Source organism: Aquarana catesbeiana, linkage group LG01, assembly GCF_042186555.1.
Source record: "Aquarana catesbeiana isolate 2022-GZ linkage group LG01, ASM4218655v1, whole genome shotgun sequence".
Lineage (NCBI taxonomy): Eukaryota > Metazoa > Chordata > Amphibia > Anura > Ranidae > Aquarana > Aquarana catesbeiana.
In genome coordinates this window covers 991,007,167-991,126,282 of record NC_133324.1, presented here as the reverse complement: position 1 = coordinate 991,126,282, position 119,116 = coordinate 991,007,167, and the positions used below count along the sequence as shown (strand labels likewise).

Sequence of the window (119,116 nt, the reverse complement as noted above, 5' to 3'; positions counted from 1 at the left end):
CCTCTTGTGGTCTGGATGGAGGATGGGGGTGAGTGGGGCTCCCTCTTGTGGATTGGATGGAGGATGGGGGTGAGTGGGGCTCCTTCTTGTGGATTGGATGGAGGATGGAGGTGAGTGGGGCTCCCTCTTGTGGATTGGATGGAGGATGGGGGGGAGTGGGGCTCCCTCTTGTGGATTGGATAGAGGATGGGAGTGAGTGGGGCTCCCTCTTGTGGATTGGATGGAGGATGGGGGTGAGTGGGGCTCCCTCTTGTGGATTGGATGGAGGATGGGGGTGAGTGGGACTCCCTCTTGTCGATTGGATGGAGGATGGGGGTGAGTGGGGCTGCTTCTTGTGGTCTGGATGGAGGATGGGGTGAGTGGGGCTCTCTCTTGTGGTCTGGATGGAGGATTGGGGTGAGTGGGGCTCCCTCTTGTGGATTGGATGGAGGATGGGGGTGAGTGGGGCTTCCTCTTGTGGATTGGATGGAGGATGGGGGTGAGTGGGGCTCCCTCTTGTGATCTGGATGGAGGATGGGGTGAGTGGGGCTCCCTCTTGTGGTCTGGATGGAGGATGGGGGTGAGTGGGGCTCCCTCTTGTGGTCTGGATGGAGAATGTAGGTGAGTGGGGCTCCCTCTTGTGGATTGGATGGAGGATGGGGGTGAGTGGGGCTCCCTCTTGTGGATTGGATGAGGATGGGGGTGAGTGGGGCTCCCTCTTGTGGTCTGGATGGAGGATGGGGGTGAGTGGGGCTCCCTCTTGTGGATTGGATGGAGGATGGAGGTGAGTGGGGCTCCCTCTTGTGGATTGGATGGAGGATCGGGTTGTGTGGGGCTCCCTCTTGTGGATTGGATGGAGGATGGGGGTGAGTGGGGCTCCCTCTTGTGGATTGGATGGAGGATGGGGGGAAGTGGGGCTCCCTCTTGTGGTCTGGATGGAGGATGTGGGTGAGTGGGGCTCCCTCTTGTGGATTGGATGGAGGATGAGGGTGAGTGAGGCTCCCTCTTGTGGTCTGGATGGAGGATGGGGGTGAGTGGGGCTCCCTCTTGTAGATTGGATGGAGGATGGGGGGGGAGTGGGTCTCCCTCTTGTGGATTGGATGGAGGATGGGGTTGAGTGGGGCTCCCTCTTGTGGTCTGGATGGAGGATGGGGGTGAGTGGGGCTCCCTCTTGTAGATTGGATGGAGGATGGGGGGAAGTGGGGCTCCCTCTTGTGGATTGGATGGAGGATGGGGTTGAGTGGGGCTCCCTCTTGTGGATTGGATGGAGGATGGGGGTGAGTGGGGCTCCCTCTTGTGGTCTGGATGGAGGATGGGGGTGAGTGGGGCTCCCTCTTGTGGATTGGATGGAGGATGGGGGTGAGTGGGACTCCCTCTTGTCGATTGGATGGAGGATGGGGGTGAGGGGGGCTCCTTCTTGTGGTCTGGATGGAGGATGGGGTGAGTGGGGCCCCCTCTTGTGGTCTGGATGGAGGATGGGGGTGAGTGGGGCTCCCTCTTGTGGATTGGATGGAGGATGGGGGTGAGTGGGGCTTCCTCTTGTGGATTGGATGGAGGATGGGGGTGAGTGGGGCTCCCTCTTGTGGTCTGGATGGAGGATGGGGTGAGTGGGGCTCCCTCTTGTGGTCTGGATGGAGGATGGGGGTGAGTGGGGCTCCCTCTTGTGGTCTGGATGGAGAATGTGGGTGAGTGGGGCTCCCTCTTGTGGATTGGATGGAGGATGGGGGGGAGTGGGGCTCCCTCTTGTGGATTGGATAGAGGATGGGGGTGAGTGGGGCTCCCTCTTGTGGTCTGGATGGAGGATGAGGGTGAGTGGGGCTCCCTCTTGTGGATTGGATGGAGGATGGAGGTGAGTGGGGCTCCCTCTTGTGGATTGGATGGAGGATCGGGTTGTGTGGGGCTCCCTCTTGTGGATTGGATGGAGGATGGGGGTGAGTGGGGCTCCCTCTTGTGGATTGGATGGAGGATGGGGGTGAGTGAGGCTCCCTCTTGTGGTCTGGATGGAGGATGGGGGTGAGTGGGGCTCCCTCTTGTAGATTGGATGGAGGATGGGGGGGAGTGGGGCTCCCTCTTGTGGATTGGATGGAGGATGGGGTTGAGTGGGGCTCCCTCTTGTGGTCTGGATGGAGGATGGGGGTGAGTGGGGCTCCCTCTTGTAGATTGGATGGAGGATGGGGGGAAGTGGGGCTCCCTCTTGTGGATTGGATGGAGGATGGGGTTGAGTGGGGCTCCCTCTTGTGGGTTGGATGGAGGATGGGGGTGAGTGGGGCTCCGTCTTGTGGATTGGATGGAGGATGGGGGTGAGTGGGGCTCCCTCTTGTGGTCTGGATGGAGGATGGGGGTGAGTGGGTCTTCCTCTTGTGGTCTGGATGGAGGATGGGGGTGAGTGGGTCTCCCTCTTGTAGATTGGATGGAGGATGGGGGTGAGTGGGGCTCCCTCTTGTGGATTGGATGGAGGATGGGGGTGAGTGGGGCTCCCTCTTGTGGTCTGGATGGAGGATGGGGTGAGTGGGGCTCCCTCTTGTGGATTGGATGGAGGATGGGGGTGAATGGGGCTCTCTCTTGTGGTCTGGATGGAGGATGAGGGTGAGTGGGGCTCCCTCTTGTGGATTGGATGGAGGATGGGGGTGAGTGGGGCTCCCTCTTGTGGATTGGATGGAGGATGGGGTGAGTGGGGCTTCCTCTTGTGGATTGGATGGAGGATGGGGGTGAGTGGGGCTCGCTCTTGTGGTCTGGATGGAGGATGGGGTGAGTGGGGCTCCCTCTTGTGGTCTGGATGGAGGATGGGGGTGAGTGGGGCTCCCTCTTGTGGTCTGGATGGAGGATGTGGGTGAGTGGGGCTCCCTCTTGTGGATTGGATGAAGGATGGGGGTGAGTGGGGCTCCCTCTTGTGGTCTGGATGGAGGATGGGGGTGAGTGGGGCTCCCTCTTGTGGATTGGATGGAGGATGGAGGTGAGTGGGGCTCCCTCTTGTGGTCTGGATGGAGGATGGGGGTGAGTGGGGCTCCTTCTTGTGGTCTGGATGGAGGATTGGGTGAGTGGGGCTCCCTCTTGTGGATTGGATGGAGGATGGGGGTGAGTGGAGCTCCCTCTTGTGGTCTGGATGGAGGATGGGGGTGAGTGGGGCTTCCTCTTGTGGATTGGATGGAGGATGGGGGTGAGTGGGGCTTCCTCTTGTGGATTGGATGGAGGATGGGGGTGAGTGGGGCTCCCTCTTGTGGTCTGGATGGAGGATGGGGTGAGTGGGGCTCCCTCTTGTGGTCTGGATGGAGGATGGGGGTGAGTGGGGCTCCCTCTTGTGGTCTGGATGGAGGATGTGGGTGAGTGAGGCTCCCTCTTGTGGTCTGGATGGAGGATGGGGGTGAGTGAGGCTCCCTCTTGTGGATTGGATGAAGGATGGGGGTGAGTGGGGCTCCCTCTTGTGGTCTGGATGGAGGATGGGGGTGAGTGGGGCTCCCTCTTGTGGATTGGATGGAGGATGGGGGTGAGTGGGACTCCCTCTTGTGGATTGGATGGAGGATGGGGGTGAGTGGGGCTCCTTCTTGTGGATTGGATGGAGGATGGGGGTGAGTGGGGCTCCCTCTTGTGGTCTGGATGGAGGATGTGGGTGAGTGGGGCTCCCTCTTGTGGATTGGATGGGGGATGGGGGTGAGTGGGGCTTCCTCTTATGGATTGGATGGAGGATGTGGGTGAGTGAGGCTCCCTCTTGTGGTCTGGATGGAGGATGGGGGTGAGTGGGGCTCCCTCTTGTGGATTGGATGGAGGATGGGGGTGAGTGGGGCTCCCTCTTGTGGTCTGGATGGAGGATGTGGGTGAGTGGGGCTCCCTCTTGTGGTCTGGATGGAGGATGTGGGTGAGTGGGGCTCCCTCTTGTGGATTGGATGGGGGATGGGGGTGAGTGGGGCTTCCTCTTATGGATTGGATGCAGGATGTGGGTGAGTGAGGCTCCCTCTTGTGGTCTGGATGGAGGATGGGGGTGAGTGGGGCTTCCTCTTGTGGATTGGATGGAGGATGGGGGTGAGTGGGGCTCCCTCTTGTGGTCTGGATGGAGGATGTGGGTGAGTGGGGCTCCCTCTTGTGGTCTGGATGGAGGATGGGGTGAGTGGGGCTCCCTCTTGTGGTCTGGATGGAGGATGGGGGTGAGTGGGGCTCCCTCTTGTGGTCTGGATGGAGAATGTGGGTGAGTGGGGCTCCCTCTTGTGGATTGGATGGAGGATGGGGGGGAGTGGGGCTCCCTCTTGTGGATTGGATAGAGGATGGGGGTGAGTGGGGCTCCCTCTTGTGGTCTGGATGGAGGATGAGGGTGAGTGGGGCTCCCTCTTGTGGATTGGATGGAGGATGGAGGTGAGTGGGGCTCCCTCTTGTGGATTGGATGGAGGATCGGGTTGTGTGGGGCTCCCTCTTGTGGATTGGATGGAGGATGGGGGTGAGTGGGGCTCCCTCTTGTGGATTGGATGGAGGATGGGGGTGAGTGAGGCTCCCTCTTGTGGTCTGGATGGAGGATGGGGGTGAGTGGGGCTCCCTCTTGTAGATTGGATGGAGGATGGGGGGGAGTGGGGCTCCCTCTTGTGGATTGGATGGAGGATGGGGTTGAGTGGGGCTCCCTCTTGTGGTCTGGATGGAGGATGGGGGTGAGTGGGGCTCCCTCTTGTAGATTGGATGGAGGATGGGGGGAAGTGGGGCTCCCTCTTGTGGATTGGATGGAGGATGGGGTTGAGTGGGGCTCCCTCTTGTGGATTGGATGGAGGATGGGGGTGAGTGGGGCTCCGTCTTGTGGATTGGATGGAGGATGGGGGTGAGTGGGGCTCCCTCTTGTGGATTGGATGGAGGATGGGGGTGAGTGGGGCTCCCTCTTGTGGTCTGGATGGAGGATGGGGTGAGTGGGGCTCCCTCTTGTGGATTGGATGGAGAATGGGGGTGAGTGGGTCTCCCTCTTGTGGATTGGATGGAGGATGGGGGTGAGTGGGGCTCCCTCTTGTGGATTGGATGGAGGATGGGGGTGAGTGGGGCTCCCTCTTGTGGTCTGGATGGAGGATGGGGTGAGTGGGGCTCCCTCTTGTGGATTGGATGGAGGATGGGGGTGAGTGGGGCTCTCTCTTGTGGTCTGGATGGAGGATGAGGGTGAGTGGGGCTCCCTCTTGTGGATTGGATGGAGGATGGGGGTGAGTGGGGCTCCCTCTTGTGGATTGGATGGAGGATGGGGGTGAGTGGGGCTTCCTCTTGTGGATTGGATGGAGGATGGGGGTGAGTGGGGCTCGCTCTTGTGGTCTGGATGGAGGATGGGGTGAGTGGGGCTCCCTCTTGTGGTCTGGATGGAGGATGGGGGTGAGTGGGGCTCCCTCTTGTGGTCTGGATGGAGGATGTGGGTGAGTGGGGCTCCCTCTTGTGGATTGGATGAAGGATGGGGGTGAGTGGGGCTCCCTCTTGTGGTCTGGATGGAGGATGGGGGTGAGTAGGGCTCCCTCTTGTGGATTGGATGGAGGATGGGGGTGAGTGGGGCTCCCTCTTGTGGTCTGGATGGAGGATGGGGGTGAGTGGGGCTCCTTCTTGTGGTCTGGATGGAGGATGGGGGTGAGTGGGGCTCCCTCTTGTGGATTGGATAGAGGATGAGGGTGAGTGGGGCTCCCTCTTGTGGTCTGGATGGAGGATGGGGGTGAGTGGGGCTCCCTCTTGTGGTCTGGATGGAGGATGTGGGTGAGTGGGGCTCCCTCTTGTGGATTGGATGGGGGATGGGGGTGAGTGGGGCTTCCTCTTATGGATTGGATGGAGGATGGGAGTGAGTGGGGCTCCCTCTTGTGGTCTGGATGGAGGATGGGGTGAGTGGGGCTCCCTCTTGTGGTCTGGATGGAGGATGGGGGTGAGTGGGGCTCCCTCTTGTGGATTGGATGGAGGATGGGGGTGAGTGGAGCTCCCTCTTGTGGATTGGATGGAGGATGTGGGTGAGTGGGGCTCCCTCTTGTGGATTGGATGGAGGATGTGGGTGAGTGGGGCTCCCTCTTGTGGATTGGATGGAGGATGTGGGTGAGTAGGGCTCCCTCTTGTGGATTGGATGGAGGATGTGGGTGAGTAGGGCTCCCTCTTGTGGTCTGGATGGAGGATGTGGGTGAGTAGGGCTCCCTCTTGTGGTCTGGATGGAGGATGTGGGTGAGTAGGGCTCCCTCTTGTGGTCTGGATGGAGGATGGGGGTGAGTGGGGCTCCCTCTTGTGGATTGGATGGAGGATGGGGGTGAGTGGGGCTCCCTCTTGTGGTCTGGATGGAGGATGGGGTGAGTGGGGCTCCCTCTTGTGGTCTGGATGGAGGATGGGGGTGAGTGGGGCTCCCTCTTGTGGTCTGGATGGAGAATGTGGGTGAGTGGGGCTCCCTCTTGTGGATTGGATAGAGGATGGGGGGGAGTGGGGCTCCCTCTTGTGGTCTGGATGGAGGATTGGGGTGAGTGGGGCTCCCTCTTGTGGATTGGATGGAGGATGGAGGTGAGTGGGGCTCCCTCTTGTGGATTGGATGGAGGATCGGGTTGTGTGGGGCTCCCTCTTGTGGATTGGATGGAGGATGGGGGTGAGTGGGGCTCCCTCTTGTGGATTGGATGGAGGATGGGGGTGAGTGAGGCTCCCTCTTGTGGTCTGGATGGAGGATGGGGGTGAGTGGGGCTCCCTCTTGTAGATTGGATGGAGGATGGGGGGGAGTGGGGCTCCCTCTTGTGGATTGGATGGAGGATGGGGTTGAGTGGGGCTCCCTCTTGTGGTCTGGATGGAGGATGGGGGTGAGTGGGGCTCCCTCTTGTAGATTGGATGGAGGATGGGGGGAAGTGGGGCTCCCTCTTGTGGTCTGGATGGAGGATGGGGTGAGTGGGGCTCCCTCTTGTAGATTGGATGGAGGATGGGGGTGAGTGGGGCTCCCTCTTGTGGTCTGGATGGAGGATGTGGGTGAGTGAGGCTCCCTCTTGTGGTCTGGATGGAGGATGGGGGTGAGTGAGGCTCACTCTTGTGGATTGGATGAAGGATGGGGGTGAGTGGGGCTCCCTCTTGTGGTCTGGATGGAGGATGGGGGTGAGTGGGGCTCCCTCTTGTGGATTGGATGGAGGATGGGGGTGAGTGGGACTCCCTCTTGTGGATTGGATGGAGGATGGGGGTGAGTGGGGCTCCTTCTTGTGGATTGGATGGAGGATGGGGGTGAGTGGGGCTCCCTCTTGTGGTCTGGATGGAGGATGTGGGTGAGTGGGGCTCCCTCTTGTGGATTGGATGGAGGATGGGGGTGAGTGGGGCTTCCTCTTATGGATTGGATGGAGGATGTGGGTGAGTGAGTCTCCCTCTTGTGGTCTGGATGGAGGATGGGGGTGAGTGGGGCTCCCTCTTGTGGATTGGATGGAGGATGGGGGTGAGTGGGGCTCCCTCTTGTGGTCTGGATGGAGGATGTGGGTGAGTGGGGCTCCCTCTTGTGGATTGGATGGGGGATGGGGGTGAGTGGGGCTCCCTCTTGTGGTCTGGATGGAGGATGTGGGTGAGTGGGGCTCCCTCTTGTGGATTGGATGGAGGATGGGGGTGAGTGGGGCTCCCTCTTGTGGTCTGGATGGAGGATGTGGGTGAGTGGGGCTCCCTCTTGTGGATTGGATGGAGGATGGGGGTGAGTGGGGCTCCCTCTTGTGGATTGGATGGAGGATGGGGGTGAGTGGGGCTCCCTCTTGTGGTCTGGATGGAGGATGGGGGTGAGTGAGGCTCCCTCTTGTGGATTGGATAGAGGATGGGGGTGAGTGAGGCTCCCTCTTGTGGTCTGGATGGAGGATGTGGGTGAGTGGGGCTCCCTCTTGTGGATTGGATGGGGGATGGGGGTGAGTGGGGCTTCCTCTTATGGATTGGATGGAGGATGTGGGTGAGTGAGGCACCCTCTTGTGGTCTGGATGGAGGATGGGGGTGAGTGGGGCTTCCTCTTGTGGATTGGATGGAGGATGGGGGTGAGTGGGGCTCCCTCTTGTGGTCTGGATGGAGGATGTGGGTGAGTGGGGCTCCCTCTTGTGGTCTGGATGGAGGATGGGGTGAGTGGGGCTCCCTCTTGTGGTCTGGATGGAGGATGGGGGTGAGTGGGGCTCCCTCTTGTGGTCTGGATGGAGAATGTGGGTGAGTGGGGCTCCCTCTTGTGGATTGGATGGAGGATGGGGGGGAGTGGGGCTCCCTCTTGTGGATTGGATAGAGGATGGGGGTGAGTGGGGCTCCCTCTTGTGGTCTGGATGGAGGATGAGGGTGAGTGGGGCTCCCTCTTGTGGATTGGATGGAGGATGGAGGTGAGTGGGGCTCCCTCTTGTGGATTGGATGGAGGATCGGGTTGTGTGGGGCTCCCTCTTGTGGATTGGATGGAGGATGGGGGTGAGTGGGGCTCCCTCTTGTGGATTGGATGGAGGATGGGGGTGAGTGAGGCTCCCTCTTCTGGTCTGGATGGAGGATGGGGGTGAGTGGGGCTCCCTCTTGTAGATTGGATGGAGGATGGGGGGGAGTGGGGCTCCCTCTTGTGGATTGGATGGAGGATGGGGTTGAGTGGGGCTCCCTCTTGTGGTCTGGATGGAGGATGGGGGTGAGTGGGGCTCCCTCTTGTAGATTGGATGGAGGATGGGGGAAAGTGGGGCTCCCTCTTGTGGATTGGATGGAGGATGGGGTTGAGTGGGGCTCCCTCTTGTGGATTGGATGGAGGATGGGGGTGAGTGGGGCTCCGTCTTGTGGATTGGATGGAGGATGGGGGTGAGTGGGGCTCCCTCTTGTGGATTGGATGGAGGATGGGGGTGAGTGGGGCTCCCTCTTGTGGTCTGGATGGAGGATGGGGTGAGTGGGGCTCCCTCTTGTGGATTGGATGGAGAATGGGGGTGAGTGGGTCTCCCTCTTGTGGATTGGATGGAGGATGGGGGTGAGTGGGGCTCCCTCTTGTGGATTGGATGGAGGATGGGGGTGAGTGGGGCTCCCTCTTGTGGTCTGGATGGAGGATGGGGTGAGTGGGGCTCCCTCTTGTGGATTGGATGGAGGATGGGGGTGAGTGGGGCTCTCTCTTGTGGTCTGGATGGAGGATGGGGGTGAGTGGGGCTCCTTCTTGTGGATTGGATGGAGGATGGGGGTGAGTGGGGCTCCCTCTTGTGGATTGGATGGAGGATGGGGGTGAGTGGGGCTTCCTCTTGTGGATTGGATGGAGGATGGGGGTGAGTGGGGCTCGCTCTTGTGGTCTGGATGGAGGATGGGGTGAGTGGGGCTCCCTCTTGTGGTCTGGATGGAGGATGGGGGTGAGTGGGGCTCCCTCTTGTGGTCTGGATGGAGGATGTGGGTGAGTGGGGCTCCCTCTTGTGGATTGGATGAAGGATGGGGGTGAGTGGGGCTCCCTCTTGTGGTCTGGATGGAGGATGGGGGTGAGTGGGGCTCCCTCTTGTGGATTGGATGGAGGATGGGGGTGAGTGGGGCTCCCTCTTGTGGTCTGGATGGAGGATGGGGGTGAGTGGGGCTCCTTCTTGTGGTCTGGATGGAGGATGGGGGTGAGTGGGGCTCCCTCTTGTGGATTGGATAGAGGATGAGGGTGAGTGGGGCTCCCTCTTGTGGTCTGGATGGAGGATGGGGGTGAGTGGGGCTCCCTCTTGTGGTCTGGATGGAGGATGTGGGTGAGTGGGGCTCCCTCTTGTGGATTGGATGGGGGATGGGGGTGAGTGGGGCTTCCTCTTATGGATTGGATGGAGGATGGGAGTGAGTGGGGCTCCCTCTTGTGGTCTGGATGGAGGATGGGGTGAGTGGGGCTCCCTCTTGTGGTCTGGATGGAGGATGGGGGTGAGTGGGGCTCCCTCTTGTGGATTGGATGGAGGATGGGGGTGAGTGGGGCTCCCTCTTGTGGATTGGATGGAGGATGTGGGTGAGTGGGGCTCCCTCTTGTGGATTGGATGGAGGATGTGGGTGAGTGGGGCTCCCTCTTGTGGATTGGATGGAGGATGTGGGTGAGTGGGGCTCCCTCTTGTGGATTGGATGGAGGATGTGGGTGAGTAGGGCTCCCTCTTGTGGTCTGGATGGAGGATGTGGGTGAGTAGGGCTCCCTCTTGTGGTCTGGATGGAGGATGTGGGTGAGTAGGGCTCCCTCTTGTGGTCTGGATGGAGGATGGGGGTGAGTGGGGCTCCCTCTTGTGGATTGGATGGAGGATGGGGGTGAGTGGGGCTTCCTCTTGTGGATTGGATGGAGGATGGGGGTGAGTGGGGCTCCCTCTTGTGGTCTGGATGGAGGATGGGGTGAGTGGGGCTCCCTCTTGTGGTCTGGATGGAGGATGGGGGTGAGTGGGGCTCCCTCTTGTGGTCTGGATGGAGAATGTGGGTGAGTGGGGCTCCCTCTTGTGGATTGGATGGAGGATGGGGGGGGAGTGGGGCTCCCTCTTGTGGATTGGATAGAGGATGGGGGTGAGTGGGGCTCCCTCTTGTGGTCTGGATGGAGGATTGGGGTGAGTGGGGCTCCCTCTTGTGGATTGGATGGAGGATGGAGGTGAGTGGGGCTCCCTCTTGTGGATTGGATGGAGGAATGGGTTGTGTGGGGCTCCCTCTTGTGGATTGGATGGAGGATGGGGGTGAGTGGGGCTCCCTCTTGTGGATTGGATGGAGGATGGGGGTGAGTGAGGCTCCCTCTTGTGGTCTGGATGGAGGATGGGGGTGAGTGGGGCTCCCTCTTGTAGATTGGATGGAGGATGGGGGGGAGTGGGGCTCCCTCTTGTGGATTGGATGGAGGATGGGGTTGAGTGGGGCTCCCTCTTGTGGTCTGGATGGAGGATGGGGGTGAGTGGGGCTCCCTCTTGTAGATTGGATGGAGGATGGGGGGAAGTGGGGCTCCCTCTTGTGGATTGGATGGAGGATGGGGTTGAGTGAGGCTCCCTCTTGTGGATTGGATGGAGGATGGGGGTGAGTGGGGCTCCCTCTTGTGGATTGGATGGAGGATGGGGGTGAGTGGGGCTCCCTCTTGTGGATTGGATGGAGGATGGGGGTGAGTGGGGCTCCCTCTTGTGGATTGGATGGAGGATGGAGGCTAGTGCGGCTCCCTCTTGTGGATTGAATGGAGGATGGGGGTGAGTGGGGCTCCCTCTTGTGGTCTGGATGGAGGATGGGGGTGAGTGGGTCTTCCTCTTGTGGTCTGGATGGAGGATGGGGGTGAGTGGGGCTCCCTCTTGTGGATTGGATGGAGAATGGGGGTGAGTGGGTCTCCCTCTTGTGGATTGGATGGAGGATGGGGGTGAGTGGGGCTCCCTCTTGTGGATTGGATGGAGGATGGGGGTGAGTGGGGCTCCCTCTTGTGGTCTGGATGGAGGATGGGGTGAGTGGGGCTCCCTCTTGTGGATTGGATGGAGGATGGGGGTGAGTGGGTCTTCCTCTTGTGGTCTGGATGGAGGATGGGGGTGAGTGGGGCTCCCTCTTGTGGATTGGATGGAGAATGGGGGTGAGTGGGTCTCCCTCTTGTGGATTGGATGGAGGATGGGGGTGAGTGGGGCTCCCTCTTGTGGATTGGATGGAGGATGGGGGTGAGTGGGGCTCTCTCTTGTGGTCTGGATGGAGGATGAGGGTGAGTGGGGCTCCCTCTTGTGGATTGGATGGAGGATGGGGGTGAGTGGGGCTCCCTCTTGTGGATTGGATGGAGGATGGGGGTGAGTGGGGCTTCCTCTTGTGGATTGGATGGAGGATGGGGGTGAGTGGGGCTCGCTCTTGTGGTCTGGATGGAGGATGGGGTGAGTGGGGCTCCCTTTTGTGGTCTGGATGGAGGATGTGGGTGAGTGGGGCTCCCTCTTGTGGATTGGATGAAGGATGGGGGTGAGTGGGGCTCCCTCTTGTGGTCTGGATGGAGGATGGGGGTGAGTGGGGCTCCCTCTTGTGGATTGGATGGAGGATGGGGGTGAGTGGGGCTCCCTCTTGTGGTCTGGATGGAGGATGGGGGTGAGTGGGGCTCCTTCTTGTGGTCTGGATGGAGGATTATGTGAGTGGGGCTCCCTCTTGTGGTCTGGATGGAGGATGGGGGTGAGTGGGGCTCCCTCTTGTGGTCTGGATGGAGGATGGGGGTGAGTGAGGCTCCCTCTTGTGGTCTGGATGGAGGATGGGGTGAGTGGGGCTCCCTCTTGTGGTCTGGATGGAGGATGGGGGTGAGTGGGGCTCCCTCTTGTGGATTGGATGGAGGATGGGGGTGAGTGGGGCTCCCTCTTGTGGATTGGATGGAGGATGGGGGTGAGTGGGGCTCCCTCTTGTGGATTGGATGGAGGATGGGGGTGAGTGGGGCTCCCTCTTGTGGATTGGATGGAGGATGGGGGTGAGTGGGGCTCCCTCTTGTGGTCTGGATGGAGGATGGGGGTGAGTGGGGCTCCCTCTTGTGGATTGGATGGAGGATGTGGGGTGAGTGGGGCTCCCTCTTGTGGATTGGATGGAGGATGGGGGTGAGTGGGGCTCCCTCTTGTGGATTGGATGGAGGATGGGGGTGAGTGGGGCTCCCTCTTGTGGATTGGATGGAGGATGGGGGTGAGTGGGGCTCCCTCTTGTGGTCTGGATGGAGGATGGGGGTGAGTGGGGCTCCCTCTTGTGGATTGGATGGAGGATGGGGGTGAGTGGGGCTCCCTCTTGTGGATTGGATGGAGGATGGGGGTGAGTGGGGCTCCCTCTTGTGGATTGGATGGAGGATGGGGGTGAGTGGGGCTCCCTCTTGTGGATTGGATGGAGGATGGGGGTGAGTGGGGCTCCCTCTTGTGGTCTGGATGAAGGATGGGGGTGAGTGGGGCTCCCTCTTGTGGATTGGATGGAGGATGTGGGGTGAGTGGGGCTCCCTCTTGTGGATTGGATGGAGGATGGGGGTGAGTGGGGCTCCCTCTTGTGGATTGGATGGAGGATGGGGGGTGAGTGGGGCTCCCTCTTGTGGATTGGATGGAGGATGGGGGTGAGTGGGGCTCCCTCTTGTGGATTGGATGGAGGATGGCAGTAATTGGTAGGATTCGGGTTGGATGAGAACACATGTTCTGATTTCCATATTCGGAGATCTGGAATATTTCCCGGGAGGGGGGAGGGGAAGGACGGTGATGATTTGGGATTTGGTCCCATAAATGGAGATGAGAGAAGTCTGAGGAATCCGGAGTCTTGGAAGATGAGCTCACAGTCTGGGGGGAGGGGGACTCCTTGAATATGAATGGAGTGTTTGCACCGTATATATAACTTGTGATTGTGTAGAGATTGTGATAGTACAGTATATATATATATATATATATATATATATGAAGAAGTCTTTCAGAGTTACCATGGACCTCTTGGTTCTTCTCTGATGAATGTTCTCCTTGCCCGGCCGGTCAGTTTAGGTGGACGGCCATGTCTTGGTAGGTTTGCAGTTGTGCCATACTCTTTCCATTTTCCGATGATGGATTGAACAGAGCTCCGTGAGATGATCAAAGCTTGGGAGATTTTTTATAACCTAACCCTGCTTCAGGTGGGTTTCCACCATCACCACATGCGGCTCACAGGGGGGTTCCGGGGCGTCTTGGTCCACCATTTCAGGTCTGATTTCCGCCTCAATTTTGGTCTGAATTCGGACGTGAAACAGACCAAAGGAAGTTTTTGTGCAAAATGCTCCGGAGATATGTGAAAGCTCCATAGAGAGCCAATCAAAACCTCCTACTATTACGAATTGGATGCGAAGAACCCTGCTTTATACTTCTCCACAACTTTATCCCTGACCTGTCTGGTGTGTTCCTTGGCCTTCATGATGCTGTTTGTTCACTAAGGTTCTCTAACAAACCTCTGAGGGCTTCACAGAACAGCTGTATTTATACTGAGATGAAATGACACACAGGTGGACTCTATTCACTAATTAGGTGACTTCTGAAGGCAATTGGTTCCACTAGATTTTAGTTAGGGGTATCAGAGTAAAGGGGGCTGAATACAAATGTCCCCCCCCCCCCCCCCCACACACACACACACTTTTCACATATTTATTTGTATCATTTCTCATTTTCCTTCCACTTCACAATTATGTGACACTTTGTGTTGGTCTATCACATAAAATCCCAATAAAATATATTTATGGTTTTGGTTGTAACAAAATGTGAGACATTTCAAGGGGTATGAATACTTTTTCCAGGCACCGTATCTGCCTGGATTTCTCAGCATTGATCCTGACCCCATTTACAGAAATACAGCCCCAGACTTGCACAGAACCTCCATCATGCTTCACAGTTGTCTCCAGCCCTTCCCCCAACAAACATCCTCCTGCTCCAGTCAAACATTTCACATTAAAGGCCCGTACACACGATCCGAAAAATTCCTTCGACAAACGATCTGCTGTTTTTGGGATTGTTAGTATGGTGATTTCGACAGCTGATTGGCGGGGGGTGCTGATCGACAGCACCCCCAGCCAATTTCTGCCCCCCACTTCCTGTGTTTTCCTGCATAGGACATGGAAAGCAGGCTAAGCTATGCAGGAAAACACAGGAAGTGGGGGGCAGAGAAATGTGTACCGAGGAGTCACCATGTGAAATATTCGGCTGTAGCGGGAGGTACATGAACCCCTCCGAATAACTTCAACTCAGAACGTCTAAAGCAACTTTTACTGAACAGCTTGCAGAATGCAGATCGATAAGAAGAACGTCCTCCTCCTCTCCCTCTAGTAGTGTGGCTGCCCAGGCATACCTCCTGACGGGAGAGTCCATTACATTGTCTGTGGCTTGGATGTCTCTGAAAGTCCCGCTGTCTTCAAAAGGCTGCAAGACTCAACAGGCCCAATACCACCAACAGAACCGGCCAATGCAGCTAGGAGAAGAGTGCTGGACCTCAGAACTCCCTCTTTTTATAACACAGGTGAGCTGACTAGGACCAAAAAGCCCGGGAACCGAGCTTACAACATTTAACCCTTTCCTCCCCAGCCTGGGCCAACTGTTCACTCACTAGAAATCCTACATTGCATCCCGAATACATGCAGGCTCTCCTCTCTCCACTCCTATAGTTGTGTCTCTCCTTTCCTGTAGTTGTGTTTCTCTTCTCTCTCCTCTCCTGTAGTTGTGTCTCTCCTCTCTCATCTCTCTTGTAGTTGTGTCTCTCTTCTCTCTCCTTTCCTGTAGTTGTGTCTCTCCTCTCTCACCTCTCCTGTAGTTGTGTCTCTCCTCTCTCTCCTTTCCTGTAGTTGTGTTTCTCCTCTCTCTCCTCTCCTGTAGTTGTGTCTCTCCTCTCTCACCTCTCCTGTAGTTGTGTCTCTCCTCTCTATCCTTTCCTGTAGTTGTGTCTCTCCTCTTTCACCTCTCCTGTAGTGTCTCTCCTCTCCTGTAGTTGTGTCTCTCCTTTCTCTCCTCTCCTCTCTTTGTGTCTCTCCTCTCTCTCCTCTCCTGTAGTTGTGTCTCTCCTCTCCTGTATTTGTGTCTCTCCTCTCTCTCCTCTCCTATAGTTGTATCTCTCCTCTCATGTAGTTGTGTCTCTCCTCTCTCTCCTCTCCTGTAGTTGTATCTCTCCTCTCTCTCCTCTCCTGTAGTTGTATCTCTCCTCTCTCTCCTCTCCTGTAGTTGTATCTCTCCTCTCCTGTAGTTGTATCTCTCCGCTTTCTCCTCTCCTGTAGTTGTATCTCTCCTCTCCTGTAGTTGTGTCTCTCCTCTCTCTCCTCTCCTGTAGTTGTATCTCTCCTCTCCTGTAGTTGTGTCTCTCATCTCTCTCCTCTCCTGTAGTTGTATCTCTCCTCTCTCTCCTCTCCTGTAGTTGTATCTCTCCTCTCTCTCCTCTCCTGTAGTTGTATCTCTCCTCTTTCTCCTCTCCTGTAGTTGTATCTCTCCTCTCCTGTAGTTGTATCTCTCCTCTCTCTCCTCTCCTGTAGTTGTATCTCTCCTCTCCTGTAGTTGTATCTCTCCTCTTTCTCCTCTCCTGTAGTTGTATCTCTCCTCTCCTGTAGTTGTGTCTCTCCTCTCTCTCCTCTCCTGTAGTTGTATCTCTCCTCTCCTGTAGTTGTGTCTCTCCTCTCTCTCCTCTCCTGTAGTTGTATCTCTCCTCTCTCTCCTCTCTTGTAGTTGTGTCTCTCTTCTCTCTCCTTTCCTGTAGTTGTGTCTCTCCTCTCTCACCTCTCCTGTAGTTGTGTCTCTCCTCTCTCTCCTTTCCTGTAGTTGTGTTTCTCCTCTCTCTCCTCTCCTGTAGTTGTGTCTCTCCTCTCTCACCTCTCCTGTAGTTGTGTCTCTCCTCTCTATCCTTTCCTGTAGTTGTGTCTCTCCTCTTTCACCTCTCCTGTAGTGTCTCTCCTCTCCTGTAGTTGTGTCTCTCCTTTCTCTCCTCTCCTCTCTTTGTGTCTCTCCTCTCTCTCCTCTCCTGTAGTTGTGTCTCTCCTCTCCTGTATTTGTGTCTCTCCTCTCTCTCCTCTCCTATAGTTGTATCTCTCCTCTCATGTAGTTGTGTCTCTCCTCTCTCTCCTCTCCTGTAGTTGTATCTCTCCTCTCTCTCCTCTCCTGTAGTTGTATCTCTCCTCTCTCTCCTCTCCTGTAGTTGTATCTCTCCTCTCCTGTAGTTGTATCTCTCCTCTTTCTCCTCTCCTGTAGTTGTATCTCTCCTCTCCTGTAGTTGTGTCTCTCCTCTCTCTCCTCTCCTGTAGTTGTATCTCTCCTCTCCTGTAGTTGTGTCTCTCCTCTCTCTCCTCTCCTGTAGTTGTATCTCTCCTCTCTCTCCTCTCCTGTAGTTGTATCTCTCCTCTCTCTCCTCTCCTGTAGTTGTATCTCTCCTCTTTCTCCTCTCCTGTAGTTGTATCTCTCCTCTCCTGTAGTTGTATCTCTCCTCTCTCTCCTCTCCTGTAGTTGTATCTCTCCTCTCCTGTAGTTGTATCTCTCCTCTTTCTCCTCTCCTGTAGTTGTATCTCTCCTCTCCTGTAGTTGTGTCTCTCCTCTCTCTCCTCTCCTGTAGTTGTATCTCTCCTCTCCTGTAGTTGTGTCTCTCCTCTCTCTCCTCTCCTGTAGTTGTATCTCTCCTCTCTCTCCTCTCCTGTAGTTGTATCTCTCCTCTCCTGTAGTTGTGTCTCTCCTCTCTCTCCTCTCCTGTAGTTGTATCTCTCCTCTCCTGTAGTTGTGTCTCTCCTCTCTCTCCTCTCCTGTAGTTGTATCTCTCCTCGCTCTCCTCTCCTGTAGTTGTATCTCTCCTCTCTCTCCTCTCCTGTAGTTGTATCTCTCCTCTTTCTCCTCTCCTGTAGTTGTATCTCTCCTCTCCTGTAGTTGTATCTCTCCTCTCTCTCCTCTCCTGTAGTTGTATCTCTCCTCTCCTGTAGTTGTATCTCTCCTCTTTCTCCTCTCCTGTAGTTGTATCTCTCCTCTCCTGTAGTTGTGTCTCTCCTCTCTCTCCTCTCCTGTAGTTGTATCTCTCCTCTCCTGTAGTTGTGTCTCTCCTCTCTCTCCTCTCCTGTAGTTGTATCTCTCCTCTCTCTCCTCTCCTGTAGTTGTATCTCTCCTCTCTCTCCTCTCCTGTAGTTGTATCTCTCCTCTTTCTCCTCTCCTGTAGTTGTATCTCTCCTCTCCTGTAGTTGTATCTCTCCTCTCTCTCCTCTCCTGTAGTTGTATCTCTCCTCTCCTGTAGTTGTATCTCTCCTCTCCTGTAGTTGTGTCTCTCCTCTCTCTCCTCTCCTGTAGTTGTATCTCTCCTCTCTCTCCTCTCCTGTAGTTGTATCTCTCCTCTCTCTCCTCTCCTGTAGTTGTATCTCTCCTCTTTCTCCTCTCCTGTAGTTGTATCTCTCTTCTTCTGTAGCAGTATCTCTCCTCTCTCTCTCTCTTCTCCACTAATGATGATTATGTGAGTCTCTTCTCTGATGAAGACTTCTGTGGATTTCTCTAGCAGTAGAAGAGGGATCGCATTCTTCAGGATAGGGACTCCCCCCGATATGTTTCGCCCCTCATTTCCCGCTCTGACACATTGTATATGTGGGGAATAATCCAGACGATGGATCGATCACGTGATATGATTGTACAATTTATTGAGGTCGGGTGGAAAGGTACAAAAATATCTGAATCAAAATGTCAGAAAATTGTTTGAATTTGTAAGGATTTGGTTGTTCCAATAAGTGGGTGTCACCAGAATGTCATCTGATTGTGTCCCTCCACTGATGACTTCTCCACATCCTCTACAATTCATAATGCTGAGACCTCGAAAATCCAAACTCATGTGTAAGTCCCTCTCTCACCGTGTGATCCGGAGACGCTCGCTGTGCGCACTCTCCACCATTCCACCATGTATGGTCACCACGTGCGGATAAAACCATATCACTATGTACTAAGAGGGAAGTGCAGATGTCATGCTGGTGAAGTGGAGAGACTCTCTGAAGATGATCGAGAATGTGCTAAATAATGACCATATACAGCCATACTTGTCCATAGAGGTGACCCCTGGCTGCCATACTTGTCCCTAGAGGTGACCCCTGGCTACCATACTTGTCCCTAGAGGTGACCCCTGGCTGCCATACTTGTCCCTGGAGGTGACCCCTGGCTACCATACTTGTCCCTAGAGGTGACCCCTGGCTGCCATACTTGTCCCTGGAGGTGACCCCTGGCTACCATACTTGTCCCTAGAGGTGACCCCTGGCTGCCATACTTGTCCCTGGAGGTGACCCCTGGCTGCCATACTTGTCCCTGGAGGTGACCCCTGGCTACCATACTTGTCCATAGAGGTGACCCCTGGCTGCCATACTTGTCCCTAGAAGAGACCCCTGGCTACCATTCTTGTCCCTAGAGGAGACCCCTGGCTGCCATACCTGTCCCTAGAGGTGACCCCTGGCTGCCATACTTATCCCTAGAGGAGACCCCTGGCTGCCATACCTGTCCCCAGAGGTGACCCCTGGCTGCCATACGTATCCCTAGAGGAGACCCCTTGGCTACCATACTTGTCCCTAGAAGAGACCCCTGGCTACCATACTTGTCCCTAAAGGTGACCCCTTGGCTGCCATACTTGTCCCTAGAGGAGACCCCTGGCTACCATACTTGTCCCTAGAAGAGACCCCTGGCTGCCATACCTGTCCCTAGAGGTGACCCCTGGCTGCCATACTTATCCCTAGAGGAGACCCTGGCTACCATACTTGTCCCTAAAGGTGACCCCTTGGCTGCCATACTTGTCCCTAGAGGAGACCCCTGGCTGCCATACTTGTCCACAGAGGTGACCCCTTTCTGCCATACTTGTCCCTAAAGGTGACCCCTTGGCTATCATACTTGTCCCTGGAGGTGACCCCTGGCTACCATACTTGTCCCTAGAAGAGTCCCCTGGCTACCATACTTGTCCCTAGAAGAGACCCCTGGCTGCCATACCTGTCCCTAGAGGTGACCCTTGGCTGCCATACTTATCCCTAGAGGTGACCCCTGGCTACCATACTTGTCCCTAAAGGTGACCCCTTGGCTGCCATACTTGTCCCTAGAGGAGACCCCTGGCTACCATACTTGTCCCTAGAAGAGACCCCTGGCTGCCATACCTGTCCCTAGAGGTGACCCCTGGCTGCCATACTTATCCCTAGAGGAGACCCTGGCTACCATACTTGTCCCTAGAGGAGACCCCTGGCTGCCATACTTGTTCACAGAGGTGACCCCTTTCTGCCATACTTGTCCCTGGAGGAGAAACATGGCTGCCATACTTGTTTGAATTTGTAAGGATTTGGTTGTTCCAATAAGTGGGTGTCACCAGAATGTCATCTTATTGTGTCCCTCCACTGATGACTTCTCCACATCCTCTACAATTCATAATGCTGAGACATCGAATATCCAAACTCATGTGTAAGTCCCTCTCTCACCGTGTGATCCAGAGACGCTCGCTGTGTGCACTCTCCACCATTCCACCATGTATGGTCACCACGTGCGGATAAAACCATATCACTATGTACTAAGAGGGAAGTGCAGATGTCATGCTGGTGAAGTGGAGAAACTCTCTGAAGATGATCGAGAATGTGCTAAATAATGACCATATACAGCCATACTTGTTCCTAGAGGTGACCCCTGGCTACCATACTTGTCCCTAGAAGAGACCCCTGGCTACCATACTTGTCCCTAGAGGAGACCCCTGGCTGCCATACCTGTCCCTAGAGGTGACCCCTGGCTGCCATACTTATCCCTAGAGGAGACCCCTGGCTACCATACTTGTCCCTAAAGGTGACCCCTTGGCTGCCATACTTGTCCCTAGAGGAGACCCCTTGGCTACCATACTTGTCCCTAGAAGAGACCCCTGGCTGCCATACCTGTCCCTAGAGGTGACCCCTGGCTGCCATACTTATCCCTAGAGGAGACCCCTGGCTACCATACTTGTCCCTAAAGGTGACCCCTTGGCTGCCATACTTGTCCCTAGAGGTGGCCCCTTGGCTGCCATACTTGTCCACAGAGGTGACCCCTTTCTGCCATACTTGTCCCTGGAGGAGACCCCTGACTACCATACTTGTTTGAATTTGTAAGGATTTGGTTGTTCCAATAAGTGGGTGTCACCAGAATGTCATCTGATTGTGTCCCTCCACTGATGACTTCTCCACATCCTCTACAATTCATAATGCTGAGACCTCGAATATCCAAACTCATGTGTAAGTCCCTCTCTCACCGTGTGATCCGGAGAAGCTCGCTGTGCGCACTCTCCACCATTCCACCATGTATGGTCACCACGTGCGGATAAAACCATATCACTATGTACTAAGAGGGAAGTGTAGATGTCATGCTGGTTGATTGGAGAGACTCTCTGAAGATGATCGAGAATGTGCTAAATAATGACCATATACAGCCATACTTGTCCCTAGAGGTGACCCCTGGCTGCCATACTTGTCCCTAAAGGTGACCCCTTGGCTACCATACTTGTCCCTGGAGGTGACCCCTGGCTACCATACTTGTCCCTAGAAGAGACCCCTGGCTGCCATAGTTGTCCCTAGAGGAGACCCCTGGCTACCATACTTGTCCCTAAAGGTGACCCCTTGGCTGCCATACTTGTGCCTAGAGGAGACCCCTGGCTGCCATACTTATCCCTAGAGGAGACCCCTGGCTACCATACTTGTCCCTAAAGGTGACCCCTTGGCTGCCATACTGGTCCCTAGAGGAGACCCCTGGCTGCCATACTTCTCCACAGAGGTGGCCCCTTGGCTGCCATACTTGTCCACAGAGGTGACCCCTTTCTGCCATACTTGTCCCTGGAGGAGACCCATGGCTGTCATACTTGTTTGAATTTGTAAGGATTTGGTTGTTCCAATAAGTGGGTGTCACCAGAATGTCATCTTATTGTGTCCCTCCACTGATGACTTCTCCACATCCTCTACAATTCATAATACTGAGACCTCGAAAATTCAAACTCATGTGTAAGTCCCTCTCTCACCGTGTGATCCGGAGACGCTCGCTGTGCGCACTCTCCACCATTCCACCATGTATGGTCACCACGTGCAGATAAAACCATATCACTATGTACTAAGAGGGAAGTGCAGATGTCATGCTGGTGAAGTGGAGAGACTCTCTGAAGATGATCGAGAATGTGCTAAATAATGACCATATACAGCCATACTTGTCCCTAGAGGTGACCCCTGGCTGCCATACTTGTCCCTAAAGGTGACCCCTTGGCTACCATACTTGTCCCTGGAAGAGACCCCTGGCTGCCATACCTGTCCCTAGAGGTGACCCCTGGCTGCCATACTTATCCCTAGAGGAGACCCCTGGCTGCCATACCTGTCCCTAGAGGTGACCCCTTAACTGCCATACTTGTCCACAGAGGTGACCCCTTTCTGCCATACTTGTCCCTGGAGGAGACCCATGGCTGCCATACTTGTCCCTAAAGGTGACCCCTTGGCTGCCATACCTGTCCCTAGAGGAGACCCCTTAACTGCCATACTTGTCCACAGAGGTGACCCCTTTCTGCCATACTTGTCCCTGGAGGTGACCCCTGGCTACCATACTTGTCCCTAAAGGTGACCCCTTGGCTGCCATACCTGTCCCTAGAGGAGACCCCTTAACTGCCATACTTGTCCACAGAGGTGACCCCTTTCTGCCATACTTGTCCCTGGAGGAGACCCATGGCTGCCATGCTTGTTTGAATTTGTAAGGATTTGGTTGTTCCAATAAGTGGGTGTCACCAGAATGTCATCTTATTGTGTCCCTCCACTGATGACTTCTCCACATCCTCTACAATTCATAATACTGAGACCTCGAATATCCAAACTCATGTGTAAGTCCCTCTCTCACCGTGTGATCTGGAGACGCTCGCTGTGCGCACTCTCCACCATTCCACCATGTATGGTCGCCACGTGCGGATAAAACCATATCACTATGTACTAAGAGGGAAGTGCAGATGTCATGCTGGTTGATTGGAGAGACTCTCTGAAGATGATCGAGAATGTGCTAAATAATGACCATATACAGCCATACTTGTCCATAGAGGTGACCCCTGGCTGCCATACTTGTCCCTGGAGGTGACCCCTGGCTGCCATACTTATCCCTAGAGGAGACCCCTGGCTACCATACTTGTCCCTAAAGGTGACCCCTTGGCTGCCATACTTGTCCCTAGAGGAGACCCCTGGCTACCATACTTGTCCCTAGAAGAGACCCCTGGCTGCCATAGTTGTCCCTAGAGGAGACCCCTGGCTACCATACTTGTCCCTAAAGGTGACCCTTGGCTGCCATACTTGTCCCTGGAGGTGACCCCTGGCTACCATACTTGTCCCTAAAGGTGACCCCTTGGCTGCCATACTTGTCCCTGGAGGTGACCCCTGGCTACCATACTTGTCCCTAAAGGTGACCCCTTGGCTGCCATACTTGTCCCTGGAGGTGACACCTGGCTACCATACTTGTCCCTAAAGGTGACCCCTTGGCTACCATACTTGTCCCTGGAGGTGACCCCTGGCTACCATACTTGTCCCTAGAAGAGACCCCTGGCTACCATACTTGTCCCTAGAAGAGACCCCTGGCTGCCATACCTGTCCCTAGAGGAGACCCCTGGCTGCCATACTTATCCCTAGAGGAGACCCCTGGCTACCATAGTTGTCCCTAAAGGTGACCCCTTGGCTGCCATACTTGTCCCTAGAGGAGACCCCTGGCTACCATACTTGTCCCTAGAAGAGACCCCTGGCTGCCATACCTGTCCCTAGAGGTGACCCCTGGCTGCCATACTTATCCCTAGAGGAGACCCCTGGCTACCATAGTTGTCCCTAAAGGTGACCCCTTGGCTGCCATACTTGTCCCTAGAGGAGACCCCTGGCTACCATACTTGTCCCTAGAAGAGACCCCTGGCTGCCATACCTGTCCCTAGAGGTGACCCCTGGCTGCCATACTTATCCCTAGAGGAGACCCTGGCTACCATACTTGTCCACAGAGGTGACCCCTTTCTGCCATACTTGTTCCTGGAGGAGACCCATGGCTGCCATACTTGTTTGAATTTGTAAGGATTTGGTTGTTCCAATAAGTGGGTGTCACCATACTTGTCCCTGGAGGAGACCCATGGCTGCCATACTTGTTTGAATTTGTAAGGATTTGGTTGTTCCAATAAGTGGGTGTCACCAGAATGTCATCTTATTGTGTCCCTCCACTGATGACTTCTCCACATCCTCTACAATTCATAATACTGAGACCTCGAAAATCCAAACTCATGTGTAAGTCCCTCTCTCACCGTGTGATCCGGAGAAGCTCGCTGTGTGCACTCTCCACCATTACACCATGTATGGTCACCACGTGCGGATAAAACCATATCACTATGTACTAAGAGGGAAGTGCAGATGTCATGCTGGTGAAGTGGAGAGACTCTCTGAAGATGATCGAGAATGTGCTAAATAATGACCATATACAGCCATACTTGTCCCTAGAGGTGACCCCTGGCTGCCATACTTGTCCCTGGAGGTGACCCCTGGCTACCATACTTGTCCCTAGAGGAGACCCCTGGCTGCCATACCTGTCCCTAGAGGAGACCCCTGGCTACCATACTTGTCCCTAAAGGTGACCCCTTGGCTGCCATACTTGTCCCTGGAGGTGACCCCTGGCTGTCATACTTGTCCCTAGAGGAGACCCCTGGCCACCATACTTGTCCCTAGAAGAGACCCCTGGCTGCCATACCTGTCCCTAGAGGTGGCCCCTGGCTGCCATACTTCTCCATAGAGGTGACCCCTGGCTGCCACACTTGCCCATAGAGGTGACCCCTGGCTGCCATACTTGTCCCTAGAGGTGACCCCTGGCTGCCATACTTGTCCCTAGAGGTGACCCCTTGCTGCCACACTTGTCCATAGAGGTGACCCCTGGCTGCCACACTTGTCCATAGAGGTGGCCCCTGGCTGCCATACTTCTCCATAGAGGTGACCTCTGGCTACCATACTTGTCCATAGAGGTGACCCCTGGCTGCCATACTTGTCCCTAGAGGTGACCCCTGGCTGCCATACTTGTCCCTGGAGGTGACCCCTGGCTACCATACGTGTCCCTAGAGGAGACCCCTGGCTACCATACTTGTCCCTGGAGGTGACCCCTGGCTACCATACTTGTCCATAGAGGTGACCCCTGGCTTACATGCTTGTCCCTGGAGGTGGCCCCTGGCTGCCATACTTGTCCATAGAGGTGACCCCTGGCTGCCATGCTTGTCCATAGAGGTGACCCCTGGCTGCCATACTTGTCTCTGGAGGTGACCCCTGGCTGCCATACTTGTCCATAGAGGTGGCCCCTGGCTGCCATACTTTTCCCTGGAGGTGACCCCTGGCTGCCATACTTCTCCATAGAGGTGACCCCTGGCTGCCATACCTGTCCCTAGAGGTGACCCCTGGCTGCCATACTTATCCCTAGAGGAGACCCCTGGCTACCATACTTGTCCCTAAAGGTGACCCCTTGGCTGCCATACTTATCCCTAGAGGAGACCCCTGGCTACCATACTTGTCCCTAAAGGTGACCCCTTGGCTGCCATACTTATCCCTAGAGGAGACCCCTGGCTACCATACTTGTCCCTAAAGGTGACCCCTTGGCTGCCATACTTGTCCCTAGAGGTGGCCCCTTGGCTGCCATACTTGTCCACAGAGGTGACCCCTTTCTGCCATACTTGTCCCTGGAGGAGACCCCTGGCTACCATACTTGTTTAAATTTGTAAGGATTTGGTTGTTCCAATAAGTGGGTGTCACCAGAATGTCATCTTATTGTGTCCCTCCACTGATGACTTCTCCACATCCTCTACAATTCATAATGCTGAGACCTCGAAAATCCAAACTCATGTGTAAGTCCCTCTCTCACCGTGTGATCCGGAGGAGTTCGCTGTGCGCACTCTCCACCATTCCACCATGTATGGTCACCACGTGCGGATAAAACCATATCACTATGTACTAAGAGGGAAGTGCAGATGTCATGCTGGTGAAGTGGAGAGACTCTCTGAAGATGATCGAGAATGTGCTAAATAATGACCATATACAGCCATACTTGTCCCTAGAGGTGACCCCTGGCTGCCATACTTGTCCCTAAAGGTGACCCCTTGGCTACCATACTTGTCCCTGGAGGTGACCCCTGGCTACCATACTTGTCCCTAGAAGAGACCCCTGGCTACCATACTTGTCCCTAGAGGAGACCCCTGGCTACCATACTTGTCCCTAGAGGAGACCCCTGGCTGCCATACCTGTCCCTAGAGGAGACCCCTGGCTACCATACTTGTCCCTAAAGGTGACCCCTTGGCTGCCATACTTGTCCCTGGAGGTGACCCCTGGCTGTCATACTTGTCCCTAGAGGAGACCCCTGGCTACCATACTTGTCCCTGGAGGTGACCCCTGGCTGCCATACCTGTCCCTAGAGGAGACCCCTGGCTACCATACTTGTCCCTAAAGGTGACCCCTTGGCTGCCATACTTGTCCCTGGAGGTGACCCCTGGCTGTCATACTTGTCCCTAGAGGAGACCCCTGGCCACCATACTTGTCCCTAGAAGAGACCCCTGGCTGCCATACCTGTCCCTAGAGGTGGCCCCTGGCTGCCATACTTGTCCATAGAGGTGACCCCTGGCTACCATACTTGTCCCTAAAGGTGACCCCTTGGCTGCCATACTTGTCCCTAGAGGTGACCCCTGGCTGCCATACTTGTCCATAGAGGTGGCCCCTGGCTGCCATGCTTGTCCCTGGAGGTGGCCCCTGGCTGCCATACTTGTCCCTAGAGGTGACCCCTGGCTACCATACTTGTCCCTAGAGGTGACCCCTGGCTGCCATACTTCTCCATAGAGGTGACCCCTGGCTGCCACACTTGTCCATAGAGGTGACCCCTGGCTGCCATACTTGTCCCTAGAGGTGACCCCTGGCTGCCATACTTGTCCCTAGAGGTGACCCCTGGCTGCCACACTTGTCCATAGAGGTGACCCCTGGCTGCCATACTTCTCCATAGAGGTGACCTCTGGCTACCATACTTGTCCATAGAGGTGACCCCTGGCTGCCATACTTGTCCCTAGAGGTGACCCCTGGCTGCCATACTTGTCCCTGGAGGTGACCCCTGGCTACCATACGTGTCCCTAGAGGAGACCCCTGGCTACCATACTTGTCCCTGGAGGTGACCCCTGGCTACCATACTTATCCCTAGAGGAGACCCCTTGGCTGCCATACTTGTCCCTAGAGGAGACCCCTGGCTGCCATACTTGTCCCTGGAGGAGGCCCATGGCTGCCATACTTGTCCCTGGAGGTGACCCCTGGCTGCCATACTTGTCCACAGAGGTGACTCCTGGCTGCCATAGTTGTCCCTAGAGGTGGCCCCTGGCTGTCATACTTGTCCATACAGGTGGCCCCTGGCTTACATGCTTGTCCCTGGAGGTGGCCCCTGGCTGCCATACTTGTCCATAGAGGTGACCCCTGGCTGCCATGCTTGTCCATAGAGGTGACCCCTGGCTGCCATACTTGTCTCTGGAGGTGACCCCTGGCTGCCATACTTGTCCATAGAGGTGGCCCCTGGCTGCCATACTTTTCCCTGGAGGTGACCCCTGGCTGCCATACTTGTCCATAGAGGTGACCCCTGGCTGTCATACTTGTCCATAGAGGTGACCCCTGGCTGCCATACTTGTCCATAGAGGTGACCCCTGGCTGCCATACTTGTCCATAGAGGTGGCCCCTGGCTGCCATGCTTGTCCCTGGAGGTGGCCCCTGGCTGCCATACTTGTCCCTAGAGGTGACCCCTGGCTACCATACTTGTCCCTAGAGGTGACCCCTGGCTGCCATACTTCTCCATAGAGGTGACCCCTGGCTGCCATACTTGTCCATAGAGGTGGCCCCTGGCTGCCATACTTCTCCATAGAGGTGACCCATGGCTGCCATACTTGTCCCTAGAGGTGACCCCTGGCTACCATACTTATCCCTAGAGGAGACCCCTTGGCTGCCATACTTGTCCCTAGAGGAGACCCCTGGCTGCCATACTTGTCCATAGAGGTGGCCCCTTGGCTGCCATACTTGTCCACAGAGGTGACCCCTTTCTGCCATACTTGTCCCTGGAGGAGACCCCTGGCTGCCATACTTGTCCCTGGAGGAGGCCCATGGCTGCCATACTTGTCCCTGGAGGTGACCCCTGGCTGCCATACTTGTCCACAGAGGTGACTCCTGGCTGCCATAGTTGTCCCTAGAGGTGGCCCCTGGCTGCCATACTTTGCTATAGAGGTGACCCCTGGCTGCCATACTTGTCCCTGGAGGTGGCCCCTGGCTGTCATACTTGTCCATACAGGTGGCCCCTGGCGTCCATGCTTGTCCATAGAGGTGACCCCTGGCTGCCATACTTGTCTCTGGAGGTGACCCCTGGCTGCCATACTTGTCCATAGAGGTGGCCCCTGGCTGCCATACTTTTCCCTGGAGGTGACCCCTGGCTGCCATACTTGTCCATAGAGGTGACCCCTGGCTGCCATACTTGTCCATAGAGGTGGCCCCTGGCTGTCATGCTTGTCCCTTGAGATGGCCCCTGGCTGTCATACTTGTCCATAGAGGTGGCCCCTGGCTGCCTTTTTTTGGGTGTTGAATATTTTTCTCAATAATAAGTTGTGTGGTCCTGCCATCTGCTCTGATTGCTTGTCCTCCATATTTCTCCAATCTGTATAAATCTTACATAGTTATATAGTTACATAGTAGGTAAGGTTGAAAAAAGACACAAGTCCATCAAGTCCAACCTATGTGTGTGATTATGTGTCAGTATTACATTACATATCCCTGTATGTTGCGGTCATTCAGGTGATTATCTAATAGTTTCTTGAAGCTATCAATGCTCCCCGCTGAGACCACCGCCTGTGGAAGGGAATTCCACATCCTTGCCGCTCTTACAGTAAAGAACCCTCTACGTAGTTTAAGGTTAAACCTCTTTTCTTCTGATTGTAATGAGTGGCCACGAGTCTTATTAAACTCTCTTCTGCGAAAAAGTTTTATCCCTATTGTGGGGTCACCAGTACAGTATTTATATATTGTGGGGTCACCAGTCCGGTATTTGTATATTGTGGGGTCACCAGTCCGGTATTTATATATTGTGGGGTCACCAGTCCGGTATTTGTATATTGTGGGGTCACCAGTACAGTATTTGTAAATTGAAATCATATCCCCTCTCAAGCGTCTCTTCTCCAGAGAGAATAAGTTCAGAGCTCACAACCTTTCCTCATAACTAAGATCCTCCAGACCCTTTATTAGCTTTGTTGCCCTTCTTTGTACTCGCTCCATTTCCAGTACATCCTTCCTGAGGACTGGTGCCCAGAACTGGACAGCATACTCCAGGTGTGGCCGGACCAGAGTCTTGTAGAGCGGGAGAATTATCGTTTTATCTCTGGAGTTGATCCCCCTTTTAATGCCAATATTCTGTTTGCTTTATTAGCAGCAGCTTGGCATTGCATGTCATTGCTGAGCCTATCATCTACTAGGACCCCCAGGTCCTTTTCCATCCTAGATCCCCCCAGAGGTTCTCCCCCCAGTCTATAGATTGCATTCATATTTTTGCCACCCAAATGCATTATTTTACATTTTTCTACATTGAACCTCATTTGCCATGTAGTCGCCCCTCCCCCATTAATTTGTTCAGGTCTTTTTGCAAGGTTTCCACATCCTGCGGAGAAGTTATTGCCCTGCTTAGCTTAGTATTGTCTGCAAATACAGAGATTGAACTGTTTATCCCATCCTCCAGATCGTTTATGAACAAATTAAATAGGATTGGTCCCAGCACAGAACCCTGGGGAACCCCACTACCCACCCCTGACCATTCTGAGTACTCCCCATTTATCACCACCCTCTGAACACGCCCTTGTAGCCAGTTTTCAATCCATGTACTCACCCTATGGTCCATGCCAACGCACCTTATTTTGTACAGTAAACGTTTATGGGGAACTGTGTCAAATGCTTTTGCAAAATCCAGATACACCACGTCTACGGGCCTTCCTTTATCTAGATGGCAACTCACCTCCTCATAGAAGGTTAATAGATTGGTTTGGCAAGAACGATTCTTCATGAATCCATGCTGATTACTGCTAATGATATCATTCTTATTACTAAAATCTTGTATATAGTCCCTTATCATCCCCTCCAAGAGTTTACATACTATTGATGTTAGGCTAACTGGTCTGTAATTCCCAGGGATGTTTTTTGGGCCCTTTTTAAATATTGGTGCTACATTGGCTTTTCTCCAGTCAGCTGGTACCATTCCAGTCAATAGACTGTCTGTAAAAATTAGGAACAACAGTCTGGCAATCACTTGACTGAGTTCCCTAAGTACCCTCGGATGCAAGCCATCTGGTCCCGGTGATTTATTAATGTTAAGTTTCTCAAGTCTAATTTTAATTCCGTCCTCTGTTAACCATGGAGGTGCTTCCTGTGTTGTGTCATGAGGATAAACACTGCAGTTTTGGTTACTGAAGCCCCCCGATTCACTCGTGAAGACTGAGGAGAAGAATAAATTCAATACCTTCGCCATCTCCCCATCCTTTGTAACCAGATGTCCTTCCTCATTCTTTATGGGGCCAATATGGTCTGTCCTCCCTTTTTTACTGTTTACATACTTAAAGAATTTCTTAGGATTTTTTTTGCTCTCCTCCGCTGTGTCTTTCATGTTCTATCTTAGCCATCCTAATTGCACCCTTACATTTCTTATTGCATTCTTTATAAATTCTGAATGCTGAGGATGATCCCTCAACCTTGTATTTTTTGAAGGCCTTCTCCTTTGCTTTTATGTGCATTTTTACATTGGAGTTAAGCCATCCAGGATGTTTGTTCGCTCTTTTAAATTTATTACCCAATGGGATACATTGGCTAATGCCCTTATTTAATATGCTCTTAAAGCAAACCCATCTCTCCTCCGTATTCTTTGTTCCTAATATTTTATCCCAATTTATGCCTTTCAGCAAGGTTTGTAGTTTAGGGAAGTTGGCTCTTTTGAAATTCAGTGTCTTTGTGTTCCCTTCATGTTTCCTATTTGTGTGATTTATACTGAAACTAATTGACCTGTGATCGCTGTTACCTAAATTGCCCCGTATTTCCACATCCATGATCAGGTCTGTATTGTTTGTAATCAGTAGATCTAGTAATGTTTTATTTCTAGTTGGTGCGTCTACCATCTGACCCATAAAATTGTCCTGCAAGACACTAAGGAACTGGCGAGCCTTAAATGAATGCGCGGTTCCCTCCGCCCAATCTATGTCTGGATAATTAAAATCCCCCATTATGATAACACTTCCCATCCTTGCTGCTAATCCAATTTGTGATAGGAGATCCGTCTCCACTTCCTCCCTCAGGTTAGGGGGCCTATAGCATACTCCCAGTATTATTTTCCCCTTAGCTTCATCCCTTTGGAGCTCTACCCATAAGGATTCCACCTCCTCCCTAGCCCCCTCAGTGATGTCATCTCTCACATTCACTTGTACATTATTCTTGATATATAGGCATACCCCTCCCCCTTTTTTATCTATTCTACTGAAAATAAATGAGTAAACACAATTCTTACAAATGTCCCACATTTAGTCTAGTTTGTATCACAAGGTCTTTATCACATTCCCCCCAGACTGAGGACATATCAGGTGACACTTTGTAAACGACCAATGGAGGAGTCAGATTTGGATTTTTATTGCACATCACCCATATTACAATACATTTCTTGGTGAGACATTAACCATGGGGTAGATAACTAGTTCCATTCACTGACACCACAGGATGGTTTTGAATGTAGAAGTTTAATGGTAAGACTCTATGGAACGTACATTCAACACATCATAGATATCAGTTCATGGGTCCCGGGTCAGTGCTTTGGCCATATCAGTGTTGAGCCACCTTTGCTGCAATGGCAGGAGGCTGAATGGAGAGGCCTGGAGGTACTGGTGCATTGGCAGTGAGGTCTACACCTGATGCTTACCCTCGGGAAGTAGCTGGCACATTATTGATCGCTGGGAATGACATTGTGATATAGAAGAACTCCGACATCATGAAAAAAAAGGAAAGATTGGGGTGGGATGTTCTGAACAGGAGGAAAGAAGAGAATAATTCTCAAATATCTGGTCATGTAATTGGGCGCAGATTGGAGAGATTTTATCTAGATAAGATTGGGCCAGGTCACATATTGGCAGTTTAGGCATGCTGCATTTTGGGTGGGTTTTTATACACATTACCATGGAACTTTATGTAACCTGGATTCTGATGAAAGCTCCTCATAGATGCTGCAAGCAGGACAGATTTTTTCCACCTAAAACGCACCGGTGTGAATGGAACCCTGCGTGATTGCTCTGTTCTCATGAAAACAACTCTATCTACACGGAGGAAGTCGTTTACTAAGATTAGACCTACAATGACTTATCTTCTTCCCCAATCCAACTCCCCAGAAACATTGAATCTCTTCACCAGTACATTCCGCACCTTTAGGACACCGGAAGGGAATGAAAGGCAATGGAAAGATTAGTGATTGTGAACATCCAGAAGTGTACACATGGAAGAAGACGACAAGGTGGAGAGTCATCAGATCTTCTTCTGGTCTTCGGGTCTTTCAGTTCATTCTTGGGGTACATGAAGCAGGGCGGGGTGATGGCGTGAGTCGAGATGGGCAAAGCAGCAGTGGATACTAAGTGAGCTTCAAAACACGAAGGATCTGTGCCAAGGCTTCACCATTACATGTTGTTCAACTCCACCAAGGTCTGGTCCAGTGTCTGCTGAATAGTAATCTGCTCCTCTTTAGCCGCTGCAAGGGTCTCTGCAGACATAAAGTGTCAGGGTCAGATTCGAGAGGACTCCAGTTACTTCCACATATTACCAAATAGAAAAACTTTCATCAACCTCAGTGTCATGTTATCAGTGCGAACATAGATCATGTAATCAGGTGTCCTAATATCTTACCCTCATTGGGACTTCCCCTGTGGGGTTCACTTTTCTGCAATGTTCCTTATGGGGTTCCATATGATTTTTCCTATAGGATTCTCTTTCTATGATTTTTTCACTATAGGCTTCCCTCTCTGCAGTTAACATCATGGTCATTCTCTATCATTTCACCTATGAGGTTCCCTCTCTGCAATTTCTATCATGGGGCTCCTTCCGTTTGGGGGTTCCTTAAGAGGTTTCCACCCTCTCTGCCTTCCTCCTGTGGGGTTCCTTCACTGTGATTTCTCCAATGGGGTTCCCTCTCTGCCTTCCTCCTGTGGGGTTCCTTATCTGTGATTTTCCTCTATAGGTTTCCCTCTCTGCCTATCTCCCATGAGATTCTTTCTCTGTGACTCTCTGCAATTTCAGCTATGTGATTTTCCTCATGGAGTTCCCTTTCTGCCTTTCTCTTGTGGGGTTCCTTCATTGTGACTTTCTGTGATTTCACCTATGTTGTTCTCCCATTGTGATTTTCCCAATGTGGTTCTCTCTGCCTTTCTCCTGTGGGGTTCCTTCTCTGTGATTTCTCATATGGGGTTCCCTTTCTGCCTTTCTCTCGTGGGGTTCCTTCTCTGTGACTTTCTGTGATTTCCCCTATGTGGTTCTCAAACTGTGATTTTCCCCATGTGGTTCCCTCTCTGCCTTTGTCCTGTGGGGTTCCTTCACTGTGATTTCTCCAGTCGGGATCCCTCTCTGTTTTTCTCCTGGGAGATTCCTTATCTGTGATTTTCCTCCATGAGATTCTTTCTCTGTGACTCTCTGCGATTTCAGCTATGTGGTTCCCACACTGTGATTTTCCTCATGTGGTTCCCTTTCTGCCTTTCTCCTGTGGGGTTCCTTCTCTGTGATTTCTCATATGGGGTTCCCTTTCTGCCTTTCTCTCGCGAGGTTCCTTCTCTGTGACTTTCTGTGATTTCCCCTATGAGGTTTCCCCTCTGCCTTTCTCCTGTGGGGTTCCTTCTCTGTGATTTTCCTCTATGGGGTTCTCTCTCTGCCTTTCTCCTGTGGGGTTCCTTCTCTGTGATTTCTCCTATGGGGTTCCCTTTCTGCCCTTCTCTCGTGGGGTTCCTCCGTGACTTTCTGTGATTTCTCCTATAGGACTCTCTCTCTGTCTTTCTCCTGTGGGGTTCCTTCTCTGTGATTTTCCTCATGGGGTTCCCTCTCTGCCTTTCTCCCATGAGATTCTTTCTCTGTGACTCTCTGCGATTTCAGCTATGTGGTTCCCACACTGTGATTTTCCTCATGGGGCTCCCTTTCTGCCTTTCTCTCGTGGGGTTCCTTCTCTGTGATTTTCCCCATGGGGTTTCCTCTCTGCCTTTTTCCTGTGGGGTTCCTTCACTGTTATTTCTCCAGTGGGATTCCCTCTCTGCCTTTCTCCTGTGGGGTTCCTTCTCTGTGATTTTCCCCATGGGGTTTCCTCTCTGCCTTTTTCATGTGGGGTTCCTTCACTGTTATTTCTCCAGTGGGATTCCCTCTCTGCCTTTCTCCTGTGGGGTTCCTTCTCTGTGATTTTCCCCATAGGGGTTCCTCTCTGCCTTTTTCCTGTGGGGTTCCTTCACTGTTATTTCTCCAGTGGGATTCCCTCTCTGCCTTTCTCCTGTGGGGTTCCTTCTCTGTGATTTTCCCCATGGGGTTTCCTCTCTGCCTTTTTCATGTGGGGTTCCTTCACTGTGATTTCTCCAGTGGGGTTCCCTCTATGCCTTTCTTCTGCGGGGTTCCTCCTCTGTGATTTTCCTCTATGGAGTTTCTGCTTTTCCTTTCTCTTGCAGGGTTTCTTCTCTGTGATTTTCCCCATGTGGTTCCCCCTCTGCCTTTCTACCTGTGGGGTTCCTTCACTGTGATTTCTCCTATGGGGTTCCCCCTGGGCCTTTCTCTTGTGGGGTTCATTCTCTTTGACTCTCTGGGATTTTCCTCTATAGGACTCTCTCTCTGCCTTTCTCCTGTGGGGTTCCTTCTCTGTGATTTTCCTCATGGGGTTCCCTCTCTGCTCTTCTCTTTGTGGGGTTCTTTCTCTGTGATTTTCCCCATGGGGTTCCCTCTCTGCCTTTCTCCTATGGGGTTCCCTCTCTGCCTTTCTCCTGTGGGGTTCCCTCTCTGTCTTTCTCCTATGGGGTTCCCTCTCTGCCTTTCTCCTGTGGGGTTCCTCCTCTGTGATTTTCCTCTATGGGGTTTCCGCTCTGCCCTTCTCTTATGGGGTCCATTCCTTGTGACTCTTTGTGGTTTCCCCTATAGGGTTCTCTCTCTGCCTTTCTCCTGTGGTGTTCCTTCTCTGTGATTTCTCATATGGGGTTCCCTCTCTGCCTTTCTCTTGTGGGATTCCTTCTCTATGATTTCCCCTATGAGGTTCCCTCTCTGGCCTTCTCCTGTGGGGTTCCTTCACTGTGATTTCTCCTAATTTCTCCTATGGGGTTCACTCTCTGCCTTTCTCCCGTGAGGTTTCTTCTCTGTGACTCTCTGCGATTTCACCTATGTGGTTCTCACACTGTGATTTTCCCAATGTGGTTCTCTCTCTGCCTTTCTCCTGTGGGGTTCCTTGACTGTGATTCCTTCTATGGGGTTCCCTCTCTGCCTTTCTCCTGTGGGGTTTCTTCACTGTGATTTCTCCTATAGGGTTCCTTCTCTGTGATTTTCCTCTATGGGGTTCCCTCTCTGCCTTTCTCCTGTGAGGTTCCTTCTCTGTGATTTTCCCTATAGGATTCTCTCTCTGCCTTTCTCCTGTGGGGTTCCTTCTCTGTGATTTTCCTCATGGGGTTCCCTCTTTGCCTTTCTCCTGTGGGGTTCCTTCACTGTGATTTCTCCTATGGGGTTCCCCCTCCTTGCCTTTCTCCTGTGGGGTTCCATCACTGTGATTTCTCATATGGTGTTCCCTCTCTGCCTTTCTCCTGTGGTGTTCCTTCTCTGTGATTTTCCTCATGGGGTTCCCTCTTTGCCCTTCTCTTTGTGGGGTTCCTTCTCTGTGATTTTCCCCATGGGGTTCCTCTCTGCCTTTCTCCTGCGGGGTTTCTTCACTGTGATTTCTCCAATGGGCTTCCCTCTCTGCCTTTCTCCTGTGGGGTTCCTTCTCTGTGATTTCCCCTATAGGACTCTCTCTCTGCCTTTCTCCAATGGTGTTCCCTCTTTGCCTTTCTCCTGTGGGGTTCCTTCACCGTGATTTCTCCTATGGGGTTCTCTCTCTGCTTTTCTCCTGCGAGGTTCCTTCTCTGTGATTTTCCTCATGGGGTTCCCTCTCTGCCCTTCTCTTTGTGGGGTTCTTTCTCTGTGATTTTCCCCATGGGGTTTTTTCTCTGCCCTTCTCCTGTGGGGTTCCTTCACTGTGATTTCTTCAATGGGGTTCCCTCTTTGCCTTTCTCCTGTGGGGTTCCTTCTCTGTGATTTTCCCCATAGGGTTCCCTCTCTGCCTTTCTCCTGTGGGGTTCATTCTCTGTGATTTCTCCTGTGGGGTTCCCTTTCTGCCTTTCTCTCTTGGGGTTCCTTCTCTGTGACTTTCTGTGATTTCCCCTATGTGGTTCTCAAACTGTGATTTTCCCAATGTGGTTTTCTCTGCTTTCCTCTTGTGGGGTTCCTTCACTGTGATTTCTCCAGTGGGGTTCCTCTCTGCTTTTCTCTTGTGAGGTTTCTTCTCTGTGACTCTCTGTGATATCCCCAATAAGACTCTCTGCCTTTCTCTTGTGGAGTTCCTTCACTGTGATTTTCTCCACGAGGTCCCCTCTCTGCCGTTCTCCTGTGAGGTTCCTTCTCTGTGATTTCCCTTATAGGGTTTCCTCTCTGCCTTTCTACTGTGGGGTTCCTTCTCTTTTTAATTTTCCCATGGGGTTCCTTTTCTGCCTTTCTCTCATGGGGTCCCTTCTCTGTGACTCTATGTGATTTTCCCCATGGGGTCCCTTCTCTGTGACTCTATGTGATTTTCCCCATGGGGTCCCTTCTCTGTGACTCTATGTGATTTTCCCCATGGGGTTCCTTCTCTGTGACTCTATGTGATTTTCCCAATGGGGTTCCCTCTTTGTTTTTCTCCTGCAGGTTTCCTTCTCAATGATTTTCCTCATGTGGTTCCCTCGTCTTTCTCTCATGGGGTTCCTTCTCTGTGACTGTGGGTTCCCCTAGGAGGTTTACTCTCTGTCTTTCTTCTGCAGGGTTCCTTTACTCTGACTCTCTGTGATTTTCCCCATGAGGATCCCTCTCCACCTTTCTCCTGTGAGGTTCCTTCTCTGTGACTCTCTGCGATTTTACCTATGTGGTTCCCTCTCTGTAATATTCCTTATGAGTTTCCTTATTGGGTTCTCGCTTTGCATTTTCCCCAAGTGTTCCTTCTCTGTGATTTTCTCCATGGGGTTTCCTTATTGTGATTTCCCCTATGGTGTTCCCCACTATGGTCTCCCCTATGGGGTTCCCTCACTCCATGATTTCCCCTATGGAGACCCCTCTCTGCATTATCCTTTAATGGGTTCGCTCACTTTGATTTTTCCTATGGGGTTTCCTCTCTGTGATTCCCCTAAGAGGTTCCGTATCTGTGATTGCTTTTGGAGGGGCTTCCTTCTCTGTGGTTTCCTCTATGGGGTTCCCTCATTGTGTTTCCCTTATGAAGTCCCCCCCTTAATGAATTCCCCAATAGGTTTCCGTCTCTGCAGTATCCCCTATGTTGTTCCCTCCATGGTATAAACTCTACGAAATAGGGGATTGGTGCTGTTCACTTTTAAAATAATAGTAAAAAACTCTCACCACAAGGGAAGAACTGTGCTACAGGTCTGAGTTAAATAAATCAATACGTATAATCCCGTGAAAATGGTATATATATATATCCACGAATGAGACTGAGAGTACCATTAAACATACAAACTGCTTGAAGTGAAAAAATAAAAATAAAAATAAAAAATAAATAATAAAAATATCTCCAAAAAATAAAAAATATAAAAATATTCGATCAATTATACAAAGATAACACAAGATCCTAAAAATGTTAATAATAAAAGGTGTATATATATTAAAGAAGTGCCCTGAAAAACAATCAGTGATAAATAGTCCAAATGGTGTATTAGAAATCTAAATGGTGATCAGATAAAAAGTGAAACAAAAAAAAAATTTTTACATTTGAAATTGTGATCACATACCAAGTAGAGCAAAAGTAAAAAAATTATTAAAAAAATTAAAAATACTAAAACCCAGCATTGATAGTCCGTGCATACAAAATTTCAAAAAAAATGTGTCCGTGGATACAAAAATTACAGAAGTGTCAAAACTGTGATGCATATATCAAAAAATGTCCTGTGTATATAAAAAATCCTTGTGCAGAAATCTGATATGTCTCCAAATGGTTTCGGATGTATCCGTTGAGATTGGTGTGAACCGTCCTGTATGGAGCCCCCACTAGTGTCCCCAATCACCGGAACGCCCAACCTCTGCAGGGGTAATAGGCATGTAGACGTAAATCCACTGGTCCAAGCGGTCGATGTCCCCTTCACCGACTTCTCTCCACTTGTGTCACCAGTGTGATCTTAATGGCATCCATGCCAGAAGCCACAGACAGTGCAGTGGTAGCGGCGTGCCTGTCTGCGGCTTCTGGCGTGGAGCCAGCCGGCAGAGAGCTGCTAGTTTTTTGTTCTCATTTTTTAATGTAAGCTTTAACAACAAAATAAAGTAATCTTTGGATTTATGCTATGAGGCTCTTCTCTTCTCCCTGTATATGGAATTTCATCCCGGTGGATGCCATTAAGATCACACTGGTGACACAAGTGGAGAGAAGTCGGTGAAGGGGACATCGACCGCTTGGACCAGTGGATTTACGTCTACATGCCTATTACCCCTGCAGGGGTTGGGCGTTCCGGTGATTGGGGACACTAGTGGGGGCTCCATACAGGACGGTTCACACCAATCTCAACGGATACATCCGAAAGCATTTGGAGACATATCAGATTTCTGCACAAGGATTTTTTATATACACAGGACATTTTTTGATATATACATCACAGTTTTGACACTTCTGTAATTTTTGTATCCACGGACACATTTTTTTGAAATTTTGTATGCACGGACTATCAATGCTGGGTTTTAGTATTTTTAATTTTTTAAATAATTTTTTTACTCTTGCTCAACTTGGTATGTGATCACAATTTCAAATGTAAAAATGTTTTTTTTGTTTCACTTTTTATCTGATCACCATTTAGATTTCTAATACACCATTTGGACTATTTATCACTGATTGTTTTTCAGGGCACTTCTTTAATATATATACACCTGTTATTATTAACATTTTTCGGATCTTGTGTTATCTTTGTATAATTGATCGAATATTTTTATATTTTTTATTTTTTGGAGATATTTTTATTATTTATTTTTTATTTTTATTTTTTCACTTCAAGCAGTTTGTATGTTTGATGGTACTCTCATGCCGCGTACACACGGTCGGACTTTTCGTCTACAAAAGTCCGACAGCCTGTCCGACAGACTTCCGGCGGACTTTCAGCGGACTTGCAGCAGACTTTCTAACGAACGGACTTGCCTACACACGACCACACAAAAGTCCGACGGATTCGTACGTGATGACGTACACCAGACTAAAATAAGGAAGTTCATAGCCGGTAGCCAATAGCTGCCCTAGCATGGGTTTTTGTCCGTCGGACTAGCATACAGACGAGCGGACTTCGGGGTCCGTCGTACTTACGACGTAAAGATTTGAAGCATGCTTCAAATCTAAAGTCCGTCGGATTTTAGGCTAAAAAAGTCCGTTGAAAGTCCGGAGAAGCCCACACACGATCGGATTACCAGCCAGCTTTAGTCCGTCAGCGTCCGTTGGACTTTTGTAGACGAAAAGTCCGACCGTGTGTACGCGGCATCAGTCTCATTCGTGGATATATATATATATACCATTTTTACGGGATTATACATATTGATTTATTTACTCAGACCTGTAGCGCAGTTCTTCCCTTGTGGTTAGAGTTTTTTACTATTATTTTAAAAGTGAACAGCGCCAATCCCCTATTTCGTAGAGTTTATAGCATTTGGACTTCACCTAGGTGTTTTCCTTTTCTGGGGGGCTGCAGTTCGTATAGGTGTCTGTCCTGAGCGCGGAATACTAATATATATGTTGTTCCCTCCATGGGTTTTACTCTCACTGTGAATTCCTCTATGGGGTTTCCTCTCTGCTGTTTCACCTACTGGCTCCCTCTCTGCACAGTCCTTCATGGGGTTCCCTCTTTGATTTCCCTTAGAGATTTCCCACTCTGTGATAGGGTTCCTTTACTGTGATTACCCCTAAAGGGTTCCCTCTCTGCAATTTTTTGGGACTTTACCTAAAGGATTCTCTCTTTGTAATTTTCCCTATGGAGTTCCCTTCATCAGATTTCCAATGTAAGGATCCTGTTTGCCATTTCTCCTATGGGGTTCCTTCACTGTGATATCATTTCTAGGGTTTCCTGCCTGAGATTTCTATTACAGGGTTCCCTCACTGTGGTTCCTTATAAGGTTCCCTCCCCAAGATTTCTACTATGGGGTTCTCTCACTGAGATTTCCCCTATAGGGGTTCCTTCATTGTAATTTCATCCATAGGGATTCATTCCTCACAGAGATTTCTTCTAGTGGTTCCTTTATTGTGATTTCATCTATAGGGATTCCTCCCGGAGATTTCTTCCATGGGGCTCCTTCACTGTGATTTATTCTATAGGGATTCCTCCTCAAGATTTCTACTATGGGGTTCTCTTAGTGAGATTTCCTATATAGGGGTTCCTCCATTGTGATTTCATCTATAGAGATTCCTCCCAGAGATTTCTTCTATGGGATTCTCTCACTGTGGTTTCCCCTATGGAGTATCTTCCTCACAATTTCCCTTTGGGGTTCCCTCTTTATTCTGTTTGAGTATCCTCCCCTGCAGGTCCAACTGAAGCCTTCCATGGGATCGGGCAATATTATTAGTCCACTTGTAGGGCACTTATTACATGGATTATCTATGTATCAACTTTCTGTTGGTATCATTCTATGTTATAAAGGTCAAACCACATTCATGTTCAGATACTGCATCATTGCAATATTCCAAACTTCAGTTACCTTCTGAATATGTACTGGTCCCATTCTTCCCACCATGACTCGGAATATTACAAAAGGGTGATCCTTCTCACATTGGTCTGTGCTGATTGTGGTCATTGGGTGGGAGGACACAGGAGAGGACCAAACAGGCAGCCAGGATATGATAGCGCAAGCACCAGAGAGAGGGAAAAATACCCCCCCATGAAGGATAAATACTCTCCCATCCACCAACATCAGAGACCAGGCCGGCTGTTGGTGGATGATTTCACAGAGAGAGTGATGTCTCATCCAGACCTGTCCTGAGCCAACTGGTCATTATGTGAGGCCAGACCCTCTACTGTGACAACAAACACTCATCATTAATGGTTGTTGTTCCTCCACATTTCTGGCCGGGATAAGGCCGCACTCCAAGCAAAGTGCTGTATTTGTAGAGCAGGAAACTTGTGGAAAGAGACATGCAGTCTTTCTACTATTTTATAAACCCTCACCTCCATAAATACTAGAAAATACAAGATCTACTTGTGTAATCCTACTACTTTAGGGGAAAAATAAGCCAGAGGAGAATTTGGTCAATAAATGGGCACCACAAAGAAGTAAAATCTTGATGGAAACATGCTAAAAAGGGGTTTAGTGATGATCAAAAATTCCATCAGTCTTCAGGGTGGTGTCTACCAATTCCTCTTTATGTTCTTCAGCAATAGTAGTGATGGACCACCAGTGGACTCTGGTGGTGAGGTGTGGTTTCCCCATAGGGATTCATTCACTGTGGTTTCATCTATAGGATTTTCTACCGGAGATTTCTACTATGGGGTTCTCTCATTGTGCTTTCTCCTATAGCTGCTCCTCCATTGTGATTTCATCTATAGGGATTCCTCCCAGAGATTTCTACTATGGGGTTTTCTCACTGAGATTTCCCCAATAGGGGTTCCTTCATTGTAATTTCATCTATAGGGATTCCTCCCAGAGATTTCTGCTATGGGGTTCTCTCACTGTGTTTTCCCTATGGAGTCTCTTCCTTACAAATTCCCTTTGGGGTTCCCTCACATAATGACCAGTTGGCTCAGGACAAGTCTGGATGAGACATCTCTCAGATTTCCATCGTTCTCTCATTGAAATGCTAGAAATTACAAGATCCACAAATATTAAAACAAACCAGAGGAGAATTTGGTCAAGAAATGGACACCACAAAGAAGTAAAATCCTGATGGAAACATGCTAAAAAGTGTCCTTTACAGAGCTTTTAGGGTTTAGTGAGGATAAAAAATTCCATCAGTCTTCAGGGTGGTGTCCACCAATTCCTCCTTATGTTCTCCAGCAATAGTAGTAAGAACCAGGTACAGACACACATGGTAGTCTCCTAAAGCTCATGACCTTCACCGTGGGTCTTTCCCTCATCTTCCATCTCTCCTCAAACGCACCACTGGAACCTTTTTCCTTCGCTGACTTTAAACGTATCCAAGGAGAGGGCAAAATGTTACTAACTGCTGACAACAAGAAGACCCTCACTGAAGGATGCTGTCCATAACTGAAACAAAAGATTTTTCTTATGTTTCAGGGACTCTGGTGGTGATGTCTCCATTCTGAGTTCCTGGGTCTGCAGACCTACCACGGTCCCCCAAAACTCCATGGTGTGTGGAACAGGGCCGGGAACTTTGGTAACATAATATTCCACTGTATTTCTTAAGATATACAAGCCAGTAGCCCACCAGATTGCAGCCATAACCAACACATCATTTTTGGTTGGATTTAAACCTTCAATCCTGGCTGTGTAATTTATATTTATTACTTTTTATATTGGTATTATATAGTTTAGAATGTTTACATCAACCTATATCACCGCTATTAAATTACTCAGTATCTATCTATCTATCTATCTATCTATCTATCTATCTATCTATCTGTGAACAGTCCATGCTCAGCAACCAAACGAGTATTGCCTTGTTTGTGGTTGTTAGCGGTTGGAATATCTGATATCTATATTCAGACTGGGAGGAAGCAGTGTACGACAAAAGCACTCAAGGGGAGTGTGGGGGGACGTTTCGTTACTCTATCTATCTATCTATCTATCTATCTATCTATCTATCTATCTATCTATCTATCTATCTATCTATCTATCTAATCAGGAGGTGTTCCCTAATAGCCTTAGGAGTTTAGGTTTTTGTGTCAAAGGACAATCTGTTCTGCACGATCTACCAGACTCTGCCGAGAAGGCTCCGGAGTTTGGTGTCAGGGTGGGTACAAAGAGATCTGTCTATCTTATCAGCTGGCCAACTCAATGGTAAGCTTGTCATCATCAAGCTTTGGGAAAAGGGGAGGGGGCACTTTTTTAGAAGGGTCTATCTCCCATTGATCTATCCTTACCTAAGGGGAGGTTCCTCTCATGACCGCCTGTGCAAGCTGTGGGCCTGAAAAGTCAGGGGTCAGAGACCGGGATCTAACTCTCCAACCTCCTGATTGGTGGAAGATGTGCAGAGCCCCAGGACACCCATTCAGTGACTACTAGATGAGGAGCTCTAGGAGTCCTGAAAAGTTTGTCTGTTCCTTCCCATCTTGTCCTACCTTCCTACCAACATGTAATAAATAGTCCAGAACTACATTCAAGATCAATTACACATTCATTGACAAGTGATACCCCCAGAGACGAGGAATGTCAAAGGGGATCCTACTTGTAATCTCGAGGTCCCTTTACGATGAACCTCATCATCAGGAGTCACTGCTAAGTGAAAAAAAGAAGACAGAGAAACGGAGAAAGAAAACAGGAAGCAGAAGAAGAGCAAAGAAATGGTTTATTGATCAGCAAAGATGTATGTGGGTTGGGAGTAGAGTGGTTGGAGGTCGGGCCACCACACTCCATGTAGATCCAGCATACCCCATGCACATCACACATCAGAAGATTGTTCATACTATACACCACAGACAATAAGACGGGCCCAGGGCTATGTACAACACATGAAGAACCGCTGAGAAGGGGTGTCAGCCATGGTCTATACACATTATACAGACTTCTGCCTGGAGGACCAACATTCCATGGCAGGGAAGAGACTCAGACAAGCAAGAAATAAAAGATACAACATGAAGAGAAATAAAGAGGGTGAAGTCACTGAGCGAGGGGAAGGCAGGAGAGACTTTCTGTAAAGGTGGAGGCCTCAGGAGAGATGCGTGAAGAAGACAGAGGTGCCATAGTGGACAGCAGAGGAGGTCAAGGAGAGGATGGTGGTGCAATGGCTTGGTACGAGGATGTGATGGCAGAAGGGTGATGGAAGAAATCAGGGCTTAGAGGGAGGTGATGTCATTAAGGGCATTGTCCAACTCCTCACTGATGGCCTTGTACTTCATCTTCTGGGCATAGACCTCATCTGTGGGGCACACCGCCACAGGACAAACCACATGGGGGAGGGGAGGGGGGAGCCAATGATAAAACATATGTGTTATATGGTAGAAGGGAGGACACAGAGGGAGCCAGCCATGACAATGAAGGGACAAGGACAGAAAAAAGAGGCATGCAGATAAGTGAGGATGAAAAAAAACAACTGAAAAAAAGGAAAATTCATACAGCTCATAAAATAAAGGATGAATCAACTGATCAAAACCACTAGGAAAGGGGGCAACATCTAGCAAATGTTCAGTAAGGGGAGCCCCAAGGACGGGTCAAATAGCAGTTCTTTACATCTCTTCTAGACCACAGTGATGGCATTTCCCCCCAGTAGTTTGTGTCTCTGCCCCTCCCACAATGGTGAGATTTCCCCCCAGTAGTTTGTGTCTCTGCCCCTCCCACAATGGTGAGATTTCCCCCTCCCAGTAGTTTGTGTCTCTGCCCCTCCCACAATGGTGGGATTTCCCCCTAGTAGTTTGTGTCTCTGCCCCTCCCACAATGGTGAGATTTCCCCCCCAGTAGTTTGTGTCTCTGCCTCTCCCACAATGGTGGGATTTCCCCCCAGTAGTTTGTGTCTCTGCCCCTCCCACAATGGTGAGATTTCCTGCAGTAGATTGTGTCTCTGCCCCTCCCACAATGGTGAGATTTCCCTGCAGTAGTTTGTGTCTCTGCCCCTCCCACAATGGTGAGATTTCCCCCCCCCCCCCCAGTAGTTTGTGTCTCTGCCTCTCCCACAATGGTGGGATTTCCCCCCAGTAGTTTGTGTCTCTGCCCCTCCCACAATGGGGAGATTTCCCGCAGTAGTTTGTGTCTCTGCCCCTCCCACAACGGAGAGATTTCCTGCAGTAGTTTGTGTCTCTGCCCCTCCCACAATGGGGAGATTTCCTGCAGTAGTTTGTGTCTCTGCCCCTCCCACAATGGGGAGATTTCCCGCAGTAGTTTGTGTCTCTGCCCCTCCCACAACGGAGAGATTTCCTGCAGTAGTTTGTGTCTCTGCTCCTCCCACAATGGGGAGATTTCCTGCAGTAGTTTGTGTCTCTGCCCCTCCCACAATGAGGAGATTTCCCGCAGTAGTTTGTGTCTCTGCCCCTCCCACAATGGGGAGATTTCCTGCAGTAGTTTGTGTCTCTGCCCCTCCCACAATGGTGAGATTTCCTGCAGTAGTTTGTGTCTCTGCCCCTCCCACAATGAGGAGATTTCCCTGCAGTAGTTTGTGTCTCTGCCCCTCCCACAACGGGGAGATTTCCTGCAGTAGTTTGTGTCTCTGCCCCTCCCACAACGGGGAGATTTCCTGCAGTAGTTTGTGTCTCTGCCCCTCCCACAATAGGGAGATTTCCTGCAGTAGTTTGTGTCTCTGCCCCTCCCACAATGGGGAGATTTCCTGCAGTAGTTTGTGTCTCTGCCCCTCCCACAATGGGGAGATTTCCCTGCAGTAGTTTGTGTCTCTGCCCCTCCCACAATGGGGAGATTTCCTGCAGTAGTTTGTGTCTCTGCCCCTCCCACAATGAGGAGATTTCCCTCAGTAGTTTGTGTCTCTGCCCCTCCCACAATGGGGAGATTTCCCTGCAGTAGTTTGTGTCTCTGCCCCTCCCACAATGGGGAGATTTCCTGCAGTAGTTTGTGTCTCTGCCCCTCCCACAATGGGGAGATTTCCCTGCAGTAGTTTGTGTCTCTGTCCCTCCCACAATGGGGAGATTTCCCTGCAGTAGTTTGTGTCTCTGCCCCTCCCACAATGGGGAGATTTCCTGCAGTAGTTTGTGTCTCTGCCCCTCCCACAATGGGGAGATTTCCCTGCAGTAGTTTGTGTCTCTGTCCCTCCCACAATGGGGAGATTTCCTGCAGTAGTTTGTGTCTCTGCCCCTCCCACAATGGGGAGATTTCCCTCCAGTAGTTTGTGTCTCTGCCCCTCCCACAATGGGGAGATTTCCCCCCCAGTAGTTTGTGTCTCTGCCCCTCCCACAATGATGAGATTTCCCTGCAGTAGTTTGTGTCTCTGCCCCTCCCACAATGGTGAGATTTCCTGCAGTAGATTGTGTCTCTGCCCCTCCCACAATGATGAGATTTCCCTGCAGTAGTTTGTGTCTCTGCCCCTCCCACAATGGTGAGATTCCCCCCCCCCCCCCCCCCAGTAGTTTGTGTCTCTGCCTCTCCCACAATGGTGGGATTTCCCCCCAGTAGTTTGTGTCTCTGCCCCTCCCACAATGGGGAGATTTCCCGCAGTAGTTTGTGTCTCTGCCCCTCCCACAACGGAGAGATTTCCTGCAGTAGTTTGTGTCTCTGCCCCTCCCACAATGGGGAGATTTCCTGCAGTAGTTTGTGTCTCTGCCCCTCCCACAATGGTGAGATTTCCTGCAGTAGTTTGTGTCTCTGCCCCTCCCACAATGAGGAGATTTCCCTGCAGTAGTTTGTGTCTCTGCCCCTCCCACAACGGGGAGATTTCCTGCAGTAGTTTGTGTCTCTGCCCCTCCCACAACGGGGAGATTTCCTGCAGTAGTTTGTGTCTCTGCCCCTCCCACAATAGGGAGATTTCCTGCAGTAGTTTGTGTCTCTGCCCCTCCCACAATGGGGAGATTTCCTGCAGTAGTTTGTGTCTCTGCCCCTCCCACAATGGGGAGATTTCCTGCAGTAGTTTGTGTCTCTGCCCCTCCCACAATGGGGAGATTTCCTGCAGTAGTTTGTGTCTCTGCCCCTCCCACAATGAGGAGATTTCCCTCAGTAGTTTGTGTCTCTGCCCCTCCCACAATGGGGAGATTTCCCTGCAGTAGTTTGTGTCTCTGCCCCTCCCACAATGGGGAGATTTCCTGCAGTAGTTTGTGTCTCTGCCCCTCCCACAATGGGGAGATTTCCCTGCAGTAGTTTGTGTCTCTGTCCCTCCCACAATGGGGAGATTTCCCTGCAGTAGTTTGTGTCTCTGCCCCTCCCACAATGGGGAGATTTCCCTGCAGTAGTTTGTGTCTCTGTCCCTCCCACAATGGGGAGATTTCCCTGCAGTAGTTTGTGTCTCTGCTCCTCCCACAATGGGGAGATTTCCTGCAGTAGTTGGTGTCTCTGCCCCTCCCACAATGGGGAGATTTCCTGCAGTAGTTTGTGTCTCTGCCCCTCCCACAATGGGGAGATTTCCTGCAGTAGTTTGTGTCTCTGCCCCTCCCACAATGAGGAGATTTCCCTGCAGTAGTTTGTGTCTCTGCCCCTCCCACAATGGGGAGATTTCCTGCAGTAGTTTGTGTCTCTGCCCCTCCCACAATGGGGAGATTTCCCTCCAGTAGTTTGTGTCTCTGCCCCTCCCACAATGGGGAGATTTCCCTCCAGTAGTTTGTGTCTCTGCCCCTCCCACAATGGGGAGATTTCCCTGCAGTAGTTTGTCTCTGCCCCTCCCACAATGGGGAGATTTCCTGCAGTAGTTTGTGTCTCTGCCCCTCCCACAATAAGGAGATTTCCCTCAGTAGTTGGTGTTTCTGCCCCTCCCACAATGGGGAGATTTCCCTGCAGTAGTTTGTGTCTCTGCCCCTCCCACAATGGGGAGATTTCCTGCAGTAGTTTGTGTCTCTGCCCCTCCCACAATGGGGAGATTTCCCTCCAGTAGTTTGTGTCTCTGCCCCTCCCACAATGGGGAGATTTCCCTGCAGTAGTTTGTGTCTCTGCCCCTCCCACAATGGGGAGATTTCCCTGCAGTAGTTTGTGTCTCTGCCCCTCCCACAATGGGGAGATTTCCTGCAGTAGTTTGTGTCTCTGCCCCTCCCACAATGGGGAGATTCCCTCCAGTAGTTTGTGTCTCTGCCCCTCCCACAATGGGGAGATTTCCCTGCAGTAGTTTGTGTCTCTGCCCCTCCCACAATGGGGAGATTTCCCTGCAGTAGTTTGTGTCTCTGTCCCTCCCACAATGAGGAGATTTCCCTCAGTAGTTTGTGTCTCTGCCCCTCCCACAATAGGGAGATTTCCTGCAGTAGTTTGTGTCTCTGCCCCTCCCACAATGGGGAGATTTCCTGCAGTAGTTTGTGTCTCTGCCCCTCCCACAATGGGGAGATTTCCCTGCAGTAGTTTGTGTCTCTGCCCCTCCCACAATGGGGAGATTTCCTGCAGTAGTTTGTGTCTCTGCCCCTCCCACAATGAGGAGATTTCCCTCAGTAGTTTGTGTCTCTGCCCCTCCCACAATGGGGAGATTTCCCTGCAGTAGTTTGTGTCTCTGCCCCTCCCACAATGGGGAGATTTCCTGCAGTAGTTTGTGTCTCTGCCCCTCCCACAATGGGGAGATTTCCCTGCAGTAGTTTGTGTCTCTGTCCCTCCCACAATGGGGAGATTTCCCTGCAGTAGTTTGTGTCTCTGCCCCTCCCACAATGGGGAGATTTCCTGCAGTAGTTTGTGTCTCTGCCCCTCCCACAATGGGGAGATTTCCCTGCAGTAGTTTGTGTCTCTGTCCCTCCCACAATGGGGAGATTTCCTGCAGTAGTTTGTGTCTCTGCCCCTCCCACAATGGGGAGATTTCCCTCCAGTAGTTTGTGTCTCTGCCCCTCCCACAATGGGGAGATTTCCCCCCCAGTAGTTTGTGTCTCTGCCCCTCCCACAATGATGAGATTTCCCTGCAGTAGTTTGTGTCTCTGCCCCTCCCACAATGGTGAGATTTCCTGCAGTAGATTGTGTCTCTGCCCCTCCCACAATGATGAGATTTCCCTGCAGTAGTTTGTGTCTCTGCCCCTCCCACAATGGTGAGATTCCCCCCCCCCCCCCCCCCAGTAGTTTGTGTCTCTGCCTCTCCCACAATGGTGGGATTTCCCCCCAGTAGTTTGTGTCTCTGCCCCTCCCACAATGGGGAGATTTCCCGCAGTAGTTTGTGTCTCTGCCCCTCCCACAACGGAGAGATTTCCTGCAGTAGTTTGTGTCTCTGCCCCTCCCACAATGGGGAGATTTCCTGCAGTAGTTTGTGTCTCTGCCCCTCCCACAATGGTGAGATTTCCTGCAGTAGTTTGTGTCTCTGCCCCTCCCACAATGAGGAGATTTCCCTGCAGTAGTTTGTGTCTCTGCCCCTCCCACAACGGGGAGATTTCCTGCAGTAGTTTGTGTCTCTGCCCCTCCCACAACGGGGAGATTTCCTGCAGTAGTTTGTGTCTCTGCCCCTCCCACAATAGGGAGATTTCCTGCAGTAGTTTGTGTCTCTGCCCCTCCCACAATGGGGAGATTTCCTGCAGTAGTTTGTGTCTCTGCCCCTCCCACAATGGGGAGATTTCCTGCAGTAGTTTGTGTCTCTGCCCCTCCCACAATGGGGAGATTTCCTGCAGTAGTTTGTGTCTCTGCCCCTCCCACAATGAGGAGATTTCCCTCAGTAGTTTGTGTCTCTGCCCCTCCCACAATGGGGAGATTTCCCTGCAGTAGTTTGTGTCTCTGCCCCTCCCACAATGGGGAGATTTCCTGCAGTAGTTTGTGTCTCTGCCCCTCCCACAATGGGGAGATTTCCCTGCAGTAGTTTGTGTCTCTGTCCCTCCCACAATGGGGAGATTTCCCTGCAGTAGTTTGTGTCTCTGCCCCTCCCACAATGGGGAGATTTCCCTGCAGTAGTTTGTGTCTCTGTCCCTCCCACAATGGGGAGATTTCCCTGCAGTAGTTTGTGTCTCTGCTCCTCCCACAATGGGGAGATTTCCTGCAGTAGTTGGTGTCTCTGCCCCTCCCACAATGGGGAGATTTCCTGCAGTAGTTTGTGTCTCTGCCCCTCCCACAATGGGGAGATTTCCTGCAGTAGTTTGTGTCTCTGCCCCTCCCACAATGAGGAGATTTCCCTGCAGTAGTTTGTGTCTCTGCCCCTCCCACAATGGGGAGATTTCCTGCAGTAGTTTGTGTCTCTGCCCCTCCCACAATGGGGAGATTTCCCTCCAGTAGTTTGTGTCTCTGCCCCTCCCACAATGGGGAGATTTCCCTCCAGTAGTTTGTGTCTCTGCCCCTCCCACAATGGGGAGATTTCCCTGCAGTAGTTTGTCTCTGCCCCTCCCACAATGGGGAGATTTCCTGCAGTAGTTTGTGTCTCTGCCCCTCCCACAATAAGGAGATTTCCCTCAGTAGTTGGTGTTTCTGCCCCTCCCACAATGGGGAGATTTCCCTGCAGTAGTTTGTGTCTCTGCCCCTCCCACAATGGGGAGATTTCCTGCAGTAGTTTGTGTCTCTGCCCCTCCCACAATGGGGAGATTTCCCTCCAGTAGTTTGTGTCTCTGCCCCTCCCACAATGGGGAGATTTCCCTGCAGTAGTTTGTGTCTCTGCCCCTCCCACAATGGGGAGATTTCCCTGCAGTAGTTTGTGTCTCTGCCCCTCCCACAATGGGGAGATTTCCTGCAGTAGTTTGTGTCTCTGCCCCTCCCACAATGGGGAGATTCCCTCCAGTAGTTTGTGTCTCTGCCCCTCCCACAATGGGGAGATTTCCCTGCAGTAGTTTGTGTCTCTGCCCCTCCCACAATGGGGAGATTTCCCTGCAGTAGTTTGTGTCTCTGCCCCTCCCACAATGTCTATATTGGTTGGCTGGTGATAGGGATTCTGGTGGGAGATCTCTGCAGTCTGAGTCATACAATCTTTATGTTTTTTCAATTTCTTGGAGTGAAAATCTAATCAGAGAGGACTATGGGTGGGATCTGGGGGAAGCCAATGAAAATCTCATCAGAGAGGACTATGGGTGGGATCTGGGGGAAGCCAATGAAAATCTCATCAGAGAGGACTATGGGTGGGATCTGGGGGAAGCCAATGAAAATCTCATCAGAGAGGACTATGGGTGGGATCCGGGGGAAGCCAATGAAAATCTCATCAGAGAGGACTATGGGTGGGATCCGGGGGAAGCCAATGAAAATCTCATCAGAGAGGACTATGGGTGGGATCTGGGGGAAGCCAATGAAAATCTCATCAGAGAGGACTATGGGTGGGATCTGGGGGAAGCCAATGAAAAGCTTCCTTAGTAACATTTGTATTTTACCTTCAAGGTCATCAATGGTCTTCTCCAGCTTGGCTACGGACTTTTCTGCAAACTCAACTCGAGAGTCGGTCTACAACAGGAGAAAAGATAATCAGGTGATGAATGACCAACCATGACGGACCCCCATCTACGTCCTCCGGGTGCCCAACACCCACCTCTTTTAGCCGCTCACTCAGGTGTCTGATCTCCTCTTCATAATGGTCTTCCTTGGATGAATACTACAGGAGAGGACAATAGAAGATCAGAGTGTCAGGAGTTGGAAGGAGACACCAGGAATAGAGGACAGATACTGAAAATCGGGGAATGTCTCACAAGGGATGCTGGGATGGTGTGGGGTGGACTTGTAGAGGTTTATTAGTTGGGGCAATCCAATGTTACAGCACACATGAGCTTCAGGAATACTGAGGACCACCATGCTATTATATATGTATAGGTCAAGAGTTCCACATACTGGGGGTCTCCACACATTAGAAGAGGATTTTAGGGGTTCCTCTCATGTTAGACATGACTAGGCCTAGTAGGGAACACCCAATACCTTATCTGCTTGTGCCTCCAGGGACTTTTTAGTATTGGTGACATTCTTCAGCTCTTCCTCCAGGTCGGCACATTTACTGTTCCCAGGTAATGAGACAAGGATGGGGGAGGGGAGGAGGAGGAGGAGGGGGAGGAGGAGTTCAGAGACAGAAAACAGGAGATTGACAAATACAGGAGAGGACAAAGTGGAGCAAAAAAGAAAAAGAGATTAGCGTTGTGGAGATTGCATGGAGGGTGGGGGGGTGGGGTCAAGGTGTAAAGCAATATGTGCAGGGTGGGGGAGTATTAATGGGTTGTAGGTTAGCAGGGTATGGAGGAGAGGGGGGTCATGGGTGGTAGAGGGGTGTATGGAAGGGGGGTATGGGTGGTGTTTGGAGGGGGGTATGGGTGGTAGAGGCGTGTATGAGCGGTGTATGGAGGGGGGGGTATGGGTGGTAGAGGCATGTATGAGCGGTGTATGGAGGGGGGGTTGGGTGGTAGAGGCGTGTATGAGCGGTGTATGGAGAGGGGGGTCGGGTGGTAGAGGGGTGTATGAGCGGTGTATGGAGGGGGGGGTCGGGTGGTTGAGGGGTGTTGGAGCGGTGTATGGAGGGTGGGGGGTTGGGTGGTAGAGGCGTGTATGAGCGGTGTATGGAGGGGGGGGTTGGGTGGTAGAGGGGTGTATGAGCGGTGTATGGAAGGGGGGGTATGGGTGGTAGAGGGGTGTATGAGCAGTGTATGGAGGGGGGGGGTTGGGTGGTAGAGGCGTGTATGAGCGGTGTATGGAGGGGGGGGTTGGGTGGTAGAGGGGTTTTGGAGCGGTGTATGGAGGGGAGGGTTGGGTGGTAGAGGGGTGTATGAGCGGTGTATGGAGGGGGGGGTTGGGTAGTTGAGGGGTGTTGGAGCGGTGTATGGGGGGTGGGTTGGGTGGTAGAGGGGTGTTGGAGCGGTGTATGGAGGAGGGGGGGGGGGTTGGGTGGTAGAGGGGTGTATGAGCGGTGTAGGGAAGGGGGGGGTTGGGTGGTAGAGGGGTGTATGAGCGGTGTATGGAAGGGGGGGTATGGGTGGTAGAGGGGTGTATGAGTGCTGTATGGAAGGGGGGTATGGGTGGTAGAGGGGTGTATGAGCGGTGTATGGAGAGGGGGGTCGGGTGGTAGAGGGGTGTATGAGCGGTGTATGGAAGGGGGGGGTTGGGTGGTGGAGGGGTGTTGGAGCGGTGTATGGAGGGGGGGTTGGGTGGTAGAGGGGTGTATGAGCGGTGTATGGAAGGGGGGGTTGGGTCGTAGAGGGGTGTATGGAGGGGGGGTTGGGTGGTAGAGGGGTGTATGGAGGGAGGGGTTGGGTGGTAGAGTGGTGTATGAGTGGTGTATGGAGGGGGGGTGGTAGAGTGGTGTATGAGTGGTGTATGGAGGGGGGGGTTGGGTGGTAGAGGGGTGTATGGAGGGAGGGGTTGGGTGGTAGAGGGGTGTATGAGTGGTGTATGGAGGGGGGGTGGTAGAGTGGTGTATGAGTGGTGTATGGAGGGGGGGGTTGGGTGGTAGAGGGGTGTATGTAGGGGGGGGTTGGGTGGTAGAGGGGTGTATGGAGGGAGGGGTTGGGTGGTAGAGGGGTGTATGGAGGGAGGGGTTGGGTGGTAGAGGGGTGTATGGAGGGGGGGTTGGGTGTATGAGTGGTGTATGGAGGGGGGGGTTGGGTGGTAGAGGGGTGTATGGAGGGGGGGGTTGGGTGGTAGAGGGGTGTATGGAGGGAGGGGTTGGGTGGTAGAGTGGTGTATGAGTGGTGTATGGAGGGGGGGTGGTAGAGTGGTGTATGAGTGGTGTATGGAGGGGGGGGTTGGGTGGTAGAGGGGTGTATGGAGGGAGGGGTTGGGTGTTAGAGGGGTGTATGAGTGGTGTATGGAGGGGGGGTGGTAGAGTGGTGTATGAGTGGTGTATGGAGGGGGGGGTTGGGTGGTAGAGGGGTGTATGGAGGGGGGGGTTGGGTGGTAGAGGGGTGTATGAGCGGTGTATGGAAGGGGGGGTTGGGTCGTAGAGGGGTGTATGGAGGGGGGGGTTGGGTGGTAGAGGGGTGTATGGAGGGAGGGGTTGGGTGGTAGAGTGGTGTATGAGTGGTGTATGGAGGGGGGGTGGTAGAGTGGTGTATGAGTGGTGTATGGAGGGGGGGGTTGGGTGGTAGAGGGGTGTATGGAGGGAGGGGTTGGGTGTTAGAGGGGTGTATGAGTGGTGTATGGAGGGGGGGTGGTAGAGTGGTGTATGAGTGGTGTATGGAGGGGGGGGTTGGGTGGTAGAGGGGTGTATGGAGGGGGGGGTTGGGTGGTAGAGGGGTGTATGGAGGGAGGGGTTGGGTGGTAGAGGGGTGTATGGAGGGAGGGGGGTTGGGTATGAGCACTGCATAGAGAGAAGAACATTCATTTATCATATGAAGGACACAAATATCTGCCATGCACTCAGATTGGACCTCCATCTTGGGGGTTTGTCCTGTCTGTGCTATAGAAAGGCTTCAGATAGCGCCACTGTGTGGATGCAGCAGGAAATGAGTGTTATCAGAGGAGAGATATCATAGATTATAGATAAATAGAGAGACAGGGGAAGAGACAGAAGAAAGAGTCTCCTCTCCGGTACCTCTTCCTCTGCCGCTATCAGAGATTTCAAGGCTTGGTCCATTGTTCGCAGTTCTATCTCTAACTCTCGGTAACGACTTGGAAAGGAGAAATGGAAGAACATTATGAGAAGAGGGATGGAGAGGGAGAATCTGTCCTAACAATCATCATTTAACAAAAATTTACAGATGGACTTCTCACTGACCCAACCAGCTATATCCTCCGGGTCAGACTGCAACGCTCCAGGTCAGAGACTTTACAATTTCAGGTTAGAGACAGCAAGACTCTGGATCAAAAACGTCAGTACTACGGGTTAAAGACTTTAATACTCCATATCAGAGACTTTAGGACTCCAGTACTGAGACTTTGGGTCAGAGATTTCAATACTTTGGATCAAAGACTTCAGTACTCCAGATCAGAGACTTTAAGACTCAGATACTGAGACCTGACCCTCAGGATTTTGGGTCGAAAACATCAAGACTTCAGTACTGAGACTTCAAGACTCTAATCCCATGATACCCCTTTTGCAGTACTAACACTCCTACCAGCATCATGACATCCCTTCACAGAAAGTGGCTCACCTCTCAGCAACTTCAGCTCTCTCCTCAGATCGTTCCAGCTCTGTCTCAATTATCACTAATTTCCGGGCAACCTGTGAACATACAAATCCAATATGTGAGAATTGTCTATACAGATTCTGCAAAAAACATTGGTTAGTATAGACATTTTATAATCTTTGTCATAGATGGGGTGGAATTGTGGAAATAACCAACCCAGATGAGAATGAGGGGCTGGATCCCAACAATGCTCAAATTATGGGCATACAAGGCACTCATGGTGGACAGCTGAGCTCCAGTAATGGAGATACAAGACACCCATGATGGACAGGCAAGCTCCAGCGATTGGAGATACAATGCACCCATAATGGACAGGTGGGTTCCAGTGGAGATACAAGGCACCCATGATGGACAGGTGGTAATGATTGGAGATACAATCACCCATAATGGACAGGTGATCTCCAGTGATTGGAGATACAAGGCACCCATGATGGACAGGTGGGCTCTAATGATTGGAGATACAAGGCACCCATGATGGACAGGCGAGTTCCAGTGACTGGAGATAAAATGCACCCATGATGGACAGGCAAGCTCCAGTGATTGGAGATACAAGGCACCCATGATGGACAGGTAAACTCTAATGATTGGAGATACAAGGAACCCATGATGGACAGGTGAGCTCCAGTGATTGGAGATACAAGCCACCCATGATGGACAGGTGAGCTCCAATGATTGGAGATACAAGCCACCCATGATGGACAGGCGAGCTCCAGTGATTGGAGATATAAGGCACCTATGATGGACAGGTGAGCTCCAATGATTGGAGATACAAGGCACCTATGATGGACAGGTGAGCTCCAATGATTAGAGATACAAGGCACCCATGATGGACAGGCGTGCTCCAATGATTGGAGATACAAGGCACCCATGATGGACAGGCGTGCTCCAATGATTGGAGATATAAGGCACCCATGACGGATGGGTGAGCTCCAATGATCATTGGAGATACAAGGCACCTATGGTACACAGCTGAGCTATAAGATGAAGATAAAGGGTGCCCATTGTGAACTAGCGAACTCCATTGATGGAGAACCTACCTCTTCATACTTCCTGTCAGAGTCCTCAGCTACATGCTTGGCCTCTTTCAGCTGCAGGTCCTGGTCATGCATCTTCTCTTCATCTTTGCTGGCTCTGTTCTCAATGACCTTCATTCCTCTGAAAGAGAGACGTTTTCACATATAAGAACCGAAGGAACCAAACTGGAAATGACCGGATTGTAGAAACATTGGGACCATCCTTAACACCCACTTGCCATGTGCAAGAGACATTTCATATCAGTGACGGCCCATTCATTATCACATCAACATTTCAACATTGGACCTTACACGCCTCACCACACCAATAAGAAGCCTGGAATTTCCGTCACATGTAGAAGAACATAAAACACCACCCAACACACGGATATCCTACGTTGTATGTCTATGTGCTGCGTGTTGTACCCCTACACCTCCATCTGTCTGTCCTACACACGTGCCACACGTTTCATTATTCCAAGATACAGATGTATCCAAATTTATGAATCCAAATAATAAAGACTCAGAAATAAATGTTTCGCCCCGCCAAACGCCCTGCAATGCAGTGCGCGCTGCACAGTGCATTCTAAGCCCTGATTGGGCAACGCTTTGCTCAATCGGGGCACAGTGAATAACTGGTTGTTATGGAGTGGGGCCAGGGAGCCGGCCACGGCGTGATGAGTCATCAGCTCTCAACGGGCTTCCCATGTATAGAACCTGCTGCAGCATTACTGACATATATGTTGATGGGGACAAGGACCTCATCCCCACAAACCTGGTGGTGGGGATCTGCGGGCGGGGGGTTAATCGGAACCTGGAAGTCCCTTTAACAAGGGTGCCCCCAGATTCCACCTGGCAACATCACCTGGTGACACCGCCCCCCCTTGTGATGTCACGGACCAGTGCATGCTGGGTCGATGACGTCACAAGGGGGTGGTGTCATCAGCTGTCGTCGCCAGGTGACCCCTATATAAGAACTGTCAAATGGCAAGCCAGCATTTTTAGTGGTTTGCCTTAGTCTTGTTTCTTTTTCGGGTCTGGCGGGCGACGAGATTGAAGATGGATCTACATTGGGGGGACATTGTTTTTTTTTTTTAATAAAGGAATTGTCAAAAACTGTCTCTGTGTTTTTATTTATTTTTACAATTTTTTAGTGAATGGGTAGGGGGGGGGGGGTGGGATCTGGGGGCCCCCTTGGTAGACCAGCCAGGGTTGTGAGGATAAGGCCTTTGTCCCCATCAACAAATATGTCAGTTTTGCTGCAGCAGGTTCTATACACGGTACAGATGCGTCACTTTACAGGCAGACTAAGGGGACCCCCAGGCATGATATTTAAAGGAATTTTTAATTTTTATTGTTTCACTTTAAGCATCATTAAAATCACTGCTCCTGTAAAAACAATCTTTTTAAAAGAAAAATGTAGCATTGATACATGTCCCCCAGAGCAGTACCCGGACCCCCATACACTTTTTATGGCCAATTACTTGCATATAAGACTTCAAAATGGGGACTTTTGATCTTTTAAGTTTGGGTCCCATAGACTTCAATGGGGTTTGCCATTCGGGTCAGAACTTTTTTTCTGTTTGAGAGTTCTGGTGTGGGGGGTGTTCGGCCCATCTCTAGAAACGAATCGGAATATAGTCTTTCCTAGAAAGCCATCTTCTGTTTTTGTCTCCTCAGAGGCCCGTATGTGCAGGTCATTAATGTCAGGTATTGTAGTGTTAGGATGACAGCCAGGGAACTAGCATTTTCAGGAGGGAAGTAGTGGAATGTTTTCCCATGTCGGGCATCCTTACACGACAGGCAAAGGATTTGTCCCGAGGGGGGCCGGGCGGGGGTTATATGAAGGGTCAGCCAGAGAAAAGTTTTGGAACACAGAAAAAACAACCATTGCATCACATGACAAGCACTGGCTCCAAATCTGGCCACACACATTGTATGGTGGGCGTGTCTTAATGTATCCACCAATCATCGTTCACTAAGTCCTGTGTCCTGGGTGACTACATTATTCTGTATCATTGATGGGCACCACATACTGTGTACTGATGGTGGACTACACATCATGTCCTGGGGGAAGGAGGGACCAGATTCATTGCACAAGCTGAGCAGTAGGTTCCTTGTCCCAGATGAGCACTAGATCCCGTGTTCCAGGAGGCCCTAGATCCCTTGTCCCAAGTGAGCACTAGGTCCCATGTGCCAGGTGAGCACTAGATACAGTGTCCTAGGTGAGCACTAGGTCCCATGTCCCAGGTGAGCACTAGATACAGTGTCCTAGGTGAGCACTAGACACAGTGTCCCAGATGAGCACTAGATCCCATGTTCCAGGAGGCCCTAGATCCCTTGTCCCAAGTGAGCACTAGGTCCCATGTGCCAGGTGAGCACTAGATACAGTGTCCTAGGTGAGCACTAGGTCCCATGTCCCAGGTGAGCACTAGATACAGTGTCCTAGGTGAGCACTAGGTCCCATGTCTCAGGTGAGCACTAAATACAGTGTCCCAGATGAGCACTAGATCCCGTGTCCCAGGTCGCCCTAGATCCCTTGTCCCAAGTGAGCACTAGGTCCCATGTGCCACGCGAGCACTAGATACAGTGTCCTAGGTGAGCACTAGGTCCCATGTCCCAGGTGAGCACTAGATACAGTGTCCTAGGTGAGCACTAGATACAGTGTCCCAGATGAGCACTAGATCCCATGTTCCAGGTGGCCCTAGATCCCTTGTCCCAAGTGAGCACTAGGTCCAGTGTCCTAGGTGAGCACTAGGTCCCATGTCCCAGGTGAGCACTAGATACAGTGTCCTAGGTAAGCACTAGGTCCCATGTCTCAGGTGAGCACTAAATACAGTGTCCCAGATGAGCACTAGATCCCGTGTCCCAGGTCGCTCTAGATCCCTTGTCCCAAGTGAGCACTAGGTCCTATGTGCCAGGTGAGCACTAGATACAGTGTCCTAGGTGAGCACTAGGTCCCATGTCCCAGGTGAGCACTAGATGCAGTGTCCTAGGTGAGCACTAGGTCCCATGTCTCAGGTGAGCACTAGATACAGTGTCCCAGATGAGCACTAGATCCAGTGTCCCAGGTCGCCCTAGATCCCCTGTCCCAAGTGAGCACTAGGTCCCATGTCCCAGGTGGGCACTAGATACAGTGTCCTAGGTAAGCACTAGGTTCCATGTCCCAGGTGTGCACTAGATACAGTGTCCCAGGTGAGCACTAGGTCCCTTATCCAAGGTGAGCACTAGATCCCATGTCCCAGGTGGGCAATAGATCCTGTGTCCCAAGTAGGTACTAAATCCTGTGTCCCAGATGGGCACTAGATACTGTGTCCCAGGTGAGCACTAGGTCCCATGTGCCAGGTGAGCACTAGATACAGTGTCCTAGGTGAGCACTAGGTCCCATGTCCCAGGTGAGCACTAGATACAGTGTCCTAGGTGAGCACTAGACACAGTGTCCCAGATGAGCACTAGATCCCATGTTCCAGGAGGCCCTAGATCCCTTGTCCCAAGTGAGCACTAGGTCCCATGTGCCAGGTGAGCACTAGATACAGTGTCCTAGGTGAGCACTAGGTCCCATGTCCCAGGTGAGCACTAGATACAGTGTCCTAGGTGAGCACTAGGTCCCATGTCTCAGGTGAGCACTAAATACAGTGTCCCAGATGAGCACTAGATCCCGTGTCCCAGGTCGCCCTAGATCCCTTGTCCCAAGTGAGCACTAGGTCCCATGTGCCACGCGAGCACTAGATACAGTGTCCTAGGTGAGCACTAGGTCCCATGTCCCAGGTGAGCACTAGATACAGTGTCCTAGGTGAGCACTAGATACAGTGTCCCAGATGAGCACTAGATCCCATGTTCCAGGTGGCCCTAGATCCCTTGTCCCAAGTGAGCACTAGGTCCAGTGTCCTAGGTGAGCACTAGGTCCCATGTCCCAGGTGAGCACTAGATACAGTGTCCTAGGTAAGCACTAGGTCCCATGTCTCAGGTGAGCACTAAATACAGTGTCCCAGATGAGCACTAGATCCCGTGTCCCAGGTCGCTCTAGATCCCTTGTCCCAAGTGAGCACTAGGTCCTATGTGCCAGGTGAGCACTAGATACAGTGTCCTAGGTGAGCACTAGGTCCCATGTCCCAGGTGAGCACTAGATGCAGTGTCCTAGGTGAGCACTAGGTCCCATGTCTCAGGTGAGCACTAGATACAGTGTCCCAGATGAGCACTAGATCCAGTGTCCCAGGTCGCCCTAGATCCCCTGTCCCAAGTGAGCACTAGGTCCCATGTCCCAGGTGGGCACTAGATACAGTGTCCTAGGTAAGCACTAGGTTCCATGTCCCAGGTGTGCACTAGATACAGTGTCCCAGGTGAGCACTAGGTCCCTTATCCAAGGTGAGCACTAGATCCCATGTCCCAGGTGGGCAATAGATCCTGTGTCCCAAGTAGGTACTAAATCCTGTGTCCCAGATGGGCACTAGATACTGTGTCCCAGGTGAGCACTAGACCCCCTGTCCCAGGTTGGCACTAGACCCTGTGTCCCAGATGAGCTCCAGATCCTTGTCCCAGGTGGGCACTAGATCCTGTTTCCTAGGTGGACATTAGATCCCCTGTCCCAGGTAGGTGAGCACTAGGTCCCTTGCCCCAGGTGAGCACTAGATCCTGTGTCCTAGGTGAGCACTAGGTCCCTTGTCTAAGGTGAGCACTAGATCCCATGTCCCTGGTGGACACTAGACTCTGTGTCCCAGGTGGGCACTAAAACCTGTGTCCCAAGTGGGCATTAGATCCCGTGTCCCAGGTGGGCACTAGATCCCTTGTCCCAGGTGAGCACTAGGTCACTTGTCCAAGGTGAGCACTAGATCCCGTGTCCCAGGTGAGCGCTGGATCCAGTGTCCCAGGTAGACACTAGAGCCCATATCCCAGGTAGAGACTAGATCCCATGTCCCTGGTGAGCTCTAGATCCATTGGTCCAGGTGAGCACTAGATCCATTGGTACAGGTGAGCACTAGATTCGGTATCCCATGTGAGCACTAGATCTCATGTCCCTCGTGAGCACTAGATCCTGTGTTCTAAATGAATCCCAAGTCCCAGGTGAGCACTAGATCCAGTGTACCAGGTGAGCACTAGGTCCCTTATCCAAGGTGAGCACTAGATCCCATGTCCCAGGTGGGCACTAGCCCCCATGTCCAAGGTGGGCACTCAATCCCATGTCCAAGGTGAACACTAGGTCCCTTGTCCAAGGTGAGCACTAGGTCGCTTGTCCCAAGTAGGCACTAGATCCCATGTCCAAATGAGCACTAGATGCAGTGTCCCAGGTCAGCACTAGGTCCCTTATCCAAGGTGAGCACTAGATCCCATGTCCCAGGTGGGCACTAGCCCCCATGTCCAAGGTGGACACTCAATCCCATGTCCAAGGTGAGCACTAGGTCCCTTGTCCAAGGTGAGCACTAGGTCGCTTGTCCCAGGTAGGCACTAGATTCCGTGTCCCAGATGGGCACTAGATCCTGTGCCTCAGGTGAGCACTAGATCCATTATTCCAGGTGAGCACTAGATTTGGTGTCCCGGGTGAGCACTAGATCCCATGTTCCAGGTGGGCACTAGATGCCATGTCCCAGGTGAGCACTAGATCCCGTGCCCCAGGTGAGTACTAGGTCCCTTGCCCCAGATGGCCACTAGATCCCATATCCTAGTTGAGCACTAGGTCTCTTGTCCCAGGTGAGCATTAGATTACATTTCCCAGGTGAACACTAGATCCCTTGTCCCATGTAAGCACTAGATCCCGTGTCTCAGGTGAGCACTCAGTGTCTTGTCCTAGGTGGGCAATAGATCTAATGCCACAGGTGGGCACTAGATTCTGTAACCCAGGTGGAAACTAGATCCCTTTTCTCTGGTGGGTATTAGATCCTGTGTCTCAGGTTGGCACTAGATCCCTTGTCCCAGGTGAGCACTAGATCCCTTGTTCCAGGTGAGCACTAGATCCCTTGTCCCAGGTGAGCACTAGATCCCTTGTCCCAGGTGAGCACTAGACCCTGTGTCCCAGGTAAGCATTAGATTCCATTTCCCTGGTAAGCACTAGATCCAGTGTCCCAGGTGAGCACTAGATCCAGTGTCCCAAGTGAGCACTAGATTCAGTGTCCCAGGTGAGCACTAGATCCAGTGTCCCAGGTGAGCACCAGATCCAGTGTCCCAGGTGAGCACTAGATTCAGTGTCCCAGGTGAGCACTAGATCCAGTGTCCAAGGTGAGCACCAGATCCTGTGTCCCAGGTGAGCCCTAGATCCTGTGTCCCAGGTGAGCACTTGATCCTGTGTCCCAGATGAGCACTAGATCCTGTGTCCCAGGTGAACACTAGATCTCGTGTTTCAGGAGAGCACTAAGTGTCTTGTCCTAGGTGGGAACTATATCCCTTGTCCCAGGTGAGCACTAGATCCCAGGTGGGCACTAGATCCCTTGTCCCAGGGAAGCACTAGATCCCATGTCCCAGGAGGGCACTAGATCCCATGTCAAAGATGGTCACTAGGTCCCTTGTCCCAGGTGAGCACTAGATCCTGTGTCCCAGGTGAACACTTGATCATTTGTCCCAGGAGGGCACTAGATCCCATGTCAAAGGTGGTCACTAGATCCCTTGTACCAGGTGAGTACTAGATCCCTTGTCCCAGGGGAGCACTAGATCCCACGTCCCAGGTGGGCACAAAGTCCCATCTTCTAGGGAAGAAGATCCTGTGCTCAGGATAAGTATGATACCATGTCTTGACTGGGGACCAGATGTCATGTTCATGTCATGTATGAGTGGATACTGGATCCCAAGTCTGTAATGACCACCGGGATGTGTATTTAGCGAATGGGCACCAGACATACCTTTCACTCTCATCCACAGCCTTCTCAGTTTCCTCCAGTTTCTGCAGACCTGTTGCCAATCGTTCCTGGGCGCGATCTAACTCTTCCTCTACCAGCTGGATACGTCTGTTCAGAGAGGCCACATCAGATTCCGCCTGAAAGATGGAGGAGAAAAGAAGAAGGTTCATGAATATGATGGGACGGGTCATCTGACCGTCTTCCAATGACGTGAATATCACGGGACGGGTCACCAAAACGTCTTCCTATGACATGAATATGGTGGGACGGGACATCTCACCATCTTCCTATGACATGAATATGATGGGACGGGTCATCTCATCATCTTTCTATGACATGAATATTACAGGAAGGGTCATCTGACCATCTTCCTATGACATGAATATGATGGGACAGGTAATCTCACCATCTTCCTATGACAAATATGATGGTATGGGTCATCTCACCTCCTATGGCATGAATATGACGGGATGAGTCAGCTGACCCTCTTCCTATGACATGAATATGGCGGGATGGGTCATCTGACCGTCTTCCTATAACATAAATATGACCAAATGGATCATCTGACCGTCTTCCTATCACATGAATATGACGGGATGGGTCATCCGACCGTCTTCCTATGACATGAATATGACCGGATGGGTCATCTGACCGTCTTCCTATGATGTGAATATAACTGGACAGGTCATCTGACCATCTTCCTATGACATGAATATGACCGGATGGGTCATCTGACTGTCTTCCTATGACATGAATATGACAGGACAGGTCATCTGACCCTCTTCCTATGACATGAATATGACTGGATGGGTCATCTGACCGTCTTCCTATGACATGAATATGACAGGACAGGTCATCTGACCCTCTTCCTATGACATGAATATGACCGGATGGGTCATCTCATATTACATGAATATGACCGGATGGGTCATCTCATATTACATGAATATGACAGGACGGGTCATCTGACCCTCTTCCTTTGACATGAATATGACGGGACGGGTCATCTGACCCTCTTCCTATGACATGAATATGACTGGATGGGTCATCTGACCGTCTTCCTATGACATGAATATGACCAGACGGGTCATCTCAGCTCATATGACATGAATATGAGGGGACAGGTCATCTGACCGCCTTCCTATGACATACATATGACTGGACGGGTCATCTGACCATCTTCCTATGCCATGAATATGACAGGACAGGTCATCTGACCCTCTTCCTATGACATGAATATGACTGGATGGGTCATCTGACCGTCTTCCTATGACATGAATATGACAGGACAGGTCATCTGACCCTCTTCCTATGACATGAATATGACTGGACAGGTCATCTGACCCTCTTCCTATGACATGAATATGACCGGATGGGTCATCTGACCGTCTTCCTATGATGTGAATATAACTGGACAGGTCATCTGACCATCTTCCTATGACATGAATATGACCGGATGGGTCATCTCATATTACATGAATATGACCGGATGGGTCATCTCATATTACATGAATATGACAGGACGGGTCATCTGACCCTCTTCCTTTGACATGAATATGACGGGATGGGTCATCTGACCCTCTTCCTATGACATGAATATGACCAGACGGGTCATCTCAGCTCATATGACATGAATATGAGGGGACAGGTCATCTGACCGCCTTCCTATGACATACATATGACTGGACGGGTCATCTGACCATCTTCCTATGCCATGAATATGACTGGACAGGTCATCTGACCATCTTCCTATGACATGAATATGACTGGATAGGTCATACAGACCTGATCACGGATGTGGAAATACAGGGCAATTTAGGTAACAGCGATCACAGGTCAATTAGTTTCACTATAAATCACACAAATAGGAAACATGAAGGGAATACAAAGACACTGAATTTCAAAAGAGCCAACTTCCCTAAACTACAAACCTTGCTAAAAGGCATAAATTGGGATAAAATATTAGGAACAAAGAATACGGAGGAGAGATAGGTTTGCTTTAAGAGCATATTAAATAAGGGCATTAGCCAATGTATCCCATTGGGTAATAAATTTAAAAGAGCAAACAAAAGTCCTGGATGGCTTAACTCCAATGTAAAAATGCATATAGAACATAGGAGAAGGCCTTCAAAATATACAAGGTTGAGGGATCATCATCAGCATTCAGACTTTATAAAGAATGCAACAAGAAATGTAAGGGTGCAATTAGGACGGCTAAGATAGAACATGAAAGACACATAGCGGAGGAGAGCAAAAAAATCCCAAGAAATTCTTTAAGTATGTAAACAGTAAAAAAGGGAGGACAGACCATATTGGCCCCATAAAGAATGAGGAAGGACATCTGGTTACAAAGGATGGGGAGATGGCGAAGGTATTGAATTTAATCTTCTCCTCAGTCTTCACGAGTGAATCGGGGGGCTTCAGTAACCAAAACTGCAGTGTTTATCCTCATGACACAACACAGGAAGCGCCTCCATGGTTAACAGAGGACGGAATTAAAATTAGACTTGAGAAACTTAACATTAATAAATCACCGGGACCAGATGGCTTGCATCGGAGGGTACTTAGGGAACTCAGTCCATTGTTCCTAATTTTTACAGACAGTCTACTGACTGGAATGGTACCAGCTGATTGGAGAAAAGCCAATGTAGCACCAATATTTAAAAAGGGCCCAAAAAACATCCCTGGGAATTACAGACCAGTTAGCCTAACATCAATAGTATGTAAACTCTTGGAGGGGATGATAAGGGACTATATACAAGATTTTAGTAATAAGAATGATATCATTAGCAGTAATCAGCATGGATTCATGAAGAATCGTTCTTGCCAAACCAATCTATTAACCTTCTATGAGGAGGTGAGTTGCCATCTAGATAAAGGAAGGCCCGTAGACGTGGTGTATCTGGATTTTACAAAAGCATTTGACACAGTTCCCCATAAACGTTTACTGTACAAAATAAGGTGCGTTGGCATGGACCATAGGGTGAGTACATGGATTGAAAACTGGCTACAAGGGCGTGTTCAGAGGGTGGTGATAAACGGGGAGTACTCAGAATGGTCGGGGGTGGGTAGTGGGGTTCCCCAGGGTTCTCTGCTGGGACCAATCCTATTTAATTTGTTCATAAACGATCTGGAGGATGGGATAAACAGTTCAATCTCTGTATTTGCAGACAATACTAAGCTAAGCAGGGCAATAACTTCTCCGCAGGATGTGGAAACCTTGCAAAAAGACCTGAACAAATTAATGGGGGAGGGGCGACTACATGGCAAATGAGGTTCAATGTAGAAAAATGTAAAATAATGCATTTGGGTGGTAAAAATCTGAAGTCAATCTATAGACTGGGGGGAGAACCTCTGGGGGGATCTAGGATGGAAAAGGACCTGGGGGTCCTAGTTGATGATAGGCTCAGCAATGACATGCAATGCCAAGCTGCTGCTAATAAAGCAAACAGAATATTGGCATTAAAAAGGGATCAACTCCAGAGATAAAACGATAATTCTCCCGCTCTACAAGACTCTGGTCCGGCCGCACCTGGAGTATGCTGTCCAGTTCTGGGCACCAGTCCTCAGGAAGGATGTACTGGAAATGGAGCGACTACAAAGAAGGGCAACAAAGCTAATAAAGGGTCTGGAGGATCTTAGTTATGAGGAAAGGTTGTGAGCTCTGAACTTATTCTCTCTGGAGAAGAGACGCTTGAGAGGGGATATGATTTCAATGTATAAATACCGGACTGGTGACCCCACAATATATAAATACCGGACTGGTGACCCCACAATATATAAATACCGGACTGGTGACCCCACAATATATAAATACCGGACTGGTGACCCCACAATATATAAATACTGGACTGGTGACCCCACAATATACAAATACCGGACTGGTGACCCCACAATATATAAATACCGGACTGGTGACCCCATAATATACAAATACCGGACTGGTGACCCCACAATATATAAATACCGGACTGGTGACCCCACAATATACAAATACCGGACTGGTGACCCCACAATATATAAATACTGGACTGGTGACCCCACAATATATAAATACCGGACTGGTGACCCCACAATATATAAATACCGGACTGGTGACCCCACAATAGGGATAAAACTTTTTCGCAGAAGAGAGTTTAATAAGACTCGTGGCCACTCATTACAATTAGAAGAAAAGAGGTTTAACCTTAAACTACGTAGAGGGTTCTTTACTGTAAGAGCGGCAAGGATGTGGAATTCCCTTCCACAGGCGGTGGTCTCAGCGGGGAGCATTGATAGCTTCAAGAAACTATTAGATAATCACCTGAATGATCACAACATACAGAGATATATAATGTAATATGACATATAATCACACAACATACAGAGATATATAATGTAATATGACATATAATCACACAACATACAGAGATATATAATGTAATATGACATATAATCACACAACATACAGAGATATATAATGTAATATGACATATAATCACACAACATACAGGGATATATAATGTAATATGACATATAATCACACAACATACAGAGATATATAATGTAATATAACATATAATCACACAACATACAGGATATATAATGTAATATAACATATAATCACACAACATACAGAGATATATAATGTAATACTGACACATAATCACACAACATACAGAGATATATAATGTAATATGACATATAATCACACAACATACAGAGATATATAATGTAATATGACATATAATCACACAACATACAGAGATATATAATGTAATATGACATATAATCACACAACATACAGAGATATATAATGTAATATGACATATAATCACACAACATACAGAGATATATAATGTAATATGACATATAATCACACAACATACAGAGATATATAATGTAATACTGACACATAATCACACAACATACAGAGATATATAATGTAACTATCTGATCGTCTTCCTATGACATGAATATGACCGGACGGGTCATTGGAGGAAACCCTTATTGAGGCTACTGCTGACTTCTCACTTGTAAGTGTTAGTTGCTCATTCCATATACACACATCCTATATAAACACATCTTATATACACACATCTTATATACACACATCTTATATACACACATCCTATATACACACATCCTATATACACACATCTTATATACACACATCTTATATACACACATCTTATATACACACATCCTATATACACACATCTTATATACACACATCCTATATACACACATCCTATATACACACATCTTATATACACACATCCTATATACACACATCCTATATACACACATCTTATATACACACATCTTATATACACACATCTTATATACACACATCTTATATACACACATCTTATATACACACATCCTATATACACACATCTTATATACACACATCTTATATACACACATCCTATATACACACATCTTATATACACACATCCTATATACACACATCCTATATACACACATCTTATATACACACATCCTATATACACACATCCTATATACACACATCTTATATACACACATCTTATATACACACATCTTATATACACACATCTTATATACACACATCTTATATACACACATCTTATATACACACATCCTATATACACACATCCTATATACACACATCTTATATACACACATCTTATATACACACATCTTATATACACACATCTTATATACACACATCCTATATACACACATCTTATATACACACATCCTATATACACACATCCTATATACACACATCTTATATACACACATCCTATATACACACATCCTATATACACACATCTTATATACACACATCTTATATACACACATCTTATATACACACATCCTATATACACACATCTTATATACACACATCTTATATACACACATCTTATATACACACATCCTATATACACACATCTTATATACACACATCTTATATACACACATCCTATATACACACATCCTATATACACACATCCTATATACACACATCTTATATACACACATCCTATATACACACATCCTATATACACACATCTTATATACACACATCTTATATACACACATCTTATATACACACATCTTATATACACACATCCTATATACACACATCTTATATACACACATCTTATATACACACATCTTATATACACACATCCTATATACACACATCTTATATACACACATCTTATATACACACATCCTATATACACACATCTTATATACACACATCCTATATACACACATCCTATATACACACATCTTATATACACACATCTTATATACACACATCCTATATACACACATCCTATATACTGATCAAGCACAGTCCATCCCAGGGACAGAGGTTGAGGACCCCAGCACAGTCCATCCCAAGAAATGTGGTTGAGGACCCCAGCATGGATCCCAGGGACAGAGGCTAAACACCCCAGCACAGTCCATCCCACATTCAGCACGGCAGCACAGTCCATACCAGGGACAGAGATTGATTGGTCCCTATCTTACCCTCTCCCGCTTTTCTCTCTCTATATCCAGCTCCCTCTTCTTCGCATCAGCTCGATCCTCAGCATCGTCCACCAACTTCTGAAGGTTTTGGATCTTCTTCCTGATCGCCTGTATGGACTGGGTACCAGGCAGAGCCGACCTACAGACAAGTCTCTTCTAAATCACATCTTATCGATAGATTGTCAGCTCTTCTGACATCACACCCCACATGTGCCGAAATCCAGGAACACAGCATTGCTCTATCTGCAGCTAAACCCAACCAATAGGAAGAGGAAAGCTGACCACAGGGTATGCAAGGATAGGTAGCCTTATCCTATGGGTTCAGCATAAGAAGGGAGACAGCAGAGACAGAGAGTTGAGACAGGAGAGAGCCAACCCGGAACGTGAGAAGAAATGACAGAGGATGTGATCCCTTCTGTACCTGACGCCTGTCATCCCTCATTCTGGACCAGCACTGTCATACCTCATCCTGGACCAGCACTCCCTTATCCCTGCCTGTCCTCCTGAGAGACTGACCCACCAACATCGCTGCACCCACTCCAGAGAGACTCAACCCTGCCCACTCCACTCCCTCCACCCACTGCCCGCCTATGTATTAACCCTTCCCAACTATCCTGTCCTCTCCATGTAATGTCCCCCCATCCATTAACCTTTCCCAACCACCCATCACCCCCAAAATGTGTCCTCTCCGTGTATTGTCCCCCTCCTATCCATTAACCCTTCCCAACCACTCATTCCCCCAACACCCCATCCCCTTCATGTAATGTCCCCCTCTCCTCTATTAACCAATTCCAACCAACATTTCCCAAAACACTCCGTTGAAAAACCCTTCTCAACCAGCCAGCCCCCCAACACCCTGTCCTCTCCATGTAATGTCTTCCTTCTGTCCATTAACCTTCCTCAACCATACATCCCCCCAATACCCAATCCTCTCAATGTAAAGTCCTCCTCCTATCTATCAACCCTTTTCAACCACTCACCCCCCCCCCCCCCCCCCCGGCACTCAACCCCCTGTCCTTTCCATGTAATGTCCTCCTCCTATCCATTGACCCATCTCAACCACTCCACACCCCCAACACCCCATCCTCTCCATGTAATGTCCTCTTCCCATCCCTTGACCCTTCCCAACAATCCATCCTTCCAACACCCTGTCCTCTCTATGTAATGTCTTCCTCTCATCCATTAACCTTCCTCAACCTTACATCCCCCCAATAACCAATCCTCTCCATGTAATGTCCTCCTCCTATCTATCAACCACTCATCCCCCTGGCCCTCAACACCCCATCCTCTCCATGTATTGTCCTCTTTTTATGTATTTACCCTTATCAACCACCCATCCCTCCTAAAACCACTTCCTCTCCATGAAATGTCCGCTTCCCATCCATTGACCTTCCCAACCATCTATATCCCCAACACCCTGTCCTCTCCATGTAATGTCCCACTTTTATCTATTAACTTCTCCCAAACACCCATCCCCTATAACACCCTGACATCTCCATGTAATGTCCCCCTCCAGTCTATTAACCACCCCAACACTCCTAACGCTCCATGTAATGTCCTCCACCCATTCCTTGACCGTTCCCAACAATCCATACCCCCAACACACTTTCCTCTCCATGTAATGTCCCCTTCCCAACCATATAACCCCCAACACCCCATCCTCTCCTTTTAATGTCCTCCTCCCATCTATCAACCCTTCCCAACCATTCATACCCCTGACACACTGTCTTTTTCATGTAATGCCCCCTCCCATCTTTTAACCATTCCCAACCAACAATTCCCCCCAACACCCCATCCTCTCCATGCAATGTCTTCCTATCCATTGACCCTTTCCAACCATTCATCCCTCTAACATATGGTCCTCTCGTTTCTACAATGTCCTTCTCCCATCTATCAACCCTTCCCAATCACTCATCCCCTGCAAAACTACCCATCCTCTCCATGTAATGTCCTCTTCCCATCTATTAACGCTTCTCAACTACCCATCCCCCAATACCCCATCCCCTCCATGTAATGTCCTCTTCCCATCTATTAATGCTTCTCAACTACCCCAACACCCCATCCTTTCCATGTAATGTCCTCCTTCCATCTATTAACCACCCCAACAATCTATCCTCTCCATGTAATGTCCTCCTCCCATCTATTAACCCTTCCCAACCACTCATCCCCCCAACACACCATCCTCTCCATGTAATGTCCTTCTTTCATCTAACAACCCTTCCGAAACACTCATCCCCCAACACCCTGTCCTCTCCATGTAATGTCCTCCTTCCATCTATTAACCACCCCAACAATCTATCCTCTCCATGAAATGTCCCCCTCCCATCTATTAACCCTTCCCAAACACCCATAACCCAACTCCCCGTCCTCTCCATGTAATGTCCCCCTCTCATCTATTAACCCTTCCCAAACACCCATCCCCCCAACTCCCCATCCTCTCCATGTAATGTCCTCCTCCCATCTATTAACCCTTCCCAAACACCCATAACCCAACTCCCCGTCCTCTCCATGTAATGTCCCCCTCTCATCTATTAACCCTTCCCAAACACCCATCCCCCCAACTCCCCATCCTCTCCATGTAATGTCCTCCTCCCATCTATTAACCCTTCCCAAACACCCATAACCCAACTCCCCGTCCTCTCCATGTAATGTCCCCCTCTCATCTATTAACCCTTCCCAAACACCCATCCCCCCAACTCCCCATCCTCTCCATGTAATGTCCTCCTCCCATCTATTAACCCTTCCCAACCACTCTTCCCCCCAACACTCCATCCTTTCCATGTAATGTCCTCCTCTCATCTAATAACCCTTCCGAAACACTCACCCCCCCCAATGCCCTGTCCTCTCCATGTAATGTCCTCCTCCCATCTTTTAACCCTTCCCAACCACTTACCCCCCCTTACACCCTGTCCTCTCCATGTAATGTCCTCCTCCCATCTGTTAACCCTTCCCAACCACTCTTCCCCCAACACCCCATCCTCTCCATGTAATGTCCTCCTCCCATCTATTAACCCTTCCCAACCACTCATCCCCCCAACACACCATCCTCTCCATGTAATGTCCTTCTTTCATCTAACAACCCTTCCGAAACACTCATCCCCCAACACCCTGTCCTCTCCATGTAATGTCCTCCTCCCATCTATTAAACCTTCCCAACCACTCTTCCCCCCAACACCCCATCCTCTCCATGTAATGTCCTCCTCTCATCTGTTAACCCTTCCCAACCACTCATCCCTCCGATGCCCCATCCTCTCCATGTGTCGTCCTCCTCCCTTCTATTAACCTTCCCAACCACTCACCTCCCCGACACCCTGTCCTCTCCATGTAATGTACCGCTCCCATCTATTAACCCTTCCCAACCACTCATTCCCCCAATACCCCATCCTCTCAATGTAATATCCCCCTCTCATTTGTTAACCCTTCCCAACCACTCATCCCCCAATACCCCATCCTCTCAATGTAATGTTCTCCTCCAATCTATTAACCCTTCCCAACCACTCACCCCCCCCCCACACCCTGTCCTCTCCATGTAATGTACACCTTCCATCTATTAACACTTCCCAACCACTCATCCCACCTTACACCCCATCCTCTCCATGAAATGTCCCCCTCCCATCTGTTAACCCTTCTCAAACACCTATCCCCCCACACCCCATTTTCTCTGCTCCAAGGTTGCTGGTGTTCTTTTAGGAAATATTTTGAATAGTTTCAAGCCGTAGAAACAAACGCTCTTTGTGATTCATTCATCAAATTGTTTATTGGCTGCATCCAAGATGGCGGAAATACACGATCCTGAACACTGTCACTGGCCACTCATTTCATCTACACACATCACAGACACACCCATCACAGACACGCCCATCACAGACACACCCATCACAGACACGCCCATCACAGACACACCCATCACAGACACGCCCATCACAGACACGCCCATCACAGACACACCCATCACAGACACGCACATCACAGACACACCTGTCACAGGCACGCCCGTCACAGACACGCCCGTCACAGACACACCCGTCACAGACACACCCATCACAGACACGCACATCACAGACACACCTGTCACAGGCACGCCCGTCCCAGACACACCCGTCCTAGACACACCCATCACAGACACACCCGTTACAGGCACACCCGTTACAGGCACACCCGTCACAGACACGCCCATCACAGACACGCCCGTCACAGACACGCCCGTCACAGGCACGCCCGTCACAGGCACGCCCGTCACAGGCACACCCGTCACAGACACGCCCGTCACAGACACGCCCGTCACGGGCATGCCCATCACAGACACGCCCATCACAGAAACGCACATCACAGACACACCCATCACAGACACACCCATCCCAGACACGCCCGTCACAGACACGCCCACCTCAGACACATCCATCACAGACACGCCTATCACAGACACGCCCATCACAGACACACCCATCACAGACACACTCATCCCAGACACACCCATCACAGACACACCCATCACAGACACACCCATCTCAGACACACCCATCACAGACACGCCTATCACAGACACGTCCATCACAGACACACCCATCACAGACACGCCCATCACAGACACGCCCATCACAGACACACCCATCACAGACACGCCCGTCACAGACACACCCGTCACCCGATTGGGGTCACAACCCTTAGATACAGAAACCCGGCTGGGTAAGGGGTTATATTTGTAGTGGTAGGGATCGGTCACAGTAATATTGGGGAAGGGGGTTGGGTTTGTAGTGGGAGGGATCGGTCACACTAATATTGGGGAAGGGGGTTGGGTTTGTAGTGGGAGGGATCAGTCACAGTAATATTGGGGAAGGGGGTTGGGTTTGTAGTGGGAGGGATCGGTCACACTAATATTGGGGAAGGGGGTTGGGTTTGTAGTGGGAGGGATCAGTCACAGTAATATTGGGGAAGGGGGTTGGGTTTGTAGTGGGAGGGATCGGTCACACTAATATTGGGGAAGGGGGTTGGGTTTGTAGTGGGAGGGATCAGTCACACTAATATTGGGGAAGGGGGTTGGGTTTGTAGTGGTAGGGATCGGTCACACTAATATTGGGGAAGGGGGTTGGGTTTGTACAGGTAGGGATCGGTCACAGTAATATTGAGGAAGGGGGTTGGGTTTGTAGTGGGAGGGATCGGTCACACTAATATTGGGGAAGGGGGTTGGGTTTGTACAGGTAGGGATCGGTCACAGTAATATTGAGGAAGGGGGTTGGGTTTGTAGTGGGAGGGATCAGTCACAGTAATATTGGGGAAGGGGGTTGGGTTTGTAGTGGGAGGGATCGGTCACACTAATATTGGGGAAGGGGGTTGGGTTTGTAGTGGGAGGGATCAGTCACAGTAATATTGGGGAAGGGGGTTGGGTTTGTACAGGTAGGGATCGGTCACAGTAATATTGGGGAAGGGGGTTGGGTTTGTAGTGGTAGGGATCAGTCACAGTAATATTGGGGAAGGGGGTTGGGTTTGTAGTGGGAGGGATCGGTCACAGTAATATTGGGGAAGGGGGTTGGGTTTGTAGTGGTAGGGATCAGTCACAGTAATATTGGATAAGGGGGTTGGGTTTGTAGTGGGAGGGATCGGTCACAGTAATATTGGGGAAGGGGGTTGGGTTTGTAGTGGGAGGGATCGGTCACAGTAATATTGGGGAAGGGGGTTGGGTTTGTAGTGGGAGGGATCGGTCACAGTAATATTGAGGAAGGGGGTTGGGTTTGTACAGGTAGGGATCGGTCACAGTAATATTGAGGAAGGGGGTTGGGTTTGTACAGGTAGGGATCGGTCACAGTAATATTGAGGAAGGGGGTTGGGTTTGTACAGGTAGGGATCGGTCACAGTAATATTGAGGAAGGGGGTTGGGTTTGCAGTGGTAGGGATCGGTCAAGGTAATATTGAGGAAGGGGGTTGGGTTTGTAGTGGGAGGGATCGGTCACAGTAATATTGAGGAAGGGGGTTGTGTTTGTAGTGGGAGGGATCGGTCACAGTAATATTGAGGAAGGGGGTTGGGTTTGTACAGGTAGGGATCGGTCACAGTAATATTGAGGAAGGGGGTTGGGTTTGTAGTGGTAGGGATCGGTCACAGTAATATTGGGGAAGGGGGTTGGGTTTGTACAGGTAGGGATCGGTCACAGTAATATTGAGGAAGGGGGTTGGGTTTGTAGTGGGAGGGATCAGTCACAGTAATATTGGGGAAGGGGGTTGGGTTTGTACAGGTAGGGATCGGTCACAGTAATATTGGGGAAGGGGGTTGGGTTTGTAGTGGTAGGGATCGGTCACAGTAATATTGAGGAAGGGGGTTGGGTTTGTAGTGGGAGGGATCAGTCACAGTAATATTGGGGAAGGGGGTTGGGTTTGTAGTGGGAGGGATCAGTCACAGTAATATTGGGGAAGGGGGTTGGGTTTGTAGTGGGAGGGATCAGTCACAGTAATATTGGGGAAGGGGGTTGGGTTTGTAGTGGGAGGGATCAGTCACAGTAATATTGGGGAAGGGGGTTGGGTTTGTAGTGGGAGGGATCAGTCACAGTAATATTGGGGAAGGGGGTTGGGTTTGTAGTGGTAGGGATCGGTCACAGTAATATTGGGGAAGGGGGTTGGGTTTGTAGTGGGAGGGATCAGTCACAGTAATATTGGGGAAGGGGGTTGGGTTTGTAGTGGTAGGGATCGGTCACAGTAATATTGGGGAAGGGGGTTGGGTTTGTAGTGGGAGGGATCAGTCACAGTAATATTGGGGAAGGGGGTTGGGTTTGTAGTGGGAGGGATCAGTCACAGTAATATTGGGGAAGGGGGTTGGGTTTGTAGTGGGAGGGATCAGTCACAGTAATATTGGGGAAGGGGGTTGGGTTTGTAGTGGGAGGGATCAGTCACAGTAATATTGGGGAAGGGGGTTGGGTTTGTAGTGGGAGGGATCAGTCACAGTAATATTGGGGAAGGGGGTTGGGTTTGTAGTGGGAGGGATCAGTCACAGTAATATTGAGGAAGGGGGTTGGGTTTGTAGTGGGAGGGATCAGTCACAGTAATATTGGGGAAGGGGGTTGGGTTTGTAGTGGGAGGGATCAGTCACAGTAATATTGGGGAAGGGGGTTGGGTTTGTAGTGGGAGGGATCAGTCACAGTAATATTGGGGAAGGGGGTTGGGTTTGTAGTGGGAGGGATCAGTCACAGTAATATTGGGGAAGGGGGTTGGGTTTGTAGTGGGAGGGATCAGTCACAGTAATATTGAGGAAGGGGGTTGGGTTTGTAGTGGGAGGGATCAGTCACAGTAATATTGGGGAAGGGGGTTGGGTTTGTAGTGGGAGGGATCCGTCACAGTAATATTGGGGAAGGGGGTTGGGTTTGTACAGGTAGGGATCGGTCACAGTTTGAAGTGGTACATATAAGTCATAGTAATATTTGGGAAGGGGCGGAGTCTGAGTAATTGCCCGATGATGGTCATTTTCCACCATCTGTTGGGTTATTTATAGCGGGGGTTGAACTCGATATATAAGGTGTTTAATGACCAGTCAGATGCGGCTTCTGCTGATTTTTAATTTGCTGTGACCGAGAAGATCAGTTTCTTCACACCTTATAAATAACATCTAATTAAGTCCAAGTATCCCAGAGGACCTCCGAACCATGACCTCACCACAGGGACACAGCGGGGGAGGAGGGGTGAAGGGGTAATAAGGGGATGGAGAGGAGAGGAAGAGGATGATGCAGTACTGTTGGTGGGGGAGATAAATGGAGAAAAGAAGGAAGGAAAGAAAGGTTTGACAATGGGATGTTATGGAGGAGGGATGAAGGAAGGGATGAAGAAGGGAATGTTTGGGAAGGAGGATGAAGGAAAGGATGAAGAAAGGAATGTTTGGGAAGGAGGATGAAGGAAAGGATGAAGAAGGGAATGTTTGGGAAGGAGGATGAAGGAAAGGAAGAAGAAGGGAATGTTTGGGAAGGAGGATGAAGGAAAGGATGAAGAAGGGAATGTTTGGGAAGGAGGATGAAGGAAAGGAAGAAGAAGGGAATGTTTGGGAAGGAGGATGAAGGAAAGGAAGAAGAAGGGAATGTTTGGGAAGGAGGATGAAGGAAAGGAAGAAGAAGGGAATGTTTGGGAAGGTTGAAGAAAACGATGAAGAAAGGAATCTTTGGGAAGGAGGATGAAGGAAAGGATGAAAAATGGAATGTTTGGGAAAGATGAAGGAAAGGATGAAGAAGGGAATGTTTGAGAAGGAGGATGAAAGAAAGGATGAAGAAGGGGATGTTTGGGAAGGAGAATGAAGGAAAGGATGAAGATGGGAATGTTTGGGAAGGAGGGTGAAGGAAAGGATGAAGAAGGGAATGTTTGAGAAGGAGGATGAAAGAAAGGATGAAGAAGGGGATGTTTGGGAAGGAGAATGAAGGAAAGGATGAAGATGGGAATGTTTGGGAAGGAGGGTGAAGGAAAGGATGAAGAAGGGAATGTTTGGGAAGGAGGGTGAAGGAAAGGATGAAGAAGGGGATGTTTGGGAAGGAGGATGAAGGAAAGGAAGAAGGAAATGTTTGGGAAGGAGGATGAAAGAAAGGATGAAGAAGGGAATGTTTGGGAAGGAGGGTGAAGGAAAGGATGAAGAAGGGGATGTTTGGGAAGGATGAAGGAAAGAATGAAGAAGGGAATGTTTGGGAAGTAAAATGAAGGAACGGATGAAGAAGGGCATGTTTGGGAAGGAGGATGAAGGAAAGGATGAAGAAGGGAATGTTTAGGAAAGATGAAGGAAAGGATGAAGAAGGAAATATTTGGGAAGGAGAATGAAGGAAAGGATGAAGAAGGGAATGTTTGGGAAGGAGGATTGTCACGGAACGCCCCACACTCCGCTTGAGTGCTTCCGTCTGTATACCGCTTCCTAAGTTCTGGAACACGAGTCCAATGGATCTGGCTATAGAAACCCCAAGAACTAGACAACACCAGTCTTGGAGTACATCAGAACTGCCTTTATTTTGAGATCTCACAGACCTTTTTATGTCAGGGATGACTCAAAGCTAACCTAATTAACATGACCTAATTTACTACAAAATGTACCCAGACCAGATGACAGTCTTGTGGGCACCGAGCTTCACACATTAATACAATTAACAATACAAACAACAATCTCCCCCCTCCTCAGCCTAGACCATTCGTCTATTAGCCAGGGCTGGTGGCTAATGTGATCAGCTCTCTCAATTAACATAAACAACAATGGGTGAAAAGACTCTTAGAGCCACACTAAACACATTATAGCAGAGTTGATGACATTAGCATTTAACAGTACGAGTCCCAATGGTATAAATCAGTCATCATTCTAATATGGCATATAAATTGTTCCAGAGTCTGTGTGTTTTGGGGGGACATGGAGCTGAATCCATAGTAACATCAACCCCAGGGTCCCCAGGCATACAGCTCACAGAGAGCACCATTCCCCCAAATGCTAGGGCCCATAATCGGTGGGCAACAGGCCTGCATACAGTCCTCTCCAACAGCCTCCGTCCCGGCCAGGTCCGTGACATTTCTCCCCTTTCGGCAGGAGACTAACACAGGAGGAGACCCCAGACGGGTTGACTCCGAAGTTAGTAAACAGCTCCAGTCCTCTACTGCCTGTACCCACACAGTACCCCAAACAAATTATCCCAAACAGTGCATTACTCACCCAGCCATCCTCTGCCTCTCTCAGAGAACATATCTGCCGCTGGGGAGAGGCCCGGACTGGCTCTTCTCCCTGGAATCCTTTCTGCCGCTGGAGAGAAGACAGGGGGACTGGGCTCACTCCATCCTGCTGTTGGGGATCTGGGCCGACTGCCCAGCATCCCTGGGGTATACAGGTGGGGACTGAAGCCCCATCAACCGACACCAGATCAAGCTGCAGTTGTGAGGTGATGACTGCATTCTCTCCTTGGACCTCCACAATTGCTGCAGGTGTGGGGCAGAGGTCTTGGACCCTCTGTCCGGTTGCCAGCACTTCTGCTGGGGGTTTGCCAGGTGGTTCCTCCTCTACAGAAACGTCTATTAAATCCCCAGTCTCTGGAATTGGTAAAAGTGTGGGACAGAGGTCTTGTACCCTCTGTTCAGTTACCAGATCTTCAGCTGGAAAAGTTTGTTTTAACTCCATAGATGCTGCTGGCAGAAAATCACATGTCCCTGTCAGTGTTGTGGGAGAAAGGCTGACTACCTCTTCTCTCAGGAAGGCTGAAGCCACTGTTGGTGCTGGGCAGAACACAGTGAACTTTGGCCCTGATAGCAGCTCTTCTGCTGGAGGCTCATCAGGTTGTTCTTCCTCAGCAGAAAAGTCTATTAAATCCTCTACCTCTATAACTGGTGTCTGTGGATAGAGGTTCACCATCTCCTGTCCGTGGAACTCAGAAGATGCTATCATTTCTGGACAGAGGTTAGCAGAGCTCTGCCCTGTTGTCAGCACTTCAGGTTTGGGGACGGCAATCTCCGGATTTTCCACTGCCGATTCTCTGGCATGCTGCTGAACTTGTTCTAGCAGTTTCCTGTATGCCCTTTCCAGATGCTGTTCCTTCCTTAGCAAATGGTCCAGATCAGGTTTGAGCTCTGAGACCCCTGCAAGACCGAGCATAGACTCTCTATAGTCTCTCATGTCCTCAAGGTCAGGTTCCCCTCATCGCCAAACATAAAAAGATCTGTAAGGTTCTCCCACAGCAATCCAGGGCCGCCAAAGTCATATCCCTCCGGAGAGCATTCTGTTGTCTCCCCTAAATATCCCTCCTCTGCGTGCCATTGCAGAGCCCGATAACGATTGTCCAGCTCTATCTCCTGCTGGACCAACCTGTCCAACTCAGTCACCCATTGCTCCTGGGGCTGCTCTCCCAGGAATGCCATCCGCAATGCCCGTTGGTCACTGGCCCGTTGCTCTTGGGTTTGAAAGCACTTGCCCTGTTTTATACCAGCGAGACGGAGGGCTGCATTCCAGAGCTCCACCCGAATCAGCTGCCTGAGCTCCAGGTATTCATCCTCAGACACAGTCCTGGTGTATGTTGAAAGGATGATCCGCAGCAGCCCCGGGAATTCTGATGCCAGGTCCATATCTCCGCTGGGGTGACTGAAGTCTGCTATGCTGATCTTGGATCCAGTTGGAGGTTTGGATGTCCCAGACTTCAGACTTCAGGAAGCTTTCCCGCTGCTTGCCACCAATGTCACGGAACGCCCCACACTCCGCTTGAGTGCTTCCGTCTGTATACCGCTTCCTAAGTTCTGGAACACGAGTCCAATGGATCTGGCTATAGAAACCCCAAGAACTAGACAACACCAGTCTTGGAGTACATCAGAACTGCCTTTATTTTGAGATCTCACAGACCTTTTTATGTCAGGGATGACTCAAAGCTAACCTAATTAACATGACCTAATTTACTACAAAATGTACCCAGACTAGATGACAGTCTTGTGGGCACCGGGCTTCACACATTAATACAATTAACAATACAAACAACAATCTCCCCCCTCCTCAGCCTAGACCATTCGTCTATTAGCCAGGGCTGGTGGCTAATGTGATCAGCTCTCTCAATTAACATAAACAACAATGGGTGAAAAGACTCTTAGAGCCACACTAAACACATTATAGCAGAGTTGATGACATTAGCATTTAACAGTACGAGTCCCAATGGTATAAATCAGTCATCATTCTAATATGGCATATAAAGGGTTCCAGAGTCTGTGTGTTTTGGGGGGACATGGAGCTGAATCCATAGTAACATCAACCCCAGGGTCCCCAGGCATACAGCTCACAGAGAGCACCATTCCCCCAAATGCTAGGGCCCATAATCGGTGGGCAACAGGCCTGCATACAGTCCTCTCCAACAGCCTCCGTCCCGGCCAGGTCCGTGACAAGGATGAAGGAAAGGATGAAGAAGGGAATGTTTGGGAAGGAGGATGAAGGAAAGGATGAAGAAGGGAATGTTTGGGAAGGAGGATGAAAGAAAGGATGAAGAAAGGAATGTTTGGGAAGGAGGATGAAGGAAAGGAAGAAGAAGGAAATGTTTGGGAAGGAGGATGAAGGAAAGGACGAAGAAAGGGAAGTTTGGGAAGGAGAATGAAGGAAAGGATGGAGAAAGAAATGTTTGGGAAGGAGGATGAAGGAAAGGACGAAGAAAGGGAAGTTTGGGAAGGAGAATGAAGGAAAGGATGAAGAAAGGAATGTTTGGGAAGGAGAATGAAGGAAAGGATGAAGAAGGGGATGTTTGGGAAGGAGAATGAAGGAAAGGATGAAGAAGGGGATGTTTGGGAAGGAGAATGAAGGAAAGGATGAAGAAAGGAATGTTTGGGAAGGAGAATGAAGGAAAGGATGAAGAAGGGAATGTTTGGGAAGGAGGGTGAAGGAAAGGATGAAGAAAGGAATGTTTGGGAAGGAGAATGAAGGAAAGGATGAAGAAAGGAATGTTTGGGAAGGAGGATGAAGGAAAGAATGAAGAAAGGAATGTTTGGGAAGGAGGATGAAGGAAAGGATGAAGAATGGAATGTTTGGGAAGGAGGATGAAGAAGGGAATGTTTGGGAAGGAGAATGAAGGAAAGGATGAAGAAGGGAATGTTTGGGAAGGAGAATGAAGGAAAGGATGAAGAAGGGAATGTTTGGGAAGGAGGGTGAAGGAAAGGATGAAGAAGGGAATGTTTAGGAAGGAGGATGAAGAAAAGGATGAAGAAAGGAATGTTTGGGAAGGAGAATGAAGGAAAGGATGAAGAAAGGAATGTTTGGGAAGGAGGATGAAGGAAAGGATGAAGAAGGGAATGCTTGGGAAGGAGAATGAAGGAAAGGATGAAGAAAGGAATGTTTGGGAAGGAGGATGAAGGAAAGGAAGAAGAAGGGAATGTTTGGGAAGGAGAATGAAGAAAAGGATGAAGAAAGGAATGTTTGGGAAGGAGGATGAAGAAGGGAATGTTTGGGAAGGAGAATGAAGGAAAGGATGAAGAAGGGAATGTTTGGGAAGGAGGATGAAGAAAAGGATGAAGAATGGAATGTTTGGGAAGGAGGATGAAGAAGGGAATGTTTGGGAAGGAGAATGAAGGAAAGGATGAAGAAGGGAATGTTTGGGAAGGAGAATGAAGGAAAGGATGAAGAAGGGAATGTTTAGGAAGGAGGATGAAGGAAAGGAAGAAGAAGGGAATGTTTGGGAAGGAGAATGAAGGAAAGGATGAAGAAGGGAATGTTTAGGAAGGAGGATGAAGAAAAGGATGAAGAATGGAATGTTTGGGAAGGAGGATGAAGAAGGGAATGTTTGGGAAGGAGAATGAAGGAAAGGATGAAGAAGGGAATGTTTGGGAAGGAGGATGAAGAAAAGGACGAAGAATGGAATGTTTGGGAAGGAGGATGAAGAAGGGAATGTTTGGGAAGGAGAATGAAGGAAAGGATGAAGAAGGGAATGTTTGGGAAGGAGAATGAAGGAAAGGATGAAGAAGGGAATGTTTAGGAAGGAGGATGAAGAAAAGGATGAAGAAAGGAATGTTTGGGAAGGAGGATGAAGGAAAGGAAGAAGAAGGGAATGTTTGGGAAGGAGGATGAAGGAAAGAATGAAGAAGGGGATGTTTGGGAAGGAGAATGAAGGAAAGGATGAAGAAGGGGATGTTTGGGAAGGAGAATGAAGGAAAGGATGAAGAAAGGAATGTTTGGGAAGGAGGATGAAGGAAAGGATGAAGAAGGGAATGTTTGGGAAGGAGAATGAAGGAAAGGATGAAGAAGGGAATGTTTGGGAAGGAGGATGAAGGAAAGGAAGAAGAAGGGAATGTTTGGGAAGGAGGATGAAGGAAAGAATGAAGAAGGGGATGTTTGGGAAGGAGAATGAAGGAAAGGATGAAGAAGGGAATGTTTAGGAAGGAGGATGAAGAAAAGGATGAAGAAAGGAATGTTTGGGAGGGTGAACGAAAGGATGGAGAAGGGATTGAAGAAGGAAGGGGAGGGTAATTATCGGCATACAGTGGAAGTACTTATAGTTGGACAATGAGATTTGAGGATTGGTTGGACTGGTGGAACTATGGGGAAGGTTCTGCATGATATTCCGATCAGGAGGATGCATCGGACGATGATGAAAATAGGAGATCAATTCTACAATAACATTTACTTACATCTCCAGCTTTCTTCTCCGCAAGCTCCAACCTCTCCTGTGCGTCCTTCACAGCCTCTGAATATTTCTCCACCTCGTCCTCTGTACCCTTCAGCTTCTTCTGCATCTCCATCACCTCCTCTTCTAGCTGTAGAGACAGACACACACATTGTATTATAGGTGAGGAGACCCATAGATAGTATTATGGGTGAGGAGACTCATACATTATATTATAGGTGGGGAGACTCATACATTGTATTATAGGTGGGGAGACCTATAGGACTCATTCATTGTATCATAGGTGAGAAGACCCATACGTTTTATTATAGGTGAGGAGACTCATACATTGCATCATAGGTGAGGAGACCCATATATTGTATTATAGGAGAGGAGACTCAAACACTGTATTATGGGTGAGGAGACCCATACATTGTATTATAGGTGAGGAGACCCATACATTGTATCATAGGTGAGGAGACTCATACACTGTATTATGGGTGAGGAGACCCATACATTGTATTATAGGTGAGGAGACCCATACATTGTATTATAGGTGAGGAGACCCATACATTCTATTATAGGTGAGGAGACCCATACATTGTATTATAGGTGAGGAGACTCATACATTGTATTATAGGTGAGGAGACCCATACATTGTATTATAGGTGAGAAGACCAATACATTGTATTGTACCTTGATGTGGTGGAGCTGGGTGATTGGATGGTGGTCTCATACATTGATGTGGTAGAGCTGAGTGATTGGACGGTGGTCTCATATATTAATGTGGTGGAGCTGGGTGATTGGATGGTGATCTCAAACATTGATATAGTGGAGTTGGGTGATTGGCCGGTGGTCTCATACATTTATGTGATGGAGCTGAGTGATTGGCCGGTGGCCTCATATATTAATGTGGTGGAGCTGGGTGATTGGACAGTGCTCTCATATATTGATGTGTTGGAGCTGAGTGATTGGCCGGTGGCCTCATATATTGATGTATTGGAGCTGGGTGATTGGCCGGTGCTCTCATATATTGATGTGGTGGAGCTGGGTGATTGGCCGGTGCTCTCATATATTGATATAGCGGAGCTGAGTGATTGGATGGTGGTCTCAAACATTGATATAGTGGAGCTGGGTGATTGGCCGTTGGTCTCATACATTTATGTGATGGAGCTGGGTGATTGGCCAGTGGTCTCAGATATTGATGTGGTGGAGCTGGGTGATTGGCCGGTGGTCTCATATATTGATGTGGTGGAGCTGAGTGATTGGCCGGTGGCCTCATATATTGATGTGGTGGAGCTGGGAGATTGGCCGGTGGTCTCATATATTGATATGTTGGAGCTGGGTGATTGGCCGGTGGCCTCATATATTGATGTGGTGGAGCTGGGTGATTGGATGGTGGTCTCATATATTGATGTGGTAGAGCTGGGTGATTGGCCGGTGGCCTCATATATTGATGTATTGGAGCTGGGTGATTGGCCGGTGGTCTCATATATTGATGTGGTGGAGCTGGGTGATTGGCCGGTGGTCTCATATATTGATGTGGTGGAGCTGGGTGATCGGATGGTGGTCTCATATATTGATATGGTGGAGCTGGATGATTGGCCGGTGGTCTCATATATTGATGTGGTGGAGCTGGGTGATTGGCCGGTGGTCTCATACACTGATGTGGTGGAGCTGGGTGATTGGATGTTGGTCTCATACATTGATGTGGTGGAGCTGGGTGATTGGACGGTGGTCTCATATATTGATGTGGTGGAGCTGGGTGATTGGCCGTTGGTCTCATATATTGATGTGGTGGAGCTGGGTGATTGGATGGTGGTCTCATACATTGATGTGGTGGAGCTGGGTGATTGTATGGTGGTCTCATATATTGATGAGGTGGAGCTGAGTGATTGGCCGGTGGTCTCATACATTGATGTGGTGAAGCTGGGTTATTGGACAGTGGTCTCATACATTGATGTGGTGGAGCTGGGTGATCGGATGGTGGTCTCATATATTGATGTGGTGGAGCTGGGTGATTGGCCGGTGGTCTCATACACTGATGTGGTGGAGCTGGGTGATTGGATGGTGGTCTCATATATTGATGTGGTGGAGCTGGGTGATTGGCCTGTGGTCTCATACATTGATGTGGTGAAGCTGGGTTATTGGACGGTGGTATCATACACTGATGTGGTGGAGCTGGGTGATTGGCCGGTGGTCTCATACATTGATGTGGTGGAGCTGGGTGATTGGATGGTGGTCTCATATATTGATGTGGGGGAGCTGGGTGATTGGACGGTGGTCTCATATATTGATGTGGTGGAGCTGGGTAATTGAACGGTGGTCTCATATATTGATGTGGTGGAGCTGGGTGATTGAACGGTGGTCTCATATATTGATTTGGTGGAGCTGAGTGATTGTCGGTGTTCTCACATATTGATGTGGTGGAGCTAGGTGATTGGCCATTGGTCTCACATATTGATGTGGTGGAGCTGGGTGATTGGCCATTGGTCTCACATATTGATGTGGTGGAGCTGAGTGATTGGATGGTGGCCTCATACATTGATTTGGTGAAGCTGGGTGATTGGATGGTGGTCTCATACATTGATTTGGTGGAGCTGAGTGATTGTCAGTGTTCTCACGTATTGATGTGGTGGAGCTGGGTGATTGGCCATTGGTCTCACATATTGATGTGGTGGAGCTGAGTGATTGGATGGTGGTCTCATACATTGATTTGGTGAAGCTGGGTGATTGGATGGTGGTCTCATACATTGATTTGGTGAAGCTGGGTGATTGGATGGTGGTCTCATATATTGATGTGGTGGAGCTGGGTGATTGAACGGTGGTCTCATATATTGATGTGGTGGAGCTGAGTGATTGTCGGTGTTCTCACGTATTGATGTGGTGGAGCTGGGTGATTGGATGGTGGTCTCATATATTGATGTGGTGGAGCTGGGTAATTGGATGGTGGTCTCATATATTGATTTGGTGGAGCTGAGTGATTGTCGGTGTTCTCACGTATTGATGTGGTGGAGCTGGGTGATTGGATGGTGGTCTCATACATTGATTTGGTGAAGCTGGGTGATTGAACGGTGGTCTCATATATTGATGTGGTGGAGTTGAGTGATTGTCAGTGTTCTCACGTATTGATGTGGTGGAGCTGGGTGATTGGATGGTGGTCTCATATATTGATGTGGTGGAGCTGGGTGATTGGATGGTGGTCTCATATATTGATGTGGTGGAGCTGGGTGATTGAACGGTGGTCTCATATATTGATTTGGTGGAGCTGAGTGATTGTCGGTGTTCTCACGTATTGATGTGGTGGAGCTGGGTGACTGAATGGTGGTCTCATACATTGATTTGGTGAAGCTGGGTGATTGAACGGTGGTCTCATATATTGATGTGGTGGAGCTGGGTGATTGGATGGTGGTCTTATACATTGATTTGGTGAAGCTGGGTGATTGAACGGTGGTCTCATATATTGATGTGGTGGAGCTGGGTGATTGAACGGTGGTCTCATATGTTGATGTGGTGGAGCTGAGTGATTGTCGGTGTTCTCACGTATTGATGTGGTGGAGCTGGGTGATTGGATGGTGGTCTCATATATTGATGTGGTGGAGCTGGGTGATTGGATGGTGGTCTCATATATTGATTTGGTGGAGCTGAGTGATTGTCGGTGTTCTCACGTATTGATGTGGTGGAGCTGGGTGATTGGATGGTGGTCTCATACATTGATTTGGTGGAGCTGAGTGATTGTCGGTGTTCTCGTGTATTGATGTGGTAGAGCTGAGTGATAGGCCAGTGGTCTCATATATTGATGTGGTGGAGCTGAGTGATTGGTGGCTGTCATATATTGATGTGGTGGATCTCAGTGTTTGGCTGATGGTCTATTATATTGCTGCAGTGGCGGGACCATTTAGTGATTACGATGATCTTGTAATGTAGAATATTATATTACAGAAATTTCTACTCTGCCATTGAAATTTCTGCCTACAGATGACAGCAGGGGGCGCCACACTACACATTGTGACTTAGACTTTACTAGATTGTGATCTCCCCCATCCTAAAGGCCAATAAACTCCATGTCAGTGCTTTTCACTCCACTCAGAATTCTCATTTTTAAGTGAACATCCTCGTTTACTTCAGGGAAATATTTATTAACATTTTCACTCAACTTTCACCCGAGACTAACCCAACATGCACCTGAGACTCACCCAAAATTCACCCAAGACTCACCCAACTTTAACGCAAGACTCTCCCAACATTCACCCGAGACTCACCCTACATTCACCCGAGACTCACCCTACGTTCACCCGAGACTCACCCTACGTTCACCCGAGACTCACCCTACGTTCACCCGAGACTCACCCTACGTTCACCCGAGACTCACCCGAATTTCATCCAAGACTCACCCAACATTCACCTGAGACTCACCCACCCAAATTTCACCCAAGACTCACCCAACATTCACCCAAGACTCACCTAACTTTCACTCGAGAGTCACCCAACTTTCACTCGAGAATCACCCTGTTGATGTTGGGGTGGTGTCATCCCTACCCAGATTTCTTTTGCTAAACCACTCAGTCGACCCCCTGTCTTCATTTCCAAAGCAGAGGCACTAATTGATTTGTAATCCCTAAGAGGAGAACTGGGAGGACTAAGTGGTTTTCCTGAGATAACCCCGGAAGTGTGCGCAGGGAAGCTCGCTATTCCTGGCAGGATCAACAGGGATTTTTTTGCATTTGTTGAACATAAAAAACAAAACTCTTCCAATAGGAAAGTTAAGCAACCACAGAGGAGCCAATAGGAGATCATTGTTAGGGGTTTCCAGCTTAGTCAGGGCTTGTTAGGGTTAACTAGGGGTTCATTTAACAGGAAGGAGCTGAGATTGTATACATAACACATTGTAACGTTATTGTTATATTGTATCTATCAGGTTGTTGTGTCTGACATTAACCCTTCTCTGTCCACCTGAACTATTCATGTCCCCATGTTTACCTTTGGTAGGCTGACTTTTTCATCCAGAAACATAAATCTGGTGTCATACTACACTCTATATAAAGACCCCAATCGTCTGACCATCCCTCTGTGTGAACCCTGATCTCCTAACCAATCTTCTGTGTGGACCCCGATCTCCTGACCAACCCTCTGTTAGGACCCTGATCTCCTGACCATCTCTCTGTGCAGACCCTGATATACTGACCACCCCTCTGTGTGGACCCCAATCTCCTGACCACTCCTCTCTGTGAACCCCACACTCCTGACCAACCCTCTTTGTGAACCCCACACTCCTGACCAACCCTCTGTGTGGACCCTGCTTCTCCTGACCAACCCTATGTGTAGACCCTGATCTCCTGACCAACCCTCTAAGTGGAACCCAAACTCCTGACCAACCATTTGTGTGGACCCTGATCTCCTGACTAACCCTTTTTGTGGACCCCGATCTCCTTATCAACCCCCTGTGTGGACCCCCATCTCTTGACCAATCAATTCTGTGGACCCCAAACTCCTGGCCAACCCTCTGTGTGGACCGCGATCTCTTTGCCAGCCCTCTGTGTGAACCCTGATCTCCTGATCAACCTTCTGTGTGGACCCCAATCTTTAGACCCCACAATGTGCTCCTCATTTTTTGTGGGATCCCTAGTCTCCTAACCAACGTTTTGAGTGGATCCTGAATCCTCCGTGTGGACACTAATCTACTGACCAATCCTTGGTGGAGATCCTCAATGTGTTAACCAATCCTGTGCCAATCTTCGGTGAAGAATCTGCCAGACAATCCTCTGGGTCTACCCAATCTTCTGACCAATTCTCTGCAGGTACCTTATTCTGCAAACCAATCCTCAACAGAAACCCTGATTTGCCAACCTATCTGCTGCTGTCCAGTCCAATGCATGGACCCCAATCTCCCAGCCACAGATCAGTAGATTGTAAGCTCCTCTAATCACTCAGATCAGTAGATTGTAAGCTGCTCCGATCACTCAGATCAGTAGATTGTAAGCTCCTCTGATCACTCAGATCAGTAGATTGTAAGCTCCTCTGATCACTCAGATCAGTAGATTGTAAGCTCCTCTGATCACTCAGATCAGTAGATTGTAAGCTCCTCTGATCACTCAGATCAGTAGATTGTAAGCTCCTCTGATCACTCAGATCAGTAGATTGTAAGCTCCTCTGATCACTCAGATCAGTAGATTGTAAGCTCCTCTGATCACTCAGATCAGTAGATTGTAAGCTCCTCTGATCGCTCAGATTGATGGATTGCAAGCCATCTAGAATTGCAATGATCTCACTAGACTGGAAACCCAACAATCTCTCCAATGGAATCCTTCGATGGCTCCAATCAGTCACCAGACGGTAAGATCTTTCGGCAGAAAGTTTCTCCTTAGTGTTCAACCTTCAAAGTTTCAGTAAATTGTAAGCTCCGTGTCTTGGGGCTCCTCAGCTATATCCACAGTGGGGCCCCTGAGTGGTCCATTGCATCCTGGGGCCTTTGTAAGGATCAAGAGTGTCATTTTCCAGGATCCAGATGGGAAGAGTAGTACAATGAGATGATGAGGATATCAGTAGGACAACAGGGGTAATGTATTAGATAAAATACAGGCAACAGTGGTAAGCTGGAGGAGGTATGGATGATGGGTCTGTAGTAGTATGATGAGGGTGGTAGAATAATGGGAGTAGTTGTTATGGTATGGGAACAGTAGGATGATGAAGTAGTACTGGTGGTATAATGAGAGTAGTAGTAGTATAGGGTAGTGGAGGCATTTGTAGCACGATGAAGGTGGTGGTGGTATCATGAGGGTAGTAGTATCATTAGGGGATAGTGTTAGGTGGGAGACAAGTCATGGTATGTTGGGGTAGTGGAAGCATGATGGGGATTGTAGTATAAAAGGAGCAGTAGAGATCTGGTGGGGGTTGTTGTATTTTGGTGATACTAGTGTTATAAAGGGGATGGTATAGATATAGATAGTAGTAGAAGTGGATATCTGAAGGGGTAGTAGTGACTGGATGGGAGTAGTAGTATGTTGTGGTGGTAGTGATGGGCTGGGGGTAGTAGTATATTGAGGGTAGTAGTAGCAGTATATTGGGAGTAGTAGTAGTGGTAGCATGTTGGGGTATCAGTAGTATATTGGGGGTAGTAGTTGTATGTTGGGGTTAGTAGTAGTGATAAGTTGCGTGTAGTAGTTATGGGATGGGGGTAGTAGTGGTGATAAGTTGGGGGTAGTAGTTATTTATGGAATGGGGGTAGTAGTAGTGAGAAGTTTGGGGTAGTAGTTATGGGATGGGGGTAGTAGTAGTGAGAAGTTTGGGGTAGTAGTTATGGGATGGGGGTAGTAGTAGTATATTGGGGGTCGTAGTAGTGAGAAGTTGGGGGTCGTAGTACCTGCTTGCAGCGATCCTCCGCCAGCTTCTTCTCGGACTCGGCTTGCTCGGCTCGGTCGATCGCATTCTCTTTGTCCAACTTCAACATCTGCATCTTCTTCTTGATGGCGTCCATGGTGGAGATCGGTGGAGATCGGTGGTCGGGCGGACGGAGCGGAGAAAAGATCGGAGAGAAGTGCGGCGGGTGGAGGAGAGCCGAACCGATCCCCCGATTTATATCCCGGAGACCGGACCCGCCCCGATCACATCGCACTCCATGTATGGAGGAGGGGGAGGGGAGCCTCACACCGGACACCACCGACTGTTCTCCTCATTACTCATCACCCCCATCCTCCTCATTACATCCCCATCCTCCTCATTACCACCCCCATCCTGCCCATTACCACCCCCATCCTCCTCATTACTCATCACTCCCATCCTCCTCATTACCATCTCCATCCTTCTCATTACTATCCCCATCCTCCCCATTACCATCTCCATCCTCCTCATTACAATCCCCATACTCTCCATTACTATCCCCATCCTCTCCATTACTATCCCCATCCTCCTCATTACCATCTCCATCCTTCTCATTACTATCCCCATCCTCCTCATTACCATCTCCATCCTCCCCATTACCATCCCCATCCTCCTCATTACAATCCCCATCCTCTCCATTACCATCCCCATCCTCCTCATTACCATCCCCATCCTCCTCATTACCATCCTAATCTTCCTCCTCATTACACTCCTCACAATCCTCATCTTCACCCACCTCCTACATCCTCATCACTCCCCATCCTCACCCTTCCTCTCCATTCTACTCAACTTTTCAATCCCCATCCCTACCCCCACCATCATCCCTATCTCCATCTCTACCTCCACCGTCATCACTATCTCCATCTCTACCCCCACCATCATCCCTATCTCCATCTCTACCTCCACCGTCATCACTATCTCCATCTCTACCTCCACCATCATCACTATCTCCATCCCTACCCCCACCATCATCACTATCTCCATCTCTACCTCCACCATCATCCCTATCTCCATCTCTACCCCCACCATCATCACTATCTCCATCTCTACCTCCACCATCATCACTATCTCCATCTCTACCTCCACCATCATCCCTATCTCCATCTCTACCTCCACCGTCATCACTATCTCCATCCCTACCTCCACCATCATCACTATCTCCATCTCTACCTCCACCATCATCCCTATCTCCATCTCTACCTCCACCGTCATCACTATCTCCATCCCTACCTCCACCATCATCACTATCTCCATCTCTACCTCCACCATCATCACTATCTCCATCTCTACCTCCACCATCATCCCTATCTCCATCTCTACCCCCACCATCATCACTATCTCCATCTCTACCTCCACCATCATCACTATCTCCATCTCTACCTCCACCATCATCCCTATCTCCATCTCTACCTCCACCGTCATCACTATCTCCATCCCTACCTCCACCATCATCACTATCTCCATCTCTACCTCCACCATCATCACTATCTCCATCTCTACCTCCACCATCATCCCTATCTCCATCTCTACCCCCACCATCATCACTATCTCCATCTCTACCTCCACCATCATCACTATCTCCATCTCTACCTCCACCATCATCCCTATCTCCATCTCTACCTCCACCGTCATCACTATCTCCATCCCTACCTCCACCATCATCCCTATCTCCATCTCTACCCCCACCATCATCCCTATCTCCATCTCTACCTCCACCATCATCCCTATCTCCATCCCTACCCCCACCATCATCACTATCTCCATCTCTACCCCCACCATCATCCCTATCTCCATCTCTACCCCCACCATCATCCCTATCTCCATCTCTACCCCCACCATCATCACTATCTCCATCCCTATCTCCATCACTACCTCCACCATCATCACTATCTCCATCTCTACCCCACCATCATCACTATCTCCATCTCTACCCCCACCATCATCACTATCTCCATCTCTACCCCCACCATCATTACTATCTCCATCTCTACCCCCACCATCATCACTATCTCCATCCCTATCTCCATCACTACCTCCACCATCATCACTATCTCCATCTCTACCCCACCATCATCCCTATCTCCATCTCTACCCCCACCATCATCACTATCTCCATCTCTACCCCCACCATCATCCCTATCTCCATCTCTACCCCCACCATCATCACTATCTCCATCCCTACCCCCACCATCATCACTATCTCCATCTCTACCTCCACCATCATCACTATCTCCATCTCTACCCCCACCATCATCCCTATCTCCATCTCTACCCCCACCATCATCACTATCTCCATCCCTACCCCCACCATCATCACTATCTCCATCCCTATCTCCATCCCTACCTCCACCATCATCACTATCTCCATCTCTACCCCACCATCATCACTATCTCCATCTCTACCCCCACCATCATCACTATCTCCATCTCTACCTCCACCATCATCACTATCTCCATCTCTACCTCCACCATCATCACTATCTCCATCTCTACCCCCACCATCATCACTATCTCCATCTCTACCTCCACCATCATCACTATCTCCATCTCTACCCCCACCATCATCACTATCTCCATCTCTACCCCCACCATCATCACTATCTCTATCCCTACCCCCACCATCATCACTATCTCCATCTCTACCTCCACCATCATCACTATCTCCATCTCTACCTCCACCATCATCACTATCTCCATCTCTACCTCCACCATCATCCCTATTTCCATCTCTACCTCCACCATCATCCCTATCTCCATCTCTACCCCCACCATCATCACTATCTCCATCTCTACCCCCACCATCATCACTATCTCCATCTCTACCTCCACCATCATCCCTATCTCCATCTCTACCCCCACCATCATCCCTATCTCCATCTCTACCCCCACCATCATCACTATCTGAGAAAACATGGATGGAAATAGAAGAGAATGACCAGAGAAGAGAAAGGACATGGATGGAAATAGAAGAGAATGACCCGAGAAGAGAGAGGACATGGATGGAAATAGTGGATAGTCTATTCAATCAGATGAGCCTCAGAGGCCACCAGTTTTAGCAGATGGTCAGTGGGGGCACCAATCCTTTTAAAGAATATATTTAAGGATTGACAATTCTGATCAGAAGATCTATGGGGGAGTTACAATCCTAGCAGAGGATCCATGGGGCCACCAATTTTATCAGAAGATCTGTGAGAGGCAACATTTCAAGCAGAGTATCTCTGGGAGACATCATATTTAGGACAGGGTCCTTGGGATGCAATCAATCATAACGAGGGATCCATGGAAGGTCACCAATACTAACAGGGAATCTGTAAGAGTGGCTAATTCTACCAGAGCATCCACTGGAGCCAACAATCTATACAGAGGACCCATGGGAGCCAATTCTAGCAGAACACCTATGGTGGTCCCAGATCCTAGAACAAGATGCATAGGGGGCAGTCTATCAAAGTAGAGGAGCCTCGGCAGCCACTAATCTAAGCAAAGGATCTGAAGCACAACACCAAACCTAGTAAAGGATCTGTGCAGGCAATCAATCATCATTGATCCTATGATAGGACATATAATGGTTGACAATTCTGATAAGAATATAATGGGGATGCACCAAACCTAGTAAAGGATCTGTGCAGGCAATCAATCATCACTGATCCTACGATAGGACATATCATGGTTGACAATTCTGATAAGAATATAATGGGGACGCACCAATCCTAGGAAAGGTTTTATAAGAATTACCAGTTCTAGCAAAGGATCGATGTGATGAGAATGGGGAGGCTACCAATCCTAGCAGAGGCTCCATGAGACCACCAATTCTATCAGATTTGTGGTGGGCCCCATTTCTAGTAGAGAATCCATGGGAGCCACCAAATTTAGGACAGGGTCTTTGGAATGCAAACAATCTTAGCAAAGGATCCATGAAGGGGGTCACAATCCTAGTAGAATATCCATCAGCATCACCAGTCTTAGCAGAGGATCCACTGGAGCCATCAATATTTGCAGAAGATCAATTGCAGCAGAGTAACTTTAGGGTGCAAAGAATCCTAGCAGAGGGTCTGTAGATGCCACCCCTTCTATCTGATGATCTGTAAGGGGGCCCATGTCCAGCAGAGGATCTCCGGGATCCTTGGGATGCAATCAAACAATCTATGCAGAGGACCCATGGGAGCCACCAATCCTAACAGAACACTGGGGCCTGTGGTGGCCCCAGATTCTAAAACAAAATGCATGGGTTGCAGTCTATCCTAGTAGAGGAGCCTCCAGAGCCACTAATGCTGAGCTACTAAGGATATACAGTATATGGTGTGACAATTCTTATTAGAAGAGCTGTTGGGTAGTGCCAGTCCTAGCAGAGGATCTATGGGGAGAGCACAAATCCTAGCAAAGAATTTGCGATGGTCATCTGGCATCTTTCATAGTCCTGGGATGGTCATATGAGATATTTGACTAATCCAGGTGGTTATCTGGGATCTGTTGCAAAATCTGGGATCTCTGATTAATCTGTGATGGTCATCTGTGATCCTTCATCAATCTAGGATGGTTATCTGGAATATATCATTAATCTATGATGGTCATATGGAATCACTCATTAATCTTGGATCTCTCATTATTCTGGGATAGTCATCTGGGATCTCTTATCAATCTGGGATGGTAATCTGAGGTCTTTCATTAATATGGAATTGAAAAGCTGTGGCATACAGCGCCTCATCCAAATATATGATAATAGGCCTTAAAGTCATTCCAAGAGTTAAGGGATGAGTATGCCATCCCGAATCAATCCTTGTACAGGTACCTGCAAATTAGACATGCCTTGAATGCACAGTTTAAAGAAAAGATATTGGAGTGGAGCGAGATAAATGAATTAACACAAGCACCTCTAGAGGACTGATATCTGATATTTATGGTAATACCTGCAAGGCGGCGACAGAGGAAAGTGGAGATCCCCCTAGTAAGAGGAGGTGGGTGGAGGATCTACAGAGCATAACCAGTGGAGGTGTATATTAGAACTAGGTCCGTTGATCTCGGTATCCCCTTCACAAATAGTTTCACATATATTTTTGGTGCATAGAGCATACTACACACCCCAGAAGTTAAAACTGATAGCATTTAAAAAGTCCAACACATCTTATGTCCTTAAAATGCCATAGCAGCGCTCTTGTCAGTCCATCCACATGTAAAAAGCTTTTATATGATTCCACATATAAGAAAAAATGTAAAATTACTTCTTTAAGTGGGTGAAGCTCTCGTTACGGTGATCCTAGTTGTTATCACTGGTGGACTACATGCCCAGAACGCCACAACGTGAATAACATTCCCCTTAGGGTATACACTCACCAGATTTTAATATTTCATACTTGTTAAGGTAATCCTTTGCTGTCACTTTGAAGGCAAGTCATTCACTAATTCTGTTAGGGTGGAGGTATGGATGGCTCCAATGCAACTGGATCATATAGGAAAGTAAAAATGTCACATAGCGTAATCCTGCTTTTTAAAATTGTATTGTAGCCAAATGCCCCCCATACAGAATATACGTACTAGATTGTAAAAACAATAGAGCAATATATATATATATAAAAGGACATAGTGTAGTCACTGGTCCTGCAGTATAGGAAGCCGCCTGTGTCATACGAAAAGTGACAGCAAAGGATTACCTTATGAAATATTAACATCTGGTAAGTGTATGCCCTAAGGCAGGGGTCTTCAAACTATGGCCCTCCAGTTGTTCAGGAGCTACAATTCCCATCATGCCTAGTCCTGTCTGTGAATGTCAGAGTTTTACAATGCCTCATGGGACGTGTAGTTCTGCAACAGCTGGAGGGCCGTAGTTTGAAGATCCCTGCCCCAAGGGGAATGTTACTCACGTTGTGGCGTTCTGGGCATGTAGTCCACCAGTGATAACAACTAGGATCACCATAACGAGAGCTTCACCCACTTAAAGAAGTCATTTCACCTTTTTTTCTGATATGTGGAATCATATAAAAGCTTTTTACATGTGGATGGACTGACATGAGCGTTGCTATGGCATTTTAAGGACATAAGATGTGTTGGACTTTTTAAATGCTATCAGTTTTACTTGGATATTTTTATTGTAGCTGTTGGCGCAATTAACCGCTTCAGCCCCGGGAAGATTTTACCCCCTTCCTGACCTGAGCACTTTTTGCGATTCAGCACTGCGTCGCTTTAACTGATAATTGCGCGGTCATGTGACGTTGTACCCAAACAAAATTGGCGCCCTTTTTTCCCACAAATAGAGCTTTCTTTTGGTGGTATTTGATCACCTCGGTGTTTTTTATTTTTTGCGCTATAAACAAAATAAGAGCAACAATTTTGAAAAAAACGCATTATTTTTTACTTTTTTGCTATAATAAATATCCCCCAAAAATATATAAAAAACGATTTCTTTCTCAGTTTAGGCCGATATGTATTCTTCTACATATTTTTGGTAAAAAAATTGCAATAAGCATATATTGATTGGTTTGCGCAAAATAGGGCATTTTATTACTAATTCTTTCTTTACTAGTAATGGCGGCGATCTGCGATTTTTATCGTGACTGCGATGTTATGGCGGACACGTCGGACAATTTTGACACATTTTTGGGCTCATTGGCATTTTTACAGCGATCGGTGCTATGAAAATGCTCTGATTACTGTAAAAATGTCACTGGCAGTGAAGGGGTTAACCACTAGGGGGCAGTGAAGGGGTTAAGTGTGTCCTGGGGGAGTGTTCTAACTGAAGGGGGAGGGGCCAGTATAGGGGAGATGACAGATCGCTGTTCATACTCTGTATGAACAGACGATCTGTCACTTCTCCCCTCAGAGAAATGGAAACTGTGTGCCCCGAGCGATCGTGGGAGCTCGGCGGTGATCGTGACAGCCGGCACTCGCATCGGCACCATGGGCGAGCAGGGGGCGCGCACGCACCCCCTAGTGGCCAAATATGTTACCGACGTAACATGACGGCGATTCACGCAGCCGAGCCATGTTGCCGCAGTACAACTGAGGCGGCTGGTCCGCACACTGGACGTTAAAATAACAATATAAAAACATCAGTAGCTTTGCAGTAAGTTTTTCAACTTCTTTTCAGCTTTTTTGAACGTTTTTGCAATAGCGTTTTTCCGCGTTAGCGTTTTTTAGCGTTTTTTTTTTAAGAAAAAAAAAATTTAATTTCAATGGGCCTAAAATGTTAAAAAACGCTGTTGAGCGACGTTTTTGAGCGTTTATCAACGTTTATCAGCGTTTATCAGCGCTAGAGCATTTTTACAGCTGAAAAACGTCTCTCACAACCTACTAGTTTTTGTTTTTTTTTTTACTGCTCAAAAACCTTACTGCCCAAAACTGCTGATAACAGCCTATGTGTGCATGGACACATAGGACAACATGGAGACATAGGAGAACATGAACACATAGGAGAACATGGACACATAGGAGAACATGGACACATAGGAGAACATGAACACATAGGAGAACATGGACACATAGGAGAACATGGACACATAGGAGAACATGGACACATAGGAGAACATGGACACATAGGAGAACATGGACACATAGGAGAACATGGACACATAGGATGACATGGACACATAGGATGACATGAACACATAGGAGAACATGGACACATAGGAGAACATGGACACATAGGAGAACATGGACACATAGGAGAACATGGACACATAGGATGACATGGACACATAGGAGAACATGGACACATAGGAGAACATGGACACATAGGAGAACATGGACACATAGGAGAACATGGACACATAGGAGAACATGGACACATAGGATAACATGGACACATAGGAGAACATGGACACATAGGAGAACATGGACGCATAGGAGAACATGGACACATAGAATAACATGGACACATAGGAGAACATGGACACATAGGAGAACATGGACACATAGGAGAACATGGACACATAGGAGAACATGGACACATAGGAGAACATGAACACTTAGGAGAACATGGACACATAGGAGAACATGGACGCATAGGAGAACATGGACACATAGAATAACATGGACACATAGGATAACATGGGCAGGGCGCCAGACGCATGGATTCCAATGGAGGTTTTTTTTTTTTGAAGCACATGATTAGAGCTAGAGGCTCTGATTGGCTTCAAAAAAGGGTGGGCTGGGGGCACAGAGCACTGCGCTCTGAGCCCACCCAGTTGTGTGACATTAACGAATTAATATTCGCTATTGTCACACTGGTTCTCCTCCCAGCCAATCAGGAAGCAGCTCCTGAGACCCGATTGGGGAGTCTTAGAGCAGACTGGGGAGTTGAGGACGGCTACGAGCAGAGCAAGAATGATGGGGGCAAGCTCAGCAGTGGTGTGGGGTGTGCTGGGACGTCTCCGGGGATCGGTGGAGGTAGGAGCAGCTGTGATCGGAGCACACATCCCACTAATGGGGGGAGACATGTCTGATGGGGATTTCTATGTATAGAAGGTGGCGGGCCGAGAGAGGAAAGGCGTGATGGGAGTGTTGCAGCTTTGGTTGGTGAAGATGGTGTGAGTGAGGGGGGGAGGTTTGTTTGCCGCCCCCCCAAAAAAATAATGACTACCGGCTGCCAATGGAGGGAGGCTATTGATACCATTAATTTGGTCTTTGGGACATCTCTAGATCTAGACCCAAAAATATGTGTGTTGGGCTATGTGGAAAGGAATGGGAGGACAGATAGCAAACAGATGGCGATGTTAAGGTGCCCATTCCAAGTAAGAAAACTGATTGCACAGAGATGGTTGCTGCAAACTCCCCCGACTAGTGGGTGAAGGCTGTTAATGACACGATGTGGAAGGAGAAGTTTGTATATGTAAAACGAGGAAACCTAAAGAAATATAAAAAGATGTGGAAATCTAGATGTAAACGGGTATAGTCTCTAGTGGGATAGAAGAAAATAAGAAAGAGTCCAGGGAGAAGAAGCCCAAAGAAAGTAGGAATAGATGGTGTAAGGTGTAAATCTAAAAAGCGTTTTGGGGGTTCTTCTTTTAAGTTAAAGTTGTATTCAAATAATATATTATGGGGGTTATAAATAATAAATAAATACATGGGAATGGGAAATTTGAGATATAAAGAGAAAAGTGTGGTGCGTTATTTTTTGAAAATAAATTAAATGGAAGAAGTATGTGGTGGTGGGGGAGATACGTGTTGCTTGAGGGATGTATGGGCAAATGGAGGATTTATATATTATGGTATTTATGAAAAATAAGTAAGAGAAATATAAATGTAATAGAGGTTGGAGAAAGTGGTGTTTGAGAGTTTTATTTATAAATTTATTTTTTTTCAATAAAGAATACTTGATTAATAAAAAAATAAATAAATAAAAACTACAAAAAATCTGGAATGGTAATCGTCAATCTCTGATTAATCTGGGATTGTCATCTGGATTCTCTCATCAATTTGAGATGGTCATCTGGGATCTCTTAATATCCTGGGATGGTCATCTGGGATCTCTCATTAATCTGGGATGGCCATCTGGGATTTCTTATCAATTTGGTATGGTCATCTGGGATCTCTCATTAATCTGGAATGGTAATCATCGATCTCTTATCAATCTGGGGTGGTTATCTGGGATTTCTCATCAATTCGGGATGGTCATCTGGGATCTTTCATCAATTTGAGATGGTCATCTTGAATCTCTCATTAATCTGGAATGGAAATCATCGATCTCTAATCAATCTGGGATGGTTATCTGGAATTTCTCAATCTGGGATGATAATCTGGGATCTCTCATCAATTTGGCATGGTCGTCTAGGATCTCTCAACAATTTGGGATGGTCATCTAGGAACTCTCATCAATTTGGGATGGTCATCTGGGATCTCTCATCTATCTGGGATGGTAATCTGGGATGGTCATCTGGGATCTGTCATCTATCTGGGATGGTAATCTGGGATCTGTCATCTATCTGGGATGGTAATATGGGATGGTAATCTGGGATCTGTCATCTATCTGGGATGGTAATATGGGATGGTCATCTGGGATCTGTCATCTATCTGGGATGGTAATCTGGGATCTGTCATCTATCTGGGATGGTAATATGGGATGGTAATCTGGGATCTGTCATCTATCTGGGATGGTAATCTGGGATGCCTCATCAATTTGGGATGGTCATCTGGGATCTGTCATCTATCTGGGATCTCTCATCTATCTGGGATGGTCATCTGGGATCTCTCATCTATCTGGGATGGTAATCTGGGATCTGTCATCTATCTGGGATGGTAATCTGGGATCTCTCATCTATCTGGGATGGTAATCTGGGATGGTAATCTGGGATCTCTCATCTATCTGGGATGGTAATCTGGGATGGTCATCTGGGATCTCTCATCTATCTGGGATGGTAATCTGGGATCTCTCATCTATCTGGCATGGTAATCTGGGATCTGTCATCTATCCGGGATGGTAATCTGGGATGCCTCATCAATTTGGGATGGTCATCTGGGATCTCTCATCAATTTGGGATGGTCATCTGGGATCTGTCATCTATCTGGGATGGTAATCTGGGATCTGTCATCTATCCGGGATGGTAATCTGGGATGCCTCATCAATTTGGGATGGTCATCTGGGATCTGTCATCTATCTGGGATGGTAATCTGGGATCTGTCATCTATCCGGGATGGTAATCTGGGATGCCTCATCAATTTGGGATGGTCATCTGGGATCTCTCATCAATTTGGGATGGTCATCTGGGATCTGTCATCTATCTGGGATGGTAATCTGGGATCTCTCATCTATCTGGGATGGTAATCTGGGATCTCTCATCTATCTGGGATAGTCATCTGGGATCTCTCATCTATCTGGGATAGTCATCTGGGATCTCTCATCTATCTGGGATGGTCATCTGGGATCTCTCATCTATCTGGGATGGTCATCTGGGATCTCTCATCTATCTGGGATGGTCATCTGGGATCTCTCATCTATCTGGGATGGTAGTCTGGGATGGTCATCTGGGATCTCTCATCTATCTGGGATGGTAATTTGGGATGGTCATCTGGGATCTCCCATCAATTTGGGATGGTCATCTGGGATATCTCATTTATCTAGGATGGTAATCTGGGATAGTCATCTGGAATGTCTCATTAATCTGGGATGGTAAGCTGGGATCTCTCATCAATTTGAGGTTGGTAGTCGCCGATCTCTCATCAATCTGGGATGGTCATCGTCAATCTATCATCAATCTAGGGCAATCATCTGGGATATTTAATTAATCTAAAAGGTAAACTGAGATCTCATTAATCTGGAATGGTAATCGTTAGGGTTGCACCAAAACCAAGTACTTGTGCGAGTGTCAAATCCAAACCCACTCCCGCTTGTGGTGCTCACAGGGCTGCAGAAGGTAAATAGACGGTCCGCCCCCAAGCTGACATCACTTCCACCCTATACCCACAGGGGTCTCGGAACTTCCCACATTTCCTCCAGCTCTGTGAGCACCACAAGTGCCTGTGGTTTTGGATTTGACATGCAAGATATATTATGTACTTAGTTTTAGGGTTAGCCAAACCCTAATCCTAACCCTAACATGTGAGTTGTGATAACATTTTTTTAATAAACTCTTTGTTTGCCCATTGCTGCACTTCTTAGATGGCACTGCCCTGTCTTTCTATACTGGGATCGCACAGGAGCGGTGGGGGAAACTTCATGCAATTTGGGCAGGAATCACACTGCATTCCTTTTCAAATCGCATGCAGTTCTTTGCAGTGTGATTTGAGCCCATTCATTTTGTATGGGCTCAGATTGCACCACAAAGATATCGGTACTCAGTATTGGTGAGTACTTGACCAAAAGTATCGGTACTTGTACTCACCGGTGAAAAAACGGAATAGGTGCGACCCTAGTGATCGTCGATTCTTCATTAACCTGGGATGGTCATCTAGGATCTCTCATTAATCTTGGTTGCTCATCTGGCATTCCTCGTCAATTTGAGAAGGTCATCTGGGATCTCTCATTAATCTGGATGGTTGTCTGGGATCTCTTTGTAGGCAGGTTCAGTCTAGTTTCTCCACTGTAGGTGGCGCTCAACTGCAGCTCCATTGCAGGTGGAGGGGAAGTCAAGAGGAACACAGTTCATCTATGGTTTACTGGGTCACTGAGGAAGCTATCTGATTGGATGCTGCTGACCCATGTGACTCTGGCAGCCATCTTGGGCCAGGCAGAGCTTATTTAAGGCCGTAACTCCCAGGCTTGTAGCACATTTTGCTTGTGGGTAGTGTAAGGACAGGTCAGTTGTCTGACAGGGACAGTGAGTAGGATAGGGACACGCTATCCTTCCTGGAGACCTCCCATTTGGGTACGGATAGGCCAGGCTGCATTCTGCCCCTCAAGACAGACGCTGTTGGCATATCTGAGATCCGCTCTGCTACTCATCACTGTAACATCCTGTGAGTGCTCCTGATCAGACACATTCCCACCAGGCATGTTGTGAGTTACTGAACTTTAACATTAATATATGTTCTGTGCTCTGGACTCTCAGTGTTTACTGCCGCCGACACCATGCTGCACCTCCCCACATCTTGTTAACCTGATATGGTCATCTGGGATCTCTTGTTAATCTGGGATGGTCATCTGGGATCTCTTATCAATCTTGATGGTCATCTAAGATTTCTGGTTAATCTGGGATCTCTCATCAATCTGGGATGGTCTTTGGGGACCTCTTGTTCAACAGTAATAGTCATCTGGGTTCTTTTATCAATATGGAATCTCTCATTGATCTCAGTTTGTCATCTGGGATGGTCATTTGGAATCTCTCATCAAACTGGGATGGTCATCTGGGATCTCTTGTTATTCTGGGATGGTCATCTGGGATCTGTTATGAATCTCTTATGAATCTGTGTGGATCTCTCAGTAATCTGTGTGGTCATCTGGGATCTCTTGTTATTCTGGGATGGTCATCTGGGATCTGTTATGAATCTCTGTGGATCTCTCGGTAATCTGTGTGGTCATCTGGGATCTCTTGTTATTCTGGGATGGTCATCTGGGATCTGTTATGAATCTCTGTGGATCTCTCGGTAATCTGTGTGGTCATCTGGGATCTCTTGTTATTCTGGGATGGTCATCTGGGATCTGTTATGAATCTCTGTGGATCTCTCGGTAATCTGTGTGGTCATCTGGGATCTCTTGGTAATCTGTGTGGTCACCTGGGATCTGTTATGAATTTGTGTGGTCATCTGGGATCTCTTGGTAATCTGTGAGTTAATCTGGGATCTCTTGGTAACCTGTGTGGTCATCTGGGATCTCTCGGTAATCTGTGTGGTCATCTGGGATCTCTCTGTAATCTGTGTGGTAATCTGGGATCTCTCGGTAATCTGTGTGGTCATCTGGGTTCTCTCGGTAATCTGTGTGGTCATCTGGGATCTCTTGGTAATCTGTGTGGTCATCTGGGATCTCTTGGTAATCTGTGTGGTCATCTGGGATCTCTTGGTAATCTGGGATGGTAGATTGGAATCTCTCATCAATCTGGGATGGTCATCTGGGATTTCTTGGTAATCTGGGATGGTCATTTGGAATCTATCATCAATCTGGGATGGTCATCTGGGATCTCTTGTTATTCTGTGATGGTCATCTGGGATCTGTTATGAATCTGTGTGGTCATCTGGGATCTCTTAGTAATCTGTGTGGTCATCTGGGATCTCTTGGTAATCTGTGTGGTCATCTGTGATCTCTTGGTAATCTGTGTGGTCATCTGTGATCTCTTGGTAATCTGTGTGGTCATCTGTGATCTCTTGGTAATCTGCATGGTCATCTGGGATCTCTCGGTAATCTGTGTGGTCATCTGGGATCTCTTGGTAATCTGTGATGGTCATCTGGGATCTGTTATGAATCTGTGTGGTCATCTGGGATCTCTTGGTAATCTGGGATGGTCATTTGGAATCTCTCATCAATCTGGGATGGTCATCTAGGATCTCTTGTTATTCTTGGATGGTCATATGGGATCTGTTATAAATCTCTGTGGATCTCTTGGTAATCTGTGTGGTCATCTGGGATCTCTTGTTATTCTGGGATGGTCATCTGGGACCTGTTATGAATCTGTGTGGTCATCTGGGATCTCTTGGTAATCTGGGATGGTCATTTGGAATCTCTCATCAATCTGGGATGGTCATCTGGGATCTCTTGTTATTCTGAGATGGTCATCTGGGATCTGTTCTGAATCTGCGTGGTCATCTGGGATCTCTCGGTAATCTGTGTGGTCATCTGGGATCTCTCATTAATCTGTGTGGTCATCTGGGATCTCTTGGTAATCTGGGATGGTCATTTGGAATCTCTCATCAATCTGGGATGGTCATCTGGGATCTCTTGTTATTCTGAGATGGTCATTTGGGATCTGTTATGAATCTGTGTGGTCATCTGGGATCTCTCAGTAATCTGTGTGGTCATCTGGGATCTGTTATGAATCTGGTCATCTGGGATCTCTTGGTAATCTGTGTGGTCATCTGAGATCTCTTGGTAATCTGTGTGGTCATCTGGGATCTCTTGGTAATCTGGGATGGTCATTTGGAATCTCTCATCAATCTAGGATGATCATCTGGGATCTCTCGGTAATCTGTGTGGTTATCTGGGATCTGTTATGAATCTATGTGGTGATCTGGGTTCTCTTGGTAATCTGGGATAATCATCTGGGATCTCTCTGTAATCTGTGTGGTCATCTGGGTTCTCTCGGTAATCTGAGTGGTCACCTGGGATCTCTTGGTAATCTGTGTGGTCATCTGGGTTCTCTCGGTAATCTGTGTGGTCACCTAGGATCTCTTGGTAATCTGTGTGGTCATCTGGGATCTCTTGGTAATCTGTGTGGTCATCGGGGATCTCTTGGTAATCTGGGATGGTCATTTGGAATCTCTCATCAATCTGTGTGGTCATCTGGGATCTCTTGGTAATCTGTGTGGTCATCTGGGATCTCTCGGTAATCTGTGTGGTCACCTGGGATATCTTGGTAATCTGTGTGGTCATCTGGGATCTCTTGGTAATCTGTGTGGTCACCTGGGATCTCTTGGTAATTTGGGATGGTCGTTTGGAATGTCTTGTCAGTCTGGGTTGGTCATGTAGAATATTTTGTTAATCTGGGGTGATTTTTAGGAATCAAACACGCTTTAGGAAGGATCCCCATCGTGAATCAGGCAGGCCGTATTGGATGATCTATAATAGTAATATATTGCTCTTGCAGTCCGGTGGGGTAATTGGCCTCATGTGGGTTTTTTTTTTTTTGGGGGGGGGGGGGGGCAGTAAATTCACACAGCCGGTCAGGTTTCAGACCACAAACAGCTTAATTGGACTTCCAGTATCAGAAAAGCATAAACAGCATTTCCGGCATGAAATTACTTAGGCAGCTTGTCAAGTGCAATAAAACCAACACATGGAAATAAATCCTGGCCTGTCCGCCTCTAACTACACATTGCCTCCATTTCTAACTGTGAAATAAGCCTTGTGTCCAGATCCCTCGTTACAGAGAAAAGCTGTTGCCACACAGTGTCTGTCCATGGAGCCAGCTGCTCAGGCCTCCCCAAGGTTTGGACGTGTATAAGAGACAGTTGCCTCCCTATAAGGGACAACCACAGCTGTGACATAACTGGGCCTGATTAGGCTGTGTTCTCAGGATCAAACTTCACCTTATCCTCAATGAGCCCATTCCCCAGAGAGGGACAGGAAAGACTAATATGGTAAATTTTATTTGTGCTGAGTTCCCGGGTCTGTACACCCGCTGTGCCCATTATGAGGAGTTCCCACCATCCCTGTGCTGAGTTCCCGGTCTGTGCCCATTATGAGGGGTTCCCTCCATCCCTGTGCTGAGTTCCCGGGTCTGTACACCCGCTGTGCCCATTATGAGGGGTTCCCACCATCCCTGAGCTGAGTTCCCGGGTCTGTACACCCGCTGTGCCCATTATGAGGGGTTCTCACCATCCCTGTGCTGAGTTCCCGGGTCTGTACACCCGCTGTGCCCATTATGAGGGGTTCTCACCATCCCTGTGCTGAGTTCCCGGGTCTGTACACCCGCTGTGCCCATTATGAGGGGTTCTCACCATCCCTGTACTGAGTTCTGGGGTCTATACCCCCGCTGTGCCCATTATGAGGAGTTCTCACCATCCCTGTGCTGAGTTCCCGGTCTGTGCCCATTATGAGGGCTTCCCTCCATCCCTGTGCTGAGTTCCCGGGTCTGTACACCCGCTGTGCCCATTATGAGGAGTTCTCACCATCCCTGTGCTGAGTTCCCGGGTCTGTACACCCGCTGTGCCCATTATGAGGGGTTCCCACCATCCCTGTGCTGAGTTCCCGGGTCTGTACACCCGCTGCGCCCATTATGAGGGGTTCTCACCATCCCTGTGCTGAGTTCCCGGGTCTGTACACCCGCTGTGCCCATTATGAGGGGTTCCCACCATCCCTGTGCTGAGTTCCCGGGTCTGTACACCCGCTGTGCCCATTATGAGGGGTTCTCACCATCCCTGTGCTGAGTTCCCGGGTCTGTACACCCGCTGTGCCCATTATGAGGGGTTCCCACCATCCCTGTGCTGAGTTCCCGGGTCTGTACACCCGCTGCGCCCATTATGAGGGGTTCTCACCATCCCTGTGCTGAGTTCCCGGGTCTGTACACCCGCTGTGCCCATTATGAGGGGTTCCCACCATCCCTGTGCTGAGTTCCCGGGTCTGTACACCCGCTGTGCCCATTATGAGGGGTTCTCACCATCCCTGTGCCCATTATGAGGGGTTCTCACCATCCCTGTGCTGAGTTCCCGGGTCTGTACACCCGCTGTGCCCATTATGAGAGGTTCTCACCTTCCCTGTGCTGAGTTCCCGGGTCTGTACACCCGCTGTGCCCATTATGAGGGGTTCTCACCATCCCTGTGCTGAGTTCCCGGGTCTGTACACCCGCTGTGCCCATTATGAGGGGTTCCCACCATCCCTGAGCTGAGTTCCCGGGTCTGTACACTCGCTGTGCCCATTATGAGGGGTTCTCACCATCCCTGTGCTGAGTTCCCGGGTCTGTACACCCGCTGTGCCCATTATGAGGGGTTCTCACCATCCCTGTGCTGAGTTCCCGGGTCTGTACACCCGCTGTGCCCATTATGAGGGGTTCCCTCCATCCCTGTGCTGAGTTCCCGGGTCTGTACACCCGCTGTGCCCATTATGAGGGGTTCTCACCATCCCTGTGCTGAGTTCCCGGGTCTGTACACCCGCTGTGCCCATTATGAGGGGTTCTCACCATCCCTGTGCTGAGTTCCCGGGTCTGTACACCCGCTGTGCCCATTATGAGGGGTTCCCCCCATCCCTGTGCTGAGTTCCCAGGTCTGTACACCCGCTGTGCCCATTATGAGGGGTTCCCACCATCCCTGTGCTGAGTTCCCGGGTCTGTACACCCGCTGTGCCCATTATGAGGAGTTCCCACCATCCCTGTGCTGAGTTCCCGGGTCTGTACACCCGCTGTGCCCATTATGAGGGGTTCCCACCATCCCTGTACTGAGTTCCCGGGTCTGTACACCCGCTGTGCCCATTATGAGGGGTTCTCACCATCCCTGTGCTGAGTTCCCGGGGTCTGTACACCCGCTGTGCCCTTTATGAGGGGTTCCCACCATCCCTGTGCTGAGTTCCCGGGTCTGTACACCCGCTGTGCCCATTATGAGGGGTTCTCACCATCCCTGTGCTGAGTTCCCGGGGTCTGTACACCCGCTGTGCCCTTTATGAGGGGTTCCCACCATCCCTGTGCTGAGTTCCCGGGTCTGTACACCCGCTGTGCCCATGATGAGGGGTTCCCACCATCCCTGTGCTGAGTTCCCGGGTCTGTACACCCGCTGTGCCCATTATGAGGAGTTCCCACCATCCCTGTGCTGAGTTCCCGGGTCTGTACACCCGCTGTGCCCATTATGAGGGGTTCCCACCATCCCTGTACTGAGTTCCCGGGTCTGTACACCCGCTGTGCCCATTATGAGGGGTTCTCACCATCCCTGTGCTGAGTTCCCGGGTCTGTACACCCGCTGTGCCCATTATGAGGGGTTCCCACCATCCCTGTGCCGAGTTCCCGGGTCTGTACACCCGCTGTGCCCATTATGAGGGGTTCCCCCCATCCCTGTGCTGAGTTCCCGGGTCTGTACACCCGCTGTGCCCATTATGAGGGGTTAATTTTGTTTATTGAAAAAACTTACAAACAACAACTTATATACAATAAAACCATAATAAATAAATAAAACATATTTACAAAATAATTGAATATGATAATACAAAACAAGAACATAATAAATGATACAAACCAAATTGCGCACAACACAATCCCTACAGGAGAGCCAGACTAAGGAACATCACCGTCACCATGCATGGAGCCTTTTATCAAAAATATATTTCATCTTGAAAATCTAGGGGAGTGAATCAAGAATACAAAGAAAAGCCGCACACCCCGAGATCAACAGGCAGCAGCTACAGAGTCCTGATATTCCTCCACACCCTTATCCAGGCCTCCTGCTGCCACCTGCCTTTCTCAAGACCCCGAATCTTCCCAACCTCACCCAGAATGTCCTGCACCACCACTTCCACAGGGAGGATTTTACTCCGTAAGGATACCTGACACCGTGCACTCCACGTGAAATAACGGACTACTAGACTAACTAAAAAAAGTGTTTCCAAATCATAATCCCGACGAGTCTGGAATGCCCCATACACCCACTCTGCATAACTCATATGGGGGAGGAAGGGTATACTCAGAGCCCTCCCAACCCTCTTGTACACCTCTATATTAAAAGGGCATTGAAGTAGAAAGTGATCCATGGACTCCACCACTCCTCCACACTCCACTCTCGGGCAGCCCCGATCACTCATGGAAAGAAACTTCAAGTTGCCCTTCACATATAGTTTTCCATGAAAGGCAAGCCAAGCCTGATCCCTAAACTTCATTGGGATTTTCTCCAAATTAATCAATCGCAAACCCACCCCCAAAACCAGGCTTGGGCAATCCCTCAAGGCCAGTGGCTCGCAAAAAGCAGAGCTCATGATCCGCTTCTCAAGAAGTTTCCTTGGAAGAGATTTGACTTCTCCTGCTGTTACTTGCCACTGCCGAAGCATTTTCAAACACGGGGCAACATAAGCCGGGAGCTGTTCATGCTTGACCCTCAGGCTTTTCACTGGCCCACCATTTTCCCAGTCTCGCAGAAAGGGCCTAAACCAGGACTGGAAAATACCAACCCACCCAGGCGGTCTCTCTGCCAACATGTTACCAAGATTGTACTTCACAAACATCAGAGAGAAAAAGACTACAGGGTTGACCATCCCTAGACCACCCTCCCGCCTAGGAAGGTAAGTCACATTCCTTTTGACAAGGTTTATTCTGTTCCCCCATAACAGCTGGAAGAAACAACTATAGATCCTGGTATAGAGAGAAACTGGCAAAATGCAAACAAAACTGACATACAGAAAAATCGGAATCAGGTAAGTCTTGATCAGATCAACCTTTTCCCTCAAGGAAAGCTGCCAACCTTTCCAGCTTGCCACCTTGGCATCGGCATTCTCCAGCCTGTTCACTCAATTTGCATGACCATAGTCACCTGGGCCGAATTCAATGCCTAGAACTCGAATTTTTTGTTGGGGCTCCGGGAAGTCATCTGGGAGAACAAAGCTCTCACCTTCCACACCCATCCAGAAAGCTTCACACTTGTCCTGGTTGACCTTTGAACCTGATGCCTCTGCATACTGCCCTATCACTAAGACCACCTCCTGCGCCTCCGCCGTCCCAGAGATAAAAACAGAAACATCATCAGCATAGGCCACAACCTTCAAAGGAGGCTCACCAGCGATGCCCAAAGGTACCCCACACAATGGTCCACTCTCTAGCCTTCTAATGAAGGGGTCGATTGCAAACACATATAGCAGAGGACTCAATGGACACCCCTGACGCACACCCGAGCCGACCGCAAAGGGCTGCCCGACCCAACCATTAACCAGAGGAAAGCTTTCAGCCCCTTTGTACAAAATCTTGAGCCAATCAATCAAACCCCCCTCCAGGCCATATTTGTCAAGAAGGAGCCACAAGTACTCATGATTAACCCGATCAAAGGCCTTAGCCTGATCCAATGTCAGCAAAAATTTACCCCAACCAGCAGCCCTACAACGCTCCAAGGCCTCCCGGACAGCTAACACCGCTGAGAAAGTGCTTCTACCTTGGACCGAACAGTGCTGGTGGCAGGATAACAAACTGCCTGCAACTGGTGATAATCGCCAGAAGAAAATCTTTGCCAGTATCTTCCTATCGACATTAAGAAGGCTAATGGGGCGCCAATTCCCAATCATCGAAGGATCTTTACCCTTTGACAGAAGGATCACTGCAGATTGCCTCATGGAGGGAGGGAGAGAACCCTCATTCAAACAGCCATTAAAAACCTCCGCAAGGTAGGGAGCCAGGATCGTCTTAAAACATTTATAGAACTCGGCTGTCAAACCATCTGGCCCTGGCGTTTTCTTGATGGCTAGTTTATCAATAGCCTGAATTACCTCATCTGCAGTGATTTCATCTGTCAAATTCATCAAAGGAACATTACTTTCCAGTCCTGGTGTAGAGTCCAAAAAACCCAACATCCTTGTCCGATCAAGGTTCCTTCCTCCCAGGAGATCGGCATAGTATGACCTGACAACCTCCAGGATCCCTGACCTAGACTTCGTCAGAGAGCCCGTACTGTCCCTCAGGCCATTGACCGTCTTAACTGCTACGCTCTGTTTACAGTTCTGGTAAGGGTCAGGCGAATGGTATTTCCCGTAATCCCTCTCCTGAACCAAAGAGGCATGCCGGTCATATTGATGTCTCCTAAGGAGGAGCTTCACCTCAGAGATCGCCCCTGAATATCCTCCATTCGAAACAAGGCGGTCAAGTTTCCTCCGCAAATGCTGGTAGGTGATATACTTATCTTGCTGCTTCTTTCTTCCTATGGCCTTGAAAAGCCCAACAGTCCGCTGTTTAACAAGCTCCCACCATTCTGACTTGCTGTTGCAAAAGTCTTGGATCGTTACCTGTGCTTGAAAAAAATCCTCAAAGGATTGTCTTACTCTCTCGTCTTCCAGGAGGGCCGAATTCAATCTCCATTATGAGGGGTTCCCAACATCCCTGTGCTAAGTTTTTTTAACTTTTATTCTATAGAGCACCGGGAGGACCTGGAACACTAGCACACTCCACCTGTAACTTTAATGTGACTTTTGGGTGGAGGGACCATTTATAAGACACAGGAGGAATAGAAGATGTTCACAACAATTGGTGCCGGTTCTGCTGTGGTCTAAGTCTAGGTGATGTGAGAAGAATGATAGAGATTCATTCTGGAATAGTCCAATCATAATGTGACTTCTCACCTTAAAAATGCATATAAAAGCAAAGGAGAAGGCCTTCAAAAAATACAAGGTTGAGGGATCATCCTCAGCATTCAGACTTTATAAAGAATGCAACAAGAAATGTAAGGGTGCAATTAGGATGGCTAAGATAGAACATGTAAGACACATAGCGGAGGAGAGCAAAGAAAATCCCAAGAAATTCTTTAAGTATGTAAACAGTAAAAAAGGGAGGACAGACCATATTGGCCCCATAAAGAATGAGGAAGGACATCTGGTTACAAAGGATGGGGAGATGGTGAAGGTATTGAATTTATTCTTCTCCTCAGTCTTCACGAGTGAATCGGGGGGCTTCAGTAACCAAAACTGCAGTGTTTATCCTCATGACACAACACAGGAAGCACCTCCATGGTTAACAGAGGACGGAATTAAAATTAGACTTGAGAAACTTAACATTAATAAATCACCGGGACCAGATGGCTTGCACCCGAGGGTACTTAGGGAACTCAGTCAGGTGATTGCCAGACCGTTGTTCCTAATTTTTACAGACAGTCTATTGACTGGAATGGTACCAGCTGATTGGAGAAAAGCCAATGTAGCACCAATATTTAAAAAGGGCCCAAAAAACATCCCTGGGAATTACAGACCAGTTAGCCTAACATCAATAGTATGTAAACTCTTGGAGGGGATGATAAGGGACTATATACAAGATTTTAGTAATGAGAATGATATCATTAGCAGTAATCAGCATGGATTCATGAAGAATCGTTCTTGCCAAACCAATCTATTAACCTTCTATGAGGAGGTGAGTTGCCATCTAGATAAAGGAAGGCCCGTAGACGTGGTGTATCTGGATTTTGCAAAAGCATTTGACACAGTTCCCCATAAACGTTTACTGTACAAAGTAAGGTGCGTTGGCATGGACCATAGGGTGAGTACATGGATTGAAAACTGGCTACAAGGGTGTGTTCAGAGGGTGGTGATAAATGGGGAGTACTCGGAATGGTCAGGGGTGGGTAGTGGGGTTCCCCAGGGTTCTGTGCTGGGACCAATCCTATTTAATTTGTTCATAAACGATCTGGGGGATGGGATAAACAGTTCAATCTCTGTATTTGCAGACGATAATAAGCTAAGCAGGGCAATAACTTCTCCGCAGGATGTGGAAACCTTGCAAAAAGACCTGAACAAATGAATGGGGGAGGGGCGACTACATGGCAAATGAGGTTCAATGTAGAAAAATGTAAAATAATGTATTTGGGTGGTAAAAATCTGAATGCAATCTATAGACTGGGGGGAGAACCTCTGGGGGGATCTAGGATGGAAAAGGACCTGGGGGTCCTAGTAGATGATAGGCTCAGCAATGACATGCAATGCCAAGCTGCTGCTAATAAAGCAAACAGAATATTGGCATTAAAAGGGGGATCAACTCCAGAGATAAAACGATAATTCTCCCGCTCTACAAGACTCTGGTCCGGCCGCACCTGGAGTATGCTGTCCAGTTCTGGGCACCAGTCCTCAGGAAGGATGTACTGGAAATGGAGCGACTACAAAGAAGGGCAACAAAGCTAATAAAGGGTCTGGAGGATCTTAGTTATGAGGAAAGGTTGTGAGCTCTGAACTTATTCTCTCTGGAGAAGAGACGCTTGAGAGGGGATATGATTTCATTGTATAAATACCGGACTGGTGACCCCACAATATATAAATACCGGACTGGTGACCCCACAATATACAAATACCGGACTGGTGACCCCACAATATACAAATACCAGACTGGTGACCCCACAATATACAAATACCAGACTGGTGACCCCACAATATATAAATACCGGACTGGTGACCCCACAATATATAAATACCGGACTGGTGACCCCACAATATATAAATACCGGACTGGTGACCCCACAATATACAAATACCGGACTGGTGACCCCACAATATATAAATACCGGACTGGTGACCCCACAATATATAAATACCGGACTGGTGACCCCACAATATATAAATACCGGACTGGTGACCCCACAATATATAAATACCGGACTGGTGACCCCACAATAGGGATAAAACATTTTCGCAGAAGAGAGTTTAATAAGACTCGTGGCCACTCATTACAATTAGAAGAAAAGAGGTTTAACCTTAAACTATGTAGAGGGTTCTTTACTGTAAGAGCGGCAAGGATGTGGAATTCCCTTCCACAGGCGGTGGTCTCAGTGGGGAGCATTGATAACTTCAAGAAACTATTAGATAATCACCTGAATGATCACAACATACAGAGATATATAATGTAATATGACATATAATCACACAACATACAGATATATAATGTAATATGACATATAATCACACAACATACAGATATATAATGTAATATGACATATAATCACACAACATACAGAGATATATAATGTAATATGACATATAATCACACAACATACAGAGATATATAATGTAATATGACATATAATCACACAACATACAGGATATATAATGTAATATGACATATAATCACACAACATACAGGAATATATAATGTAATATGACATATAATCACACAACATACAGAGATATATAATGTAATATGACATATAATCACACAACATACAGAGATATATAATGTAATATGACATATAATCACACAACATACAGAGATATATAATGTAATATGACATATAATCACACAACATACAGGATATATAATGTAATATGACATATAATCACACAACATACAGGATATATAATGTAATATGACATATAATCACACAACATACAGAGATATATAATGTAATATGACATATAATCACACAACATACAGAGATATATAATGTAATATGACATATAATCACACAACATACAGGGATATGTAATGTAATACTGACACATAATCACACACATAGGTTGGACTTGATGGACTTGTGTCTTTTTTCAACCTCACCATCTATGTAACTATGTAACCTGATAATGACATAACACAATTTTGAACAGAGCTGTCCAGCTGGTGGGCCAGGGGCCTCAATGCAGCCCTCAAGGCCTTCTTATGTAACCCTGATCCCTGCCCCCACCTCACCTTTGCCAGCAAACCCTGCTGTAAAAATGACAGCCTGCACTTGGAGCTGTGTGAGAGTTCTAAATACTTCATTGTGAAGCTCCATATAACACTATTGTTACATTACAGTGTGTGTATCAGACATGCACACATACTGTATACTGTATATATATATATATATATATATACACAGTCACATCCAGCCGGGAGGGCATCGGTTTCCGATGACTTCATGAAGCTGAGAGAGAGAATTAAATGTGGAATTAAATTTCACTTTCTCAGAATGTGTCCCGTGTTGTGCTGTGATGACAGCGGGGGGATTATCAGGACAGATCTGTCCTCTCCCACCTCACAAAGTGAATACTCAGCACTTCCACATCCCCGACCGATCGACTGCTGAGCACAAATCTGCTGCTATTCTCACCACTGACCCCAGGATGTCCTCACCTCCCCTCTCCTCCCCCCCTCTCCTCCTCTCCTCACCTCCCCTCTCCTCCTCCCCCCTCTCCTCCTCTCCTCACCTCCCCTCTCCCCCCCCTCACCTCCCCTTTCCTCCCCCCCTCTCCTCCTCTCCTCACCTCCCCTCTCCTCCCCCCTCTCCTCCTCTCCTCACCTCCCCTCACCCCCCCCTCACCTCCCCTCTCCTCACCTCCCGTCTCCTCCCCCCTCTCCTCCTCTCCTCACCTCCCCTCTCCTCCCCCCTCTCCTCCTCTCCTCACCTCCCCTCTCCCCCCCTCACCTCCCCTCTCCTCCCTCCTCTCTCCTCCCCCCTCACCTCCCCTCTCCTCCCCCCTCTCCTCCTCTCCTCACCTCCCCTCTCCTCCCCCCTCTCCTCCTCTCCTCACCTCCCCTCTCCTCCCCCCCTCTCCTCCTCTCCTCACCTCCCCTCTCCTCCCCCCTCTCCTCCTCTCCTCACCTCCCCTCTCCCCCCCCTCACCTCCCCTTTCCTCCCCCCCTCTCCTCCTCTCCTCACCTCCCCTCTCCTCCCCCCTCTCCTCCTCTCCTCACCTCCCCTCTCCTCCCCCCTCTCCTCCTCTCCTCACCTCCCCTCTCCTCCCCCCTCACCTCCCCTCTCCTCCCCCCTCTCCTCCTCTCCTCACCTCCCCTCTCCTCCCCCTCTCCTCCTCTCCTCACCTCCCCTCTCCTCCCCCCCTCTCCTCCTCTCCTCACCTCCCCTCTCCTCCCCCCTCTCCTCCTCTCCTCACCTCCCCTCTCCTCCCCCCTCACCTCCCCTCTCCTCCCCCCTCTCCTCCTCTCCTCACCTCCCCTCTCCTCCCCCCTCTCCTCCTCTCCTCACCTCCCCTCTCCCCCCCCTCACCTCCCCTCTCCTCCCTCCTCTCCTCCTCTCCTCACCTCCCCTCTCCTCCCCCCTCTCCTCCTCTCCTCACCTCCCCTCTCCTCCCCCCTCACCTCCCCTCTCCTCCCCCCTCTCCTCCTCTCCTCACCTCCCCTCTCCTCCCCCCTCACCTCCCCTCTCCTCCCCCCTCTCCTCCTCTCCTCACCTCCCCTCTCCTCCCCCCTCTCCTCCTCTCCTCACCTCCCCTCTCCCCCCCCTCACCTCCCCTCTCCTCCCCCCCTCCTCCTCTCCTCACCTCCCCTCTCCTCCCCCCTCTCCTCCTCTCCTCACCTCCCCTCTCCCCCCCCTCACCTCCCCTTTCCTCCCCCCCTCTCCTCCTCTCCTCACCTCCCCTCTCCTCCCCCCTCTCCTCCTCTCCTCACCTCCCCTCTCCCCCCCCCTCACCTCCCCTCTCCTCGCTCCTCTCCTCCTCTCCTCACCTCCCCTCTCCTCCCCCCTCTCCTCCCCCCTCACCTCCCCTCTCCTCCCCCCTCTCCTCCTCTCCTCACCTCCCCTCTCCTCCCCCTCTCCTCCTCTCCTCACCTCCCCTCTCCCCCCCCTCACCTCCCCTCTCCTCCCCCCTCTCCTCCTCTCCTCACCTCCCCTCTCCCCCCCACTCACCTCCCCTCTCCTCACCTCCCCTCTCCTCACCTCCCCTCCCCCCCCCACCTCCCCTCTCCCCCCCCCTCACCTCCCCTCTCCTCCCCCCTCTCCTCCTCTCCTCACCTCCCCTCTCCTCACCTCCCCTCTCCCTCCCACCTCCCCTCTCCTCCCCCCTCTCCCCCCCTCTCTTCCCCTCCCCCTCTCCTTACCTCCCCTTTCCTCCTCCCCCCTCTCCTCACCTCCCCTCTCCTCCCCCCCTCTCCTCCTCTCCTCACCTCCCCTCTCCTCCCCCCTCTCCTCCTCTCCTCACCTCCCCTCTCCCCCCCTCACCTCCCCTCTCCTCCCCCCTCTCCTCTTCTCCTCACCTCCCCTCTCCTCACCTCCCCTCTCCCCCCCCTCACCTCCCCTCTCCTCACCTCCCCCCTCTCCTCCTCTCCTCACCTCCCCTCTCCCCCCCTCACCTCCCCTCTCCTCCCCCCTCTCCTCCTCTCCTCACCTCCCCTCTCCTCACCTCCCCTCTCCCCCCCTCACCTCCCCTCTCCTCACCTCCCCTCTCCTCCCCCCCTCTCCTCCTCTCCTCACCTCCCCTCTCCTCCCCCCTCTCCTCCTCTCCTCACCTCCCCTCTCCCCCCCTCACCTCCCCTCTCCTCCCCCTCTCCTCTCTCCTCACCTCCCCTCTCCTCACCTCCCCTCTCCCCCCCCTCACCTCCCCTCTCCTCCCCCCTCTCCTCCTCTCCTCACCTCCCCTCTCCTCCCCCCTCTCCTCCTCTCCTCACCTCCCCTCTCCCCCCCCTCACCTCCCCTCTCCTCCCTCCTCTCCTCCTCTCCTCACCTCCCCTCTCCTCCCCCCTCTCCTCCTCTCCTCACCTCCCCTCTCCTCCCCCCTCACCTCCCCTCTCCTCCCCCCTCTCCTCCTCTCCTCAACTCCCCTCTCCTCCCCCTCACCTCCCCTCTCCTCCCCCCTCTCCTCCTCTCCTCACCTCCCCTCTCCTCCCCCCTCTCCTCCTCTCCTCACCTCCCCTCTCCCCCCCCTCACCTCCCCTCTCCTCCCCCCCCTCCTCCTCTCCTCACCTCCCCTCTCCTCCCCCCTCTCCTCCTCTCCTCACCTCCCCTCTCCCCCCCCTCACCTCCCCTTCCTCCCCCCCTCTCCTCCTCTCCTCACCTCCCCTCTCCTCCCCCTCTCCTCCTCTCCTCACCTCCCCTCTCCCCCCCCTCACCTCCCCTCTCCCCCCCCTCACCTCCCCTCTCCTCCTCCCTCTCCTCCTCTCCTCACCTCCCCTCTCCTCCCCCCTCTCCTCCCCCCTCACCTCCCCTCTCCTCCCCCCTCTCCTCCTCTCCTCACCTCCCCTCTCCTCCCCCTCTCCTCCTCTCCTCACCTCCCCTCTCCCCCCCCTCACCTCCCCTCTCCTCCCCCCTCTCCTCCTCTCCTCACCTCCCCTCTCCCCCCCCTCACCTCCCCTCTCCCCCCCTCTCCTCCTCTCCTCACCTCCCCTCTCCCCCCCACTCACCTCCCCTCTCCTCACCTCCCCTCTCCTCACCTCCCCTCCCCCCCCACCTCCCCTCTCCCCCCCCTCACCTCCCCTCTCCTCCCCCCTCTCCTCCTCTCCTCACCTCCCCTCTCCTCACCTCCCCTCTCCCTCCCACCTCCCCTCTCCTCCCCCCTCTCCCCCCCTCTCTCCCCTCCCCTCTCTCCTTCACCTCCCCTTCCTCCTCCCCCTCTCCTCACCTCCCCTCTCCTCCCCCCCTCTCCTCCTCTCCTCACCTCCCCTCTCCTCCCCCCTCTCCTCCTCTCCTCACCTCCCCTCTCCCCCCCTCACCTCCCCTCTCCTCCCCCCCTCTCCTCTCTCCTCACCTCCCCTCTCCTCACCTCCCTCTCCCCCCCTCACCTCCCCTCTCCTCACCTCCCCCCTCTCCTCCTCTCCTCACCTCCCCTCTCCCCCCCTCACCTCCCCTCTCCTCCCCCCTCTCCTCCTCTCCTCACCTCCCCTCTCCTCACCTCCCCTCTCCCCCCTCACCTCCCCTCTCCTCACCTCCCCTCTCCTCCCCCCCTCTCCTCCTCTCCTCACCTCCCCTCTCCTCCCCCCTCTCCTCCTCTCCTCACCTCCCCTCTCCCCCCCCTCACCTCCCCTCTCCTCCCCCCTCTCCTCCTCTCCTCACCTCCCCTCTCCTCACCTCCCCTCTCCCCCCCCTCACCTCCCCTCTCCTCCCCCTCTCCTCCTCTCCTCACCTCCCCTCTCCTCACCTCCCCCTCTCCCTCCCACCTCCCCTCTCCTCCCCCCTCTCCTCCTCTCCTCACCTCCTCTCCCCCCCTCACCTCCCCTCTCCTCCCCTCTCCTCCCCCCTCACCTCCCCTCTCTCCCCCCTCTCCTCCTCTCCTCACCTCCCCTCTCCTCACCTCCCCTCCCTCCTCCCTCACCTCCCCTCTCTCTCTCCCCTCTCCCGCCCACCTCCCCTCTCCTCCCCCCTCTCTCTTCCCCTCCCCCTCTCCTTACCTCCCCTCTCCTCTCCCCCCCTCTCCTCACCTCCCCTCTCCTCCCCCCCTCTCCTCCTCTCCTCACCTCATTCTCCCCCCCCTCACCTCCCCTCTCCTCACCTCCCCTCTCCTCCTCTCCTCCCTCCCCTCTCCCCCCTCACCTCCCCTCTCCTCCCCCCTCTCCTCCTCACCTCCCCTCTCCTCACCTCCCCTCTCCCCCCCTCTCCTCCTCTCCTCACCTCCCCTCTCCCCCCCCTCACCTCCCTCTCCTCCCCCTCTCCTCCTCTCCTCACCTCCCCTCTCCCCCCCGCCTCACCTCCCCTCTCCTCCCCCCTCTCCTCCCCCCCTCTC

At 49.8% G+C, this 119,116-nt stretch overlaps 1 protein-coding gene across 9 annotated transcripts; it reads right to left on the bottom strand.

Moving 5' to 3' along the window:
* Positions 1–30,904: 30,904 nt before the first annotated feature.
* TPM2 (tropomyosin 2) lies at positions 30,905–90,234 on the bottom strand. 9 transcript variants are annotated; one of them, XM_073612161.1, is made up of 9 exons: positions 90,014–90,234; positions 82,679–82,804; positions 62,105–62,238; positions 55,302–55,419; positions 54,229–54,299; positions 51,071–51,146; positions 50,691–50,753; positions 50,536–50,605; positions 30,905–32,042 (listed from the first exon to the last, which is right to left on the bottom strand). In XM_073612161.1, exons 1-9 carry the CDS (start codon positions 90,125–90,127, stop codon positions 31,960–31,962), a joined length of 855 nt encoding a protein of 284 aa, XP_073468262.1. In that variant the 5' UTR covers positions 90,128–90,234; the 3' UTR covers positions 30,905–31,959. The 9 variants fall into 9 exon arrangements, with proteins under 9 accessions (XP_073468262.1, XP_073468260.1, XP_073468268.1 ...); XM_073612159.1 differs by lacking the exon at positions 51,071–51,146 and adding an exon at positions 53,670–53,745 and having other exon boundaries at positions 90,014–90,233; XM_073612167.1 differs by lacking the exons at positions 51,071–51,146; positions 82,679–82,804; positions 90,014–90,234 and adding exons at positions 53,670–53,745; positions 68,609–68,747; positions 69,072–69,193.
* Positions 90,235–119,116: the final 28,882 nt, after the last annotated feature.

Coding starts and splice junctions, on each gene's coding strand:
- TPM2 (XM_073612161.1), bottom strand. CDS start 90,127: ATGGACGCCATCAAGAAGAAGATGCAGATGTTGAAGTTGGACAAAGAG. Junction 62,239..82,678: donor CGGAGAAGAAAGCTGGAGAT/GTAAGTAAATGT, acceptor TCCATCTTTCAG/GCGGAATCTGATGTGGCCTC. Junction 55,420..62,104: donor GCTGTGGATGAGAGTGAAAG/GTATGTCTGGTG, acceptor TCTCTCTTTCAG/AGGAATGAAGGTCATTGAGA.